General features: G+C 39.9%; 1 protein-coding gene and 1 long non-coding RNA gene across 3 annotated transcripts; one reads left to right on the forward strand and one right to left on the reverse strand.

Moving 5' to 3' along the window:
* Positions 1-17097: 17097 nt before the first annotated feature.
* Positions 17098-41644, forward strand: LOC119512571. The gene is made up of 3 exons (XR_005212406.1): positions 17098-17786; positions 40757-40965; positions 41481-41644. It is a non-coding gene; the product is annotated as an uncharacterized LOC119512571 (long non-coding RNA).
* Positions 41645-41698: 54 nt separating this feature from the next.
* On the reverse strand, positions 41699-104935 carry KDM3A (lysine demethylase 3A). Of its 2 annotated transcripts, none has more exons than XM_037806530.1 (26): positions 104836-104935; positions 104201-104401; positions 93668-93823; positions 90441-90551; positions 87270-87372; positions 86425-86549; positions 86077-86149; positions 85882-85970; positions 72107-72270; positions 69952-70472; positions 66807-67011; positions 63552-63766; positions 60376-60528; positions 60160-60255; positions 59657-59784; positions 58047-58242; positions 56608-56780; positions 55990-56226; positions 54553-54724; positions 52009-52096; positions 51275-51405; positions 45066-45185; positions 44850-44989; positions 43166-43342; positions 42947-43081; positions 41699-42391 (listed from the first exon to the last, which is right to left on the reverse strand). In XM_037806530.1, exons 2-26 carry the CDS (start codon positions 104375-104377, stop codon positions 42311-42313), a joined length of 3966 nt encoding a protein of 1321 aa, XP_037662458.1. In that variant the 5' UTR covers positions 104378-104401; positions 104836-104935; the 3' UTR covers positions 41699-42310. The 2 variants fall into 2 exon arrangements, with proteins under 2 accessions (XP_037662458.1, XP_037662457.1); XM_037806529.1 differs by lacking the exon at positions 104836-104935 and adding an exon at positions 104607-104829.
* Between the last annotated feature and the right edge of the window lie 15472 nt (positions 104936-120407).

The following is a 120407-nucleotide window of genomic DNA, read 5'->3' on the forward strand; positions in this document are numbered from 1 at the left end:
CAAGCAGGGGCTCCTGCCTGTCTGGACTAACGGCGGCATTTATGGCCCCCCTGCTCTCCAGGAGCTGGCTGAAGGGGTTCCCTGTGTAGCTAGTGGGCTTGCCGTTGGATTTTACTCACCTGTTCCACCTCCTCTGAAGGACTAACCCACGTTCTGCAGGAGTGTTTCAATAGCTAGGAGGAAGGCTAAGGGAATGCAGTTGTCAAGCGCTCCTTTGGCCAGGGTCTGATGATCATTGCTGAGCCTGAAAGGCTTGGGCTGTGAACTTAGTGAATCAAGTGCTCATTGGCGCTTACTCCCAGCCAGAGCAAGGATGATCTACCAACAAAGGCAAATCCACCTTCACGGACCACAGCGCCCAGCGCCCCCCACCCCCACCCCCGAAAACCATGCTTTGCTCAAGGTAATGAGTTGGAAAGATGACTGTGCCATTGGCCAGCTTCCTTATGTTGGGAGTTGGTGCATCCCAACAGGTTGTCCAAGGGTGTGGAGAAGAGAGCCCAGTCACAGCCACGCCGTTATCTTTGTCAGGGCGTAAATGAAGAACTTCCTGGTGTTAGTTCAAATGTGAGGCAGGGAAGATCAGGTCCTGAGCGTTCATCTGGACTTGGCAAAGAGGAGAGAGGAAGGGGTCGGTAGCAGATCCAACAGTCAAGTTCCCTGCCTCCATGGTGACCCAGGGCAGCTGGGTTAAGCTGTTTTCCTTCCAGGTTGCCACCGGACTAAATCTGTAGAAAACAGGAAGGAAGCAGTAACTAATCTTGGCAGGGTGGTCATGCAACCATTTTCCGTGGGAGACACTTCTCCCTGCCATTTGCAGTAACTTACCTCTTCCCTCTAAGGCCACCCAGTCTGACTGCCCTTGCCCTGAGCCATAACCTCACCCCTTCCTTGCCCATTGATCTGAGCCTTGCCCATATTTTCCAGCCCACTTCCACTCCTTGCTGATGGATGGGAGTTGTCAGGACTCCTCAGAGGTGTCCCAGGACCATTCCCAAAGGGACTGGTGACCCAAATGGAGTTAGGCACTGCCCACTAATCCCCGGCACGCGTGCAGTTCCTGTGGATCCTGCCCACTGGATTGTCAGCCCGTGTGTGCTAAGCACTCTTAGGCCCATCTCCATCACCCCACCACCCACCCCTGATGGCCCCAACCTCCCCTCATCCTGGGAATCGGGTGGAGAGAGTAATGGGGGTAAAGAGCAGGATGGTCCCCTGACAGTGGCAGGAAAGGAGAGGCCCCATGGTTTATCCTTGGTCCCCTTCTGGGCTGGTCTTCATCCTAAGGGTTGTAAGGCGGGCGTGCAGCAAAGCCTGGGTTCCTGCCCAGCCTTGGCCCCTCCTGTGGTAGGACGCAGGACAAGGCCATGTTTCCCTTCAGGGAATGGCTGAGTTCTGCTTCCAGAGGGCCTGAGTAAGGTGGACGGGCCATCTGCTAAGAGAGCCGACAGGGCGCAGATGCCGAAGCTTCATTCTCAGGTGACCACTAAGGTTCACTATGCCACCTGCCTGCGATTGTGGGTGATGTGGAAGGTCCATCTAACTTCCTGAGTCTGGGCCCATCACTTCACGGTGTGGGAATTTCCATGTCCAGTTTGGTGGTGGATCCACCCAGCAGCAGAAGCAGCCATGGGAAGTTCAGCTATGTCACAGTATCACTGAGGGTAAGTTCATTGTCCTCACCCCCCGGGCAGGGGTCACCCTCAGCCTCCCTCCCGGCAGGGTCTCTGGCCACAATGGGGGCAAAGAGCATCTCGTGCATCCTTAGTTGGTGAGGTCATTCCAACGCCATGCCCATCAACATGCGTGACACGGCTGGTGCCTCTCCAAGCTGCCAAGCGTTTCCAGAAGTCCCTTCCCCAACTCCAATCAGATTCCCTGCATGAACTTGATCAGACTGCTAAGCCATTGGCAATGGCCCATGAGTCAATAAACAGGTGCATGCAGTGCTTGGGTCCCAGTGTTCCAGGGCTAAGAGGACCACTTGCAGTCCAGCCCATTGGGCACCCTCCCAGCTCCAGAGGTGGTGTACAGTCTTCCTGAGCAAGGAAACTGGCTGCTGCCCAAGGGACTCCAGATGCCCTCAGCTTGGCCGCGCCGTCAGTGAGCCAGCGCTGAGCATCTGCTGGGCATCCTTGAGTGGGGGTCCCTGGGATGCCAGTGCAGGGAGGGACGGGCCCTTGTCTGGAGTTGCAATGGGTCATCACTGAGGGAAGCCTCCGCCTCCCACTCATGTGGAGGGTCACTTCCTGGGGCCCTGGTGGGCACAATCCTGAATGTGCCACTGCCATTCGATGATGCCCTGTCTTTGGCACCACCTGGGTGGGTATCCCATTTCCCAGAACCCAGGCCCGGTGGGCATTTTTGGGCTCAGGAGGACCTGGAGCACTCGGGGATCCTTTCTGTTTCCACCAGGCCTAACAGTACGACAGAAGTCACTGCTCGAAGGGGAATGAGCACTGGGTTGTCCAAAATCTCAGGAGTTTGTGACTTCCTATTGCTCCCTCCTTCTGCCAGGGGGCCAGTCGGTGTGGGCCTGGGTGGCAGAAGCCCACAGCTCCAATGGAGATCCAGGCTCTGAAGGTCCTCGAGGTCCAGGTGGCTGAAACGGCCACCTTTACCTCCTGCAGGGCCTGCTCCTCCTCCATTCCCCGCTGGGAACTACCGCTTTCCACGTCACCCGATGTAGGGATGCCAGGGGTTTACCAAGACGAGGACTATGCAGGCTCCAATGAGCAGGTAGTCCCATGTCTGGGACCACGTCTGCGTTTAAGTCCTGATAGTCTATGGTCAACACCACACTCCATTCACCTTCCTCACTGCCACACTGGGCTATTGTGGAGAGACAGAAAGGAGCAAAGGGCGCCCACAAATAAAAGGCCCTTTATGAGTTCAGTAATGTCCTTTTCCTCACCCAGGAGGCAGTTTTGCCACTGCTGGACACTGCAGCCAGGAGGTGGGAGCACTGGGAGTGCCCGCTCTGTCACTTGCCCAGTGACAGCCAGAACTTGGAATGGGAGAGCGCATTCTTAGGCTCGCTGCCGGGAGGTGCAGCAGTGCAGGATATCAATTCCTACAAAGCATTCCCCGGCAGGATACATGATCATGGGGGTGGCCAGAGGGACACAGAGCCCAGCCCGAGGGTGGCAGTCACCTCCTGCCCCCACACCCAGTGGAATGCCCAAAACCTCCCAGTGATTGGCATGTATACAGTCTCAACAAGCACTAAATTCTGTAGTTAAAATTACGACCCCCAAAAAACATCCTGAGCTAATTACCTTCAAGTACAGAAACAGCAATGCTTCAGGAATAGAAATCTTGGCAATTGAAAGGTCTTTGATTCCAAATGCATGAGATGCTACCAAAGCCATCAAACAAAAGATTATGAAAGTTTTGGATGCTTTGGAAAGTTGATATGAAAGAAAATTATTTTAAAAGAAATTAAGCAACCAGGAGGAACATGGACATATTTTCCTGACTGAATACTAACTGGAGATCTTTCCTTGCCTTGTGAGGGTGCTTGAATAGAAGGTCTAAGGACATGTAAATTATTATAATCAATCTCTGAATAGTTAAAAATTTTAAATTTTTTTTTTGCATTTTGCTTTTATAAAATGATTTATTATAAAGATCAGTTATTAAATGACTTTGAAGTAACTGCCCCTTTGTCCTCAAGGACTAAGGATGCAGCATTCAGTCCTACTTTGAAGAGCTGTTTTAAGAGAACATGCATCACTTTTGGGTTTAAAAACAACCATACTTGACAGTGTGATTGTGAAAACCTTGTGGATCACACTCCCTTTATCTAGTGTATGGATGGATGAGTAGAAAAACGGGGATAAAAGCTAAATGACAAATAGGGTGGGATGGGGGGATGGTTTGGGTGTTCTTTTTTCACTTTTATTTTTTATTCTTATTCTGATTCTTTCTGATGTAAGGAAAATGTTCAGAAATAGATCGTGGTGATGAATGCATAACTATATGATCGTACTGTGAACAGTTGATTATTTACCATGGATGATTGTATGGTATGTGAATATATTTCAATAAAACTGAATTTTTAAAAAAAAAAAAGCAACCATACTTAGAAATATTTACAATATCTTCACTGAAAATTAGAAATAGAATTAGGTGAAGAGGCCCATCACCCTTATTGCTACATTTTGTTTTAACCACTGAGCAACATCAGAAATTAAAAACTATTTATATAGGGTAATAATTACCTCACTGTTCCTATTTATTGTAAAGAGTGAAATTTTTTAATAAAATGGATGAAGTTTCAAGCCAACTTAGAAATGCAGTCCAGCTAGAGAAATGCAAAACATCATTTTCTAAATCACTTTTGCACTATTAGCTAATAATAAATTATTAGCTAATAATTTGGACACTTAATGCTTCAGAAAAACTATACTAACCTTCATCCTAATGGTTCCTAAAGAGCATTTAATAACATTATGATAAGTAAGTAGGCATGTTAAGATTAAAATTAACAGTTGGGGGACAGAATTTTATCTGATAGAATGTCACCGGTCTTTATTACAAGTGGAATTTTTGATTTTGGGTATTTCAAAATAAGTGTTGACAGCTAACATTGTACTCAATGGGGAGAGACTGAAAGCTTTCCCTCTAAGATCAGGAACAAGACAGGGATGGCCACTGTCACCATTGTTATTCAACATTGTGCTAGAAGTTCTAGTTAGAGCAATTAGGCAAGAAAAAGAAATAAAAGGTATCCAAATTGGAGAGGAAGAAGTAAAACTTTCACTGTTTGCAGATGACATGATTCTATATGTAGAAAATCCAGAAAAATCTACAGCAAAGCTATTAGAGCTAATTAATGAATACAGCAAAGTGGCAGGCCACAAGATCAACATGCAAAAATCTGTAGTGTTCTTATACACAAGTAATGTGCAACAATAGGAAGAAATTTAGAAAAATCCCATATACAATAGCAACCAAAAGAATCAAGTATTTAGGAATAAACTTACCGAAGGCCACCAAAGACCTATTTTAGAAAAACTACACAAAACTGCTAAAAGAAATTGAACAGGGCCTAAAAAAATGGAAGAACATACCGTGTTCATGGATTGGAAGACTAAATATAATTAAGATGTCAACTCTACCCAAACTGATTTATAGATTCAATGCAATACCAATTAAAATCCCAACAACTTACTTTACAGAAAGAGAAAAAAACAATAACCAAATTTATTTGGAAGGACAAGGTACTCCTAATAGCCAAAAATATCTTGAGAAAGAGGAACGAAGTGGGAGGTCTCACACTACCTGACTTTGAAGCATATTACAAAGCTACAGTGCTCAAAACAGCATGGTACTGGCATAAGGACAGAGATACCAGTGGAATCAAATTGAGTGTTCAGAAATAGACTCTCGCATCTACAGACAATTGATCTTTGATAAGGCAGTCAAGCCAAAGCAACTGGGACAGAGCAGCCTCTTCAATAAATGATGTTTGGAGAACTGGATATCCATTTCCAAAAGAATAAAAGAAGACCCCTATACCACACCTTACACAAAACTTAACTCAAAATGGATCAAAGACATAAACATAAGCACTAAGACCATAGGACTCTTAGAAGAAAATGTAGGGCAATATCTTAAAGATCTTGTGAGAGGAGATGGTTTCCTAGACCTTACACCCAAAGCATGAGCAACCAAAGAACAAATCGACAAATGGGATCTCCTCAAAATCAAACACTTTTCTACATCAAAGGACTTTGTTAGAAAAGTAAAAAGGCAACCTACACATGGGAGACAATATTTGGAAACCACATATCAGATAAGGGTTTAATATCCCAAATATATAAAGTGATCCTACAAGTCAAACAAAAAGACAAACAATCCAATTTTAAAATGGGCAAAAGACAGGGACAGACACTTTTCTGAAGAGGAAATACAAATGGCTCAAAAACATATGAAAAAATGCTCAACTTCACTGGCTATTAGGGAAATGCAAATCAAAACCACAATGAGATATCATCTCACACCTACCAGAATGGCCATTATCCAAAAAACAGAAAATTGCAAGTGCTGGAGAGCATGTGGAGAAAGAGGCACACTTGTTCATTGGTGGGAATGTAGAATGGTGCAACCACTCTGGAAGAGAGTGTGGAGGTTCCTCAGGAAGCTAAGTAAAAATTTCCCATATGACCTAGCTATTCCATTGCTAGGTATCTACTCAAAGGAACTGAAAGTTAAGACACAAATGGACATTTGTAAAATGATGTTTATTGCAGCATTATTCACAATTCCCAAGAATGGAAGCAGCCCAAATGTCCATCAATGGACATGTGGATAAACAAACTGTGATATACACATGATGGAATATTATGCAGCTGTAAGACAGAACAAAGATGTGATGGTTGAGTTCATTTATCACCGTGGCCAGGTGATGGTACCCAGGTGTCTGATCAAGCAATAACTGGCCTAACTGTTGCTGTGAGGACATTTGTGGCTGGTTTATTAAATCATCAGTCAATTGCCTGCACCTGTGACTGATGATGTCAACGAAGGGCGTGTCTTCCACAATGAGAGGATGCAATCAGCTGGATTTAATCCAATCAGTTGAAGACTTTTAAGCAAGACAGATAGAGGACCTTCACTTCCTCAGCTGACCAGCGAAGCATTTCCTGAGGAGTTCGTCTAAGTTGCCAGTTCATTTCCTGAGGAGTTCATCGAACATGTTCATCAAAGTTGCTAGTTTGCTGCCTGAGGAGTTCATTGAACATCTTCGTTGGAGGTGCCAGTTTGCTGCCTGCCTACGGAATTTGGACTCATGCATACCCATGGTTGCCTGAGACACTTCTATAAATTGTATACTTATAGATATCTCTCATTGCTTCTGTTTCCCTAGAGAACTCTAACTAATACAAAAGACATGGAACATATAATAACTTGGATGAACCTTGAGGACATTATGTTAAGTGAAGTTAGCCAGAAACAAAAGGACAAATACTGTATGGTCTCACTAGTGTGAACTAACATTAATGAGCAAACTTTGGGAGTTAAAAGCTGATAACACAGGCTACCAGGAGTGTTCTAGTTTGCTAATGCTGCCAGAATGTGAAACACCAGAGAAGGATTGGTTTTAATAAAGGGGGTTTATTTGGTTACACAGTTACAGTCTTAAGGCCATAAAGTGTCCAAGGTAATGCATCAACAATTGGGTACCTTCACTGGAGGATGGCCAATGGTGTCTGGAAAACCTCTGTTAGCTGGGAAGGCACATGACTGGTGTTTGCTCCAAGTTCTGGTTTAAAAATGGCTTTCTCCCAGGACATTCCTCTCTAGGCTTCAGCTTCTCTCCAAAAGGTCACTCTCAGTTGCTCTTGGGGCATTTGTCCTCTCTTAGCTTCTCTGGAGCAAAAGTCTGCTTTCAAAGTCTGTTTCCAAAATGTCTCTGTAAGCTTCAGCTCCTCTCTCAGCTTACATGCATTCTTCAGAGTGTCCCTCTTAGCTGTAGCAATCTCACTTCTTTGAGCTTATATAGTGCTCTAGTAAACTAATCAAGGCCCATGCTGAATGGGTGGGGCCACACCTCCATGGAAATTATCCAATCAGAGTTCTCACCCACAGTTGGGTGGGGCTCATTTCAATGCAACAACCTAATCCGAACATTCCAACTTAATCCCCACTAATATGTCGGCCCCACAAGATTGCATCAAAGAATATGGCTTTTTCTGTGGGACATAATACATTCAAACCAGTACATTCCACCCCCTGGACCCCAGAAAAACATTCTTTCCAAATACAAAATACATTCATCCCATCACAATATCACAAAAACTTAAGTCATGTTAGTAACAATAAGTAAATACAAGATCCCATCAAAATCAGTCACAGCATCGTTTGTTGTAAGGCATAATTCTCTAGCTGTGGATCTGTAAAACAGAACAAGTTATGTACTTCCAGTATACAAAGGAGGGACAGTCATAGGGTAAACATTCCCATTGCCATAAGAGAGACTGAAAGGAAAACAGGGCTAATAGGACCAAAACAGTTCCTAAAACCCTCAGGCAAACTCCATTAGATTTCAAAGTCTGAGAGTCATTTACAGAATGATGTTGCATCCTTGGGGCTTGAGAGAGTGGGAGTCTAACCCTTCCCAGTGCCTTTGTGGCAGCCCTTTCCTCTCCAGATGCTGGGGTGAGTTCTCCAACATATCCACACATTGGGGAGACCACCTTCTCAGCCCTACCCTCCCCAAACATTGGGGCAGCACCTGGATTCTCTTTCATCTCCGGGGCACACGCTCAACCCCTTCAGAACAGTGGGGTGGCAGCCAGGCTCTCCCCAGTCCCCTGGGAATGTGTTCCACCCTCTTTGAGGCCTGAGGTGGTAACACCTTTCCTGAACATTGAGGTCAAAGGCCCACCCTCGACCTCCAGGGCAAACTCACCCTTCCCATGCATGTGGGCCACTCTGCTCTCCCAGCCCAAGACCTCTTGGCTCCAGACCTCAACCTCCATGGCTCTGTCTTTGAAGACATTTTTCCTTCAATATATTCCTTGTCTGTCTCCTCCAGTCCAGACTGGCAGCAGCTCCATCCATAAAGATCTCACAAAAATTCTGTTGGCTTCACATGAAGCACACAGGGGTCAAAGCCATCAGACAACAGGACTTTCCACCAATCCTTTCTGGATAATTCCATCTCCAATCCTGGCTTGTACTGAAATGGGTGGCTGGGTTCCATGTTTGGTTACATCCTCATGTTGGGCTGTAGCTTATGGGGTTTTACCCCTTGGAAGCCCAGAGTTTTTCAGGCCATTAATGTTTTCTTTGAAAACAAGAGTTCATTTTTCAGCTTATCTCTCTCCTCCCGAATTTTACTGTAAGCTGCAAGTAAAAGCCAGGCTGCTTCTTCATTCAAACCAGCACAAGGAGATAGAAAGATGGTAGAGATTGGGCATTTGATGCTGCAGGACTACAGAATGTTCAGCAGGATTGATTGTAGAGATCCAGAAATAGATAGCATAATACTGTGTGAAGGTAGCACAATATTGTAAGTACACTGAACGAAGATATCTGTGAGTAAAGCTGAAAGAGGTGGGATAGGGGAATGTATGACACCAGAGGTAAAGACAGATGATAAAGAATGGGACTGTATAACTTTTCAAAAACTGGAGTGGCCAATGACTGTTGCTAAATGTACAAATATAAAAATGTTTTTACATGTGGGAGAACAAATGAATGTCAACCATGCAGAGTGTTGAAAAAGGGATGGTATTTGGGAAAAAAAACATAATCTATGGTCAACAGTAACATTGTAATATGCTTCCATTAAATGTAACAAAGGCAATATACCAAAGCTGAATGTGTATGAGAGGGGAATATAAGGGAGGGATATGGGATTCTTGGTAGTGGTGTTGTTTTCTGTCCTTACTATTATATTGTATGACATTTTATTTTTCTTTTTATTGTGTTTTTATTATTTGCCAAAAAAAAAACACAAAAAAACAAAAAACACTTTTTCATAGTAATCAATATGTTCAAGTGCCGATCATGGTGATAAATGTACAGCTATATGATGATACCATGAACAACTGATTGTACACTGTGGATAATTGTATGGTATGTGAATATATCTCTATAAAATTGTAGGAAAAAATATAAATATGTGTAAAAGTGCTGGAGAAAACATGGAGAGAGGGATGTATCCAGTTACTGTTGATGAGGAGGCAGAATGGTGTAGCCTTTCTGGAGGTCAGTATGGTGGTTCCACAAGAAGCTAAGTATATGGGGTCCATAAGGTCCTGCAACCTCATTATGGGGTATGTACTTGGAAGACCCGAGAGCAGAGACATGAATGGACATTTACACGCTGGTATTTATGGAGGCAGTATTCGTGATTTGCAGTGGGTGGAGGTGGCCTAAGGGTACACTGACTGAGGAACAGAATGATGAACTGTGGTGTATGCATACAATGGAATACTGAGCAACTACAAGAAGGAGTGATGTGGTTTTCTGTCCAGCAGCAACCATGGTAACACAATGAATTACTCGAGACAAAAGTCAAGAGAGGCAAGAGTGAGAACAACTCAAGGGAGAGTGTCCTCCTGAGCAATTCTCATCTCGGTTTTTATTGAGATTTTTGGGGTAGGGAGATGTGCTGGCACTCAAGGCCTTTTGGGGAGACAGGAGGGAAGGCAGGACGTTCTGACTTTTATGACACAAAGATCAATAGGCAAGCAGACAACAGATAAGCCTGGCCTTGGGAGTGGAACGTACTACGTGCAAAGAACATAGTGTAGCAAAGTAAGACATTCCCATCGTTTTCCATAGGAGTTTAGACAAGGGCAGTCTTCTGCCTATATGCATGCTGAAGCAGAAGCAGAGTTTACAAGTTTTTTATCCACAGAATTCCCACATCTTCCCCTTTTTTATTTAAAAATTTTATACTGGAATTAGAAGGGTTGGTAGGAGGTGCTGTGGCAACAAAGGCAATGAGTCTTTTTTCAGTTCTTCATATTTTGGACACAGTGCTGATTATTGACAGTTTTGTTTTTAAGGAACTTTGATGGCAGAATTCAGATCATTTTTTGACTACAATTGCTACAAAGCATGGCAGAGTTATTTAGCTTCTTTATAAAAGTCTTTGTTGTTGAATATGCAGCTTTGACTTGTAGCTAACTGCAAACACTATTAGAAAAGCATTAGAGTAAAACAATGGAATTTACAAGGAAATTTGGCTGTTTTGTGAAAGATAACACTTTAAAAATAACTAAAGTTATAACTAGCCATACTATATTGTTGTTTGATGTTACACACATTAGTAACTAAAAGAAGGTTAGAAGTTTTTAATTTTTATAACATTGTTTAAACATTTCTTCTGCAGCTTATAACTTATTACATGAATTTAATTATTTTTAGCACTTCATTTTTTTTTTTAAGGTGAACGAACAAATTCTTTGTAACTGTTGGGAATAAAAAGACATTATTTAGGGCTTGACCTTGAGAAAGCAAAATGTTAAAAGTTGTTAGATTTGAAACACTTTTTTTTTTATTTAACTAAAGTTAAGGAGATGACTTAGCTCTTTTAAAAGTGGGAAGACAATATTTTTAAACTACCAAGGACATGATAAAGTTAACATGAAGTGCAAGAAGTTATTTTGACAAAACCGATTTTTTGCCTTTTAGATTGATTATTCAGGAAAACATTTTTATAACCTCTTACTAAGAAATAACACCTTAGTAACGTAAGGAAACTTTTAATAAAAGCACTTTTTTAAATATTTTACATTAAAAGTTACCAAAATGATTTTGGAAATTGTTTTTAAGCAAACATTTTACAACATACAATTACTATGATGAGGAGTAAGATAGGAGAAGCAGGAAGAGAGTGGCTGGGTTGATAGTAAAGCAACAGCAGTATATTTTGTGAATTATTAGGCACATACATACAACACTGAATATTAATCATTGCTTTGGGTGGTGGTTAGAATATTTAATGCTATTTTGTTTTATAAAACCACCTTTTTTCTTTAAGTTGTGAGGTTCCATTGTTAAGCAGTGATATTACTAGTTTTTACTATTTTTTAACTTTGACTACAGAAATAATTGTTTCCACAAACCTTTTGCAGCTTTCTGTATCTATTTTTTAACTTTGACTACAGAAATAAATTTTCCCCTTCACAAAACTTCTGCAACTTTCTGTATCCATTCAGGTTCCATCTCATATTCTTAAACAATTAGTCTTTTAGGACAAAGCTATTTTCTTTTTCTTTTTAACTAGAAAAACATTCTTTATACCTTTTATATAACATGCTATTAACATTAAAATTAAACTTGTTAGAATAATGCTAAATATTTAAAACATTTTAGTTAATGCTTTCTGAAATAGTAATAAACAATTTTTTGGCAGGGATTAATGGAATGTATAGGTGTTACATTGTTCCATTACAGGACATGGAGAATTGTCAGGAATAGGAATTTGTTTATTGTGTTGCTCGTCCTGCAAAGGTGAGGAAGTGAAGGCGGCCAGTCTTCTTCCTTCCTAATTACACCCTTTTTTTTTCAGATTCCTCAGGGGGAGCCCTGGGCTGAACGGATGATTGAAGGAAACATAGCGGTAGGAACTAGCCCCCAGGTCATTAAGGTTGAGACCAATATTTTGCTTCCTAATTCGTGTTTCTTCTTAAGGACATAGTCAACCTGTTCCCAAAATTCCAAATCTAAAGTGCCTCAGTTGGGAAAGCAAGTACAATAAGCTTGAATAGTTTGAAGTAGATTAAGTAATTGAGTTTCCTTTACAGGGCAGTTAGCTGCCTTTAAAAGTTGTTGTAAGGTTTTAACATATAGAGGAAAAACTAAGATGGCAGCTAGGTGAGACAGGGCAAAAATACACCTCCATGAAAAACACTAGATAAAAACTAGAAAGTGACCCAGAATACCGGTTACAGTGATGTGCCAGCTGGATGCGGTCTTCTAGTACCACAGGGACCATATACTTGGTGAAACCAGGAGTCTGCATTCTGAAATGAGTGAGTAAGCTGGCTGGAAGACCCGCAGCCACGCGGCAATGTAGGAAAGCCAGGGTTTGGCATTTGGAGACTGACAGGCTCTTTAAAAAAAAAAAAAAAGGGAAAAACGCAGGAGCAGCTGCAGCTGCGATAGTGGGGACCACACAGTAAAACACAGCAAGAGGGGGCTGGGCCGGCCTCTCAATGGCCTGGAAGATAGCCCGCTGCAGATACCCTTGGGGCCAGGGGAACAGAGGAGAGAGCCGGAAGCAGAAAGAAACCCCACGGCTAGCAGCTGGCCCCTTGGAGGGCTGGATAAACTCTTGCCTGAGGCCTTGCCCACAGCCCAAAGCCCCGCCAGTTGTCCCGGGGCTGGGAAGGAGGAACTGTGCAAGGAGGGGTGTGTGGAAACGCCCCGTTCGGCCATCTTTGCATCAGGCGGCCCGGGGCTTCCCTTGAGGGACAGTGCTCACTGGTGATGTAGCACGGCATTCCCTCAGCAGAGGTCCTGGAGGATCGTGGCTGGGTGAGGGGACCAGCTTAGAGAACCCAGGGACACTATGCCAAGTCCAGTGGTTTGTGGGACAGCAAGAAAGAGGGTCTGGGGCTGAAATGAAATGAAGGCTTAGACTCTTGCAGCGGCCTTGAATCCCCGGGAAACTGGGGGATTTGAATATTAAAACTGTCCTTCCTCCCTGGCCACTGGTACACATGCCCCACATTCAGGGCGGACGGCTCCAGCAACACACCCAAACTGAGTTCATCAACTGAACCCCACAAGAATCATTTCCCCACACACGGTGGGGACAAGGTGGAGAACTGACTTGAGGGGTATAGATGACTCACAGACGCCATCTGCTGGTTAGTTAGAGAAAGTGTACGCCACCAAACTGTGTTTCTGAAAAATTAGATAGGTATTTTTTTTACAACTTGAAAGAACCCTATCAAGCAAAGCAAATGCCAAGACGCCAAAAACAACAGAAAATCTTAATGCATATGATAAAACTAGACAATATGGAGAATCCAACTCCAAACACACAAATCAAGATATTGGAAGAGACACAGTACCTCGCACAATTAATCAAAGAACTACAATAAAGGAATGAAAACATGGCAAAGGATTTAAAGGACATCAGGAAGACCATGACCCAGGATATAAGTGACATAAAGAAGACCCTAGAAGAGCATAAAGAAGACATTGCAAGAGTAAATAAAAAAATAGAAGATCTTATGGAAATAAAAGAAACTGTTGGCCAGATTAAAAAGACTCTGGATATTCACAATACAAAACTAGAGGAAGCTGAACAACGTCTCAGTGTCCTAGAAGTCCACAGAACAGAAAATAAAAGAACAAAAGAAAGAATGGAGAAAAAATTGAAAAAATCGAAATGGATCTCAGGGATACGATAGATAAAATAAAACATCCAAACTGAAGACTCATTGATGTCCCAGAAGGGGAAGAGAAGGGTAAAGGTCTAGAAAGAGTATTCAAAGAAATTGTTGGGGAAAACTTCCCAAACCTTCTACACAATATAAGTACACAAAGCATAAATGCCCAGCGAACTCCAAATAGAATAAATCCAAATAAACCCACTCCAAGACATATTCTGATCAGACTGTCAAATACTGAAGAGAAGGAGCAAGTTCTGAAAGCAACAAGAGAAAAGCAGTTCACCACATACAAAGGAAACAACGTAAGACTAAGTTGTGACTACTCAGTGGGCACCATGGGGTCAAGAAAGCAGTGGCATGACATATTTAAAATTCTGAGAGAGAAAAATTTCCAACCAAGAATACTTTATCCAGCAAAACTCTCCTTCAAATTTGAGGGAGAGCTTAAATTTTTCACAGACAAACAAATGCTGAGACACTTTGCCAATAAAGGACCTGCCCTACTTCAGATTCTAAAGGGAGCCCTACCAACAAAGAAACAAAGAAAGGAGAAAGAGATATAGAGAATTTTAACAGATATATATAGTACCTTACATCCCAAATCACCAGGACACTCATTTTCCTCTAGTGATCACGGATCTTTCTCCAGAAGGGACCATAAGCTGGGACATAAAACAAGCCTCAAGAAATTAAAAAAAAAAAAATTGAATATACTCAAAGCACATCCTCCAACCACAATGGAATACAAATAGAAGTCAGTAATTTTTGAACTGTAACTCCACTATTTACTTCCTACATGATATAAAATACACAAACTCTAATGACAAATCAGTGGTTTTGAACTCAATGTAAAATATGTAATTTTAGACAACTATATAGAGGTGGGGGAATGGAGGAGTATGGGAACATAGTTTATGTGTCCTATTGAAGTGAAGGTGGTATCAAAGAAAAACAAGATTGATATGCATTTGGGGGGTTCATTTTAAGCCCCACAGTAAACACAAAGAAGTTTTCAGAGGGTATGACCATAGAGATGAAAAGTAGAGTTTGGGTTGGGAGAGATGGGGGAAGGGGCAATGGGGAGTTAAGAAATGAGTGTAGGGTTGCTGTTTGAGGTGAAGGGAAATTTCTAGTAATGGATGATGGGAAAGAGCATTACAACATTCTAAATGTGACTAATCCCACTAATGGAAGGCTAGGGAGGGGGTGGAATGGGAAGGTTTAGGCTGTATATATGTCTCCACAATTGAAAAAAAAAAAAAGTCTAAATAGATGACAATTGAATGCCAAGGATGAACTTGGATGGGATTGGAGGATAGAGGACAGGTGTTTCAAAGGGACACAGTTGAGACATAAGGAAAATGAAATATAGAATATAAGCTTCATATCATTGTTGAATCTCTTGTACTTCTTAGCTGCGCTTAATGGGATTGCATAAAAGAATGTTCTTGTTCATGGGAAGTGTATATGTGAATTACAGTGTATGTTCAAGGATATGTGCAGCTCACTCTCATATGTTCGGAAGACAGCAATAGATGATAGATGATAGATAGGGAGGGAGGGGAAGAAATAGCAATGTGACTGCACATTAAAGTTGGTGGATTGGGCTATCGGGAGAGGGGGGTCAGGGTATGATGGAATTCTGAGTATGAGGTTAGTATTTTTTTTGCAACTGTTCCTATAACTTTGAATTTATTTCAAAATAAAAAAAAAAAAAAAAACATACAGAGATTGTTCTTTTGTAAGTCCTGAGCCCATGATGAAAGAAAAACTCTCACTAAAACTAAGCACATTGGCAGCTATCCCAAGCGGGCCCCACTGTTCCTTACTTTAGGGATGAAAAATTGTAGTCTGGATGAAATTATCTTCTCCTAAATGTGCTGATTGCTTCACCTGGAAATCCTGATTCTGCATCTCACATGGGGCACAATTGTGGTTTCCTGTCCAGCAGTAACCACGGTGATGCAATGAATTACTCAAGACAGAAGTCAAGAGAGGCAAGAGTGAGAACAACTCAAGGGAGAGTGTCCCCCTGAGCAATTCTCATCTCAGTTTTTATTGAGATTTTTAGGGTAGGGAGATGTGCTGGCACTCAAGGCCTTTTGGGGAGACAGGAGGGAAGGCAGGACGTTCTGACTTTTATGACACAAAGATCAATAGGCAAGCAGACAACAGATAAGCCTGGCCTTGGGAGTGGAACGTACTACGTGCAAAGAACATAGTGTAGCAAAGTAAGACATTCCCATCGTTTTCCATAGGAGTTTAGACAAGGGCAGTCTTCTGCCTATATGCATGCTGAAGCAGAAGCAGAGTTTACAAGTTTTTATCCACAGAATTCCCACAGAGTGAAGCTGTGAGACATGCCATGAGGTGAATGGATTCTGTAGATAGCATTTTGAGTGAAGTACACCAGAAACCAAGGTAGACACTATAATGCCTCACCAATATGGACTAACTACAATGTGTAAACTCAGAATTGAATCTTAGAGCACAGCCTAATAGGGAAATGCTTATAATTGTGCCTAAGAGTCTCCCCCCGAATGCCTCTTTGTTGCTCAGATGTGGCCCTCTCTCTCTAGCTAAGCCACCTTGGCAGGTGATCTTACTGCCCTCCCCCTTACATGGGACCTGACTCCCAGGGGTGTAAATCTCCGTAGCAATGTAGGATATGACCCCCGGGGATGAATCTGGACCCAGCATTGTGGTTTTGAGAGCATCTTCTTGACTAAAAGGGGGATGCAAAATGAAATGAAATAAAGCTTCAGTAACTGAGAGATTTCAAATGGAGTCGAGAGGTCACTCTGGTGGACATTCTTACACACTATATAGATAACACTTCTTAGGTCTTAATGTACTGGAATAGCTAGAAGTAAATTCCTGAAATTATCAAGCTCCAACCCAGTAGCCTTGACTCCTGAAGACAATTGTATAACAGTGTAGCTTACAAGGGGTGACAATGCGATTGTGAAAACCCTGTGGATTGCACGCCCTTTATCCAGTGTATGGATGGATGAGTAGAAGAATAGGGACAAAGACTGAAAAACAACAAGTGTTGAGCATACGTTGATTTATCCTCATTGAGATGATATTCTGTGACCACACTAACATCCACTTAAAAGCCAAATAATCAGAGAGCTACATAAACTACAATTTAAAAAAAGAGAGAGAGCTCATCATGGCTGGTTCTCGGGGAGGCCACACCGCTTGGGCCAGGGGCGGTGATGGCAGCTCTGCATGCCCCACTGTGCTTGAGAGAGGATAGAGGAATCTGTGCTGCCTGAGGATGGGGTATTTATATGACCCAGGGTGGGGCGCCCACCTGATAAGCAGCTGGGGCTGCCCGTTCCCAGTGTCTGGGTCCAAGGCCTAGGCAGGCCTTTCGTTAGATCTGACATCTCCCTGGGCTGCAAAATGGAAACAGCTGAAGCATCTGCACACAGTAGGAAAGGAGCTAGAGACAGGGCTGGGAGGTGGCCAGTGGCCATTGTCTGTGACCTTCCCAGCGCCCACTGCAAGTCAGACTTGGAGAAGACAGTGGTGGGATCCCCACCTCTGTCGGCTTTGAGCGGGTGGTCTTGGATGCCTGGGATAGGGGCCTGTCCTTCAGTGCTTCCTCAAAGCCAGGAGCTGACCAGTGGAGGTGAGACAATGTCATCCCTCAAAACCAACTCTCACAAATCAGGAGCATTCTTAAAATAGATCTGTAAATAGGCCAGTAGCAGCGATTTGTGTTTGTGTATGTCTGACGCTTACAAAGCTCTTTGACATATGACCTGTGATCTCATTCCATCTTCACAGGTGAGGAAAAGAGCTCAGTGTGCTCATGTGACATGTTCTCACAGGAAGTGCTAATATGGTCAAATCCTGAGTGCATAGACCTACCAGGAGGGAGAGAAGCTGACCACACTCTCACAGGTGGGATCTGTAGACCTGCAGCGAGATCCTGATGTCTTGGGTGTGGCTGCAGTGGATCCCTTCCAGCCCCATCACACAAAATGACAACCTTGGACCCAGAAGGCCCTCCCGTTGCTCTTGGTTTTATCTTCAGGATGTGGCTGTATGGTCACATTTGTCCAGCTAGTTTAGTTTCCTCACAGAATGATCCTAGAATTAAGTCATGTGCATATCCACTGAGCATTTCTGTTCCTGTGTGGGTAATCAGGCTTTATCGTGGTGGATGACTGGGCAGTTGGAATAGCTGGCCACCACCTCTCTTTCAGCTATTCAAATAGAATGATCTAAACATGGGGTTGGTTTGTTTTAGTTTTTGAAGAAGTTCCATTTCTTCCACCTCTGCTTTCAAGCTAAAGAAAGAGCATCATCAGCTCCTTGTCAGGCCATTGCCCCTGTAAGGCACTGCTGGGGACAGGACTTGTGCTGGTTTGAATCTAGTATGTCCCCCGGAAAAGCCATGTTCTTTTAATCCAACCTTGTGGGTGCAGACCTATTTTGGTTAGGATCTTTTGATTAGGTTGTTTCCATGGAGATATGCCCTCACCCATTCAAGGTGGGCCTTAATTAGTTTGCTGGAGTCCTTAAGAGAGCTCAGGGGAGAGAGACAGAACTCAGAGCCAACAAAGACACAGAAGCCTGGAGAAGAAGACAGAAAGGCATCTGGAGATGCTAAAGCTGAGAGAAAAGCTTAGAAAGAAAATGCCCAGAGACATTTTGGAGTCAGCCATTGAAACCAGAACCAGGAGAGAAGTGAAATCCAGAGTTTGCCCCAAAGAAGCTAAGAGAGGACCCCCAGACACTTAGAGAGAAATGCCCTGGGAGAAACAAGCAAGGACACACAAGAGCTGAGAGAGAGAAGGTAAAAGAAGCCCAGAGACATTTTGGAGAAAGCCACTGAAACCAGAAGCTAACCCTGGGAGGGGCCCAGCAGACTGCAGCCATGTGCCTTCCCATGTGACAGAGGAACCCCAGATGCCAAAGCCTTTCTTCAGAGAAGGTATCATCCAGTTGATACCTTAACTGGGACATTTTCATGGCCTTAGAACTGTCAATTTGTGAACTAGTAAACCCCTGCTGTAAAAGCCAATCCATATCTGGTATTTTGCATTCCAGCAGCTTCAGCAAACTGGAACAGGTACCATCCTGGGCCTGGAAGGGCCCACAGTCTGGGAGGGGAAATAAGAGCTGTACAGACCTGCAAGGGAAGCTTTCCTCTATCCCCAGGCTCAGGACCCACACCCGCGGCACCAGCCCCCACCCTCTGCCTCCCAACCACGACCATGTCTACTTAATTCACCTAATTCCAAGGGCACTCAAAGTACCATCTCTGTTCTGTTTCTGAACTGGGCTCCCTCTAGAAATCACTGCCCAACTGGGGTAACAACTCAGCAGTGCACACGAGGCACCTGCCTTTCCTACTCTTCCCATCGCTTCCAAGGTGCCTTCCTGCTCATCTCTCCAGACATTAGTCTCAGAACTTGCAGAGAGGAGTTGTGCCTCGTATTTGTTCCCAAACAGTACTCATCACCACTGCTTCTGGTTCCCTCCCCACCCTCACCCCCAGCCCCCAAGTCGTGGCTGTGCAAACACCTCAAAAACCACACAGCTTTCAAAGCTTTGAAAAACTAGGACCAAAACCTTTTTTTTTTAACTTAACTTTTGATTTGGCAGTAATTTCAAACTTATAGGACAATTGAAAAAATAATACAAACTCCTTATAGAGAATTCCCACATACCTCTATTCCCCAGTACCCAGATCCACCAACTTTAACAATTTGCCACTTTTGCGTATTATTCACACACATACCCACCCCCTCTCTCGCATCTATTTATCTATTTTCTAAAATTTGAGAATGGTCGCATATATCATGCTCCTTGAACACATAACACTCCCACGTTCACTTCCTATGAACAAGGACACCCACGTATGTAATCACCTTAAACACAGTTATCAAGTTCAAAAAAATTAATGTTGATGTAAAGCCTACATTCTACATTCCAATTCTTTCTTATGTCCCAATAATGTCCTTTTGAGCCTTTTTAATGCAATTTTATTGCGATATATTCACCTACCATGCAATCATACAGTGTACAATCAATTGTTCACATTATCATCATATACTTGTGCATTCAGCACCACAATTTTTAAACATTTTCTTTACTCCAAAAACATAAAAATAAGAATAAAGATAAAAGTAGAAAAGAACACCCAAAACATCTCATACCCCTCCCCACCCCCCCATTATTCATTTACTTTTTGTCCACAGTTTTCTACTCATCTATCTAAACACTGGATAAAGGGAGTGCGAACCACAAGGTTTTCACAATCACATGGTAAGCTATATAGTTACACAATTCTCCTCAAGAATCAAGGATACTGGGTTGCAATTCAACAGTTTCAGATATTTCCTTCTAGGTTATTCTAATACATTAAAAACTAAAAAGGGATATCTATGTAATCCATAAGAGTTACCTACAGAATGACCTCTTGACTCCATTAGGAATCTCTCAGCCACTGAAACTTTCTTTTGTTTCATTTCTCTTCCCTCTTTTGGTCCAGAAGGTTTTCTCAATCCCACAATGCCGAGTCCAGGCTCATCCCCGGGAGTCATGTCCCATGTTGTCAGGGAGATTTACAAGCCTGGGAGTCAGGTCCCACATAGGGAGGAGGGCAGTGAGTTTACTTGCAGATTGGCTTAGAGAGAGAGGCTACATCTAAGCAACAGAGGCCCTTTGGGGGAGACTCTTAGGCACAGTTATAAACAGGTCTAGCCTCTCCTTTGCAGTAACAAGCTTCATAAGGGCAAGCCCCAAGGTCAAGGGCTCAGCCTACTAATCAGTAGTTCCTAATGCTTGTGAGAATATCAGGAATTCCCCAGGTGGGGAAGTATAGTATTTCCACACTTTCCCTCAGTCCCTCAAGGGGTCTTTGCAAATACTTCATATTCTATCCCCAGATTACTCTGGGATCTATTGGGGCTTCACACTTATCTGTAAAAACCAACCAGATCTCACCCCCATTCGAGTTTCCATGTAATTACAGTGTTTGAAAAAACTGACCATAAAAGTTAAATTATATTGTGTGCTATGGAAAATACAGATTTTACACCAAATGAACATCTCTTCCTTTGGTCCCACACAGAATTTGAAGTTTTAAAACACAGTCAATATCATCCTTTACCCTTTAGTCTGATTAACCTTAGTCCCAACCAAGTCCATTTTGTTCATATCTCTAATTGAGGTCCAATCTCTTTTTCAGCTTTTTAAACATTTGCTGTATGGGGTAATGCTGACATTCTTGCTGCCAAACTCTAACTCTCAGTCTCAGGTGTCACACAGATACCCAAAGTTCCAGGGACCAAGCAGGTTATACACAAACAGCTCAGCATCTCAGAATTTAGAAATAACAATTACAACTCATGAATAGATGTGACTGCTGTAAGAGCTTACAATTTAGGAACCTTTACAATAGGCCTTCCCCTGATAATCTATGCTCTCAGATTCAATTCTCAGAGTTTGCCTATTATAATTTGTCCATATTAGTGAGGTGTGACAATGTTTGTCTTTTTGATTCTGGCTTATTTCACTCAACATACTGTCCTCAAGTTCCATTCACCTAATTGCATACCTCACAACTTCATTCCTTCTTGCAGCTGCTCAATATTCCATAGTATATACACCATAGTTCACCATTCTGTTTATCAGTTGATGTACACTCAAGCCACCCCCATCCATTGAAACTTGTGAATAATGCCACCATAAACACCAGTGTGCAAGTGTCCTTTTGTGTCCCTGCTCTCAGTCCTTCCAAGTGTATACCCAATAAAAGGGTTGCGGGACAATATGGCAACCCCATTCATAGCTTCCTGCAGAATCACCACACTGCCTTCCAGATGGGCTGCACCATTCTAATTCCCCACCAAGAGAAAATAGTTACATACCTCTCTCCACATTTTCTCCAGCACTTGTATCCCTCTGTTTATTTTTTAAACTGTTTTATTCACACACCATACAATCCATCCTAAGTAAACAATCAATGATTCCTGGTATAATCACATAGTTATGCATTCACCACCACAGTCTATATGAAGTTATTTCCATTTCTTCTGCAAAGAAAGAGGAAAAGGAGGGAAAAAATGAAGAATAAAAGTAAAAGACACAAGGAAAATAAAATAAAATGCGATGAAAAGTTCAGACAACAACATCAAGAATCCCATATCACTCCCCTGTATCCCCCTCTTATGGACATTTAGCTTTGGTATATTGCCGTTGTTACACTCAATGTAACAATGTAATGGATGCATCTTACAATGTTACCATTAACTATAGACTCCAGTTTGCATTGATTGTATTTTCTGCTATACTGACCAATTTTCAACACCTTGCAATGTTGACATTCGTTTTCTCTCATGTAAATACATTTTTATACTTGTATATTTAATCACCATCATTGACCACTTTGTGTTTCTCTAAGTTATACAATCCCAGTCTTTATTCTGTATCTTTCCTTCCGGTTTCATACATGCCTGTACCCTCCCCTTTCAACCATAATCCCACTCATCTTTGTTCAGGGCATTCACAATATTGTGCTACCATCACATAGTATTGTGCTGTCCATTTCTAGATCTGTAAATCAATCCTATTGAGCCTTCTGTACTCCTTTAGCATCAAATGCTCAATCACTAACCTCTTTCTATCTCCTGTTTCTGACTAATTTCACTCAATGTAATGTCTACTTTCTACCATTTGTCTTTGAATTTTATATGTCATTTTTTCCCTCTCTCTCTCTTTTTACATTTCATTTCTACACTCTTCTCCAAACCTCTCTCTCCTTGTGTTCTAGTTTGTTAATGCTGCTGGAATGCAAAACACCAGAAATGGATTGGCTTTTATAAAAGGGGTTTATTTGGTTACACAGTTACAGTCTTAAGGCCATAAAGTGTCCAAGGTAAGTCATCAACAATCAGGTACCTTCACTGGAAGATGGCCAATGGTGTCCAGAAAACCTCTGTTAGCTGGGAAGGCATGTGGCTGGCATCTGCTCCGAAGTTCTGGTTTCAAAATGGCTTTCTCCCAGGATGTTCCTCTCTAGGCTGCAGTTCCTCAAAAATGTCACTCTTAGTTGCTCTTCAGGTGTTTTTCCTCTCTTAGCTTCTCAGGAGCAAGAGTCTGCTTTCAACGGCCATCTTCAAACTGTCTCTCATCTGCAGCTACTCTCTCAGCTTCTGTGCATTCTTCAAAGTGTCCCTCTTGGCTATAGCGCCTCTTCAAAATGTCACTCTCAGCTGCACTGAGTTCCTTCTGTTTGTCAGCTCATTTATATGGCTCTAGTGATCTAATTTAGACCCACCCTGAGTGGGTGGGGTAACACCTCCATGGAAATTATCCAACCAGAGTCATCACCCACAGTTGGGTGGGGCACATCTCCATGAAAACACTCAAAGAATTACAATCTAATTGACACTGATATGTCTGCCCACGCAAGATTACATCAAAGATAATGGCATTTGGGGGGACATAATACATTCAAACTGGCACACCTTGCTTTTCCTATCTGCGTGTATTTCTTGATTTAGTATTCCTTGTAGATCAGGTATCTTGTTCACAAACTATCTTCCTGTTTGTCTGAATATATTTTAAACTCCCCCTCATTTTTGAAGGACAGTTTTACTGGATATAGAATTCTTGGTTGGCAGTTTTTCTCATTCAGTATCTTAAATATATCAGACCACTGCTTTCTCATCTCCATAGTTTCTACTGAGAAATCTGCACATAGTCTTATCGAGCTTCCCTTGTATGTGATGGATAGCTTTTCTTTTGCTGATTTCAGAATTCTCTCCTTGTCTTCGACATTTGATAATCTGATTATTAAGTGTCTTGGAGTAGGTATATGCAGATCTATTCTGTTTGGGGTATGCTGTAATTTTATGTCTTTCAGAAGAGATGGGAAATTTTCAGTGATTATTACTTCCATTATTCTTTCTGTCCCCTTTCCCTTCTCTTCTCCTTCTGGGACACCCATGACATATACATTTGTGTGCTTCATGTTTTTCTTAAATTCCCTAAGACCCTGCTCATATTTTTCCATTCTTTTTCCCTATCTGTTTGTGTGTGTGTGTGCGTGTGTGTATAGGATTTCAGATGTCCTGTTCTGTAGTTCATGAATCATTTCTTCTGCCTCTGCCTCTTCAGATCTGCTGTTGTATGTCTCCATTGTGTTTTTCATCTCTTCTATTGTGCCTTTCATTCCCATAAGTTCTGCCAATTGCTTTTTCAAACTTTCAAATTCTTCCTTATGTTCACCCAATGTCTTCTTTATATCCTTCATCTCTTTGTTTCATCTTCCCTCAACTCATTATTTGATTTTTGAATTGATTTAGCATATTTGTTTGAAGATCTTTAATTAATTGTTTCAACTCCTGTATCTCATTTGAAGTGTAAGTTTTTTCCTTTGGGTATATCTTCATTTTTCCTAGTGTGACTCATAATTTTTTGTTGTCTAGGTATCTGGTTTCCTTGATTACCCCAAACAGATTTTCTGAGACTAGACAGACCCAGGTCTGAAGAGGTGGGTGTAATCAGTAAGAAGTTTCCCTGAGGACGAGACCCAGCAGGTTGTCTGACTTCCCTGTGAAGCCTCTAGACTGTGCTTTTCCAATCCTACCCAGCAGAAGGCACTTGTCAGCCTGCAACTTTCCACCAGTGTAAACATGTGTGGTGCCTTTAATTCTCAGCAGACCTGTCCCTCCCAGGGGCCAAGGGTGAGTAAGAAGCCAAACTTAAGCTGTTTCTGTTTTTCTTCCCCTCCTCCCAGGCCCTGAGGCTGAATTCTCTGAGGAAGGGCAGCCACTTGAGCTGGGCCATGCCCCCCTTTTCTTAGGGAAGTTAAGCCCTTTAGGAAATTACTTCCTTCACTTGACTTTTTCCTTTGTCTCTCTAACTGTCTTAACTCCACCCTTGCCTGGGTCAATGCTGACAATTGAATATGCCTGAGGCTTTCTCTAGTGAGCTGCTTAGAATGAGAGAAAAAAAAGAAAAAAGAAAGAAATCCCCTTTTCAGAGCCAGTCCCCAGCCCCCCAGTTTCACTGGTCAATTGGAGTTGGTACCTGGTTATGTGTGCCACTTTTCTTGGGACACGGCCCTTTTTCAGTATACTGAGTTCAGCAGACACCAAGAGCCTGTGTTTTTATTTATTATTTCTTTTTTCCATCAGCTCTGCCTCCTCTCTGCTGGGGGAGACCTCAGCCCTCCTTTCCTGCTTGCTCTGGGTTTGTCTGTGCTTGTAGCTTGTATTCATAGTCCAGATTTGTTAATTAAACCACAAGTGGAGGTTTATTGAGCTACCTTCTCTTTCTCCCAGCAGAGATTGTTTCTTTTTCCCACAGGAGGTTGTTCCAACTCAGCCCTCCATGCCAGTGGGGGAGGAGGGCACCAGCTCCTCAGTTTGGAGAGCTTTACTTACATTTCTAAGCTGCGATCTCAGTGGTTCCACCCATTCCAGACTGGTGTATGATGTGTGTCAGGTCACACATGTCCCCCAAACAGTTGTATCAGACTATATACTTGTTGTTCCTGGTTATTTACTAGTTGCTATAGGGGACTAACTAAGTTCCACATCTCCCTATGCCACTGTCTTGCCCCGCCTCCCCTTTTAAGCCTTTTATCCTCCATTATTGATCCCGTCCAGGATCACGTATTGCATTTGCCATTGTTTCTTTAGTTTCTAATGCTTTCTTTTATCTTTTAAATGTGGAAACACATATACAACATAAATCTTCCATCACAACCCCTCCCAAGTCTAATGTATTCAGTGGGATTAATCACAAAATGTGGCAGTACCCTTCCCATCATCCATCACTAGAACTTCCCTTTCCCTAAGACAGAAACCCTACAGCCATTTTCTATTAACCCCCCCTTCCCCCAGCCCCTTCCTGTAACCTGTAGTCTGCTTTCTGCCTTTCAGTTTGCATATTCTCTCATATTTTTTTGTGGTTACCATGGGGCTTAAATCTAACATCCTAAATCTATAACAATCTCATTTGCTTTGATACCAACTTCCCTTCAATAGAATGAATATGAACAGGATGTTCCTCTGTCCTCCCATCTTCATGTAGTCCTTGTCACAAATTATATATTTATATATTATGAGTTCAAAAACATGATTTTTCATTACATTTTATGCATTTGCTGTTTTGATCCTGTAGGAAGTAAAAAAGTGGGGTTACAAACCAAAAATACAATAGTACTGGCATTTATATTTACCCATGTTTTCATCATCACCAGGGATCTTTATTTCTTCCTAAGCAGTTTTGACCTATTGTCTAATGTCCTTTTCTTTCAACTTGCAGAATTTTAACATTTCTTGTAGGGCTGATCCAGTGGTGACAAAGTACCTCAGCTTTTGTTTTTGTTTTGAATGTCTTAATTCCTCCCTCTTCTTTGAAATATGACTTTACCAGGTATGAAATTCCTGGTTGGCAGTTTTTGAGTTTCAGCACTCTAAATATATCTTCCCAGTGCCTTCTTCCTGCAATGGTTTCCAATGAGAAATCAGCACTTAGCATTATTGAGGCTTCCTAGTATGTGTCTGGTTGCCTCCCTCTTGTGGCTTTCAGAATTCTCTATCTTTGGCATTTGACGGTTTGATTATAACATAGCATCATGTGGGTCTCTGTTGGGAGTCCATGGAGCATCTTAGATGTGTATATTAATGTTTTTTTCATTAAATTTTGGAAATTTTCAGTCATTATGTCTTCGAATATTCTCTCTGTTCCTTTCACTTTCTTTTCTTTCTGGGACTCTATGATGAGTATATTGGTACGTTTGATGGTAACCCACAGGTTCCTCAGGCCCTGTTCACTTTTCTTCATTCTTTTTTTTTCCATCTACTCCTCATACTGGTTTCAATTGCCTTATCTTATCACACTATGACTGATTTTATCAATATACTATCAATATATTGATGTTGTTAGGGTCACATATGTTCATGATTTTTAACTCCTCTCCACATACTATTCTTCAGTGGTGCTCTATATCACCATTATTACATTTATTTTAATTTTGTTTGCTACTAATATTCCTACTACCAGTTTTCCTTTTACTGGTATTTTCTTCCCTTTATTGACTGAAAAATCTTTCCCTTTTTTCATTGAGCTTTGACAGTCATGAATATGAAACTTTTTGTCCTCATCCAATCTGTTTTTCCCAGGCATTTATTCGATGAATTCCAAATGTGATCGTATTTCTTTTTCTTTTGCCCGCCCCCTTTTCTGCCTTCTTTTAGAGTGATAATTTTTATTTCCCTAACACCCTCACTTTTTTCTTCAATTTTATTGAGATAAATTCACAGACCACACAAACCATCCAAAGTATACAATCACTGACTCACAGTATCATCATAGTTATGCATACATACCCATGATCAATTTTAGAACATCTTCATTACTCCAGATTAGAAATAAGAATTAAAAACTCAAATCCTCCTATACCCCTTATCCCCCCTATTGTTGACACAGTATTGGTGTAGTAAATTCATTACTGATCATGTAAGAATATTAAAATATTACTGTTAACTGTAGTCCATAGTTTGTAATAGCTATATTTTTCCCATATACCCCCTATTATTATTTTTTAATTTGTAGTAGTTCATGGAAGAACTTATTTATATTTGTAGTGTTAATCAGTGACATACATGACTTTAAACAACCACTTTCAATCAAATTCAACTACAATACAGCACTATTATTTATAATCCTAATAACAAGCTGCCATCACCTCTATCCATTCCCAAACATTTAAGTTCAACGTCATTAACAATTCTGCACACATTAGGTAATCACTCCCCCTTCTTTAGCTTTTATCTCTAGGTACCCAATACTCTTCATTTTAAGACTCTGAGTTTATATGTTCTAGTTAGTTCATATTAGTGAAATCATACAATATCTGTCCTTTTGTGTTTGGCTTATTTCTACTCAGCATTATGTCCTCAAGATTCATCCATGTTGTCACGTGCTTCAGGACCTCATTCCTTCTTACTGCTACATAATATTCCATCATGTGTACAGACCACATTTTGGTTATTTACTCATCTGTTAATGGACTCTTGGATTGTTTCCATCTTTTGGCAATTGTGAAAAATGCTGCTATTAACATCACTGTGCAAATGTCTGTTCATGTCCCTGCTTTCAGATCTTCTGGATATATACTGAGAAGCAGAATTGCTAGGTTGTAGGGCAACTTGATATTTAGTTTTCTGAGGACTGCCAAACTCTTCCTCAGTGACTTTACCATTTTACATTCCTACCAGCAGTAGATAAGTGCTCCTATTTCTCCACATCCTCTCTAACATTTGTAGTATCCTGTTTATTTAATAGCAGGCATCCTTGTAGATGTGAGATGATATCTCATTGTAGTTTTGATTTGCATTTCCCTAATAGCTAATGAAGATGAACATTTTTTTTCATGTTCTTTTTAGCCTTTTGTATTCCCTCTTTGGAAAAATGTCTATTCCTCTCTTGTCCATTTTATAATTGGGTTGTTTGTGTTTTTATTGTTGAGTTGTAGGAGTTCTTTATATATACTGGATATCAAACCTTTATCAGATATATGACTACCAAATATTTTCTCCCATTGAGATGGCTGCATCTTTGAAGCACAGAAGTGTTCAATTTTGAAGAGTCCCCATTAATCCATTTTTTTCATTGCTCGTATTTTGGGTGTAAGGTCTAAGAAGCTTACATTAGGTCTTGAAGATGTTTACCTATATATTCTTCTAGGAGTTTTATGGTACTGGCTCTTATATTTAGGTATTTTATTCATTTTAGTTGATTTTTCTATAGGGTGTGAGTTAAGAGTCCTCTTTCATTCTTATGGATATGGCTATCCAATTCTCCCAGCCCTATTTATTGAAGACACTATTCTTTCACAGTTCAGTGGATTTGGGGGTCTTGTCAAAAATCAATTGACCATAGGTTGGAGCATCTATTTCTGAACTCTTGATTCAGTTCCATTGATTGATATGTCTTTGTGCCAACACCATGGTGTCTTGACCACTGTGGTTTTATAATATGCTTTAAAGTCAGGAAGCATGAGCCTTCCCACTTCATTCTTTTTCAAGATATTTTTGACTGAGGCCCCTTACCCTTTCAAATAAATTTGATAATTAGCTTTTCCATTTCTGAAAAGTACATTGTTGGAATTTTGATCTGATTGCATTGAATCTGAAGATGAACTTGGGTAGAATTGACATCTTGATGATATTTATCCTTCCAGTCCATAAATATGGAATGTTTTCTTATTTATTTAGGTACTCTTTGATTTCTTTTAGCAATGTTTTGTAGTTGTCTGTGTACAGTTCCTTTACATCTGTTCTGGTTTGCTAACTCTGCCATTATGCAAAATACCAGAAATGGATTGGATTTTATAGAGGGGGTTTATTTGATTACAAAGTTGCAGTCTGATGGCCATGAAAATGTCCAAATGAAGGCATCAACACAAGTATACCTTCACCAAAGGAAGGCCAATGGTGTCTGGAAAATCTCTGTTAGCTGGGAAGGCACATGGCTGGTGTCTGCTGATCCCAGGTTGTGTTCCAGCTCTACTCTCAGTTCCTGTGCATTCTTTAAAGTGTCTCTCTTGACTGTAGCACCTCCTTCTATCTATGAACCTTTTTATAGGACTTCATTGATTCAATTAAGACCTACCCTGAATGGGGGGGATAACGCCTCCATGGAAATTATTCAAAGGTCTCACCCACAGTTGATTGAGTCACATCTCCATGGAAACACTCAATCAAAGGATTCCAACCTAATCAATACTAATATGTCTGTCCCCAAAAGATTGCATCAAAGAACAAGGCATTTTGAGGTACGTAACACATCCAAACTGGCACAACATCCTTGGTTAGTTTATTCCTGGATATTTGATTCTTTTATTTGCTATTTTAAATGGAAGTTTTTTCTTGATTACCTCCTCAGGTATCTCATTACTTACATATAGAAACACCACTGGTTTTTTTGCATGTTAATCTTCTATCCTGCCAATTTGCTGAATTTGTTTATTAGCTCAAGTAGCTTTGCTGTCATTTTTTCAGGATTTATTAAAAATAGAATCATGTCATCTGCAAATAGTGAAAGTTTTACTTCTTCATTTCCAATTTGGATGCCTTTTATTTCTTTTCTTTTCTTTTTTTTTTTTTTTTTGCTTAATTGCTCTAGCTAGAACTTCCAGCACAATGTTGAATAACAGTGGTGACAGGGGTACATCTTTTTCTTTTCCCAATCTTCAAGGGAAAGCTTTCAGTCCTTCCCCACTGAGTATATTAGCTGTGGGCTTTTCATATATGCCTTCTATCATGTTGAGGAAGTTTCCTTTTATTCCTATCTTTCAAAGTGCTTTTATCAAGAAAGTATGCTGGAGTTTGTCAAAAGAGTTTTATGCATCAATTAAGATGATCGATTGGTTTTTCCCTTTTGATTTGTTAATGTGGTGTATTACCTTAATTGATTTTCTTGTGTTGAACCACCCTTGCATGTCTGGGATGAAACCCACTTGGTCATGGGGTATAATTCTTTTAATATGCTGTTGGATTCAATTTGCAAGTATTTTGTTAAGGATTTTTGCATCTATATTCATTAGAGAGATTGGTGTGTAGTTTTCCTGTAGTGTCTTTATCAGGCTTTGGAATTATTGTGAAGTTGGCTTCATAGAATGAATTAGGTAGTATTCCCTCTTGTGATGGTATGAAGCTGTTGTGTACTTCAGAAAAGGACATGTTCTTTTAATCCATTCCTGTGGGTGCAGACCTGTTATGGGTGGGACTTTTTGATTAGGTTATTTCAATTGATATATGACCCACCCCTCACCCCATTCAAGGTGGGTTTTAATACTTTCTTGGAATCCCTTATGAGAGGATAAAGGACAGAGAGAGCTCAGAGAGCTTAGAGAGAAACACCCAAAGAAGTTTGAAGAGAGTTTACAGAGAAAAGCCCCAAGAGTTGCTGAGAGAGCTACTGAAGGCAGAAGCTGAAAGCAATGGAACCCAGGAGAGAAGGACCCACAGACACTGGCCATGTGCCTTCCCGTGTGACAGAGGATCCCTGGATGCCAGCAGCCTGTCTTCAGAGTCCAGGTATCAGGCATCATCCTGTTGATGCCTTAACTGGGACATTATCATGGCCTAAGAACTGTAAATTGTGTGTTTATAAACCCCCATTGTAAAAGCCAGCCCATTTCTGGTATATTGCATTCTGGCAGATTTAGCAAACCAAAACACTTCTTATTCAATTGTTTTGGAAGATTTGGGGCAGGAAGGGTAATTCTTCTTGGAATTCTTGGTAAAATTTACCTGTGAAGCCATCTGGTTCTGGGCTTTTCTTTGTTGGTAGGTTTTTGATGACTGATTGAATCTGTTTACTTGTGATTGGTTTGTTGAGGTCTTCTATTTCTTCTTGTGTCAGTGTAAGTTGTTCATGTTTCTAGGAAGTTGTCCAAGTTGTTCAGTTATGCCATTGATTATAGCTCTTTCTTCCTTTTTAATGTAGCCGTTTAGTGTTATTTCCCCCTCAGCACTTCCATGGCTCCATCCCATAAATTTTGATAAGTTGTATTCTCATTTTCATTTATCTCAAGATATTTCCTGATTTATCTTCCAGCTTCTTTGACCCACTGATTGTTTAAGAGCATGTTGTTTAACTTCCACATATTTGTGAATTTTCCAGTTCTCTGGTTGTTATTGATTTCCAGTTTCATTCCATTATTATCAGAGAAAGTACTTTGTATGATTTCAGTCTTTTAAAAATTATTAAGACTTGTTTTGTGCCCTAGCATATGGTCTACCCTAGAGAATGGTCCATAAGCACTTGAGGAAAATGTATATCCTGCTGTTCTGAGGGGCAGTGTGCTATATATGTCTATTAGGTCTATTTCATTTATCATTTTATTTAGGTTTTATGTTTCCTTATTGATCCTCTGTTTAGAAGTTTTATCTATTGAAGAGAGTAGTGTGTTGAATTCTCCCACTATTATTGTAGAGAAATCTATTACTCTGTTAAGTTTTGCCAGCATTTTCCTTATGTACTTTGAGGAACATTGATTAGGTGCATAAATGTTTATGATTGCTATTTCTTCCTAGTGCATTGCCCATTTTATTAATATATAGTGTCCTTCTTTATCTCTTATAACAGTTTTTCATTTAAAGTCTATTTTGTCTGATATTAGTTTGGCTACCCCAGCTTTTTTGTTTTGTTTTGTTTTGTTTGTTCCTGCTTGTGGGAAATATATTTTTCCATCTTTTCACTTTCAACCTATTTTTCTCTTTGGGTCTAAAATGAGTCTCTTGTAAAAGGCATATAGATGGATATATTTTTTTAATCTATTCTGCCATTCTGTGTCTTTTGATAGGGGAGTTTAATCTATTACCACTCAATGTTATTACTGTAAAGAGAGTAAGTACTTCAACCATTTTACCCTTTGGCTTTTATTTGTCATATATATGTATGTATATATATATATATATATATATATATATATATATATATATATATATATTTGTCTCTTGTTATCCTTTTAGCTACCCTAACTAATATTCTTCATTTCTATGCCCTCCTCCAGGCCTCTCTCAGTCTTTTCTTTTCAGCCAGCAGAGCTTCCTTTGTATTTCTTGTAGCACAGGTCTCTTGTTAATGAATTCTCTCAGCTTATGTTTATCTGTGAATATTTACAACTCTCCCTCATTTTTGAAGGACAGCTTTCCTGGATAAAGAATACTTGGCTGGCAACTTTTCTCTTTCAGTATCTTAAATATATCAAACCACTGCCTTCTCACCTCCATGGTGTCTGATGAAAAATCAGTACTTACTCTTATTTGGCTTCCCTTGTATGTGGCAAATCTCTTTTCTCTTGCCACTTTCAAAATTTTCTCCTCTTTGGCATTTGACAGTCTGATAAGCATGTGTCTTAGAGCAGATCTATTCAGATTTATTTTATTTGGAGTACGATGGGCTTCTTGAATTTGCATATTTACACCTTTTATAAAGGTTGGGAAAATTTCTGCCATTATTTCCTTGAATATTCTTCCTGTCCCCTTTCCCTTCTCTCCTCCTTCCGGGACACCCATGATGTGTATGTTTGTGCACTTTGTGTTGTCAATCATTTCCCTCAGATCTTGCTCAAATTTTTCCATATTTTCCCTATTTGTTCTTTTGTCTTTCTGAATTCAGTTGCTGTGTTCTAGCTCAGAATCTTCTGCCTCTTCAAGTCTGCTGTAGTGTGTTCTTAGTGTATTTTTAATTTAATCTACAGTCTTTTATTTCCATAATGCCTGTTATTTTTTGTGTAGTATTTCAAATTCTTCTTTATGCTCTCCTAGTGTCTTCTTAATATCCTTTATCTTTTTATGCGTATTTTCTTTTGTTTCTTTGAATTTATTCAGGAGATTTGTTTGAACATCTTTGATTAATTGTTCCAGATTCTGTATCTCCTCTGAGTTTGTTCCTTTTTCTTGGCCATTTCTTCTTGTGTTTTAGTGTTCCTTGTGATTTTTCTTGCTGATATCTGGTCATCTGATTATCTTGAAGTGTCTATTCTGAAGATCAGTTTCTCTCTCTCTCTCTAAATTTTAGGATTTGATTGTTGCCTGGGTTTGTATTAGGGCACTGCTTTCATGGTTGGGTCATCCGTATTTCTCAGCCAAAATAGGGCTTGGCACCCATGCAGAGGGTGTAGACCAGCTCTGATGGGTCTGGGATAGGTCTGGAGAGGGTCTGAAAAGCCCTGCTGCTCCCCTGCACTTCTGGCCTTCCCAGCAGATAGTGCTGTTTGGTGACTTAAGCGTCCTCCGAAGCTGTTTCCCTCCTGGAGCCCAGGCAGTGTCTGACCTGGTGGGGCTGAAACTGCAGGTCCCTGTGCCCCTCACTTCACCTGCCCAAACCTGGCTCAGTGTGGCGCTGTGTCCCCTGCTTTACTTGTACAGAGGATTCCCCCAGCTTTTTCTCCAGTCTGCAGCTGTTCCCAGGCAAGGATCAAGCCTCCTGCTGTTTCCCTCAAGGGTGGGGAAGGGCTTTCAGACCCAGAACTGGAAGCACAGTGCGTGTTCATGTTTCCTCAGGCTTTTTGTCCCTCACTGACCTGAGCCTTGAAATGTCCTCCCTGGCTCCCCGGTTGATTTGAGCAGTTTGTCTGGCTACTTGCTGCTTTGGGAAAAGTAGATTTTGCTGTTCTTTCCCTAATCCTCCATTTTGGAAATTCCTCCTTGCTGCCCCTTTGTCCTCTGCCCTCCCTCATGGCATAAGTCCTGCTGTGGGTCCCTGTGGGCTCAGGTCTCTGTGTCTGGCTGTAGGTGAGATCTGCTCACTGCTGTGAGATTTTATAGTCTGTCCCTGGTGGGAGGTGGGAGGGTCCTGGCTGCTGCCTCTGGGCACTTCCCAAGCTGTGTGGGACCGGGAGAGGGCGAGGGGAGAGGACTGGCCTGTCCGTGATAGTAGTTTTCTCGCTGACAGTTTTCTCTTCCTTTTATTCAGCATTGTGGGATCCTTCTCCAGTCTATACCTCCCTCCGGAGTTCTGAGCAAGTGAGATTTGTCCTTTTTTTTTTTCACTGTATCTTTGGGGAGAGGTTTACTGTAGCTGTGTTATGTCACCATGTTGATGACCATTCCCTTAATTTTTAACATATGTTTATATTTTCTTATCAAGGATTTTCAATTACCAGTATTTCTTCCAAATGAGCTTTAGTACATTTAGCTCCCTTTCAACTCCTAATCTATAATTTTTTTTCCACATTAGTTTTTTAGTGATTTTCCCCCCTTTTTTCCTTTTTAAAAACAGCTTTATTAAGATATAATTCATACATGCTTCACCCATTTAAATTCTATAGTTCAATGGTTTTTGGTATATTCACAGAATTGTGCAACCATCACCACAATCAATTTTAGAACATTTTCATCACCCAAAAAGAAATGCCATCCCCACTAGCAGTCACTCCCCACATCTCCCCCCAGTCCTAGGCAACCAATATTCCACTTTCCTTCTCTATGCGTTTGCCTATTCTGGACATTTCATGAAAATGAAATCATACAATATGTGGTCTTTTGTGACTGGCTTCTTAGACTTAGTGTAATGTTTTCAACTATGAAGTTTTTCATACATATAAAGGAATATATGAATCATTGTTATAAAAAAAACAAACCTGTAAATCCACAAACCAATGTAGGAAATAAAATAGCACCATGAAGGCCCCTCTATACCCACCATCACCTATCCCATCCCTTTGCTTCCCCCATTACACTTGTGAATAAATTTTTTGTTTTAGTTTTTACTTATTTGTATGGGCTAATGCTTAATGATTTCTTTACTCATCAATACTTCTTGTTCCTCTTTACTTCCTGAGTATTTTTAAAAAACTATCCTGTCTGACCTATAACATGCTTTTTAAAACTGAGAACTGATTTCCTTCCTCAATCCAGAGATTGTTCTTAACTACAAGCTCTGTGTATTTTGCCGTTATTCTTTCTAAAATTCATATTAGAAATATGCTGAAGTATGACATCATCTCAGGTTTTCTTTTCTGTCTTTAAGTTCCTCATTTCTTTTTAGTTGCATCTAGTCTATTATTAATTCCTTGGGAATTTAAAAAAATTACTGATAATTTAATTTCCTGCCTTTTTTTATGTCCACAGTAATTCATCCATATCTTACATTATCATCACTTAGTTGTACACTCCTCATCACTCTCCATTTTAAACAACATATAATAGTTACTTTTAAGTCCTTGTCTGTGTTTCCCTAAGTCGGCTGTTTCTATTAGTTCTTTTTCTCTCCTTATTATGAGTCATATCTTCTTGATCCTTCACATCTTTCAATTTTTTTTGTATGCTAGACTTTATGTATAAAAGAACAGTAGCAATATAAGTAAATAACCCTTTTTCCAGAAAGTGCCTGCCCATAAAAATGTCTGGCAGGTGGGGTAAGGGCTGCTTTCTTTGATCTAATCAGAAGTTGAACTGGGTTGGGGCTGTGTTACAGCTTCAGTTTCAGTTCTTATTTTTAAATGTCTTGACGGTGAGATCAGACCCCTTTCTCCAAAAGGGGATATACGCGGTGAGAATTTGAGCTCCCTCTTTCTCTTTGCTTTCTAGCCTACCACCCCGTTTAATGTGCTGCTGCATATTCAACCCAAGTCCCATGGAGGAGAATTGGTGGTTGGGAGTAATTAGCTCTGTGCTTGGGGTTTTCTACATTCCAATTTTTTACTCCAGCCCATGGTCTTGAAAAGTTTTTCTGGTTTCTCCTTTACCATCAAAGTCTCTCTGTCTTTGGTAAGCAGATGCATGTCTCTTCTCACTTAGGAATTTCTTCTCTGGAACTTTACATGGACTTCTTTGCATCTTCAGCTCCTCAATGTCTTGAATGAAAAATATTATTTAAAAAATGTTTTCTTGTTACAGTGAGTCTTTCACAGCCTTTTACATCTTAATGTTGTCTGTTTTTATTAGCTAAATTAACACTTAGTAGTTTCAGATACTTTGGGGAAAGTCAGTTGTGTACAATGTCCTGCTGAGCACAGGACTTTTCCTGCACTGGCTCTGGAAGACTCATGTCTGTTACTAGCAGCATGGCCCAGAAAGCCTGATTCTCCCTGTCTTCATACCCAGTGTATCAAAACTGCCTGGTCTATTTCTTATCCATTCCTTTTTCTCTGCCTTACTTCAGTGCTTACCATGTCATGTCAACCATAAATAAGATCCCAACAGGCCTCACCATCTCCACACTTATACTTTTCTAATCCAGCAAACCCTTCATGGTCTATATATAGACCTCATATCACTTGAAAAGATTTTAATCTTTGCTTTCATTCTAGGGCCCACTCACCTCAAAATTCTAATTCACTAACTCTAGGGTGAAACTTAGTAATGTGTATCATTTTAAAAAATTCTAAAATTCAGCCAGATTTTGGAACTGCTACCCAATCTATCTTCCTACTGCCAGCTATCTTCCTAAATGATCCCCGATTGAAATCCTTCAGCACCTCCTACTCCCTGACATGGGGCTTCTTGGACACTGTGGAGTCCACCGAACCCCAAGCCAAGCATCCAGAAGAGCACCTTCTCTTTAATATTTTATGTTTTATCTTACAATTCGTCTTAAGGTTCTAATTCATAATATTCTTGCTTTGGTCAGGATTTGGATTAGGAAACAAACCACTCAAATACTTTAAGCAGTTGGAAGAGCTAGAGGATTTAGGAGTCAGGAAACTGCTACTGGACTTTAGGTTTTGGTCAAGCCACCAAAGCTGTAATTAAGGGGTCAGGCAAGAAATTTGCCCTTGCTTTAGCTGCTGCCTGGCACCCAGGGAGACCGGGACTACACAGAATATGGAATGTGGCCACTGTGACACTCATAACTCTTGTGCAATCCTCAACTTCAGCTCATTTGTGACACCTAAAAAATCACATCCAAGTCTTTAGCTACATGGGTTTAAAGATAATGTAGCATTTTCTTCTTCCCAGTTCCTGCTCTAAAGAAGGTAACATATAAGATAGAAAAGAATGCCAACCAATACACATTACCCATTTAAAATAATAAAATAAAATAAAATAATACAAAAATAATTCCTCCATGACCCTTCACTTAAAATCTGTGCTCCTCTTACCCGCAATGCCTTTCCCATCTCCTGAGCTAACAGATTAAAGCACAGAGGAAGGCACTTCCACTTCTGGAAATGGCAGACTGGGTGGGTCAGACAATACACCTGCTGAGAACAACTAAGGAAAAGATGACAAAAAAATTTTTAAATATGCTCCCCTTCTAGTTTGCTAGGCTGCTGAAAGCAAGTATCATGAAATAGGTTGGCTTAACATTGGGAATGTATTAGCCTACAGTTCTGAGGCTGAGAAAAATGTCTAAATCAAGCCATCATGAACACAATGCTTTCTTCCTGAAGATTGTCTGCTGGCTACGCTGACTCCTCAGCCACATGGCAAAGCACATGATGGTGTCTGCTGGTCTCTTCCTTCTCTTCCAGGTTTCATTGCTTTCAGCTTCTTGCTTCCTGTGGCTTTCTCTCTGAATGAATTTCATTATCTTATAAAGGACTCCCTGCACCACGACTTAACTGAAGTAACCTCATCCAAAGTCCTATTTACAATAGGTTTCCACTGATTAGAATGGATTAGCTTTAGGAACGTGAGTCTCAGGGTACATGCAATTCCAAACCACCACACTCCACCCTCTGCACTCCAAAAAGACATGTTTCTATATGCAAAATACATTCATTCCATCACAATATCCCAAAAGCTTTAAGTAATTTCAGTAACAATACCAAGCACAAAGTTTCATCAAAATCGGTTATGGGTGTGGTCTGTCCTTGGGCACAAATCCCCTCCGGCTGTGGACCTGTGAAACCTAGAGAAGTTGTTTGCTTCTGATATACAAAGAAGGGACAGGTATAGGACAAACATTCCCATTTCCTACTTACAATAGGTTTACACCAACGGAAATGGACTAGCTTTAAGAGCATGATTTTCTGAGGGTACAAACAGCTCCAAACTACCACATACTTGAGATCAAGGGAAACCCACAAGGCAGTGCTTTATAGGGCCAATATACTCTGCTGTTGCGAGTGCAAACTGGAACAACTGCTTTGAAAAAGTTTGGTATTACCAAACATTAGAATATATTAGACTGTATCACTTAGTGATAATTTATTGATCTGCTTTGTGCACATTTCTGTGTCTGTTAGACTTCTCAGAGGAAGGTTCCCCTGCTCCTTCCTAGGCTCCCTGTGTGGGCTATTCTATTCTGCTTGTTTCACCACCCACACTGCTAGACCAGGGGAGAGGCACTTCTCTGCCGCCTTCAGTTGTAGCTTGTGCATACCATTAGCATGCTCTTGCTTTAGAAATTGCTGAGAGAACACCACTGGCTCTGGCAAATTAGTTTCCTGCCTTCTGCAAGGATGCTTCCTGGGTTCTCAGGATTGTGGTTATTGTATAGTGGTACCTGGCACTCTGTAACCTTTTGAAGGGAAAAAGAACTAAGACTATCTTTATAACACTTCCATGCCTGTGTCCAGCCAAGCACAGTGGAAAACATTCAATAGTTGTGGCACTGGGGAAAAGGTCTTTCCAGTAAATCACTGCCATGCACCTTGAGCGTCTCTGCACGATCTCCCTGGGTGTACCAAGAATTCAAAGCCCTGATCATTCTTTACTTGGGCCACTTCTCAGGGTGGTGGCTGCACTGAGGAAACTTGAGGGATGAGGTGCTGTCTCCCCTCTTGACACAGAGCAAGCTAGCTTCCACTCTCCGTAAAAGCCATCAGTCTCCTAAGGGCAGCGTTTCTCTCTACAGCTCACTGCAGGCTCCCATCTAGACCCACCAGTGCTGCCCATGGGCTGGGGAGCGGGAAGGATCTGCACAGCATGTGGACCCAGGCTTCCTGCGATCTGTAGTGTTGAATGAACGGTAAAAAGCTAGCTTGTTAGCTTGTTAGGTAGGTTAAAACCCAAGATCCTTTGCAGTTCTTGACACTCATACCTTTCCGTTGCCAACTGAACAGGTTTTTCTCTAGAGGTAACCCTATCCCAGGGCTTCCCTCGGATCTTTCTTCAATGTTGAAGATCTTCCACGCTCCCTGATGGGTAGTTTTTGCTTTACGTATTTTGAAGTTATTAGGCACATAGAGGTTTAGATTTGTTATTTCTGGTGAACTGAGCCTATTTTCCAATGTGTAGAACTTTCATTCTGGCAATACATCACCTGAAAGTCTATTTTGTCATCTAATATTAATATAGGTGTCCCAGCATTCTTTTGTTAGTATTTATCTTTCTCTATCCTTTTGCTTTCATCCTATGTCCTCCTATTTTAAGTGTACTGTTTTAGATATGAGTTTTTTTTTTTCTTAATGCAGTCTACAATCTTTGCTTTTTAGCTGGTTAGTCCCTTTTTATTGATTACTGATATTTTGGGGTCTCTTTCCACCATCAGATTCTTCACTTTTGATACCTTGAGCCTGGTCTATTTGCTTTTTCCCTTCCTGTCTTCTTTTGGATTGCCTTCCTTCCCACCCCACTTCTGTATTTTTTTCCCCTCTAATTAGTTTGGAAATTAGATACTATTATCTCAATAGTTACCATAGAATTCTTAACATGAATACTTAAAGATTAAGGATAGTAGTATCTTTACTTTAGTTTCCCTAAAATGCCAGGATTTAAAATACTTACCTCTAACCTTACCATAATGAATTATGTATTGTCCATAATTCTAATTTAGCTAGTTTAAAAAAAATTACTTCTATACTACTTTTACTTAAATTTATCCAAGTTTACATTTTTCCTTGTAAACCATTCTTAGTGTAGGATATGAGATAATTTTCTTTCGTAATTTTCTATCCTTATAAGTTTCTTCAATAAGGGCCTATTGATGATAATACACCTTAGTTTTGTCTGAACATGTCTGTAAACAAGGGGAAATAATTTTGATGGGTCTAAATTTTTGTTTTAGAATGTTTTGCATCTAGTTTCTTCTGATTGTTGCTGTTGAGAAGTCAACTGTCAGTCTGTCACTCCTTTGAAAGTTTTCTATCATTTTTTTCACTGGCTGATTTCAGAACTTGTTTTTAGTGTTCTTCAAATTCATTGCTATGTACTGCGCAGGTGTGGAATTATTTATCCTGCTTTGTTTATTGGGCTTTCCTAATCTGTGGGTTGGCATGTGTCATTAGTACTGGAAAATTCTCAGTCCTGTGTATTTCCCCTTTCCTCCTCATCCCCGCTGTGATGGCTAAGTTAATGAGTCAACTTGGCCAGGTTTTGGTGTCCAGTTGTTTAGTAAAGCAGCACTGGCCTGATTATTACAGTGAGGACATTTTGTGGACTTAAATCATCAGTAACTTGATCGTGTCTATGGCTGATTATTACATGTATAATCAACAGAGAAGGTTGCCCTTCAACAACGAGAGATGTGTCAATCCAACCAACTGAAGGCTTTAAATGGAGAAGTGATAATTTCAACAGTCAGAAGAGAGAACTTTCAACTCTACTTCAGCGAGTCAGCTTCTCTGGAATTCATCCAAAATCTTCATCAGAGTTCCCAGCTTGTGGCCTGACCTATGGAATTGGCACTTGCCTATCTCCGCAGTCATGTGAGACAATTCTTATAAAGATCTTGTAATATTTACAGATATCTCCTGACAGTTCTGCTTCTCTAGAGAATTCTAATACATGCACCATTCTCTTAGCTTTCTGTCACCGATGAAACCAGTCTCCTCATGCTGTCCTTGTATGTTCACATCTCTTCATGGCTGTTTTTTTGTTTTCTGTGTTTTTGATGCTAGATTCTGTGTAATTTTTCTAGACTCTTCCTCCAGTTTGTAACTGAACTTTTCTCAATTTTTTCTGCTGAGTTTCTAATTTTAATCATCCTGTGCTTCATTTCTATAAGTTCAATTTACTTTTTTCCCAAATCTGTCTGATCATTTCTGGCAATTTCTTTGTCCTATTTCCAATACACTCACTTTTAAGACATATTAAATATTTTAGAATATAAGCACTGGATCATTCAGAATCTGCAAATTTTGCAGGTCTAATATGGTAATTTGAAGGTTCTTGCTAACTCTTGCTAATGGTGACTTTTTGTCTTTATGTTTTGTGTTAACAGTTTTGACTGCGAATAATACCCGCGAGACTCGTGTGAGGCCCGACTTGAGGGTGGGAAACTTATTTCCATGTTACCACTGTAACAAGCACTCAGACATCCCTTTGTATCTGATTCCTCTGCTTTTAGAGTCCCCTGAGCAATCTCTTATACCTATAACATCCCACAAAAGGTGAGTTGAGCCCACAACCAGAGGCTAATGCCAATAAACAGAGCCAAAATATTATATGAATATTTTAATGCAAAATGCTTAACACTTAAAATTAGCAAAGCTTCATTTAAATTAAAATTCCATTTAACTAAAGATGGTTAGCCCCAAGAAGTGTACAGTAGTTATTTCTGCTATATAATGCCAGTCCTGTGTAATATAGTCAGAACTGTATCATTAGCAGTCATTTCCTCCATTGCTCTTCTGAACCCTAAGGGGTAGGGAGTACTCAGACAGACCCAACACAAAATACAACCCAAATAAACTGTGCAGTGATTCCCAGTAGTTACAGACCCATTATGACTAAGCTGTCCAGCCAAACAGCTGGGCATAACTGCAGGTATACTGTTTTGTTTTTACAGCTTGGTAAAAGTTCTGCACTAGGTGAGAAGTCACAGTTTAAGGATGAATGTTCTGTAAATAATTACTACATATACACATTTAGTGTCTGTAAACACTAGAAATATACATTAGACAGAGTACCCTTTACAAGTCAGGTACAGTTTAAAAAAGATGATGAGGTAACATGAATCTCAAAGTCCACAGGGATCCTGCCTGAAGAGTTTGAACAGCTGCCGGGAATTCACTTCCGTTGTGCAGAGGTGTGAAGGCGTCTCCGGGACCCTTAGAATTTGCCAAAACTGGATTCACTGGCTTTCAGCATAGCAACTGCATCTTTCACTGCATGGTAGATAACATTCTTCACCTAATATTAATGGAAGAAAATAGTCATTTTACCTTTAAACCTAAAATGGGTCAGTAACAGTAAACTCCACTGCCCCTCCCCAACCAATTTTACTGCCAGTTATCTCAATCAGAATTTAAAACTCAATACTCCAAATGAAATGTCATTCCTGGAAAGGCCCCAGGGCTCTTTCAGGCCAGAATTTCATACGCATGCCGCCTGTGAAGCAGTTAGAAGCTCATTTCCTCTCTCCACGGGCTTTGATGCCACACACTCATTCCTGGTGACTGTAGGGAGGAGCAAAATCCTAGAGAACAGTCTCATTATTTTTCAGCTTTATATTACATAATTTACTACTGGAATCATTTTCAAAATACTACCTTTCAGATTGCATAGGCCTCACAGAATCTAACGGTATCAAATAAGGTGAGATTTCCTCAGTTTGTTCTTCCTTTACATACACAGAACTAGAAATGACTGATGTTATCAAATTCACTGACCTTCTTTATATGGCCAGTGCCTTAAAGGGTCATTAAGCCAGAGTCAGAGAATGCCAGGAATCTGTGCTACTTTTACCTGCAATTTATCTTCATGATTGGTATGAGTCTGTGACAGATAGCGGAATTCCTGAGTAAGCCAGAAGCAGTGTTTGACATGCTCTGGAGAAACAAAATCTTCAGCCACTTTGATACAGCTATATAAATTATGAACCTGGAAAACACCATGACACATCAGTAACACACTCAAAGTTCATGGCATAAAGACAAAATAAAGAATCAAGGAATGGTTTCTTGCCTGATGTGGAGCTCCTGCTGGGATAAATACCACATCTCCGAGAAACTGTACAATAGCCCAGCCTTGAACTCCATACTCTTGATGAAGACGCTTTCGTAGGGCTCGATCTAAATACCAGCTTTGATCATGAATAGGATCATGGTCTGCTGGGTTCTCCTGACCTTGCTCTTCTGATACCTAGGAAACATACAAAATATTGTGCAACTGGGCAACACAATAAGGTCAAATGAGGGCATTTCTTCCCCCTGAGCAGTGCTGGTTGTCAGCAAATGTCAGGCAACTTCAACTTTCCTGTGTCAGGAAAAGACAAATTAAATGCACCTGTTGGTAGGAAAAAACAAAAACATTTATTGAATGAGCCAACTGAAGACTAGAAGATAATGTGGCTTCCCACAAACAGTGAGTGGAAGTTTATGAATATTTTTATAAATACTGCATTTGGACAATGTTTTAGACGACTTTTGAATATATGTGGGCTCAAGCTCCTTAGAAATAAATTTGTTGCTTTGCTGTTAATTTAAAACCCATATTCACTTAATAATCTGAGCTACAGAAAGTCCCCCAAATAAGTGTAGATTAAATTTGAAAAAAGAGCCTGTTATTGTAGATCCAGTTTCTGCAAAGCCCAAACTCACAGTGACACCATCAAAGGAACAACATGGTGACTGGCAGGTTTTCTGGAAGAGTCAAGTCTCAGCCAGAAGCACCCTGATTTCAGCAAACACTAAGGACCTACATGGTGCCAGGGCTAGGAGACCCCTTCCTCACCAGCAACTGAAGAGTACCAGGCACCAACACCTGGACTGCAACTGGCAGCCTCGGTCATAAAGAAGTTAAAAAGTTGACTGGGGCCTCCAACCAGAGTCGTTGCTGAATGACCTGACAACTACCGGGGAAATCTGGAATCACTTTCTGATGACTCTTCCCAAGCCGAGAATGGACAAACTCAAAAGGGATTTGGTCACTCACACAGAACATGGCCACCCAGGGCCAAAGACTGATACACAAACTTCTGAAGTTCGAAGCAACAGAAGCAAATAGACAGATGCTACAAGATGATCAGAGGAACCAGCCAAGGCAGAGCACAAAAACCTAATGCACTATGTGAAACACAGGCATAAAAGACAGGCCCCTCTTTTCAGAGGTCTGAGCCTTATCGGTTACATATCCTACTCCTCAGCACCTTCAGCCTGTCTAATCCAACATGTACAGATTTAACCATGGAGGCTGTGACATTTCCCCAGCAAGCCAGTCAGTTCACGACATACTTTACTGCTATTTTCTAAACTATTCTTTCAAAAAATTATTGCATCCACAGCTACGTATCTATCATGAGTATCGGGAATATACTGAATTTTCTCCCTCAGAACTTAACTCTCTAAAAAAAGGCAGCAAGACTGACCAAACAGGAACTCAAAGTGGCCATGATATGTAGCCTTTTTAGTAATAAATGTGACCATATTTTCATTTGCAGTTCTTCTCTGATAGCTATAGGATGCAGCCTTTATATGGACTGTTGTAAGTAGCAGAGCAGGTTGTTTTTCACACAAGTAAAGCTAAGAAACAACCCCGCAAACCACAATATAATAAGCCACTCAGAACTTTTTTTTTTTTTTTTAAAGAGAAAATACAGACCCCTAAATCAGAGGCTACTCCTTCCATGCCGCACAGGAAAGGAGCGTACCTTTTTAAGGAATTCTCGTATCTTCTCCGTGTCTTTAGCAGCATATATGTGCCAGAGGGCTCCTGGTTTCTCCTTCCCTTCAATAAATCGCTTTATTGTGAGTTCATCAGAATCTCCATCTTGGATAGTTTTAAGGACTTCTAAGTGAGAGAAAGCAAACATCAGACCATGGTCCCTACCACAGAGGAGCAACCCAGTTTCATTTCAGGAACCTACCTTCTTCCTCATCACACTCTCCTTTGGGAATTCCCACATAAACCATGACATTAGCTGCATCAGATACATCTAAGTGAAGATTTGTTGTTCCATATTTCCGATCTTCTGGAGTAATTAATCCTGCAAAATGAAAATGCCTCAAGTTACTAAAGATAACAAGGCCTGCTGTAGTTTTTTCCACACATGGGGAGGTACCTGGTAGCAAAATTTAAAAACTTCTTCTAATTATGTAAAACATGATAGCATATCATATATATATATATATCACATATAAATATCATAATAATATTTAATATTGTACTTTCAACTTTGAAATAAAAAGATCTTTTATCAAATATTTAATTATGAAAATAAAAGGCAAAAACAATAAAAACAATTTTAGGACTTCTGTTTCTGGTGACATGGCAGAACAGGCACCTGAAAGACCTCCTGTGCAAACTAAAAATTCTGGATAAAATCACTGAAAATAATTTTTGTAGTGAATCGATATACTAGCAAGAAAGAATAGTCAGAAGCCAAAAACTAGAAAGCAGGGAGCAAGAAAGATAGGGCCGACTACTGAAGTTGGATTTTGCCCAAGGGAGATTTGCTCAACCAGGTGACCCTGAGCTTTGGCATTCACAGCCTGGGAGGGGTTGGGGCAGGAGGAAAGCCCAGGGTCTCCCCCAAGACAGCGAGTTGAGGCCCTGATCAAGACGGCAGCATGAAAAGTTTCAGGGATCTGGCCCCAGCAGAAACTTGAAACAACCCGCAAGATCTGGCAGAAGCATCTTTCTCAAAGCCCCAGAAAACAGTTAAAGTAGTGCAGCAACAGGATGAGTGCCGAGTCCAGAACAAGGCTCCTTAAGAGCGGTAGGTCTCGTGGCGCCTCCGCCACCCCTCCCAATGTGGATCCCTTGTCCCGGTAACCCTTGAGTACACACTGGGAGTTTGACTGTCTGGCCCAGTCTCACTGGTGGTGGCCGGAGGGACTTGCCTGTCCTAGAACCTGCGAATGGAAGGCTCACTGAGCTCTCCCACAGGATTCTGTGTGAGGGCAGTCAAGTCGTGCTGCCTGGGGTAAGGGACTGCTAGCAGAACACACAGTGCCTGGACCACGAGGAAGCTGTTTCCTAGGGAGGAGGGGACATTCATAACTGCGTAAATAGGGGACCTCTAGGGCCACATGCACTTGTCCCAGGCAAGGCACATGCAGAAAGGCCCCTATGCTCTGATCTGGAGTTATTCTCCAAGGTTTCTGTGTGGATAAGGTAAAAGACAACACTCCCACAGGTCAATCCGCAAAGACTGGGACAGACATTTTCTTTCTTTTGTTCTTTTTTTTGTTAGCTCCCGGCACTTAAGGAAATCTCTATCATAACACTAGCTGGATACAAGCTTAAGGAATAGACACCTCAGAATCTACCTTCCAGTGATAACACGTTAAAATATCAAAATATCCAGGTTTCAACAAAAGATTACAAAACATCCAAATAAACAGGAAGCAGTGGCCCAGGTAGAGAAAATTAAAGCATTAGAAACTATTAATGAGGATGATCAGAATTGGACATTCCAGGCAAAGACTTTTAAAAAATGGTCCTAAATATGCTCAAAGAACTAAAGGAAACCATGGACAGAGAAACTAAAAGAAATCAGGAAAATGATAGATAAAATTACAAAGACAGTATTAGCAGAGAGATGGAAACCATGAAAAGAAACCAAATAGAGCTGAAGACCACAGTAACAGAAATGAACAATTCCCTAAGAGGGGTTCAAAAAAAGAATGGATCTGGGAGAAGAAAAGAATCAATGAATTTCAAGACAAGACAACTGAAATCATCCAGTCTGAGGAACAGAAGGAAGAAAAAATGAAGAAAAATGTGGAATCATCAGGTGTGCCAACATATGCACTGTAGAGTCCCAGAAGTAGAAAAAAGAGCTAAAGGGGCAGAGAGAAAATTGGAAGAACTGGCTGAAAACACCAAATTTAACGAAAGATATGAATACACACATCCAGGATGCTCAATGAACTCCAAACAGGATAAACCCAAATTAGACCCATGCTGCCTCACGTTTTAATCAAACTGTCAAATGCCAAAGATAGATCCTGAAAGCCACAAGAGAGAAGCAAAGTACCACATACAAGGGAGCCTCAATAAAATTAAGTTCTAATTTCTCACTGGAAACCATGGAGGCAAAAAGGCTGAGGAAAAGACATATTTAAAGTCCTGAAAGCAAAAAACTGCCAACAAAGAATTCTACAGCGGGTGAGACTGTCAAAAACAGATTAAGACATTCTCAGGTAAACAAAAGCTGAGGGAATTCATCACCACTAGACCAGCCCTACAAGAGATGCTAAAGGGAGTTTTGCAGATTGAAAAGCAAAGGAAAATAGTCAATAGGTCGAAGCCGCACAAATAAATAAAGATCTCTGGTGAGGGCAATGACACGGTAAATATAAATGCAGCACTATTGCATTTTTTGGTTTGTAACTCCACTTTTTACTTCCTACAGCATCTAAAGGGCAAATACATAAAATGTTATGATAAATCATGGTTTTGGACTCATGATGATAAACATGTAATTTATGACAAGGATACGTAAAGGTGGGAGGACACAGGAACATCCCATGTGCATTCTACTGAAGGAAAGCTGGTATCAAAGCAAACGAGATTGTTAGATTTAGGATGTTACATTTAAGCCTGACGGTAACCAGAAAGAAAATAAGAGAATACGCAAACTGACAAGAGACAGAAAACAGACTACAGGTTATGGGAGGGGGGCTGGGGGAAGGGGGAAGTTATAGAGAATGACTGGAGGGTTTCTGTTTGAGGGGAAAGGAAAATTCTAGTGATGGGTGGTGGGGAGGGTACCGCAATACTGTGAATATGGTTAATCCCATGGAATGCATCATGCTTGGGAGGGGTTGGGAGAGGAAGATTTATGTTGTATGTATGTTTCCACAATTAAAAATAAAAGAATTAGAAACTAAAGAGACTGACAATTAAATACAATATGCAGTCCTGGATGGGATCAATAATGGAGGATAAAAGGCTCAAAGGGACGTTACTGGGACTTAAGATGAGGCGTCTGATAGAAACCACCCACCCATATAGCCACTGAGTTGGGACCTCACATGGCTGTAACTCAGTGTAGGAGGTCCCTGGTTCCCTCAACTGTAAAGAAAAAGGGTGAGGCAGGGCACAAGGGCCCCTCTGTGACCCTCATCTCTCATCCACAGGGGACGGCTCGTCCTGCTCCCCAGTGTCCTTGGACAGCCCATCCCTGACACCTCAGGTGTAGCCTCTACACAGACTCCAGAGGAGCAAGTGGTTTTCCATACCAGGTAAGAAGCAACTCCCACATAATACAGAGCCATTCAGCAGGATTAATCCCTGAATCCGAGGCCTCTCTTCACAAGCCACAGGGTAAGGAGCGCACCTTTTTAAGTAATTCTTGTATATGCTTCTTGAATGGGCAGTAGAAAGCAGCATGGCTGTAAATTGCAGCCTCGGAAACGTCCCTCTTATTTTGCAGAGGCCAAGGTACTTACGTCTGGCCCACCTGGACCTGTGGTTTTAGGAGAGGACTACACCCAGGAGGGGGCAACCCATAATTCCAACTTGGGACCAAGGCCTAGAGCCCTGCTTTGCTTTCCTTCCTTTCCAACATGCTGAAATGCCAGCCCCAAGCAGTAGGTAAAGTACTAGGTACTGACGTGAAAGGACAGCATACATAAGATACGCTTTAAAATGGTGAAGGAGAAATGAAAAGGGAGGGGATTATGAAACAATTATGGCAAAAAGTTGATAGCTATTGAACTGGGTGATAAAAATGTAGGAGTTGCTGTAATAGACTCACAAGCTTTGAGTGTGTTTGGAAATATTTCCATAATAAAAAGGAAACAAGTTAACTTTAAGAAGGAAAAAGATAACATGGTAGAAGAAGAGTGAAATAAATGCAGCTATGTATGATAGCATGGATAAATATAAAAATCATCTGAATCTATCCATATAAAGTTCAAAAGCAGATTAAAAAGAAACAATATTGTTCATGAATACAAATAAATATGGTAAAACTATAAAAATAAGGGACTGATAAACCCAGACTTGAGGATGGCAGACAGCACTAAGGGTAGAAGAAGGGGATGGATCCAGAGGAAGCACTAGGATTGGAGAACAGGCCTCAAGGCATCAAGGCTGCAAACGCCAAAAGAGGAAGGAAATGACACCCACCCTGCCCCATCAGTCCAAAGTCCACCCAATCCCAGCCATAGATGACTGCACCTCTGATGAAACCAGTCTCTGAACTAAGGGAGCCTGAACTCAGATGGAACCAAGATTATAAAATACAAATGTCACGAGGGAAAGGATCCCCAGAAAAGAGAAAATCTTGAAACAAAACACCACAGTTTTATGAAAAGAAACATAAGCTCAGTCAGATCTGCAGGGCGATGTGGCACTGGGGTGGGAAGGGGCTAGGGACATGGGCTAGAAATCAGGGACCTATGTTCTCATCCCAGACCTGCCACGAGCTGCCCCCTGGAGATCCCGAGCAGGCCAGTGTCCCCTCTACTGTCCCCAGGTCCTGGCTCCCCTTTGTAAAACCGAGGGTGGGTGGTGACAGAGCTGGAGAAAGACTGGACTAAATGATCTGTCTAGAGAGCCCATTTACTCCATCAACTAGCCTGTGGAGAAAGACTGCCATTTAGTAATGTTTATAAGGTATAGAAAATGAAAACATTGCCATTATTTTCAACCTAAATGCTTATTTCTGGATATGAACAACTTTGCCACAGGAAAACTTTTATAGAGTAACACTGCCATCTATCAGTGCCTAGGAAGAAAAGACATGTTGCTAAGCTATTTAAATCAAGCAGGCAATTTATTCTGAGAACTCCTCAGCCATCCATTGCCCTACAAAATTCATGATTTCTGCCAAGTATAGACAACCATTACGTAGCATTATACCACCTACTTTTATGGAAAAATGCTTTCAATTACATAATTTCTGTAAATCCCCACTGTAAACAGAGTGTACCCTGAGAGCCCCTCTATCCAGCTGCTTTGATCAGGCTTTGAAGGGCTCAAGGAAAGGGGACTTGGGCCAGAAATGCCACAGGACCCACGGGATATGCAGGGCTCTCCACAGAGACTGACAAGCACAGGGAGTGGGCAGGGACTTCTGCCTGCTGTGTCCCCTCTCAGGGACCACTTTTCACCACACCCCAGCAGAACTTTCTTGGGCATCAACCGTTGGGAGCTTCCCAACAGAAACTCTCTCCTCTCCGAATGTTCCCTGGCCCCACTCCTGGTGGTTCCTGGGCTGACTCCCCCATAAGAAAACTGTGGCACTGGGAGCCAAGTCCCCACACTGTCCCCAGCAGCAAACACACCAACAAACTTTGTCCTTTCTTCACAAGGGTTGCCACCTTCAGGTATAAAAGACATTGGCGTTAGGAGATATTGTAAGTAATTATGGGAGGAAGGAGCAAAAATCAAAGAAGTAATTTTAAAAACAACTGAAAAAAATGGGGGTCAAATAATGTAAAAGACTAACTGAAATGCACTGTAAGAACCAAAAACTGGAAATGTCATCCCACAATAAACTGGTAAATAATTCCTTCAAAATGGCTATCTTCAGCCCAGCCCTAAACACAAAACTGGTCGGGCACACTAATAATGATGAAAGGGGCTTCTGGTAAATGTAGAAACTAATCCCTATCCTGAGCAATCCTCCTTGTTGGACAGTTGACATAGTTATGTCCAAACAATAAAAATCCAATTTAAAGGGAGCTTTCAATACTAACTTAAGTAACTGAACGTCTACCCACCAACGGAGAACACTGAATTTAAGTTGCAGCAGGTATTAAAACAATGCTAGCAGATTGCTCTGAATGTTCATCAACACAGAAATGATTAAAAACTACATTCGTTCAATAATGTACGACGCAACCATAAAAAATTATACTGAACACTAGCAACATGTATCGATTTTATGATAATAGATGCAGAAAAGAACACAAAATTGGACTTGTCCTGCACTATGAAAGGACATACCTATACATGTGATCAAGGAAGGAAAGGAAACAGGCAACAATTAAAACTGCTGCTGTGCTGTTAGTTTTATGGACGTCTTCCATCTCCCCCTCCCCAAAAGTCAACTTTCCAAACATGGTGACTTGTTTTCTTTCCATTACGATGTTTTAAAGTTAGCCCTTTTCTCCTTACCATAAGCATTGTACATCTTGGGACCCAGATCTGGCCGAACAAAGTAGTTTGGCAGCTTGGAGGCCAGGTTCAGTTTGCCATCTCGCCTTGTGTACTCGGGCAAAGGGATGTTGGCCATCAGATCATCAAACCTAGGGCAGGAGAACCAAGGATTCCAGAATAAGTTTGTCCTCCTAGTTCATCATTGTCTGATTTGTTTTGTTCCTTCTACACCAAAAGGAAGAAACAAAAAATTCTGTGATCATGAACATGAAGATACCTATCATCAACAGTATATAAGACTAGAATTACAGTAATTACGAACTTCTCTCTCTCCTATACCACAAAAATGGGTTGAAATGATCTGGAATATTTCAGACCTGAGCAATAAATTCCTGAGCATGAGAACTAACACAAAGGGGCACATTATTAATTAGTTCTAAAGCTCTTTTCAAGCTTGAATCAGGAAAATAGATCTACCAATTCAGATGTTTTATTGTCTAACTCAGTGAGCTATCTTATACACACATGGAACTTTCATCATTCAGCCAAATCTAAGAGTTAATAACTTGCTCATCTCATTTAAAAATACATGTGTCTCCAAAAATTTTAGAATAGAAATGAAAATAAGCACCAGTGAAATTATGGGACCTTTTGTATTTTCCTGAGAACCATTTCTCCTTGCCCACCTCAGAAAAGAATTTACCCTACTAAGTCAAGAACAGAATCACCTCTCCTCACCTCCCTCCTCATACCTGGAAGGCATCATATCTCTGAAATCTTCTCCTGGTGGCCAGTCCTTAAGCTTCAACACCATTGGTTCTTTTTCATTTTTCAAGCGATCTGAAAGGCAAGCAGAGTAACTGAACTGTTACTATTCCTAACGCAGACACAGCCAACACAAAGGACAAATTAGCATTTTATACCTCAACAATGCAAATAAAATATATTTTGCTTTTCTCTACAAAATGCCCATAACCTGATATAATTAGTATGTAAAGATTATCTTTCTTTAGTACTACCACTGCCAACTGCCAACTATTTTATTTCCACAGTGCCAAGAAATCCATTTGTACTCAGAAGGCAGCAAGGGGCAGCAAAATGAAGATCATCAACTAATTCGTATTAGGGCCCTGCCTTTTCTGGACACTTATTTAACAGCTGTTTGTCCTCTCAGATTATAGCCGCACCCTTTTGCCATTATGATTGGGTGACGTTTCAGCCATCGTCCCTCTCAGGCCCAGTCTGCTCTTCCTGAGCAGTGTGCTCTGGGAGATGTGACAGCTCCTGACAGACCCACAGCCACGCACCTTACAATAAAGCCCCTGCTTGCCTACTGAACCCAGTTTTCCGAGGCCAGCATGAATAGGGATGGTTTGTTCTGTGCAGGCAGAGACTGAGATGAGTTGGTATTTTGTCCAGGGACAAGGGCTAACAAAGCCCACTCTTTTTTCCCCTGCCATCTTCTAGATGATACATGAAAGGTGAAGTCAAAACTATTTTCTGAGTCCCCGTGTGCAGACAGTGACAACAAACCAGAACCCAGAGGCTTAGACTGGAAAGGCAGCAGTGCTGATAACTGAGGAGGAGCAACGAAAGCCACTCTAGTTTCTCTGAGTTCCAGCCTTTGCTCATGGTTTCAACCATTCCACTCTCACAACTAAACCAAATCCCAATGAGATTAGGACTATTTAGCATTCCCACCTTTGGATGAGGAGACTGACTCTCAATAGATGCCCAAGGTCTTCTGGCTGTTAAGTGACAGACTCTGAATTGGAACTGGGTTTGACTTTAGAATTGTGCTCTCAAGGACTAACATGTATGTAATGTTTTGCAGTCAACCAAGCGCAGTCCCATAACAGTTCAAATAGTTGTGTACTCCTGGAGGCATCAAGGGCAGACAAATATAGGCTTCGACATATATTGAAAACAGCAGGGATTTCGGTGGGGGTGGTATGCTGGGTGGGTGGCAGCAGAATCATAATTCTGGAAAAGGCAGTCTGCCGTTGACACTGGGCTGCCTTGAGTTTGTATGCAAGAGGCAGTGTGAGCCCCAGAGGAGTTAAATGACCAAGCTCACACACTTATCAAGAACATACCAGGAATCAGGATATGAACCTGAGTCACTGGGAAAGCACAGTATGGTACACACACAGATAGGCTGCTGAGATCCTCCCCTAGGAAGGACTTACTGCCCAGCTACCCCGAGGGCCTCCCCAGCTGCAGTCATGCCAGGTCATGCCCCTCCTGGAACCATCTGCATCTAGAGACTGAGGGACAAAGGGGTAGAGAGGCCCTGACATTTCCCACTTCAGCCCAACACAAGACAGTGAGGGGCAAAACCTGCCCCAGAACCCCCTGCCAGGATGGCTAAGGCATCAGGGGTCTGCAGGCAGCTGGACTTCTACCTGTTCCTGCTGCCTCCCCCTGCATTTCAGATGCTCACATCACCTGTGAAATGCCGCTGAGCCCTAATGAACACCTTGCACTCCAAACTTCACCTCAGCATCTACTTCTGGAAAACACAATTGCCCCTTGTGGAAGAATTAACTATCATTTTGTTACCAAGGTCCAAAGGTATGGTCTATAGCCCATAAATGTGGGTAATGAGGATTAAGAGAACAGGAGAAAGACTAAAGTGTATTAAAAAGAAGAGCAAACCTTATTACTGAGAGTAACACTTGAGCAGAGCTGGGGCATCATGGCCGATGGCTATCTCCTGTGAATCTGAGGGCCCTGCCTGGACTTCATGTTCTTGGAAACAGTCTGTTGACTGGTCAGTATACCGAAAGGGCCAGGCTCGGCACCCAGACACACAGGCCTTCTCCACTGCACGCCCAGCGCTCTGCCGCCACCCAGTGAAAGAGGAAGTGACCAAGAGATCCTCTGTATAACTCAATTCACATTCCCTGGCAGTTTCAGCTCTACTTGTCTTGCTAAGCAATAATTTTAAAAAGAAAAAAAGATACTTGAAGACACATAAAACCACAGCACTGCTTTAAAGCGACCCTCCCCTGGGCCACAGGTGGAAGCACCGCATTCCCATCACAGAGCAGACATGGAGCCCTGTGAAAAGACTGATGACAAAAACCTCGTCTCTAATGAACTAAAAGCTGAATTCGCCTCAGCTCAAGACATGAAACTGTGTGAAAACAAAGGGGAGGAGCAGACAAGACACCGATTTTCAACACAGACTCATGGGAAATACCCCCACGGTCACTGAGGAGCCTCCTACTCCTGCTCTTCCTGTGTCCCCTCCTTTCACCTCTGAACCCTCTTAAAAGGTCTTTATTACGTACTCGGAACGTCTTCAAAGCCATCCCAGAAGTCTCCTACTGTGGCACCTGTGATGATTTCATTGGTCCTACAGTTAACGAGGTCGACCTCCTGATGACCAAACTCTTTCCGGAAGGATTCAGGTTTCCACAGTTCAGTATTCAATTTATGATGCACTCCAGACACCATCACTGGCTAGAAGAACAGAACGAAGACTGTAGTTTGGACTCCCCCAACTCCCTCCCCGATGTTTCCAGGCAGCCCCTCTTCACACACCTGCTGGTTTGATTCTGAGGGGCTGGACCTCAATTTCAGGTGCCGACGTGAACACCCACAGCATTTCATCTTTCTCACCCATCTGCTTCACACACACCTCGCTCTCACACTAGACTCATATGCGTGTACAATCAAGGATCATACCTCCCATCTCAGGTCCAATTACTCAAGGAATATCAACTCCAAGGCCCAGGGCTAGGCAAGGGTGGGAAAGGGAGACCTAAGCCTGGCAGGAGTATCCTGCAAAAAGGAGGAGCCACCACTGGCCTCTAGCCTGCTGCTGCCAGGCTGGAACACAGACCTGAGGCTGCCAATTGTTTTGGTTGTCCAAGACAAGCTAGAACTCCTGATCATTTTGTGAAACAGCCTGAATTTTAAAATATTGCCAAAAAGGTCAATATTTTTTTAAAAATTATGTAAGCCAAAAAAAATATACTGGGGGACTATATACAGTCTCTACTGCGTCCTCTGTATACAGGATTAAATGAGCAAATCCCATTAGTATGATGGGATATGTGCTTGTTATCTGGCACTTTCTCAAGTCCTGGCCTTGTCCAAGAGCAAAGTGTTCCTTTAGAGAGGACCCCATTTGGCTGAGAAGAGAAGCCAAAGATGCAGAAAAAAGAAACCAGAATGAGAAAGTGCAGAAAGAGGGCTACAAAGCCATGCGTCTCCTAAACATAGTGACCATAACATATAATAGCACTGTCATTTAAAGGCAGGTGCCTTGCAAGACCATACACTGATCCCAGGAGGACACCAAGTAGTTCTGGCCCATCCAGAGTGACAGCACAAGGCCTTAATTCAGCGAAAAGGGGCACGTGATTTTTACTGTTTCCTTTAACACCCTAAACTCCATCAACCGCCTAATCATGCCCCAACGCCCCTTGTGGAGGTTTCCATGTAAGAATCACTAAGCCTGGAAAACTCTCATCAAAAATCCAATGATGACTAGTTAGAAACAGTCAAAACTTGATTGGAAAAAAAGGTCAGAAATGTCTGCTATGAAAACAAGATTCTCAGTCACACTCCACCCTAGTTATACTCATCCTAAACAATAAAGGATAAAAACAGGAGGTAAAGGAAATACATTTGTAATGGAGGGGTGGGGCTGTCGGGAAGTCTGCCAAAGGAACCCAGGGGAGGATGTGAACTGGGATGGGGAATCAAGAGGCCCATCTCACCTGCCCTTGCTTCCAGCACTCCCTGAACACATTCCAGTTGCTTTTGTTGTTGGGATCTTGCAAGCATAGCAAGCGACTATCACACAGCCAATAGTGAGGAGTGTCAAAGCCCAGAATGCTGGGCTTTATCGTCAGTCCTTGAGGCCTCCTAGATAAATCGGAGGAAGTCTTATTTTGCACTAAAGAAGCAAAGATGTCATCGAGGATTTTGGGTGTATTCTTGAGTCCATTTTCTGTCTGAATTTGAGAAAGATGACGAGTTTTAAAAATGTGGTTTCCTACTATCAAAAAAACCCATTCCTATAACTGTAGGATGAGTACGTTTTATATATCCTGAAAGGAGTCTAAGCTAGGACCCCAGGCAAAGAGGAAAATATGCTTCCTCCATTTAACTTTACTCACAGGAGTGGGTACAGGCAAAAGTCTAACAGGAAAAAATGGCCCAGGCCACTACTACAATCATGTGAAGCCCACCTGCCAATTCCATGGTTGTCTGCCCACACCAAGTGCAAGCAGGCGAATATTCGTATCTTAACTTCCTGTTTCAATTTTGTCTAGTCTATTCCTCTTCTATTCAACTTTACAAGATGCAATACAAACAATAAAATGAACACATACCTTTCCTGTAGAGGAATTCAACAGATTTCGGAGGAAACCAGAATTGTTGTTGCTTACGGGTGTCAAAATTGTGCTGTTGAAAGTGTGGAGGACTGTACTGGATTTGCTCAAAGGGGGAAGGGGGGGAAGGCATTTGATTTCATTCTTTAAAACTGGCATTGTTGGTTGTTTTTCTAAAAACAAAACCAAAAACATTCAGGTTGAAAAGCTTTCTGAAAGGCAAATCCCTTATTGGTCTTCTATTAACAGAATTACTTTGGAACATGGTTTTCACTTACTGGAAACAAAAACATAAGAGGAAAAATAATAATGATATTATCGATTTAGACAAGGATTACCAATTTGTATTAAAATAATAAACATCTAATACCCAAGGAGATAACAAGGTAAATAGTATATTTAAAATTTTCATTTTCTATTTGTTTATTCCAAGTATACAGAAATGCAACGGAATTTTGCATATTAACTTTATAAGCTAGGAACCCTGGTAGATTTGTTAAACATAGATTCTTTTGGATTTTTCACGCATATAATCAGATTGTCTATGAGCATCACCAGCATCTCTTCCTTGCTTGTTCTTTCTTTCTTCCTTCCTCCCTTGCTTTCACTTACTGCACGCACTGGCTATGATTTTCAGTACACTACTTTCAACAGAAGTAGTGATGGGGGTACCCCTGTCTCGTTCCTGTACGTAGAGGGAAAGTATTCAAAAATATTCAACCATTATTTATGATGTTTGCTGTCTTTTTTTTTTTTTTTTGTAGAAACTCTTTAGATTAAGGATGTTCCCTTCTATTCCTAATTTGCTAAGAGTTTTTATCCTCAATAGGTGTTGAATCTTACTTGAAATGATCACATGATTTTTCTCCTACATCTGTATTTCTGGAAAAACCCCCGCTTGGCCATGCCGTGTAATCCTTTATTCATAGTATTGAATTCAATTCATTAAAATTACAATTTCTCTTTCTTCTAATATAGCCAGAAAGCAGAATCAACTGAATTCTAATCTACCTCTACTGATTCCAAAGCCCATGGTCTTTATGCCATTATCAAGCATCCCAAGATGACAGCACATGTGAAAAAACCAAAACTGAAGCCAGCACATTCCAATTTAGACAACACAGGAACTATATACAGAGTAAGGGAAGGAAAGCAAAAAGTCACAGATGAAAACAAACAAGTCTCAGCCCCTCTCTACTCTTGTCAAACAGACCCTGAAACTTATGGTGCCCAGGAGCTCTCTCATCAGTGAATGCTCTTCCTCTCGCAGCATTTGGAAAATCTTTTCACTAGTGTCAGGCTCCAGGATGACCACAGGGAACCACTTTCCATTCTACCTGACTCCTAACCACTCTGATCTCACAGCACTAGGCTTGCCAAGTCCCTCCATGAATGGATTAAAGCACTCAGGAACCTGCAATGAAACAGGAAACACTCACCCTTGTTTTCCTTGTTGACATTCCCGCCAGTGAGGTCTGCCAACCAGTTTAAAGGAGATGTAGTGGCTGCACAAGCAGGCTTCATGCTGCTGGCTGGCACAGTGGCTGCATCCCCACCTGCAGCTGCTGGCTCCGACACCGAGGGATTCTGCAGGAGCACAGCGCCAAGAGCAGACTTTTCTCCAGCTAAGGATGTCTGTTAATTACAGAAGGAGAATTTTCCATAAAAAGAAGAACGGCATTTTCTTCTCTTCTTACCTTCCCTCATAACAGCCCACCGATAAGAAATAAATATTCAAAGCAAAGCCACGTAACAAACAGTACTAGGTACCACCACAGTTGCAGGAATCCTACAATAATATAGCAGAACTACAAAGACTGGAGAGATTTTAATTTTAAGCTTCTCAGTACTACTTGTGAAAACAAAAGACGTTAAGAATTTAAACACACAAGAAGTCCCCCCTCCACTATGTGTTACCCGTCTCATACTTGTACACAGCCCTATCTGCTCTTGTGTATTATGTTGCTTTAAAGTTACCAGTGTATACTTGCCCCACCCCCCCCTCCATCCAGTGAGCTCCCTCCTGTATCCTGAACAGGCACTCCAAATATGGTTGCTGAATGAGTGAATAAATGAGGCAGGTTCGAAAAGGTAAAGCTGTGATTTCAGGACACAGGATAAAGAAAAACAGGGAATGCTCTTTACTGATTTAGCAGTGTTCTAGGTCAAAAAATGTGAAGAACAGCTCTTCAAAGAACTCAAACATAAACTGGGAAAAAAAAAAAAACAAAAACCCCCACAAAATTGGGAAAAGCACATCACAGATGCTTTGGGCCTTGACGAGCCGGCTGGTGGTGCACACACCCGTGAGTGGGAGGAGCTGGGCAGGCAGGCTCCCGCTGCAGCCCAGGCCCTGCCTCTACACGTGATGCTGTTCTCGGAGACCAACTACCAGCATCACTCCTGCATTCCTGAAGCTGAAGCACACGTAAATCAGGTTTGTGAGCCCAAGTTATGCAATTAGAAAGTGACAGAGAGGGAATATGAATTTAGTTTTGACTTCAAAGATCACAAGTTTTCTGCCACTCAGGCTGTCTTCCACATCACAGTTTTAGGAAAATGTATAATCATTTCTGATTATTAAACAAATGCAGGGTAATGATGGCAGGGGTGAGGGAAAGGATGGGGGACAGGGCAGTAAGGTGATGGTGGGGATGAGAAAGGAGCCACATGAGGCCAAGGAAATGCCCACTGCATCATTATTCTGCCAACTCTTCACAAGCAAGCATGGTATATTACATAATTTAACTCTGCAAAACACATGAGTAGTTTTAAAAAAGCCAAACAAATCTGACCGTAACTTATTAGGTAGAATATAACAGAAGAGGTTTTCAGTTTTGATTTTCTTAAGGAACAAAATTTTAAGACCTTCTAAAACAGACTACAGATGAGTGAGTCTGGGTCTATGAACTATCATATAAAACATACAAATTATCTTTTTCCACTGTTCTCATGTTCCTTTCAAATTCCCTATAGAAGTCCTTAGGTTATCTGAAAAACAGACCGATGAAAACCACAAGAACGGTGACTTCAGCATCAGCAGTCTTACCTGTTTTATGTCTTCCTTTGAGGCTGGCTTTGAAAAGAGTTTGAATTGCCGATTTGAACAGGGACAATTTGCCTTTATTCCCCATTTTGCTCTTATTGAATGAACAATGTCTCCAACATCATAGAGGGCTAAAAAAAAAAAAAAAAAGAAGACAGACGCAAAACCCTGAATGAGGATATGAGGTACTTTTAACCTCTGCATCACAAAGCAGGGGCTGATGTTTCCAACGGATTACTGTTCCAGCAGCATGGTGTTTCCACACTTCCCTTTCCATCTGCTGAGCATTTATGCCTTTTTCCATGTCACCATTTTCTTTCCTTCTCCAAAACTATTTACAGACTTTAAGCAAAAAGTTTTGGAGCCGTTACTGAAATATGCTTCTGGACAATTTATGGTACTTACTATAGTTAGTAATTACACTATAGAAAGTAAAACCAAACCACAAGTCCCCATGAGTTAACCAAAACCAGGGGGAAAAGAAATCCACAAACCACATGAGGTACCTTTTCCAGGAATGATTTGTGTAGGCATCAGGTTCTCCGGTTCATGGACCTGACTCTTCACGCATCTGAGCCACGAGAAGGTCTTGTAGGCAGCACCTGCAAATAACTGACTTGTAGCACCCTTCCTCACAGACCCTTGCCCCAACTACTTCAGCAATCCATGACAGGCTTAATGTAAGTTGCAAGAAGGCTGAAGAGAACCAAGCCTGTTCTCACCCTGTTGGCAATTTTTCTTCTTCATCCGGTAGCAATCCACACACACTCCAAACCCACATCGAGGGCACACCCAGTGCAAATTGAAGATGGTGGTGTCGCACACATCACACATTTCCCGAACACCTTTGACCGCTCGTTTCCAAGCAACCTGTCCTGCAGAAATCAATAAATTGCTTAGTCTTGGGAGAAGGCTTCTGAACTAAACATGAAGGGGATGGGGAGTTGATGTCATTCCTCCCTCTGACTGAGGTTCCCATGAACTCTGTTCAGCCTTCAGAGCCCATCTGAAATGCTGCCTCTCCCGTGAAGCTCTCCAGGATTCCCTCACAACTCCCATAAAATTGTATTTGTACTTCAGACTCAGGCCTTTCATACTGTATTATAGTCAAGTGCAATTTTACCTCCCACTAGGAGACTAAGCACTGTAAACGCAGAATCTCTGGTTTGGCTGTGCCTCCTTCACAAGGAACGCTGCACACCACTGGTGCTTAGTAAGTACCACTACATAAATCAGTGAAAAGAGCAGCTGTGGGTACACAATTTGGAGCTCAGACACAGGTATCACACAGCAGTGGTTCTTAACCTTTTGGGTCATGAGCCCTTTTGAGAATCTGAAGGTAGCATGCTCCAGACATTCTTCGAAGGAAAAAAAAAATGTGCTCAGATGCACAAAGCCAACACTCAGCATACAGCATCAGGTTATTCACTAAGATGCCCTGAATCCACTTGCAGACTGTCAACTGAACACCTGATGCGTGAGGGGGCCTGGAGGGAGCAGCACATTCACTTAGTGTAAGCGAAACAGACCCAGGTCAGCTCTTCACTGGCCAGGGCCAGACCTTGGATTTTGTCAGTGCCAAGAGAGATTCAGGCACTCAGGACTGAACCATGCTAACCAAACAGATTGAGGCACAATCCAGGATTCTACCAAGCAGCATTTTCTGTTCCAGTGGCCAAGATAAGACAACTGGAGGGAGAAGCCTTCCAGGACTGGGCAGGACACTGTGCCCTCTCCTACCCCCCGCCCCACACAGAGTATACCCACTTAGGTGACCAAGTATCGGAAAGCTTCAAGGGCTGTAAGTGGTGTGTGTGTGTGTGTGTGTGTGTGTGTGCATTTTTTTTTTCTAGGCCATAGAAAAGCCCAAAGTCTGGTGACCAGATGACTCCTCTTAGTCAGCCTCTGCATCTTCCCCTCAACAACACTAGACCAACACTGCCTCCTTCTTGTTCTCAGTCTTCTTCCTAATGCAGTCTGTTAATTTGTTCTTCCTTCAAACTGCACACAACTCAAATGACCAGTTTCTGTTCCCACCAAATTAATCCAGTTGCTGAGTGGCTGTCTACCTTCTCACTGCAATATAACAGACGGCTCAGTGCACAAGACACAGAGCTTTAGGCATTTTATAAATGGTATTTTATGAACTTCACCTTGGTCACACAGATTGTTTAATTTCAGAGTATTCTTAGATCTCTTATCCTCATATTTAATGACTACTTGTCATTGAAAAGACAGAATAAAAGTATAATGACTGAGATCTCTTAATTGCAGGGTCAGAGGGTGGCCCTCAGGAAACACCTTACAGTGACATCTTTCATTATCACTCAAGAGTTTCTCTCTTTAATCTGACCACTTTGTCACAGAGGAAAGAAACAGCAACAGGACAGTCAAAAAGGCAAGGATAAGGATTAATCACACTGAAATCTTCAAAGAGGAGAGCATTTCCTAGTTATGTTCTTAAGACAACTGCTAGTACCTTTTTCTGTATGAAAAAAATAACATGTTTCAGATGACTCACCTTTAGCAAAAGAAAAAAAAAACATTCCTTACTTCAAAAAGTCCTGAAGGCTCAAGAGTAAAGCTACTGATTTATCCCAAGAAAGTGTCTGTACATTCCAGTCAAATATGTACTTCTCTATACCAGTCACTGAAGACTTTTTCTTTAAATCCACTACACATTTACTTAAATGTATTTAATAAGGAAATTTTATATCTCTACTGAAAACGGAAAACCAGTATCACTTGTTCTAAATAGAAAATTACAGGAAAAAAAGAGTTGAATATGACTCTTGGCTTAGGTCTTTACTACCCCAATAGAGCGGAGAGCTTCTAAAGCTGCTCATTTTTACAATGTGCCTCTGGGTGCCCCGGGACCTCACACCACCCCCTCCACCCACCTCAGAATCCCTGCTGCTGGGAGTGCCTTGGTTCCCGGTTGCTGGACCCTTGAGCTAACAGTATCCATTCCTACCCAATAAATTATTTTTGAGCTGAGCTAGCTTCAGTTAGTTTCTGGTACCTACAACCAAAATTCCTCATCAAGACTGTTACGTGCAGATGCCTGTATTCAAACATATTTGTTTATGACAAGATACCCACCAGAAGCATGAAAAGCCTTCAATTTTAATTTTTGACCATTTGGAAAAGATAAAATGATAGAAGAAAGAAAACATGAGATTTAAAAGACAGATGCTCCTGGGTGTTTCTGGCTGGATATCTCATTTCTACAGAGGCATATGGATAGAGAAAGGTATGTTGTCCTCCTGAAATCACACCTGAAGATGTCATGAAGGGTAGCTGGCTCTGATGTGCTGGTCTTTGTGAATTACTCAGCTGCCAGCTCAGTGAGGGTTTGCAGAGTGCAGAGAACACAGGCACACACCAAACTAGAACTTCCAAGAACTCCCTTAAAACCCTAACCGAATCATTTCCATCTGAGCTCGTTCTAATTCTCATACCTGAGATCCAGCCCTGTGGACTCTGATTCACTAGGTCTAGGGTAGAGCCTGTCTATTCCTATTTTCTTTGAAATGTATTCCTGATTAAGAACTTTTGTCTTCAACCAACTGGAGGCCTCATCCCCTTCTGGGAAGTCTGCTCTGCTGGCAAAGCAGTGCAAATTCCACCACCACATCATCTTTATCTTTGCTAACAAAAAAGGAGTTCTATTTCCTTTGAAAATTGCCCCCAAATAAGCCCCAGTATAAAGGTAGCCGACTCTGATGAAACCAAGAGGCAGTAACCTGTTACAAAAGGAAAAATGCAATCTTATTGTATCTAAGTCACCTAACTCTCTGGGTGAAAAATGAAACCCATGCAATTAGGACTTGGGTGTCATTTAGGAACAGAAATCAATTTGGACTAAAAAATCCTACCCCCTAAGAGATGTTCTTACTGTGTGGCTCAATAGTTGACATAGCTTCTTTTTCAGAAATCACCATTTGACAGAAGTGGTCTCCAATGTTGGCCAGGATATACTTGGCTGTGTCCAAATCAGTCCCCACCACGTTTTTGGTTAAGGGCAACCATAAGCCAATTGCTTCATTGTCATACTTGTTTGGTGTTAAGAAGCCTTCTACCCGCAACACACCATGTTTGTTGAACTGTAACCTGGGGGAAGTGGAAAAAACAAGTGTCTATGTATATGTATACACATACCCACACCCATTCCCACAAATTTATTTGCACCTTGTAATTACTGTTTAAATCAACAAAGTCTTTCCCAGTTTTCTGTAATCTCCATGGCTAATTATAACCAATTGTTATTTGGCAATGTCAATAGAAAGATAAAAAAAATTTGCAAGACTTCCCTCAAAAGACAAGCCACAAAGTGACAGAGTGAGAAGAAAGTGTATTTTGCACTCAAACCAAGAAGATATAATCATAGCGCCTCCAGGGACAGTTGCTCAACCTGCTAGACTTGACACTTAATAGCCAGGACAACCACCAGTCACAACAAGTCACCACAGAAGTGGATAAAGAACCAAAAGAAAGTAATAAATAATCTGATCAGATTTGACTACAATAGTGCTCCTGGACAGTTACTGAAGCCACGACTGTGTTGATCTAGGAGGTATTCAGCACGCACAGGAATCCTAGCTGCAATTTACTGTGGAAACTCCTGGAAGGAGAGGAAGTGTTAAGATGGCTTTCAGCACCTAAGAAGGGTACGAGAAAGGCAGGGCACTTTCCCAGGATTCTAATTTCAACACTCTACGAGACTTGGAATTCTTTATATATTGGCTTTGAGTTTTTTAAAAACACAACATTAAGTTGTAATCTAGTTGGACAATTAGGAAGTAGATGTAAAACACAAAGTGAAATACAATGATAGATTTAAGGCATGACAGTCATTAAGTCTGACAGGAACCATAGGAACTGCTGACTCTGAGTTTTGTGGGTCTAATCTGAAGAAGGCCTTGTGGTAGAGAGAGTTAATGAGCTTGGCCTGGCAAGAAAAGGTAGACAGGTAACAGGAGGCATGCCAAGGAGACAGTATTTCCTATGAAAGCAAGAAAAATGCAGGTGAATGGGTGACAAGAAACAGACTAATTAATTAGATTGGAAAAAATAGGTAAGAATCAGGAAAAAGAGGGTTAAGCGAGGGTCAATTGCTGTAAGCCTATAACGTTTTGCTGGGGACCTTGGTTTCTTCACCAGGCACTGGGCACGAGGACACTCAGTGAGCCTGTGAGACACAACACAATGTTTACTTTAGAAGGAATATCTTTTCAGAAGAGTTGTAGGATGAACTGGAGGGATGAAGACCGGGAGTTTCCTGAAGGATGCAAATGTATTTCAAGTCCAAAGGAGAAATGCAAGTTTTTAATTAATAGTCAAATGAGAGATAGTCATACTGGAAAACAAATTTCAAAGTCATTTCAAAGGGAGAGAAAATGGTCTCAGGAACTGGCCACTGAGCTTTACCATCAAGATCCTCTCTCCACTAATACTTTATCTGCAGGAGAGTTTAATGCAACATTAAGCAAAGACACTCTCCCTTTCAAAGCAGTTCAAAGTAGAAAAACAGCTAAGTCATAAAATCTATAATTTCCGGGGGTTTACAAAAGAATAGTGGTTAAAAAAAATTAAAAGCTGTGACAATATTCAAAGGAAAAAACAATTACTCCCTCCCCAAAATGCCTCTGCAATTTAAACCAAACAATTGCTCATCCAGTCCAGACATATCCTTCCCAGTAGAGGAGCTATGACATGAAAACTCATTTATAATAGGAATACAGAGATCTGTACAGTGCACAACCATTTTGCTGTTCCTCCAAAGTGTACATAAGTACAGTATATACAAATGCATATGCATCTTAACACACTTACCTAAGAAAGAATTCTCCAAGAGGAAATTTGAGCTAAACTTTTCTGTGAGCTTATTTGAGGCCAAACATTATTTAGAACATATGTATATATGTATATAGCAACATATGTTAACAGTTATCACAGCTCTAAATGCTACACATACTTTACCATGGTACTTTTCCAATTTACTTGGAAATGAATGGGATAAACTAATATTTAAAAAACTTGCCTTCGCCAATTAAGCCTGAATCAATAAGTTATCAGCACAGATATAGTTTATGGTCTGAAATACCTGTGCATTTAATTCAGTTTATCAGGAATCCTGGCTTATAAAACTAAAAGGAAGAAATTAAACTCAACACTTCTTGCTCATGATTAGAACCAGTTGAACTTCAGTTTCTAAGTCTCTGAGAAAGTGACTCATAACAAAAGTTCATCTGTATCCAGAAGAGCTGCTCATTTAAACAGAGGCTATATAAGTAAGGCTGCCTTTTCTGTACTCAAGATGGAAAAATTTGAAGAAAATGAATTTGACTTAAAAAAAATTTGTAACATGACAGTGAAATTTTTTGCCTATAAAACTGGAAAATATTTAAAAAAAAAAAAAAAAAAAAAAAGGCCTCTCAATGCTGGCAAAGATACCTCAAACCCTGTCAGTGGGTGAGTGGGTGTGTACCCAGGGGCAAGCTTCCTGGAAGACAACCTGGCAGAATGTATGTATCAAACCCTTAAAACCATGCTTACCTTTTGACTCAATAATGCCACTTCTAATACATAATCAGAGAAGTGGACAAAGAAATGATCATTTCTGCATTATTTTTAATGGCAAAAAATAATCTTAATAGCCAACTAAGAAATTAGTTAAATTAATTATCAAACACTGCTATGATGGGAACTTACACAGGTATTCAAAAGTATTTGCAGAAAAATGTTAACATGATTAAGTGGTCCTACGTACGAGGAAAGTAAGGTTTGAAACTGTATATACACCAAAATTAAGTAGGCCTGAAGACATTTAAGACCATGCAAACACAAAAAAAATGCACTGAAAAGTTAACAGTAGTTATTTGCAGGGTTTTTCCTGAACATTTGACGTTTTTCTACAGTGTTTGTTACTTTCACAAATAGTTGTGTTCTTTGTAACGTTTCTTGCTTTAAAACACATTGAAAAGGAGGATGAGAAGGAAACACTAAGATCAATAAGCTCTAGATTCCCAAAGCCAGGGATTAAAATGTAATGGCCACTGTTTTTAGTTCCAGCTTTACTGTTTATAGAAGAGAAGGAAAATAAGTGTGCTACAGAGCCTAGGTGATCCAAGTTCTCCCACAAATGCCTCACCTCCTGAAATGAAAGAAGCGACAAAACACAGGTGAGTCTTTCTGTTGCTCCTTGTCCTTGCGGAGACTGTCCAAGCGACACTCCCGGCACTTGGGGACCTGGGCCACGATGTTCACACAGGAGTCGTCCTGAACAAAAGCCTCGCCGCTCTGCTGGAGCTTCTTGAGTCTGGCAGGGTCCGTCAAAACTGACTTCCGGGATGGGGCTAGGAAAATAAAAGATTAAGGAAACGAGACTTCAAACTTCTGAAAATCTTTGTATCGCTTCAATATTTGATTGAATTATATTCAAAAGGCCAGTTTTCACACTCCTGGCACAACTGTAGTTTCTAAAAACTGCTTCACAGAAGACAACTATCAGAACAACTGGAAAAGTTTTGCTCTCTTTATGAGACAATTCTCATTTGGTGAATCCATGTGGCAACTTAATAACCCTAATCCAACAGCCCGATTCACAATTCCAAGTTAATGTATATTTCTATTTACAACCCTAGATAAGAATATAAAATATTTCTATTTTAGAATACTTTTCCAAACCAGCGACTTTATTCAACCTCCTTGCAACATTAGCACTGCAAAGAGAGGTGCCCCTCAACAGACAACTGTAGCAGTAGGTTCTGTCCTTTCCATCTTCCAGAAAGACTGGTTTAAGGTGTGTTTTCTAAAGTACTGTGCAAAAGCTAACCGTTATAATAAAATCTAAATAGCTTTCCTTAGTCTATACAAGACATGTCTCCAAAAGATGTCTCTTGGCCCTTAACATCTCTTCCATTTCCTTCACACATACATTCCTTTCAACACTAAGAGCACTGGTTAAAGGTCGGATTACGATTCTAAGTATCCATGCTTTACATTTTAACTTGTAAAGGGCAGGACAAATGGGAGAACATGTTAGCATGATTTCTGAAGAAAAAGAGAATAAGAACGGATGCAACAGAAAAGAACAATCACTGCATCAGCCCAAATAACACAGAAAGGAATCCATGTATAAATCAAGAGTCATAAGGATTACTTCACAGAAAATAAGACAAAAAAGACCTTTCCTTTGGGTCCAAGGATGCTGGAGAAGGGGGAAGTAAGACAAAAACAGCAAATTTCTGGCAATGACAGAGATGAGTGGGAAAGGCCAGTCTTAAAGGATCCCAAACCAAAGAAAGTTTTAAATAGAGAAACATCTTCAATCATTACCTAAGAGACAGTTATCTACTCTTACCTCTCTTTTAAAGTAGGACTAGAACACACTGTAAAATGCTAAATGATGCTGTCAGGCCTGGATCCCTTTAAACATTCTTACTCAGTTACAGTGAAAGAGAAAGTAAGTAAGAAAGGAGAGAAAATAAAGAGATTCATAGTACAAAGTTGGAATTTTAATTACTCAGATACTGAAAAGACATAATTCTTTGAGTTGGACTAGATTTCAACAAGACCATGGGCAAAGAGTCCAAAGGTTATTTTATCTGTTCTGCCCTGGCTTAAAGGAGGAAAAATCTAGAAATAAGCCATTTGAATTATCTAAATCTTGCTCTACTGAGGAGACCCATTACCAATTCTCTCAATTCAGAGGAGAGCCAAGGGAAAAAGGTGATGTTTGTTTTTGAGGAGCCATATACCTATCTTAACAGAGAAAAGCAGCTGCTCGACTCCAGTTGGCTTTTGTTTTCTAACCCCCAAGTGGAGAAAGAGAGCAAGTGAGAGGAACAGTTTTCTAGTCAAGTCTTTCTGTACCCCCAAGCAGGAGTAGTGGAAAAAGTACACAGATTCTTGAGATCACACTCTCCCATTCCTCTGCCAAAAGTCACAGTATAGAGCTCACATGCGCATGTAATTTTAGATGGGAAATAGTCGTACAATACATTAATTGAGACAGAGCTAATTCCATAGCTCACTTATGTGCCTACAATGTGCTTACCGATCCAAAACTTTTACCTTTTCTTCATGTAACACGAAAATATAATTGGCTTCAAACAACTAGTTGAGTATGAGGGTTGATGACTCAAAAAGAATAAAGAAATAGAATAGGGATATAGTTATGAATATTCACTTTCTTTTGGGGAGGTACGTAACTCTTAAAGAACAGTATAATCTCATGCAAATAATTTTATGTAAATCAACTGCTAAATCAATTTAGGCCTCAAGACTGAAGACGCTGGGTTAGAAGTATCACTAGGCAAAGGAAGTATTCCTCTCCTATTCCCCCAACTCCGTATCAAAAGGCATCCAAAGGCCACCCATCTTGCCCTCTAGTTTCAGAGAGGCCTGCAGTAAGAGTAGAGTTTGGATATATTTATTTCTTACTTATTTAAATGAATAGTTTTTTAACACTTAATTCCCACATAGATGACAATATCAAAAGGTATTTTTAAATTGTAATAGCTCTTTGACATGCTGGAGCCATTGATTTCTTCTAATTCCAGTAATGGAGCTTCTGATAACTACCATCATTGAAATGCATCCTCAAACTTAATATAAAAGTAGTATGAGATACAGGGTGCCATTTTCCCTGTAAGAAGTATATTTAGTTATAAATTGTGGGTGCAGGAGGACCGCTCCTTAAACAAAGGAACCATCCAGTGTTTCAGTATTTTTAACCAAAAATTCATTTTCCAGAGGTGGTGATGCAATGCTATAATTTTTGTTAACTATCAGATCTGAACTACCTATGGCAGCATTAAGTGTCACCACTTCCGCTTTCAGAGATAGGCTGAAAATAAAGTAACCAAGAGATCACTTTAGATTTTGTTTCAAGGATATTTTCTTGCAACCAAATATTGAGAATCCCTAATTACCCATGTAATAGGATAGTTAAGTCACATGGTAAATGGATAGAACAGAATCCCTGCAGCTTTTAAAAGACTGAAAGGAGACCTACTCTAATTGACAGGGTGCAAATGTTGAATGAGAACCCATTTGTGTAATAATTTGTCTGTATTTCTCTATACTTGGAGACATGTCTGTAAAGGTCCATCAAAATATTAACAGTAATATTTTCTGGGAGGGATTTGGGATTTTACTTTCTTCTTTAAACCTTTCTGTTCATATAAACACATTTTAGTTATTGTTACGTATTTTTCATAAGGAAAGAAACAGATATATACACACTCTGGCATTTTTTATCTTCTCCCAATAAAAAATGTGGGAACACTCACCATTCTGGATTTTATTGTTGCTTCTTGTACAACAGCTTTCATTATCTTTTACTGAAGATTCCTTTAAATTCTGTGACCGGCAACCTAAAGTTGAAGGCTCCACCTTTTTTCCAGCCCAACTATTAGGGCTATCACTATTGACACCTGCTTTCACTTCTGGCTTCTCTGTAAGGGCAACATGGATGTCAGATGTGGGGGGTGTACATTCTAGGTGCCTCTGCAGTTCAGGAGTATTGGCAACTCCCCAGTCTGCCTTGGAAGCTTTTGTAGGTAAGCACTCCTTCAGAAGGCCAGCTAATGGTTGGGGAACAGACTCCAAACTGTTTTCCTGATCAGTGTCTGTCTTTAGCTGAGTACAACTACCTTTTGGCTCACTGAGGGTTTTCAAGTCTCCAGTTCCAATCTGAGAGGATTCTGAAGACGGCAACCCTGCTTTGCAGACATCTGCTTTTGTTCTCAGTATTTCAGGTGTCGTATTTAGACAAGAAGAAAGTTCTTCTGGTAAACTCTGTTTGTGACATCTGAAAAAGATAATGTGGAACACTAGCATCCAAGCCTCCTTCCTCTCTCACCTACCTAAAAAAGTCAATTGTTTGGTTCCATAAAGCAAGCAATAGGAAAGAGAAAGGAAAATTGCTCATATTAAAGATTTTCAGATGGGTTTCTGCGAGCTGGAGTTAAAAGTAATGTCATGGGCTCTGCAAAAACATCTTAACCAGTCTTAGAAAAATATTACCCTAATCCGTGTGTTCTCATAAATGCTTAACTACTTTCAAATTTTTCTACTTCTCACAGCATAATGAACCTTAGCTTTCCTCCAAACCAAACTGAATATCACAGGGAACCAAAAAACATACTCAGTAGATAAGAAGCCCAGTTGTTTTCAAATGTCAAATTACTGAGTTTGTGCAGGGCCAGTTCTGAAGTTTTCTTTTTTTAATTTCAGAGAAACTGCTAAACTCTCCTTTCTTATTTGATAAAAACTACGTTTAAATTCAAAAGGTTAAACTAGAATTCTTGCTGATTGCCAAGGCTTGGAAATACAATCTCACATTAGGTCAATGTGTGAAGATAAAATTAAAACAAAGCAAAACAACCAACCAACCACCCTAGCACAAAACCCTGATCTGCTGTGAAAATGTAAACAGCCCTAACCCTGGATAATTTCGTTCTCATTTGGATTGATCAGGACCCAAACCAAACAGAGCAGATCATACATTACTTGCTTGGTCTCAGAGAATAATTTGGTCTTCTCCCCTTCCTACCCCCAAGCACACACAACTCAGTAGAGATATACTGAAAGAACTTTTGTTTCTTTGAAATTCATCCTAAAAGTTCTTTTTTCTCTGTTACACATTTTTTGGTGTGTTTTTTGTTTGTTTTGCTTTGTTTTTTGCCTTTTACAAAAGATTTTATATACCTGAGAAGAATTTTTTATTTAAGCATTCAGATTAGAAATCTTTGCCTGGGCATCACTGAACTTTCCTCTTTCTACTTCTCTGGCTGCTGTGTGGCCATCCTCCAAGCTCAGTTCCAAGCAACCACTTTTCTCCCAATGAGCCAATGTGCTCAGCCACTCTCCCACCTGTAGTGGCCTCCCAAATCCACTTTTCCACACCACAGTTTCTCTGACCCATATTTTAAGTCTTTATCAAATGCCTGTACAGGCTACCACCCCCTTCCCTTAAAACCCGTCGAACTTGCACCACTACACCCACTGACCTCAGTCTTAAACACACACAGCCAATCTTTCCCCCTTTCCTTGAAAAGGAAATGCCTATTCCACAACTGCTTGTAGCATTTCAAGTGACCATCTCCTCTTTGTATCATCAAGAAAGTCTCTTTTCTCACACCCCCTTCACTTCTGTACTATTTTCTGTGTAGTTTTGTATGCCTATCCCCTTTTCACCCCTCAAGTCACCTGATCAATCTTTCCTTTTGGAAACACTAATGAAAAATCTCCCCAAATAACCTAAAATAGAATGAATGACAGATAAGTCATTATACCACATTTTGGCATACTAATACTCTCTCCCTGCAACAATGAGTGTGGCTAAGATTTGCTACCTGAGCAAAGTAAGCTCAGCCAAGAAGAACCATGACTAAAGTAACTGATTGTATAATTATGATTAGATATTTATAAAAAATTACTCACCCTTGAGGGATTTTTGCTCCAAGGTTAGGTGGAGAGTTGGCAGCTTGGGGAGTACTCTGCTGTCTGGTGTCTTTAGTAGCTGGAGTTGCTGCAGTACAGCCGAGTAGTATCTCCTTAAACACTGTTGTGGGAACAGACTGAACAGGACACAGGCTGGGGGAGGCCTAAAAAATACCAGACCAACAGATATTACAGGGAAAGTGCTAACAAAATCCAAAGTTATTTTGTTTGGTTTAATACCAAACAGGCATAATATCATTAACAAATAAAAAGAATAGAACAAGTGATAAATCATAAAATCAAGGACTCATACTCTAAAGGCTGTAAATGAATCACCCTAGCTTTTCACAAAACGTAAGTCGATAAAAGGACACAAGCTGATTTTTTTCAGACCTCTGAATAATTATGCCAGGAAAATGTGGACACGTGAATTACTTTTATAATGCAATGCATAAAAGTGAGCTTTAAACTGATAGTCTCAAATGGTGGTGCTCTCACAAGCATTCATTTTAACATTATCTTGAGCGTCCACCACTGTGTAGACTGGCAGGAGACCACACCACACAGGGCTCTTAGACTGGGATCCCTGCTGGGTACAACAAACGAGCCTCTGCAATACAATGAACGCTGAGGAAACAGTTCTTGCTCTTACATGGCTAAGCAAACCACAAAGGTCATCCCAAGCTGGTAAAAATATCAACTCATGACAGGCCTGTGAGACAAAACTGGGACATCTGTCCCGTTTCCTTTTTTTTTCCTTAATCTTTTTATTTTGAAGTAATCTCAAACTTACTGAACAGTTATAAAAATAACAAAAACCCCATATACAGAATTCCAATATATCCACCTCCAAATACCCAGTTTCACCAATGTTAACGTTTTACTGTATGTGCTGTGTCATTCTGCCTGTCTATCCTTCCCCCAATTTTCTAAGCATTTTAGAGGTTATATACATCATGCTCGTAGAACACAATATTTTTATGTACATCTCCTAAGAACAGGATATTCACTTATATAACCACCTTAAGTACAGTTATCAAGTTCAAGAACTTTAAAAGCTTACAGTCTATTTTCCAATTTTTTTCCATGTCTCAATAATGTCCTTTTGAGCCTTTTCTCCTCCATTAGATCCAGTCCAGGATCATGTATTGTATTTAATTGTCACTGTTTTTTTGGTTGCTCCTCTTTTAATTGTGGAAACAAATATAAAACATAAGCTTCCCCATCTCAACCACTTTCAAGCATACCATACAGTGTGATTAATTACATTCTTCTTGTGCTACCCTCACACCATCCATTACCAGAACTTTCCCATCACCCTAAAAAGAAACCCTATGCCATTATGCATTAACTCATTTCCTCCCTCCCCCCACCCCCGGTAATTTATACTCTACTTTCTGTCTGTAAGACTTCCGATATTCTAGCTATTTCAGATAAGCGGAATCACACAACCCATCCCTTTGTGTTGGACTTGTTTCACTTAGAAGGTTTATCCATGTAGTGACACATATCAGAATTTCATTCCTTTTTAAAACTGAGTAGTAGTCCATTGTATGTATATATTTCCTTTATCCACCATTTGCTGATGGACATTTGAGTTGCTTACAGCTTTTATCTATTGTGAATAATTCTGCTATACGAATCAGTGTACAAGTATCATTCAACTCACCGCTTTGAATTCTTCTGGATTCTAGAAGTGGGATTACCTAGTCATAGAGCAGTTCAGTGTTTACACTTTCGAGGAACCGACAAACTGTTTTCCACAGCATTGCACCATTTTAAATCCCCACCAAAAAGGTACAAGGATTCCTACTTCTCCACAACCTCACCAGCACTTACTATTTCCCATTTTAAAAATAAAAGCCACTCTAGTAGGTGTGAGGTTTCTCACTGTGGTTTTCATTTGCATTTCCCTAACAGCAAATAATGTTGGGCATCTCTTCATGTGCTTATTGGTCATTTGTTTATCTTCTTTAGAGAACGTCTATTCAAGTCCCTTGTCCATTTTTTAATTGGGTTGTTAGTCTTACCGCTTATTGAGTTGTAGGAGTCCTCCATATATTTTGGATATTAAATTACCAGATATATGGTTTTCAAATATTTCCTGCCATTATGCTCGTTCTTTTCACTATCTTGATAATATCCTTAAATGCACAGAAGTCTTAAATTTTGGTGAAGTCCAATTTATCTATTTTTTTCTTCAGCTGCTCATACATCTGGTGTAAAGTTAAGGAACCCATTACTGGAATACAAAGCCCTGAAGGTATTTCCCTAAGTTTTTTCCTAAGACTTATAGTTGTAGCTCTTAGATTTAGGTTGTGGCTCCATTTTGAGTTAATTTCTGTATATGGTATGAGATAGGGGGTCCACTCTCATTCTTTTACATGTGTATATCCAACTTCCCCCAGACCATTTGTTGGGTTCTTTCCCCATTTAATATTCTTGGGTCCCATGTGAAAAATACATGTGTAGGTTTATCTCTATGTTCTCATTTCTATTCCATTAGCCTATATATTTGTCCTTACTCTGGTAACACAGTTTTGATTGCTACAGGTTTGTGATCATGTTTTGGAATCAGAAAGTGTGGGTCCTCCAACTTTGTTCTTAAGATGTTTTTGGATACTCAGGGCCCCTTCTCCTTCCATATAATTATCAGCTTTTCCATAAACATGAAGAAGGCTGTTGGGATTTTGACTGGGAGTATGTTAAATCCGTAAATTGCTTTCGATAGTACTGACATCTTGGTGATGGTAAGTATTAAAATCAACGAGAAGAGAATGTCTTTCTTTTTATATCATCTTTAATATCTTTCAGAAATTGTGGTTTGTAGTTTTCTGAGTACAAGTCCTTTACAAACTGGATTAAATTTGCTCATAGATATTGTATTCTTTTAGTTGCTATTGTAAATGGAATTGTTTTCTTGATATCCTCTTCAGATTTATTCATTAATAGTGTACGGAAACACTACTGATTTTTGCCGGTTGATTTGTACCCTGCCACTGTGCTGAATTCATTAACTCTAGCAGCTTTATTGTGGATTTTTCAGGATCTTTTATGTATAGGATCATGGTAAAGTTTTATCTCTACCTTTCCAATTTGATGCCTTTTCTTTCTTTCTTGTGCCTAATCGCTCTGGCTAGAACTTCCAGAACAACATGGTGAAACTGGGCATCCTTGTCTTGTTCCTGATCTTAGGGGGAAAGCTTTCAGTATTTAACCATTGATATGATGTTGGCTGTAGATTCTTCATATGTTCTTTATCTTATTGAGGAAGTTCCTTTCCAATCCTAGTTTTCAGAGTGTTTTAAAGAAGAAAGATTGTTGGATTTTCTCAAAACCATTTTCTATGTCCAAGCAGGTGACTATGTGGGTTTTCCCCCTCATTCTGTTAATATGATATATATATTACACATTGACTGATGTTCTTGTGTTGAACCACACTTACATCCCTGAGATACATCCCACCAGATCATGGTGTATAATACTTTTGATATGCAATTAGATTCAGTTTGCTACTATTTTGTTGATTTCTGAAAGGGAATCAAATTGAAAAGTTCATAAATAAACCACATCTATGGCCAACTGATTATTAATAAGTGCCAACTCCACTTACTGGGGAAAAATATTTCTAAATATATACCAAAAAGAACTGAAAACACGGAGTCAAACATATTTACATACTGATGTTCATAGTCATTATTCTCAATTACCAAAGTTGGCAGCAACCCAGGAGTCTATCAACAAATTAATGAATAAATAAAATGTGGTATATACATACAATGGAATATTATTCAGCCATAAAAAGGAATGAAGTTCTGATACATGCGACAATGTGAATGAACCTTGAAAACATCACGTGGAATGAAATAGCCCAGACACAAAAAGGACAAACATGGTATGACCTCACTGATACGAAATAAAAAAAAGCAAATACATAAGACTGAGAAACTGTAATACAGGGTACTAGACACCAGGGTGAGGGTAGGGATTGGAGAGTTAATGCTTAATGAGTGTAGGGTTTCTGTTTGGAGTAACAGAACAGTTTTGGTAATAGCTGGTGGTGATGGCAGCACACTGTGAATGTAATTAACACCACTGTATTATCTGTCGGAATGTGGTTAAAAGGGAAAATCTAAGGTTATGTACATGTTACTAGAGTAAAAGCTTAAAAAAAAAAAAGACTACTCTTTAATTTCAACATATTTGTGGATTTTGAAATTCTCCCTTTTTCAATGATCTCTAGCTTTATTCCATTGTGGTTGGACAAAATACTTTTATGACTTCAATCTTCTTAGATTTATTCAAACTTGTTTGTGGTCTAACATATGGTCTCCCTAGAGAACAATCATGTGTACTTGAGAAGCATGTGTACTGTGCTGTAATTGGATGAGGTGTTCTATAAGACTTCTAAGTCTAGTTGGTTCATAATATTGTTCAAGTCCTCTATTTCCTTACTGATCTTTTGTCTAGATTTTCTATCCATTATTGAAAGTGGTACACTGACGTCTCCTACTATTAATGAAGAACAATTTCTCCTTTCATATCTGTCACGTATGTCAGTGCTCATATGTTTTGAGGCTCTGCTGTCAGGTGCATGTACATTTATAATTACTTCTTGATGAGTGGTCTCATCAATATACACTGCCCTTCTCTGTAGATTAAGTTTTTGACTTAAAAGTACATTTTGTCTGAAATTATTATCACTACCCCTACTCTTTTGATTGCTATTTGCATGGAATATTTTTTTTCTATCTTTCATTCTCAATCTACTTGTGTCTTTTTATTTAAAGTTAGTCTCTTGCACAGCATTGAGTTGGGTGACGCTTTTTTATCCATTCTGCCCATTACTGCCTTTTGACTAGAGAACTTAAACATCTTTACATATAAAACTTAACTAATGATAATGCAGGACCTTCTTTTGCCATTTTACTCTTTGGTGTTTAAGTCTTTTACTTTTTTTTATCCTTCAGTTCTTCCATTTATCTCTATTTTTACATATTGTTGAGTTTTGAGGTGAACCCTTTGGAATATCTTCTCACTTCCTCATGCACATATTTTTCTGATATTTTCTTTGTGGTTAGCATTGTGGCTTAAATTTAACATCCCAAATCTATGTTAGTATCTATCTGCATATATTTTATACCAACTTAACTTCCATAGCATACGCAAACCATGTTCCTTTATTCCCATCCCCCTACCTTTATGTAGTTCTCTTCATAAATTATATATTGATATATTATGAATCTGTTAATTTATCATTACGCTTTATGCATTTGCCTTTTAGACCCTATAGGAAGTAAAAAGTGGAGTTAAAAACCAAAAATTCAAAAATACTGGCATTTATATTTACCCATGTAGTTACCTTTACTGGAGATCTTTATTTCTTCATGTGGCTTCAACCTATTGTCTAGTGCCCTCTCCTTTTAACCTGCAGAACTCTACAGCTTGTAATGCGGCATCTCCGTAAGAGATGCTAAAGTTCGTTAGTGGTGACGAACTCCCTCAACTTTTGTTTATTGGGAATGTCTTAATCCCTCCCTCATTTTTTTTTTTAAATTCAGTTTTATTGATATTTATTCACATACTATACAATCATCCATGGTGTACAATCAACCGTTCACAGTTACCATCATATAGTTGTGCATTCGTCACCCCAACCTATTTTTGAACATTTTCTTGACACCAGAAAGAAAATAAGAAAAAAAAAAAAAGTAAAAAAGAACACCTAAACCATCCCCTCCCCATATTTTTCATTTAGTTTCTGTCCCCATTTTTCTACTCATCCATCCATACACTGGATAAAGGGAGCATGATCCACAAGGTTTTCACAATCACACTGTCACCCCTTGTAAGCTACATAGTTATACAACCATCTTCAAGAGTCATGGCTACTGGGTTGGGGTTTGATAGTTTCATGTATTTCCTTCTAGCTATTCCTATACATTAAAAACCTAAAAAGGGATACCTATATAGTGCATAAGAATGCCCACCAGAGTGACCTCTTGACTCCATTTGAAATCTCTCAGCCACTGAAACTTTATTTTGTTTCATTTCGCATCTCCCTTTTGGTCAAGAAGATATTCTCGATCCCATGATGCCGGGTCCACATTCATCCCTGCCTCCCTCATTTTTGAAAGACCGTTTTATGGAATATAGAATTCTTGGTTGGCAGTTTTTGGCTTTCAACATTTTAAATATGTCTTACCTCTACCTTCCTGTCTCCATGGTTTCCAGTGAGAAACTGGCACTTGTTATTTTGATGCTCCCTTGCATGTGACATGTTGCTTCCCTCTTTTGGCTTTAGAATTCTCAATCTTTGGCATTTGACAGTCTGATTATAACATGGCGTGGCATGGATCCATTTGGGTTTATCCTGTTTGGAGTTCGCTGAACATCTTGAATATGTATATTCATATCTTCCATTAAATTTGAGAAACTTGCAACCATTATTTGACTATGCTTTATGCTCCTTCATGTGTTTCTCCTCCTTCTGTGTGTACTGGTATGGTTGATGTTGTCCCACAGAGTCCCCAGGCTCTGCTTGTTAACTTTTCTTCATTCTATCTTCCTTCTGCTCCTCAGAATGGATTCTTCCAATTGTCTTACCTTGAAGTTCATTGATTCATTCTTCTGCCAGCTCTAATCTGCTGCTGCAACCTTCTGAGGAATGTTTAATTTCTATTAATGTACTATTCTGCTCTGTATGGTTCCTTTTCAAAATTTCCATCTCTCTTTGTGTTCATCTATCATTCTACTGATTTCTTTTAGCTCTTAAGGGCATATTTAAGACCATTTTTAAAAAGTCTTTCCTATGTCCTAGGTCTGGTCCTCCTTGTTGATGGCTTCTAATGCTTTAATCTCCTCCTTTGTATTGGCCACGGTTTCCCATTTCTTTGGATGTATTTTGTTGCAACCTGGGCATTATGATATTTCAATATGTTACCTCTGGAATTTAGACTCTAAAGTGTCTGTTTTTAGAGCTTATAATTCAGCTAGTGTTATGACAGAATTTTCCTTGAATGCCAAGAGCTACCAAAAAAAGGAAAAAAGAAAATATGTTCCCCAGTGTTTGTAGACTGGCTGGTACTGGTGTTCTCCTTCAGAGTTCAGCACTCCTAATAATGAGTTTAGAGATAAGCCCAAAACAAAAGTGTAGAGGCCTCCCCATTTTTTCTGCATATACATCTTGTAGGGACATGTGAGCATGACCCTAGGAATCCCCCAGTTTACAGATACCAACGTCCTCATTACCCTAGGAAAACAATGTTTCCTCATGGCCCTGGGTGCTACAGCTGTATGTCCCACAACTGACAGTGCAATGCCCCAGGGAGCTGCAATTCGACTGTTCTCCTACAGTTTACCGTAAGACAGCTCTGTGAACCGCCTCTAGGCACAGGACAAGGTCTGTGATGGTGAGCTTGCGTTGTGTTTCCCGGATCAGTCCTTCAGGCTGACCCTAGACGGACTGGCACAGATGTATATGCACCCTGGTATGTACACAAAAGTTAACTCTACTCCCTCTGGAACCAGGACCAGAGACCCACACTGGGACTGTGTGCTGGTTCTGCATCAAGCTGGTGAGGGTGTGGGGGAAGGGCCAGGAAAGCTGCCATGAGGCTTCCCTACTATTTTTAATTTGCCCTTTTCCTGGTTCTTACCCTGTTACTGCAACTTTTTGTTTGCCAGAGCTTTGAGAAAGTTGTTTGTGCCAGTTCTTGTTGATTTTTCAAAGCTCTGGGGGGGATGGAGCTCTGGAACGTCTTGCTCCATCATCTTGATCAGGGCAGGGCCTGTCCCATTTCCTTATCATGTATTTTTATCTTCAGAAAAATATAACTGGACCAGCTTCTTATGAGTTTATACTATCCACAAAATAAATTTCTCACCATGGAAAGAGAAGGAAGAGATAAATTCAATTCCAGACAACTATATATCCTATGGCTAAACCAGGTAACATCTGTTCACCATCTTTACCAATCTCTTCATATGTGCTTAAAACTCTAAGTCATGACTTCTCAATCAGATCTTCACACCACAATAATCTTTAAATTTACCTTACTACCAAATCTAAACTTGAAGAATCTTCAAAGTTCCTTCATCTTCTGATTATCAATTTTCTAAAATTTGATGTATACCTTCCCTTGGTAAACTTCTAAAAGCTCACAATTCTAAAATTAGATATAGTCTGCTCATGAATCTTTTTCTCAGACACCTACTCTGGTAGCCTTGAAAGACTGTCTGGAATTCACTAAATAAAAATATTGAAAAATAGGAAGAATTTACTTAGTCACTATCAAAGTGCTGGCATAACCTCAAACTATTTTTAAATACTAAATTGTCTATCTGATCATATATTATACTATTTAAGTCAACTCAATTTTGGCTAAGTAGTGTTCCCCAGAAGTAGAAGAAACCAGGCCATAAAAGGAATTCTTTGGGCTTTGGCTATTCTAAGCACAGCTTTGGGATAGTCAACTTGATCTTTCTGGACTCAGTTTCCTAATTCTTAAAATGAGGGTATTAGATAAGCTTATTCCTGAAGTGCCCCTGCCACACACATACCTTTTTAAAACAATTCTCTGGAAATCACCTATCAAAAGACTAGCCTCCCAAAGTTTAATTGCTAAGTCATTTAAAAATATTATTCAAGGACCACTTTGACCAAGCATCCTCCTCCCTCACATCACAATTTCCTTACTCTGAATATGTTTATGGTTGATGCGCTGATACAGTAACTTCTTAAATTATTTAACTGAGAGGAACATACTAAAGAATTTAGATGGCAAATCTATACATAAATTTTTATTGTGTACAACATCCATCTATCTGCTCAAGTGAAAAAACCTTCCATCTTGCTCATCTGTTACCCGATCTATGAACCAGCAAATCCTGCCTCTATTTCCAAAATATACATTAAGTCTATACATTTCTTTCCACGACATCACTACCAGCATCTCTCCCCTAAAATACTGTGTCCTAACTTGACTGGCTTCCTTCCATTCTTGCCTGTAGCTTCTGCCTCCTACCTGAAATTTATTCTACCATAGAGCAATTCTTACAAAATATCTTACAAAATATTACAATATTACAAAATATTACAAGATATTGGCACCCTCTCTGCCTATAAAAATCCTGTGTGGTCCAGGTCTCTTCCAACTCCCTCTACCTATCCCATTCCCCTCTCCCCCTTGCTCACCAGGTAGCAACTACACTGGCTTCCTTTCTGGTCTTTAAACATCCTAAGCCCTTTTGCCTGGGCCTTGGCACTTGCTATTCCCCTGTGCCTGGGTAGCTGGCTGGTTCCATCTCTTCACCCTCAAGTCTGCTCAAATGTTACCTCTGATCACTCTTTTCAAAGTAGCACTCCACAAGCTACCCCCTTACTCTTTGTCATATTCCCATGTTTACATTTTTCATTGCAAAATTACACTGTGAAAGTATCTTTATTTAATTACTTCTTTACTGTCAGTCACCCCACAATGGAACATACCATTCCTTATGGGCAGAAACCCTGCTCTGTGGCCACTGCCTGACCTCGCACAGCAGATGCTCAGTAAATAAGACAGCTGGATTGAAAGGATGTTGGCAGCATCTAGTAGTCTTAAATAGCTACATCTCAAGAGCCAGGCGGTAATGCTCGTAACCGCATATGCAGTGCCTAGAGCATACTAGGTATTCAATAAGCATCTAAAAGTAAGGAGGAGGTAAGGAGGAAGAAGCCATCTGGCTGTTTTGATATGGTTTTCACTACACCAAGAAAAAATCAGAGAGGAACAACAATGAACAGCACAGTGGGTAAGAGTAATGGATTCCAGCATTAGACCCTGGTTTGAATCCAGTCCCTGACATGTACTAACATATTATTTAACCTCCCTAAGCTCAGTTTCTTCATGGGTAAAATGAGAACAATGAGGCATATGTATAAGAGTTGTGCTTTACCACAGTACCTGGTACAGAGTAAAATAAATTTTAGAGATAAGCTAACTTAAAGCAGAAAAATGTGAAAATTTCCTCAGTTCTGTAGTATGTGTTAGAATTAGCACCAGTTAGGGTGCTTTTCCTTTAAGAAACCGAGGCATAATCACTATACAACTTGCCTAAGATCTAGTGCAACATGGACAGGTCTCCAATTCCCACACCCGTCTTCACGTGCAAACCTACGCACTTGTCTCTGACTCGACAAAGGGTCAAAGTTTCTTCTTACCTGAAGAGTTTTCCCTGAAGGTCTTCTATACCAGTCATGGCAATAGTTCCTCCCTGCCAGCAGATGGAGATAATATAATTGAGTGTATGACAGTATTCTAATAAGGACACTGCTGGCTCACCCTCCTCAGCAGACTCTTTCCCAATTAACCAAGTAACTTCATAACTCTGAGGAGTCGTCTGCTAGGCAAAGAAGACCTTCAAGGAGTCAGATGACACTAGCACACAGGCTTATCTTAACCAAACATATTCATCAAGACAGTAAAGAGTCTTGCACACCTAATCCCTTACTACTCTCTTCCAAAGACCACCCTAAAAGTGAACTCTGTGCCAGTCCAACACATTTGGGGAAGTACAAATACAGTAAGATGTGTGCCAAATGTGTTACTGTACATTCACCTTCTGCTCACACATATTAAACTCTTTCCCCACGTCCCCCTTTACCTCCCAAGCTATGTTAGAACCTAGGCCAGGCCAGTGTTTCCAAAACTTGCCTGATTAAAAGAATCACCCAGGATGAAGAAGAGTATCTACTGATATGCAAAAATACTCAAAATATACTACAAGTGCATCAAGTAGGCTATAGAAGAGTATGGTTTTTAGTTTTTTTTTTTTTTAAGAACAAAAAAAATAGCCTCAAGAATACATGAGGGTAAGAAAAAGACAGGAAGGAAGTATTTCAAAGTGTAAATAGTGAAAGCCTCTGAGAAGTGTGATTTTAAGTGATGTTTCTTTTGTTTACTATGCTTTTCTGGGTTAAACAAAATTTCTCAGATGAGAACAACTTTTAAATTAAGAAAAAAAAAATTTCTAAAAACTGCAATACCTGGGTAAAAATCTTTCATCTCCACCTTCCTTTACTGCTAGACCTGCCATTGTTTTAGAAGAAGATGACTACTATAGGATTTAAGAACTAAAATAGACATTTTTTAAAACATCAAATTTAGTTTCTTATTGCAGATGCAGAAGCTAAGGTTCCAATGGGTAAAGGGGCTCATCTCAAGGTCAATGTTAAGGCTTATTTTTTAATAGCTTCTGTTGTGCCCAACAATCAGTTCAGTAGCACACAAACATGTTGGGCAGACAGTGTCCTGGACAAAACACTGAGGAACAGCCTTCAAAAGCTTCCATCAGGTAGCAAGATCGCTAACGTTATGTCCACACTACCACATTTTACCAACACCTCTTTGAAGGTTATAAATTTACTTCCTCAGTTATTTCTCCCATCACTGATAAAACTTGATACTTTGAAGAACTGGCACCTTTTCCCACAGGAGGTCCCCAGTGATCCCATTCCTGACTGCGCCTTGGGCTGATTCTTCCAATACCCATCAGGACACAATTCTTATTCCTGACTCCCTTCCCAACACAGCTTCGTGTGGCTCTCCTCTTCATCACACCCCTGATTTCTCCATGACAGGCAAAACCCAACCGACTTCTCCAAATCGGCCTTTACTCCCTCTAACCCAGATCACTAATGATTTCTCCAATGTCAAAACCTGACAGGTGGCTATTCTATGCTGTTTCTAAGCTTCTGATAACACGGATTATTTGACAATATCCTCTGTGAGCTTAACTCTACAATGGATTAATAATCGCTTGTTTAACATTCTCACTTTATAGTCCTTACTACACAATTCCCCAGAGGCTTATTGTCCATTCCCTTCTAGAACAGGGATCCCTCCTGCTTCCGTTCCTATACTGGGAAACTATACACAATAACATAAACAATAGTGTCACCATGTTACTTAAGCTTCCTAAGCTAGAACTGCTGTGTTCTATGAAGTAGGCACTTCACTTTTTCTACCCACTTTGTAAGGTACCTTTCCTGAGTCCTAACACCTAATCTTTCACCAAATCCAACTGATGCTATCTCCTAAATAGCTCTCCATCCCCTTATCTACTGCCTCATTTCAGGCCCATTCATGGTGGACAATCACATTCACCTAACCAGGGCCCTTGTTTCTATTCTCACTGCTTTCCTTCATTCATCATCCACAAATTTCTTGAACTTTAGACTTAAGCACTCCAACACACCCCCCTGCCACCCCCAACCCTTCTAGAGGATAAAATTCAAACTTCCTTTCCTCCTGCGACCCTGCCTCTTCCCATGCCTATGTTCTAGCCACAATGAAACACTTGCCTTTTTGCAAATGGGACAATGTTCTCTGACTGTGACAGCATTTGCCCAGGCTGCTTCCCTGAGACACCTATACAGCTCCTGTTCACAGCATTCCCTTGGAACATACAGGGGGCCTTTAGGGGTCTGTCTCCCTCACTAGACTATGGACTCTGAGACAGACACTCCAGATACCTCCCTATCCCAGGACCAAGTAAATAGGACACAGTGAGAGCTCAATTACTTCTGGTTTCTTAGATGAATGTACTTGAAATTGCCTTGTGAACTTTAAGGCAAAAAGGAAATGTAGTAATATTAATTTTTTTGCAATTATCTCTTCGTTCTTTACCTAACAACTTGAGCTTCCAACCAAGTGCTCAGGCCTAAACACTTGGGTAGGAAGACAGAGGTATTGGATACCTTGGTTTACAAAACTTTTAAAGGTTATGTATCAAATTTTCTGTTGCCCACATACAGGCATAAGACTCAGGAAACCCAATCAAGACCAGCTGCCCAGACTAGCATAGTGCTTTCTTTGATTCTAATCCCTGTCATAAGTCCAGTATGCCCTTGACCCAGAACCCTAGGTTAAATACTTGACCTTGATCTGGCTCATTCCCTTGCAGTTTCTCCTTGCCTCATTACCCAGTCCCAAGATTCCATCTCAAAAGTTTCCAACAAATGTAACAATCATACAGCTTCGTCAATTTTAAAATTCTAAGCACCTGCCTGGAACAAAGTGTAATAAAGCATTTTTGAAAATCATAATACAGAAAACAACCCATGTAGGACAAGTGCATTTAGATACATAAGCAATGATAAAATTATTTGTACTACAATAGGTCCTAAAAATTGAACTCACCTAAAAGAGAACCAAACTCAATCCAGTTTCTTGATCCAAATCCTAACTATTTCAGAACAGAATTAAATATGATACTTGAACTCACAGTGCCATTCACAGGCAGAAATTAGTAATGGCAAACCAACAACTTCTTTTGAAAAACAAGAACATACGATTATTCAATCATAAATAATCAAACAAACTTCCTTATTGAGAAGGAAGGGGCTCTATTTTAACAACAACAACAAAAATACTCAAACTTCTAAGGTTCCTCCCCTTTTCTCATGCCAGGCATTCTTCCAATTAAACAAACACAACTCAATTTACCCTCAAAAATAACTCCATATGGTGAAACTTTCAAATCTTTTGAGAACTCTCAACAAACACCAAAAAAAAAAAAAAAAAATCAGACATTTTTCACAGTGAGTCAAAACTTATATTATCTCTACCTGCTTGAGTAGGGAAATAATGACCAAGATGTGGGATTAGCAAAAAAGAGCAGGGAAGACAGCAGAGTAGAGTAGAAAAGGGAGCTTTATAACCACTGGCAGAACTGGCTAACACTGTTTGAGGAAAGCTTCACACAAGTGACAAAAAATAAATCGGGGTTACCTCAGAGCAAGATTTTGCTTGTTTGGAAATGAGGCTTCCATTATTCTCAGAACTCTTTCGTTTTACAGCTCCAATTCTTGTAGAATTACCTAAAATATTAAAAAATAGGTAAGATGGCATCACTGTTTCTCTTAATGTGAGAAGGTTAAGGGAGAAAAGGAAAAGAAAAAGATCTCAAAAGCAGTATTTTCTTACCACATGTCACAAAGCTATCATGTACAACTTCAACATGAATCAGTGACGGATCAACAATCTTCAGTGCCGGAATCTTAAAAATAAATAAAACAAAAATACTGAAAATTAAAAAAACAATGCTTGAGAACTTACTGAAAATCAGCTCTATTAACATAACAATAGGAGCTTACTTCTTACATATAATATATTTTTAAATAATTTGGGGTTATTTTTATTTCTGCTCTAATATGTTAACAAAGTAATAGAGTTATTTAGCTCCTATAAGGTGTCATAAAGCCTCTTTATAATTATTTTTTTCTCTCAAGGGAAAGGGAAACTGTATTACTTATATGCAATTATTATCTTTACCTCCTCACAATTGACTTGAAGAGTTTTTGATGTTGGGTTTCCATTTACAATGACTGCAGAAAACCACTGAGTAGATGGGTCCAAACTATAAATTTTTACTTCTGAACCAACTAAGTTTTTGTCACCTAAAAAAAATAAAATAAATAAGTATTTTTAGAGCAATCTGCATTACCTCCCAATAGCACCATCATCCATGACAACCATTTCCTAAATCTTTAAAAAAATGAAGCAAAGTAAACATGAAAAGATATGGCTATATGCATAAAAAAGCATAGTTCGGCAATGCTAGGAGGAAAATTAAAACTTTTTATTTTCAAGTTCCATTTTCTTATTGATTTATCTTGGAGTAGCAATATATTTATTCTTTTATGTTGTATCAGACCAGTTAGTATCAGACAACTCATCAAAACCTAATACAAAGTCCTTTGTAATTTTAGTGGAAGCAAATTCAGGAATCCCAACAAAACTGATCTCATAAAACGATTGTGAAATTGAGCAATTCAATAAAAGTAAACGAGAAGGTCACAATTACCAAATTAATGCCTTATCAATTTTATAACACTAAAATTCCAAATACATCAACTTCCATGTCAAAAATATAGCTGCACTTAAGTATCCACTTTCCTTTTATAGTTTCACATAATCCCTGAACTTTCCAAACTTCAGAGGCTTTAGAATATATTAACAAAGTCTTTCAGTCATTTAGTTGCATGGGGAAAGCAAGAGATTTATAAAAAATCAGAAATTTCAATGAGAGTTAGAATGAATGAGGAGAGCCAAAACTCAGCTCCTTACAAGCTAATCATTAGTCAATTTATGAACTATCACCAAGATAATTTGCAAACCTTGTAAAAGATGGCTTTCATCCAAATGTTTCATAACAAAAGCTTGAAATTCTTTACTGACATTCTGATTATCCGTAAAGGAGAGTCGAAGACTGTTTACATCCTAAAAAATACAAGTTCATTAAATTTTTTAAATGCAATTTTACTGAGATATAATCACATAACATACAATCAATCAAAGTATACAATCAGTTGTTCACAGTACCGTCATATAGTTGTACTTTCACCAACCACAATCAAACTTTGAACATTTTCATCACTCCAAAAAATAAAATTAAAATTAAAATAAAAAAGAACATCCAAAACAACCCATTCCCCTCCTCCCCCACTGTTCATTTATTTTTAAAATACAGTTTGAGATATATTCACACACCCTACAGTCATCCAGTGTACAATCAATTATTCACAGCACCATCATACAGTTGTGTGTTCATCACCAGAATCAATTTTTGAACCTTTCCCTTACTCCAAAATAAAACAAAAGCAAAAAAGAACACCTAAATCTTTCCATCCCCTCCATTCTACCATATTATTTGTCTAATTGTTTGTCCCCATTTTTCCACTCATCTGTCCATACACTGGATAAAGGGAGTGCAAGCCACAAGGTTTTCATAGTCACACAATGCAATCTACATAGTTATGCAATCGAAAAGACTATTAAATTTTAAAGTAAAATTAACAACACTGGTTTATTATCAAAACTGCTTCTCAAATCACAAATCTTGCAAAAGCCAAGGATTTCCACCTACTGAATCTCAGATAAGAGGTTAAACATCCGTAAATATTTTGATCAGTTTAATCAGAGCGTTCAAGTAACGTCAACCAGTCATTCAGTGGCAGCAAACCACTGCAACTCCGATGCTGGACAGGTCAAAAAGTAGGAACCACCTAATGATTACAGTCATAGGGCAGACCAAAGTGAAGGCACCCCAAGTAAAGACAGGAGAAATACTGAGTGGCTCAAAGCATAAGTTAAACATGACATAACTATGGCTATGGGAAAAATAATAAGCAAACAAACAGCTGGTCAACCCAAGTCTAAAATGCTATTCCAAACCCTGGGGAATGGGGAAATCACAGCTCCAAATCCAAGGGGTGGAAGAAACACAGGTAAGACACGCAAGAGACAGGCCCATGTTGTTGAGCCACTGAAACTGCTGTTTTTACCAAACAAATAATTTCATACCGATTCATTTAACCTAAATAGTATGCCAAATGAATGCTTCTTTACAAAGGAGGGAGGTGGGGAAACCTAACAGCAAATCTGATGAATAACCTAAGGCTTCAGCAAGCCAGTTCTGGAAAACTCAATTCTTGGCAGTAGCTTCATTCTTGGCACTAGTCCACAGTCTTTTGGCTTTGCATGTACACCCAGTTATGATAAATGTATGCAGAACTGTCAATAGGAATAACCTGCCAAATTCAAACTCTAGCAGGGCAAAGAAAAAATGGTGCTAACCACAATAGCCTTTCCAATACCAGGCCTTCATGGTTTCCTACCACTGTGAAACGCATATAAAGCAGCCAAGAATGGTGCATCCATTTCTCCCATTGGGAAAGATAACCAGTCTTTTAGAAAGGGACTGTGCCTAACATTAATTACCAGAATGTTATGTGTGGATTGTTTGGGTTTTAGGGGGAATTTATTGCTACTGCAATTTCAAAACATTTAAGTGTGTCCTCCAATTTCTATTATAAGATAAAACAGCACATTAATGGAGAGAGCCACTATAGGGTCCTCAATAAAAAATAATAATTCTAGTCCATCTGGGAAGAGTTTCAGGGCTCATTAGAAGTACTACATAGATGACTTGGATACTTCGTTTTTTTTTTTTTAACTTACCCACAGATGACGGAGCCAAATTCAACCCAAAAGGCAGGCCTTAAATTTCAAGCCCAACTTTTGCAAATACCATACGATTTTTGATACGCTCTGTGCATTATTTAAAGCAAGCATCCTATTGGGGTAGTCACATCCCCAAACCTATAATTTCATATAGTAGAAGCCACATCTATAGGTGAAGTCCCTGAGGCACTGACCTTTGACCACTACTCTTATCATCAGTAAAAGTCAAGAGCATACGTTACACTGCCCCTCAATTAATATTATTATATTAATAACAACAGAGGTTTTAACACACTGTTATCACCAGAGTAACAGCAATTCCAAGTCAGGAAAGCATCTATCTCCCTGAGAACACATAAAAACTTACTGATCTAAATTTTTCTTTTTCAATCCCAGGAAACAAAATTAAGAGTTCTACTATAACTGAAAAGTGTGGACATGTGAAAGATGTAAATAAAAAAGAGAATGCTGACAAGTAAAAACAACTCTCTTACTTAGTAAAGAAAGATATCCACATCCCCCTGTATGCTCCTAGAACCTTTAAAAGTAAGTCATTCTGATTATGGTTTGTAAATGTGCTTGGGTATGGTAGGAGCATGTCGGAACCAATGCAGTTATTTTAGGTTATTTGTTTTTCTTATTCCTTTGTTTTGTTTGAAATGATTTTTTTTTTAATTTTTCGATAAAGTTAAAAAAAAAAAAGTAAGTCATTCCTCCTTTTAAGGTAGGAAGAATATCAGGATGACCACCTAACACAGGCATTAACTTGTGTCTGAAACTAACTTAAGTAAAAGCATCCTCCTCTGGTTCATTTATTTAAACATTAAAAATAAGGCTAAGCAATAGATGATCGATGACAGACAGGAAGGGAGGGAAAGAATAACAGGATGTTAAAGTTGGTGAGTCAGGGTATTGGGGGAGGGGCGTTGGGGTATGCTGGAGTTCTGTGTATGGGTTTTGTATTGTTTTTGCAACTGTTCCTGTAAGTCTGAATTTATTTCAAAATAAAATTAAAAAAAAAAAATAAGGCTAAGGTTGTGAAACAGTCAACTTTTTAAAAATTATTTTCATCTCACCTGGGTGTTTCCCATACACACACACCACCCCATCAACTGCAGTACCTTTATTCTTCCAAACTCAAAAGGACAGCACCAACCAGGCGGCTAACCTTTAGGGATAATCTTTAACAGGCAACTGTTGATGGAATGGGTTTTTTCCTCTGTTGGCTGCTCTGAATTATAGCAATCAACAACAGTATTTTAATTCTCAGGTCAAAGGAGTTTGTATTTCTCTTTTTAGGGTTTAATATTGTTTCTTTGTTTTACCTGTATAGGCTTCAAAAGGTCTTTAGAAAGAAATACTCTCTGTGGATCTCCTAGAAAGCGAACAGAAGTTATGGACCCCAAACCAGCTTTGTCCAGTAGAGACTTATACACCTGAAACAGAAAAGAAGAAACTGTTTTTGACATTTTAACTGATGTCAGTACAATTCTGAAACAGAGACTGGCAATTTTCCACAAACACGGAAAAAGATAAAGCCATTAACTGATTTATTTACTAAAAGTACCTCAATAAAACTATTTACGCAACAATAAAAAGATTAAACAATTTTTATCCAAACCCAGTAATTTAGATAAGAATTAAATTGTAATATTTATTGACAAATAGCTATTTGAAAATAATTCTTAAAATTTCTACTAGAGGAAAAAAATCATGAATTCATTTTCCAAAATGAAAAGACTTTAGGGATTAATTCTATCCCCTTTATTTTACCAAAAAGGAATCTGAAATCCAGATTTTTCAAAGGACTTCTCCAAAGTGAGTTTGATTAAGCATTGGAAGCACAGTGTCATACAAATGAAAATAATGTGGTACATGGCTGTTGCATGTTTAAGAAATTATACACGTGGGGGAAGTGATAAATTGGACAAATAAATAAGGAAAAAAAAGAATTTAAGCTTATATTAAAATTTAAGTGCTTACTCACTATTATACCATCATTATCTAGCCCAGGGTTGGGGCAAAATTTTCTGAAAAAGGCTAAATGGTAAATATTTCAGGCTTTGTAGGTTCTACAGTCTCTGTCACAAGGACTGAACTCTGTTATAGTGCAAATTCTGTACAAAATAAACAAATGGGCATAGGTGTAATCTAATAAACCTTTATTTCCAAATCAGGTAGCCATGAGCCGTAGTTTGCCAACCCATAATCCTGAACATACAATAAATCTTTAAAAGGCTATGCACTAGCCTAACTTAACTTGTATCTTGAAGTGAAAGAGAATTGTAAAATAATAATTAGTTATCACTCAGGGCTGGGGGTGGGGGGTGGGGATTGGTTAGTTCTAACCCAAGAATCACCAATTAACAAAATAGTTGCAGAAAGTAGGTTGATCAGGCCTGTACTTTTAGTTCTCCTTCAAAACTAACACTTCTCTGAGCAAGTTGCACAATTCTTATCTCCAACTGCCTTTCTGAGATCTCCTAAACTCAACAGGCTAAATACTGAACTCAACAGTCTTAATTTCCCCTGATGCCCCTTTTCTATACTAAAAACATTCTCGTTCCTATACCACATGCCAACCAAAACACTAAGAATTATCTTTGACTCCATCCTCTAACTGGTGCATCTTCCCAAATCTAAACTTTATCAAGTCATTCATTCATCACATCAACACATACTGGAGTACTTCCAATTTGTCAAGTACTGCACCAGAGGAGAAAAAATTACAACTCTTGTCCTCAAGTTCAGTCTAATAAAGCAGATAGGCATAAGATTACAATTATCACGTAAGTGGCAATGACAACAAATACACTAAGTATTATGAGTACGCAGAGAAGGGCACCCGTCTCTGAGGAGGATGGTGAAAGGTAAGAAATTCTCAACCAAAGACAGAAGAATGACGAGGAAGGGTACTAGAGAATGGGAATAGAGCTGCAAACTGCATGGTGTTTGCTGGATTCCAAGCAATCTGTCAGGACTAGAGCTCAAAACCACAAAGTGGCCAGTGAGATGAGACTGGAAAATGATGGATGAAATCAATCTCCCAAAGTAAGTAGTTTAGCACGATATTCTGCAAGCTATGGGAAGCCCTTTAGAGAATGGTTCTAAGTAATGACATTCTGGCAGGCACACAGGGGCCAAGACCAGAGGAATACAGGGAGATTTATTTTAAGGCTTTTGGAGACCTAGAGGCAAGAGCTGAGAGCCTTAATAAACCATTGGAGGGACTAACAAAGTAATACAGAAGATCCAGAAATATTTAGGAAGTATCAATCAGTAAGTCTTTGTGATGCACAGGCTAAAGACAACAACCGACAGGAAAACTGTCATATCACCAAAACTGAGAACAGAGGAAGAGATATACATGCAATTATCTTGGGAGGCAGAGGGGATAAAGTCAATTTTAAGAGTTTGAAGCGTCTGTGAGACATCCTAGGGAAATTGGGTATGAAAATCTGAAGTAGAGGGCAGAGACCAGAGCTGCAGAGATACACTTTGGGAGTCATTCGCAAATAGAACTGGGTCCACATATCCATGGTTTCCAAAATATTTATGCAAAAAGCTGGGTGTATACCCATTTTTCTGAAGAGCCAGGGTCCATGTTTCAAGTAAATTCCGATTGGCTGAAAAAAACACAAAGTGCAAACTACAACTTTAACCACAACCCTACACACACCACTCAAAAACATCAAGCAGCTCTTCTCACCCATGGGCAAAGTCTTAGCACAGCCTGCAAAGGCCCTTCACCAACTTTCAGCCTCTTGGCCTTTCCAACTACCAATATCTGACCCTTTCTCCTTCAAGCCCCAGCTCAAGGCCCATAAAACCTGAAATACCCTCTCCAGACACAATGATCACTCTCCCTTAACCACACCAGGCTTACAATGTGGAAATGGCAAAATCATATACTGACTTACCGTATCTTAAGGGCCAAAGAATACTCTATGAGGCAGAGGGAACCCTAAGACATCAGGAGACCAAGACTAGAAACCCTTACCAGAGCTAAGCAGATAGTGACGAGGTGATAGCTACTACTCAACTCCAGCCTACTGTTGTAATAAGAAACTGTCACAAAGTCCCAATGTTGCCAGATCTTGCAGAATTTTCAAGAGAAACTGGATCACAGATTTTTAGATGTACTTTCCACCTTTTTAAAAGTTGGTAACTAATTCAACTTTTCTGAAAACACAGTGAGGATCAAACCAAACAGGTCTGCATGTTTGCATGACTTGATTTCTAAACTCAGACCTGTGACATTCCCCACATTTCCTTTATCTCCATTTTACAAGTCCTAGTTTTGAGGGGGCAGTTGAAGGAAATGAGCCCAGAGAGTAAAGGGACTGCCCCAGAGTAGCAGAGCTCCTAATAGGGTTGGGGAAGAGACCCCAGGTACTCAGAATTCTGACTCACCCATACTGTCACATGACTGTACTATTATTTCTCAGAGGGCCAGACACAGGCATGGTATGTATATTTCCTTGTTTCATTCAAAATGGATGAAATGCCCTCTTATCACGAGTTCAATTAAGTCTTAAGAGACTTTACTCACTATTGCTGGCCACTGAACAATTCGTTCAGAAATTTCAGGAGATTTTCTTTCAGCCAAAACCAAGTTATGCTCTACTAAAAATGCTCTCCTTAGAAGACTGTAGACTTCTATCCATCTTCTCTTCCTCCAAGATTCTCCATCAAACTCCACACACACCTAGACAAACACAACCAAAAAAAGTTAGTTGATTAACAAAAATAAATATAAAAAAAACGCCCAAAGTCCTCTCTCACTAAGCCGACTTGTAAACTCACTGCCCTTCCTCCTACGTGGGACATGAGCCTGGTCCCTGCATCGTGTGATTGAAAAAGCTTCATGGACAAAAAGGGGGAGGGGAATTGAAATAAAATAAAGTTTCAGTGGCTGAGAGATTTCAAATGGAGTTGAGAGGTCATTCTGGAGGTAACTCTTATGCATTATATAGATATCCCTTTCTAGTTTTTAGTTTATTATACTAGTTAGAAGGAAATATCTGAAACCACTGAACTGCAATCCAGTATCCTTGATTCTTGAAGGTGATCATATAACTATACAGCTTATATGGTGTGATTGTAAAAACCTTGTGGCTCACACTCCCTTTACCCAGTGAATGGACAGATGAGTGGAAAAGTGGGGACAGAAAGTCAATGACTAATATGAAGGAGAGGATGTGAGACATTTTGGGTGTCCTTTTTACTTATATTTTTCTTTTTTTTTTGGAGTAATGAAAATGTTCAAAAATTGATTGTGGTGATGAAAGTACAACTATATGATGATACTGTGAGCAACTGTTTTAACACTTTGAATGATTGTATGGTATGTGAATATACTTCAATTAAAAAAATTTAAAAAAAGTAAATGAGGGGGGAGGTGGGGTATGGGATGTTTTGAGTACTCTCTTTTATTTTTATTCTTATTTTCATTTTTAATTTTGGAGTAATGAAAATGTTCAAAAATTGTGGTGTTGAATGCACTACTATACGATGAAACTGTGAACTGTTGTATACTCTGGATGATTGTATGGTATGTGAATATATTTCAATAAAAATACATTAAAAAAAAAAACTTCCTTAGAACTTTTCTTGAAATAAATAATAAAATAACAATATAATTTTTCTTAAAATACCCAAAGTGAATTATATTCTTATTCTTCTACTCAAATCTTTTATCCGAATGGGCTGTCTCCCTTACACCTCTCTTATTTCCCTTTGCAACTCACAATAAATATAATCTGATATCTAAAGTGTTGGTTCTCAAACCACTTTGAGAAGCAGAAGGGCTTTTAGGGGTCTCTACCCCCAAAGTAAACTTGGGAAAGTCCACAACTTCAAAGGTTTTTACATATGTTAGACATCTGAGCTTCTGGGGTCGGAAGACACAATCTGAAACCCAGAAGTACTTACTGCATCGTATTATATTTCTATGTTGATACTGTCAGCAGGCTTAAGAGGACCCACATAACTACCACCCACCACCAGCTTCTGAATTCCTCTGGTGTCCTCGGGACTTAACAAAAGACTTCATATAGCACATCCTCAAAAGCCCTTTGAGTTGAATGAGCTGGGAAGCTAGTCCCTGACTGGAGTCTAAGACTATTTTGCCATTTACTAAAAATAGAAATGACTGATAATTGATTCCACAATTTTCCAAAACTATCTTTAGCTCCTTAAATGAAAGTCAAACTACCTTTGAAATATCATTTTCCAAATAATTGTAAAGTTTTCGCTTTTGATATGCAAAATACCTTCCTGACAACTTAGTATTTTAAGACTAAAATACTTCAGTCTGAGACGTCCAAAAGTGGGTCTCTGGCAGTGATCCAGAAGTAAGAATTGTTTACAAGATTTAAAGGTCAGGTAAGAGTGATAAAACACCCTACCTTCCTTAACCATTATGAATATGCTACCCCTTAATTTACTCTAAATATTTAATATTTTTAATATTTTAACCAGTATACAATAAACTCCCTCAACAGTCTATGCAAAAACCACATTTTATTTTATTTAAAATTCCTCCACTTACTAAAGAGGCCTCTCATTTCTGGGTTTCAAGAAATTAGTTAATAAATCTATCAATCCTGTTCCTACCTGTATAGATAGCAACCATATCTCCCTTTTCAATCTTTAGTTTACTGATTAGTTAACTTTCATTCATCTGTTAGAAAATAGCTCGAAAATTCTTTCCACAAAAGACTTCTCCTACCAAATGGCCTCTTGTAAGAGAGGACCTTTGCTAACTGTACTCAAAGCCCTGTGCTTTTCCCACTTTTCCTTCCCAGCACTTACCACATTTTGAATTATTTATTTGTGGTTAAATGATTGAAATAGTATTAATTCTAATAATTCAAAGTCTGTACCTGCTTTTGCTTACCATTTTAAATAATCAATATGTACAGTAAGTAGTCAACTATTCGAATGAATAAATTTCTCTCTGAATTGGTCTCTATCCTTCGGTTTCTCTTATTCACTCAGAAGGGAGTAAATTCCCAATTGATATAGCACTATCCCTAATCTCAAACATTCTTAGTCTTATGGATACAGAATATTACTCTTTAAAATCAATGAAATTTAAGATCCACCCTACCCTTCCCAACAAAGCATGTATCCTTATCTTTCCAGGTAACTTCTGCTGGGAAACTGCTTATCTTTTTTTTTTTGTCTTCCTTTAAATTTTGAATTTATTTACACTTTACAATACATCAACTAACACAATTGATAGGTCCAGATATAAGTTATGACCTGATATGATTCAATCCACTCACTGGGTTGCATTTAAGGAGACGTAATTTAGCATCAAATACTAATTTAAAGAAGTTCAATCTTTATTTTCTCAAAGAACATCAATAGGGTTCAATTAACCACTCAAGAAACACACTCACAATCTACTTTCTCTACTTCTTAAAGTTTAAACTACTCTAAGATAGCGCTTCTTACATATCAATTCCCTAAACTCTTTCTCTATTTGATAAGTTCAAGAGCTTAGAACCACTGGTTACATCTGAATCTTATTTCTCTCGTCTCTCTTGACCTCTTCTCACTATGCTTGAACAAAGACTCTCCTTTGGTGGTAGGTAGATATAGCAATATATGTACTAATACATTAAGTGTATATGCATGTATGTGTATATATGTGCATAATTTATATATGCTTACATAAAACATATTTTACATTAAGTATACATATCATTTCAATTTCTCAACAGATAGCTAGAAAGTACAAGTTTTTACATGGCTAGATGGCAGTATCTAGTTCTACTGATTATTTTAATATTTTGTGAGGTCTCCTAAATTTGAGTTGTGGTTGTCGCGGTATTTAAATTTATCCTACAATATTTGCATTTCTGTGTACTTGTATCTGCTTTCAGAACATTCTCTTCCACCCCAACACTACAACTATGTTTGTAGAATCCTACTTCCCTCCAGGCCCTGTATGAAAACAACATATCACACAAATTAAGTATAACACTTAAGTATTTAATTTCCTAGGCTGCTCAAAGCAAATACCATGAAATGATTCAGCTTAATCAATGTGAAATTCTCACTCACACTTTTAAGGCTGGGAAAATGTCCAAATCAAGGCATCATCAAGGTGATGCTTTGTTCCTGAAGACCAGCTGCCAGTGATCCTTGGCTCCTCTCTTAGGGCAAAGCACATGGCAGAGGGGGGTGGGGTAAGATGGTGGAGTGGTGAGACATGGAATTTAGTCTCTCCTCTAGGGCAGCTGGTAATTACCCACGAACTGCATGAAACAGTGTTTTCGGGGTCTCCGGTGACCAGTCACACATTGTACACAAGCTTGGAAACAGAGAATCACCGAGAACTTTGTAAGTTTCCCTGATCAGGGGTTGGGCGCCCCTCCCCAGACCCCATGGACTATCTTGCAGCTGGCTCCATTGTTGTGCTACCATCTCCCAAAATTGTGTTCCAAACCACGCACTCCTGTCTTCTATCACCCTGTAGTGCTCCCTTTAGTATTTCCTGTAGGGCAGGTGTCTTGTTCACAAAGTCTCTCATTGTCTTGTTTGTCAGAAAATATTTTGAGCTCTCCCTCATATTTGAAGGACAGCTTTGCTGGATATAGGATACTTGGTTGGCGGTTTTTCTCTTTCAGTATCTTAAATATATCACACCACTTCCTTCTTGCCTCCATGGTTTCTGCTGAGAGATCCGCACATAGTCTTATTAAGCTTCCTTTGTATGTAATGGATCGCTTTTCTCTTGCTGCTTTCAGGATTCTCTCTGTCTTTGACATTTGATAATCTGATTATTAAGTGTCTTGGCGTAGGCCTATTCATATCTCTTCTGTTTGGAGTACGCTGCGCTTCTTGGATCTGTAATTTTATGTCTTTCATAAGAGATGGGAAATTTTCATTAATTATTTCCTCTATTATTGCTTCTGCCCTCTTTCCCTTCTCTTCTCCTTCTGGGACACCAATGATACGTACATTATTGTCCTTTGTTTCATCCTTGAGTTCCCGGAGATGTTGCTCATATTTTTTCATTCTTTTCTCTATCTGCTCCTTTGCGTGTAGGCTTTCAGGTGTTTTGTTCTCCAGTTCCTGAGTGTTTTCTTCTGCCTCTTGAGATCTGTTTTATGTTTCCACTGTGTCTTTCATCTCTTGTGTCGTGCCCTTCATTTCCATAGATTCTACTAGTTGTTTTTTTGAACTTTTGATTTCTGCCGTATATATGCCCAGTGTTTCCTTTACAGCCTCTATCTCTTTTGCAATATCTTCTCTAAAATTTTTGATTTGATTTAGCATTAGTTGTTTAAATTCCTGTATCTCAGTTGAAGTGTACGTTTGTTCCTTTGACTGGGCCATAACTTTGTTTTTCTTAGTGTAGGTTTTAATTTTCTGTTGTCTAGGCATGGTTTTCCTTGGTTATCCAAATCAGGTTTTCCCAGACAAGAACAGGCTCAGGTCCCAGAGGGAAGAAATATTCAGTATCTGGTTTCCCTGTGGGTGTGTCTTAGAAAATTGCTCCACCCTTTGATGCCTCAGGTCACTGTGCTTTTCTGCCCAGCAGGTAATGCCCGTTAGCCTATAATTCTTGACTGGTGTGAGGAGGTATGGCCATGTTCCCCCAGGCTCTGGAGTCTGGTTCTGAATGGAAAGGGCCCCACCCCTTTCCTCCTAGAGAAGACAGAACCCCCAGGTGGAGGTCATTAGCATTTCAATGGTCTGCTCTCTGCTTGTGCTGTCTCCACCCTTCCCAGAGTCACAGCCCTGGAAACTGAAAATGACTGGGGCTTTCTCCACTGAGCCGAACAAGAAACAGTCCCCTTCAGACCCAGTCCAAGGTGACCCTCCGGCTCTCCAAGGTCAGTCGTCACCCAAAGTCTCTGTCTGGTTTTTTGGGGATGCGTACCTGTAGTAAGCAGTTCACACTTGCTACTTAAAACTCCAGTTGGAGCTCAGCTGAGCTATATTTGCTTACTGGGAGAGAGCTTCTCTCTGGCACCACGAGGCTTTGCAGCTTGGGCTATGGGGGAGGGGGTCTCACGACTTGGATGCACAGGTTTTACTTACAGATTTTATGCTGTGTTCTCGGGCATCCCTCCCAATTCAGGTTGGTGTATGATGAGTGGATGGTCTCGTTTGTACCCCCGCAGTTATTCTGGATTATTTACTAGTTGTTTCTGGTTTTTTGTAGTTGTTCCAGGGGGACTACTTAGCTTCCACTCTTCTCTATGCCGCCATCTTGCCCCGCCTCCTGCTTATCTTCTTACCATGGCAGGCTTTTAACCTTAGTTATTACTGAATACTTTCCAAATCAAAATCCATAGAGATAAGCGATCACCTACTATGTGGCAAGACCTGGTATGCTCTCCTTGGTTCTATATATTCCAGTTATCACTATACCCAAACGACTAGTAATTCTCAGAGGTGCCTCAGAAACTTTGCCTAACTTCCTTTCTGTTTCCCTAGCCAGAGAATCCCAGGTCCTCTGACATCTTTTAAGTTGGCTTCTTTCTTCCCCAGATTTACATCAATCTCAAAGCCAACCTACCTTTAGGCGATAGTTTTCCTATCCATCAGCAACATTATGTGAGGAATTAGCAGGTATGAACTTCATATTCACAAAGATTTGATGTGAATTCCACCTATGGCATGCTAAATATATGACTGAACAAATTTCTTGATCTAGGAGTTTCTTAGCTTTTTTTTTGGTCATGGACCACTTCGGTGAACTGTTGAATATGTGTTCGAATGATTTTACATACATGAAGTAAAATATACATAGAATTATAAAGAAAATTGATTATATTGATTTTCGAAATATCGATTGTTTTGCTGACTTTGAAACGAAAGTAAAAATCGAACTGAATTGTTAGGTGGATTAAAGATGGCAATGCCTGTAAAGTATCTGGCAAGGACAGCAGGCAGTTTTAAGACCTCTACTGTAACTCAAAATTTTAATTTATTAGGATGCCACTTCTCAAGTTAGAAGTGGGAAAGAGAGGGTCTTCAATATGATTCCCTAATATCTACCCCCGAAAAAAAAAAAGAGAAGGATTAAGATCATACTTTTCCAAAAATCATGTGATGTCACAATTCTTATCTGATTGCTATTTAAAGCTTAAGATCAATCCTAAACCAAAATTCAGACAGGGTCCCTCTTCATATCCTAATCTTTGAGAGATTTAAAAAAAAACGTTAACTCCTTCAAAATAATTTAAGTTTATGACATGAGAATATTAAGTTGCACTGGTCAAATTCACATTAACTTTGGTGTGAAAAAAGACGTCTTTTTAAAAACCATTATTATAATGAAAGCAACAAGTTGTGAGCTTTCATCAACATTCTTTCAAAAATTTCTTGTCAAAATCATGTATGTTTTTCATTTATGTCTTGAGATCTGAGGTTCAATATATAAGGAACCACCCCCTACCCCCCCCAAAAAAAAGTCTCTTCTGCAGATGTTTCCATAAAGACACACAGATAAGAATTCAGAAGGACTAAAATGACTTCTTCACATACTCATGCAAGCTGATAGATGTAATTAGTTCCCATTCCATATTGTGCACTTTCTATTAAGCTCCCTCAGTCTACTAAGGAGATATTTATGCATTCTGACGCCAAAGCTCAAAAAGAGGTCAAGTAATTATAATTCACTACCTACAATTTCCTAATTTGCCTTTTTTTAAATACAGCATTTTGTAAATGTGCACCTTATTAGCCTATCAAATATCTTGAGCAGAGAGTACATATTTGAAATGAACAATTTCAAGCTAATTTTTCCCAACAGACTTCTTTATGGTATATGAATTAATATTATATCCACCAATCAAACTAATCTAAAAATCTCCCACTCTTAGCATAAACTAATCTCATCTGGATAAATGAGTATGAAAACCACCAGAAAAGTCAAGTAAAATGTTTCCAAGTTTACCAGTAGGCACATACTGAATGGCATGGTTTTTCGGTCAAAAAGTTTTTAATTACATATCTATTCTATGCTCAGCTGTCCGATACAGAAATCCTTGTTATCTTATTTATGCCTTCCTATCCTAAATAAAATGCTTATCTAAAATCGCAGTGTCTGACATTTAATCATAAAGGGTAAAGAGTTTTTATTACACTGTGCTAAGAGTTTCTCATTTTACCTTGCTTGACTGGCAGCTGAATTCACCAATATGCAAGCTCCAACTGTGTGCACAGCTAGGCATTGGTCAAGGTACCCAAGGACCAAAAAGGGCTTTCCCAGTACCAGGAAGTGGTATATAAGGATGGCAAGTACTATTTATCTGCTGAAGACACCCCTGAGGACAAAGATGGAGCAAGAAGAATCAAGGCAGAGGTTGGTTCAAAGGAAGGGAAACACCCAGACAGACAAGTTGGGAAAGGAGAGCATTCCCAGAACGCATAACTATGTGAACAAAGCCAGTAGGAACCAACCGGCCTCACAGACTCAGGCAGAAAGACCAAGCTAAAAATAAGGCTAAAGAGGTCCTTAAAACTCAACCGAATTAAGATTTCTTGTCCTTCCAGACAAAGAGAAGACCACTGTCCCATCTGCAGATAACTCCTAAGCTCTTTTTCCATGTAGAGGTAATAATCCTATGTTTCCTTCATTTATTTCTTCAAATATTTGAGCACACACTACATGCCAAGCACTGTTCCAGGTGCTGGGGAAAATGTAAAGTAAAGGTCTCTAACTTTACCTGAATATTAAAATTTAAGCCTGTTTAAGGAGGCCTGGAGACATACTTGGGGGCAAGTTATTTAACTTCTTGAAGCTTCAATTTCTGATGCTAAAAAATGCAGGTAACCATCTAGACTACATATTGTCAACTAAATGAAGTACATGCTACATAATAAGCATTTCATTTAATAGTTGTTATCTACTGTTACCATGCATCCACCTTAACTTCTTTGTAACCAACCACTAGATACACTGTCTATCATTTAAGTAAGTGACTTTGTTACAAAGTCTCTCTCGAAGAGAAAGATTTAAGGAGCCCTGGCCTCATTAGTATCATCTTCAGTCAACTAAGCAAGCCCCTCCAGACAGACTGGTACTGGTACTAGAATCACTGAACACTTCTCCAATTCTATTTCTTCATTCTTCAACTCAGCTTTGCCCCACTCCCAAAAAACTTCCATCTCCATAAGCCCAGGATTCAATCCTGCCTCCACCACTTAGCAACTAATGATGCAATTCCAGATAAGACTCCTTTTCCTAAATCTATTTCCTCATTTTGAAAATGAAGATATCACCACCACCTCAAAAGCTAGAGGACAGGAGAATGAAGATTAAAAAGGATACCTGTAAAAGATCTTCCTAGATTGCCTGCCTAACCTAAGAGAGCTTCAATCATTGTCAGGGAAGGGAACATAAAGTCTCTCATCTGCCAGAGAACTAAAGACTAGAAAGTCTAAATTATTTCCAAATAAATCAGATAAAAATTACAAATGCACTACAGAAAATTGTACTTGGTAGGTGAAACAAACCACAACTATGATCAAAACCTAATACACAAAGCCCACTTTTTTTGTAGAAAGGTCATTAGCCAAAGGAAATAGGTTGGTCATCCCTGCACCACACCACACACTCTAAAACATCAAAGCCCAACTTGCTAGAAGAATAAGTAGGAAGGAGGAGAAAACCCAACCTTAACAAGCATTACAGAGGCCCTTTTGTGGTACAACCCTCAGTCACACAGCCTGAGAATGAAGAGCATGGCCCCTGGAGTCAAAACTTCCTGGGATGCAATACAGGTTATGCCAAACTCTAGGTATGTGACCTTGGGCAGCCTCAGTACTTTATCTGTCAAATAGGAATAGCATTATTCCCTACTCCCAAAGATTTGTGGTAAGGATTAAATAAGGTGGTGGCTGTGAAGTGCTCACATGACACCTAGCATGCAGTTAAATGCTCAACGGCCACTCCTCCTCTGAAACATGAACACAAGGTACACTGCAAACTTCAGAAACAGAACCACACATCCCTCTTCCCACAATGCCTTACTGGTTTGGGCATGCACTGTCACCCTGAAAGTGTTAAAATGAACTTGTGTTTCAGAAATCAACACATGACTACTAATGCTAAAACTTGCTTCCCTTATTTGAGCACAGTTTTCAAGAAAAAGCAATGATGATGACCGAGTGAAGGTACAGGAAACAAAACATCCATTACCCAGGGAGGAAATATTTTCTGTTCCTACAAGATTCCTTTAAGTTAAGCACTAGTACAGAGACTTTCTGAGGGAGCTTTTTTTTTGGGGGGGGGGGTATTTTTGCACAAAGCAGTCTTTGTTGGTACAGTGGCCTCTTCTCTGGTTGTTCCTAGACAAGCCTTTCACAATCTATTAGGGAGTAAAATTAAAATCCATCCCTCTTCGAAAAGCTCTAACTGAAATGGTTCGGAGTGTCATTCTGATTAAAAATCACTGGCTGCAACAGTTCCCATTTTCTCCCCTCCCCAAACACCCAAGTGGACTATTTCGAAGGCCCTTCCTCCAACACACCATATATGGGGCAGCTCCACCCAGATCCTCTGGATGTGGTCATCTCCCACACCCACTCACAGACCAGTCCTGCACAATCAGGAACCACCCCCTGCCCTGACCCACCAACATCTCGGACACACACCCACCCTAATTCGCCAAACAGAACTAATAAGCTCCTCCTTCTACCTTCCCGCTTCATTTCTAACAAGACTCAAAGTTTAAAAAAGTTAAGAGAAGAGAAGAAATTAAGAGGAACAAACCAAACGAAACAGCTGCAAACCCTTCCAAGACACTAGCTCCCCCCACTCCACTCCCGTTCTTACCACGATTCCAGACTCACCCACTTGTCCACCCTAATTCTCCCAACCATTCTTCCCTTTCGGAGCAAAAAACGAAGAGCGTCTGAAGCACCCCAAGCCCAGGATCCGACACAGGCAGCAGAGAACTCCAGGCCAGACACGCCTCGGCGCTGCGCCCACCACTCCCAGGGCTCTGACGGTCTATTTCCCGGGACCCTCGGGCCACGCCAACTTCCAGGAGGGAGGGGGGCTGCTGGGTGCGCCATGCGCGACCCGCGCGCCCGGGGCCGGCGAGGTTACCTTCAGGTCCTTCTTGGTGACGTCCGTGTGGGACACGGCCCGGATGGTGCCCGAGAGCCAGGGCCACTCGGCGACGCGCTCCACGTCCCAGCTGTCGGGGCCGCCGTCGGCTGCGCTCAGGCTCAGGAAGCGCCTCCCCACCAGCGCCGGGCCGCTGTCCCCGAGCGTCAGCACCATGGTCCGCGCCAAGGGAAGGGTCTCCTGCGACACGCGAGGGCAACGTGAGGCGGGGGGCGGGCGCCCGACCCCGGGGACGCGACCGCGGGCGGCGGCCTGACGCGAAGGGCCGGGCCCGGGAGGCCCCCACGCGCGACCCCAGACCCGCGCCGCTCGGCCCCCTCCCCCCGCAAACGCGGGCCCCGGCGCCGCGTCCCCCGCGCTCGCCCAAGTTTCGCTTTGCCCAAACCTGAAGCCCAAGCGCCGAGGGAGACGCGGGAGTCCGACTCCCGGCTCAAGTGAATTTCCCCGGGTGCGCCCCTCACCCCGGGGCGGAGGCGCCCCTCTGAGGAAGGGCTGGGTTGTCCCCGCCCCAGGCGCCCGGCGCTCGCCAGCTCCCCGCCCGGCCCCCGGGCGACCTCCGCCGCGGCCTACGCGCCGCCGCCGCCCTTCCTCAGCCGAGGCCGCGGCGCCCTCACCCCGCCTCCCGCCTCCTGAGTCACCCGCGGCGCCGCCGCTCGCAGCCACCCGCCGACTCCGGCGGACTTGGTGCCCGAGCCTTGCAGGAGGCGTACGGCCCCCCGGGCCCGCCCCCTCGGAGCCGCTGCCGCCGCCCATTGGCTGGCCCAGAGGAGCTGGGCGGGGCCCGTGGGGAGACAGCCCATCACCATTGGCCTGCCTGGCGAGGGCGGGGCGACGGGAAAAAAACAATTCCTCGGCGGCCCCGCCCTTTCCCCCTCCCCCTTCCGACTCCAGGGCGACCCCCATTAGTTGAAGTACGCAGAGCCCAAGCGAGAGATCCCTCCGCCACAGTGCCATTCTTCCCGTTTGTTGCCTCAAGGGATGCAAAAAAGTCCCGAGGATCAGTTATCAACTTTGGGGCCCGAAGGAAAATCGCCGTGGTGCACAAACAAGACTAAGTGTCGAAACCTGGAGCCGTAGGTCCCTATTGGGTCGCTCTTCGAGTGCGTAGGTTGTGAACCAAAGATGGGCCTGCCAGTTGCGGAAGAATCTCACAGGAAAGGGGTGAGAGCGGTGCGATTCTGAGGGGGAGGGAAGGACGAGGACGTGCGGTTTCAGGCGTACTCAACCCGGGGGAGGAGCGACGGCGCTCCACGGGCTCGTGCGCAGGCGCGAAGTTGAAGGGGGCGCTGGGACTGCTGGGCGAGATGGCCGCGGGAGGCGCAGGCGCACGTGGTTCTGCTCGTGGAACGTCTGAAGTCCGCCATTTTGAAGGAAGATGAAGAAAGGCGTGGAGTCATCGGGAAATAACGTTCATTAAATGAAGAGCGAGAGAGGTCGGTCAGTACAATGTAGAAAGGTATTTTTTTTAATGTAAAGGGAGGATGAGAAGATATCCTGAGATTTACAATGGAATTGAAAGACTAGATGAAGGCAATAATGATGCAAGAGATATGAAAGTTGAAAAGATGACTTCGAAGGAGAAAGGAGGTAAGAGGTGATTGTGTGCTTTGGACCTGAAGTGTTTTGGTGAAATAATGAAGAAAAGATGGACTGGAGGAATTGAAGACTTCTTATTTTATAGAGACATTGAGCTTAACATAGCATCATATTTAGTCCTCAAGATAAGGAGTGAAGTGCTCATGTTCTCCAATTTTACAGTTTGCTACAGAATCAAAAAGAGTTCAGAAAATTGTTTAAGGGGTCATAAATGCAAATTAATACCAGGTGTTGATTTTAAATATATGTGTTCTGAATATACATTAAATAAGTTTTTAGAGTTAAGAGTGAACAGTAGAAGCATTACATTGGATTATGATTTACACATCATTAAATATGGGGGCAATAGAACAAAGAAAATAATTCAGTCCAACAAAAGGCAGGAATGGAAAAAAGAAGATATAAAAATAGATGTATTTTAAATACAAAGAATGATGAGAAGCATTGAGTCCAAACAGTATTTACAATAAATATAAATGAGTTAATTTTACTCATAGAAATGTTTTTAAGTTTGGATCAAAAACAAAGTCCAGCCATAAATTGACCACAAGCAACATTCCTACAACAGCACGAGAAGCTTGAAAATATTGAGAAAAAAAGGGTTTTACTAATCAAATTGTAATCAAAGGAAATCAGTGTAGCAATATTAATATAAGTGAAAGCAAATAACATCAAAAGAGAAAAGGATTTTATACTAATAAGGTATAAAATCCAAGAAGAGACTATAAACTCCTGCGCTATTATGACTCTGACAACATAGCTCAGCCTAAGCTAAGGCTAAACTATTGGAACTATGAGAAAAATTTTGACATTTAAATAACAGTAGAAAATTTAAATATAATTGTTCTAGAAATAGGAAACTTCAGGTAGATTTTTTAAATAAGTTAGGGTGTCAGGGACTTAGATTACATTATTATTAATCTAAAAAATAATTGCTAAGGGACACACTCTTCCGAACTTCAAGGAACATATAATTCCTATGGTCTACTCATCATTCCAGAACTTAGAAGAGATAGAAATTCTTTGACATGATTGAACTAAAAAACATTAAATACAAATTGAACTCTTGAGTATAAATCACAAAATGTGTACAAATCACAAAATGTGTACAAAAAAAATTAAGAAATCTAAAGTACTAGGTAATTAGTTTTTTCAATTGAGGTTTAAAATATGTCATTTTCTTCACTCTTGTTGAACTAATGGGTATCAGTGGTCTTTATACTGCTCTTTAGGTTTATTTCAGGTTCTCAGAAAGACTACTATATAATGAGGCAAATCGTTCTTTCATATTTACTGTTTCCTGAAGTTTGCTTTTGTAACAATTATTGTTATTGTTTTTCCTCTGTCATATAAATTAAATCTTTTGATACTTCATGCACACCTTGTTTCCTTAGTAGTGTCAATATTGTATAGTAAAAACTGAAAACAATAAACACTATTTGTTTTTTCATTTAAAGAAATTTTAGCTTGTTTCAGAACACAGTACTTGATTAACTGTGAATTAAGGCATTGCTCTTCCTCAGTTTCACATGTAACAGCAAGTGATACAGTATTTAGTGCAGATGCCTGGGATGTATGTGGTACCTTAAGGCTGCACTGCATTAACTTATACTGATTTCTTCTTTGTAAGATATTTGCAATAGATTATAATTTTGATTTTGCCTTTTCCAGATTTGTCATAACAGGTATTTTTAAATTATAACTCATAGAAAACCAAGTATTTTCATTTGATAATGTCTTGAACATGAAGTCTGGTATATAGCTCATATATTGAAAGAGTTATTTTACAAATAAAGTAGTTCTGTAGGTGCGGGGGTGGGGGTGTGTGGGAAGCTGGCCAATGCATTTTGTAAAACCAGCAAAACTTATTACCAAACCTGAACAGAGAGAGTACAAGAAAGGAAAATGATACTTCAATTACACTTATGAACATGGAAGGAAAAACCTTATATAAAACATCAGCAAATTAAATCCAGCAGTATATTTTTAAAATAACTTATGGTTATCCTCTGAATGCAGGATATTTCAAGATTAAAGAGTTACTATAATACACCACTTCACAGATTAAAAAAGAAAATAATATGTTCATTTAGTGGAAGCTAAAAGAATATGCACTTGCCTTGAACCACCTATTCATGATTTTAAAAGTATTTCTAAATTTCCTAGAAAACTAGGAATATCAAGAACACACATCTACATTCATCACCCATTCATGATTTTAGAAATATTTTTAAACTTCCTAGAAACCTAAGAATATAAGCTATCTGTCCTAGAAAAACACCTGCAAATATGAAGTAGAAGACATCTACAAGATTGTTCATTTCAGCATTGTAGTTGTGAAAAATTGGAAATAATGTAGATGTACTTTGATTAGGGAATGAATAAATAAAATGAATAAGCGTAATATGATATAATATTGGAATGTTGCAAAGCATTTGAAAAGGAATGAAGTATATCCAGGTGTACCAATAAGGAGAGATCGCCAAAACACATTTTGAATGAAAAAGAAAGTTGGATTTAGTACTATTTAAAACTACACTCACATAAACAATAATATATATTTCCTATGAAACATTAGAACTCATAATGATGATTACTGTAAACTAGAGGGTGCACATTAGAATTGGGGGTATTGGTCAAAAGTGTTATAGCTTTATATGTAATTATCTCATTTTTATAAGATGAATGTTTACATGTTATTTTTGGAATTTGAAGTTATTTTAAATCCTATTAATGCAATCTATTACATTAATAGTTTAAAGGAGAAAATATATTATCTCAATAGATGCAGAAAAAGCATTGATAAAACTTCACTTCCATTGTTCATTATAAGACACTCCTAGCAAACTATGAATAGAAGAAAACTTCCACAACTTGGTAAAGAATGTCTACCAGAAATATACTTTAATGTCATACTTAATTGTAAAAATTTAGAAGGATTCCCACTAAAGTCAGGAGCAAGTTAAGGATGTGCGATGTTATCACTACTATCAAATTGTAATGGAGGTTAATTGCTAATACAATAAGACAAAAATAAATAATAAAATGTAAACATTGGAATGGTAGGGAAAATCCACAGAATTTGTAGATAATTTAGAAACACTATCTGGCAAATTCTTAGAACTAATACATGAGTCAAGAATATGGTGTGATAAAAGATCAACAAACAAAAATCAAGAGAATTCTTATTCATTAGCAAGCATCAATTAGAATATTCAAAAGAAAAAAAAGAGAAGCCATTTATGTTAAAAACTACAGAATAACTGGGAATAAACATGTCAAGAAATGAACAGAACCCATGTGAAAGGAACCATGACTTTTCTGACATGAACAAAGATTTGAAAAATTCCATCTTTTTATATGGAATGAGTTGATAAAGATGTCAGTTCTCCCCAATTTAAATTACAATTTCAACAAAACAATGAAAGAATCAAGAAAAATATATAGAAATATTTAAGAGAATACAGAAACAGATTCATGTATATATGAAAAATTAGTTAATGATTAATACAACATTTCCAGTGAGTGTAAAGAATAAACTATTCAATATGTGTGGCTGGGTCTACTGGTTATCCATTCAGGGAAAGGAAAAAAAAAGGCAGATTCCTGTATCAGCATTCACAAAAAGTAAGTTCCAGATGGACCAAAGAGCTAAATATAAAAAATAATCTAGTAAAATATTTTATTTTAAGACCTCTCTTCCCTTTCTTCCTCTTTCCCTTCCTTTTCTCTAACTGAGAAATTCAATTTGAAAGCCTTTAGGAAGAAGAGAGCAAGGTAGGTCTTCCTCAGAGAGGCAGCCAGGCATGGAATGTTCAAACCCAGCAGAGGGAGGAGAAATGGTCTGGTATGGGGAGTCCGAGTCCAAGTAGGATGAGAAGGGTGTCCACTCCAATGGTCAGCCCAGCATGAAATGTCTATTGAGTGTGATGAGCAGGACATCCATGAATTGGGGCTACCTTGCACGATATGCTGGAGCCTGAATGGGATGAGGAGACTGTTCATGTTAGGGGAAAGCTTGGCCAAGGGTATCAGAGGGTGAGGAGGGTGAAGAGGACATTCATGCAGGGAGCAGCAGAGGACACTGAGAAAGACAAAGAGACGTCTTGGAAGTAGAAGGAGAATGAGGAGAGAGGTGTGCCCTGGAGAAAAGGGAGGAGAGAATTTCAACTGGGAGGAACTTTCAGTGATGGCACATGGTACAGTGAGGTCAAAGCAGATGAAGGCTGACATCAGGATATTGGCACAACCAACAAATGTATTTTAACCTGCAGATACTGCCAGAAATCAGTTCTGCTGATTAGTAAAAAGTATCAGCCAAGTTGCCTGCATATATATTCAGTCAGAATCCTGCTACTAACTGAGTTGACACCCCCGCAGGATCACAGAAGTTTCCAAGAGTCTTTAAGAAAGTTAGCATCTGAAACTTTGGAACCTGCTCTGGACCTTGGTTCTTCAACTGCAAGATAAATAGAGTGTGATATTTTCTGCCTAAAGCTGCTTCCATTAACACAAGAATAAATGGTATTTTCTGTGAAAATTTGTCTTAAACTATTTCTGGTTTTGCAGTGCACCTGTGACATTAATGAAGAAAGCATAGAGCATCAACATGAAGCTCCTTGCCTCTGTTTTTTAAAGACTTTTTTCTCTTGATGAATAATTTACATACAGAAAAATGCACAGATCTTAAGTGAACAGTTTGATGAGTTTTACAAATGCAAACATCCATATAAACCACACCTCTATCACGATATAGCACAGGGATCAGTAAACTACAACAGACCAAATCTGGCTCAACACCTTCCTTATTTTGTACAGCCTGTGGAGAATGGTTTTTACATTTCAGATATTTGGAAAAGCACAGAAGACTATTTTGTGACCCATGAAAATTATATAAAATTCAAATTTCAGTGTCTGCAAATAAAATTTTGTTAGAACCCAACCACACCCATTTGTTTACATTTTCATCTACAGCTGTTTTTGTTGCAACAGAGAATGATTGACCCTCAAAGTCTGAAATATTTGCTATCTGGCCTTTTACAGAAAAGTTTGTCAAACCCTGATACAGAACATTTCCATCACCTCTGAATATTCCCTAGTGCATTTTTCTAGTCGATACCCTACCCCAGAGTAACCTTTGTTTTGGTTAATAACACCATAAATTAACTTTGCCTTTTCTTGAATTTCTTTTAAATGAAATAGTAACATATGTGCTCATCTGTTTCTAGCTTTTTTGCTAGTCATGATTTGAGATTCATCCCTGTTATAAGAAGTTTGTTCCTTTTCATTCCATTGTCTGAATATACCAAAGTTTGTAAATCTCTGCTCTATTGTGATGCATGGGCTGTTTTCAGTTCTAGGATATCATGAATAATGTAATTATGAATACATTTGATTTTATGTTCACTGTTTTAGGATCTGATTTCTGTTTGTCTTATTTGTTCTGCCTTTATATTTTCCAACATTTTTGCTCTTTCTGATATTCTTCATTCCTTCATGCAAAACAAGATTTCTAGACAATGTCATTTCCCTTCAGTCTAATGCTCTTGTTTCATAGATCTTGTAGTTCACCTCTGCTGGAGATAAACCTTTTTAGCTTTTGACTGTTGAAAAAAGTCTTAATTTTACCTTCATTTAAAAAAAAATGGACTTTGTATAAAAGCAGTTTTAGGATTACGGAAAAATTGAACAAGAAGTACAGAAATTTCCCATATTGCCCCTCCACATACACACATACATATTCCCCTAATATTAGCATCTTGTGTTAATGTGGTACATTTGTGATAAATAATGAACTGATATGAATATATTTTTAGTAACTAAAGTCCATAGTTTACATTAGGATTCATAGTTGAATTTAGATTGTGGAATATCTCTCCATTTATTTAGATGTTTCTTTCTTCCAAGTTTTGTAGTTTTCCTCTTGTTGATCTTTCACATTTTGTTAGGTATATGCATAAGTATTTTAGTTTTTTATTTTTTTATTTTTGGTGCTAATATAAGTGGTGCTGTGTTTTTAATTTCAAATTCAAGTTTTCTATTTCTGGCATACAGAAAAACAGTTGACCTGCGTTTGTTAATGTTGTATCCTGAAACCTTGCTATAATTGCTTATTAGTTTCAGGAGGTTTTTTTTGGTTGTAGATTCTTTGGGATTTTCTACAAATATCACTTATGACAGAGAGATTTCTTCCTTCCCAATCTGTATACCTTTGATTTCCCTTCTTGTGTTATTGCATTAGCTGGGACTTCTAGTTGGATGTTGAATAGGATAGGAGTGGTAAGAGGGTACATCCTTAAATTGTTCCTGATCTTACAGGGAAAGAATCTTGTTTCTCACCATTATGTATAATGTTAGTAGTAGGATTTTTATAGACATTCTTTATTAAGTTGAGGAAATTCCTCTCTATTCATTGTTTGCTTTGATTTTTTGTGTGTTGGATTTCGGCAAATGGATTTTCCACCTCTATTGCTATGATCATATGATTTCTCTTCTTTAGGCTGTTGATGTGATTAACTTTATTAATTGATTTTCAAATGTCAGACTAGTCATGAATACCAGGAATAAATCACACTTGGTCATGGTACATAATTCTTTTTATACGTTGTTGGATTCAATTTGCTAATATTTTGTTGGGGATGTTTGCATGTATTCATGACAGATACTGCTCTGTAGTTTTCCTTTCTTGTAATATCTTTTTCTGAACTTGAAATTAGTACTCATGGAATGATTTAGGAAGTGTTCCCTCTGTTTCTGTTTTCTGGAAGAGATTGTAGAGTACTGGTATCCTTTCTTCCTTAAATATTTGGTAGAATCACCAGTGAAACTGTTGGGACCTCCTTTCTTTTTTGGAAGTTGATTCAATTTATTTAATAATAAATTGTTGATTCGATTTATTTAATAAATATAGGCCTGTTTGGATGATCTGTTTCTCCTTGCATGAGTTCTGGTAGATTATATCTTTCAAGGAATTGCTCCAATTCATCTAAGCTATCAAATTTGTGGGCATACAGTTGTTCATAATAGTTATTTTTTTTTTTTAATCATCATTTTATTGAGATATATTCACATACCACGCAGTCATACAAAACAAATTGTACTTTCGATTGTTTACAGTACCATTACATAGTTGTACATTCATCACCTAAATCAATCCCTGACACCTTCATTAGCACACACACAAAAATAACAAGAATAATAATTAGAGTGAAAAAGAGCAATTGAAGTAAAAAAGAACACTAGGTACCTTTGTCTGTTTGTTTGCTTCCCCTACTTTTCTACACATCCATCCATAAACTAGACAAAGTGGAGTTTGGTCCTTATGGCATTCCCAATCCCACTGTCACCCCTCATAAGCTACATTTTTATACAACTGTCTTCAAGATTCATGGGTTCTGGGTTGTAGTTTAATAGTTTCAGGTATCCACCACCAGCTACCCCAATTCTTTAGAACGTAAAAAAGGTTGTCTAAAGTGTGCGTAAGAGTGCCCACCAGAGTGATCTCTCGGCTCATTTTGGAATCTCTCTGCCACTGAAGCTTATTTCATTTCCTTTCACATCCCCCTTTTGGTCAAGAAGATGTTCTCCATCCCACGATGCCGGGTCTACATTCCTCCCCGGGAGTCATATTCCACGTTGCCAGGGAGATTCACTTCCCTGGGTGTCTGATCCCACGTAGGGGGGAGGGCAGTGATTTCACCTTTCAAGTTGGCTTAGCCAGAGAGAGAGGGCCACATCTGAGCAACAAAGAGGCATTCAGGAGGAGACTCTTAGGCACAAATACAGGGAGGCCTAGCATCTCCTTTGCAGCAGCCGTCTTCCTAAGGGTAAAACTTATGGTAGAGGGCTCAACCCATCAAACCACCAGTCCCCTATGTCTGTGGTCATGTTAGCAACCATGGAGGTGGGGTAGGCGAATACCCCTGCATTCTCCACAGGCTCCTCAAGGGGGCACTACATCTTTTTTTTTTTTTCCTTGTTTGTCTTTTTTCTTTTCTTTTTTTTTTTTTTTTTTTAACTTTCCCTTCTTTTTTCAAATCAACTGTATGAAAAAAAAGTTAAAAAGAAAACAAACATACAATAAAAAAACATTTCAAAGAGACCATAGCAATGGAGTAAGAAAAAGACAACTAACCTAAGATAACTGCTTAACTTCCAACATGTTCCTACTTTACCCCAAGAAAGTTACATAATATAGCAACATTTCAGTGAACTTGTTCCTACTACATCCATCAGAAATTAACAGACCATAGTCATTTCTGGGCATCCCCAGAACGTTAAATAGCTTATCTGTTCTTCTTGGATTATTGTTCCCCCTTCCTTAATTGCTCTCTACTGCTAGTTCCCCTACATTCTACATTATAAACCATTTGTTTTACATTTTTCAAAGTTCACATTAGTGGTAGCATATAATATTTCTCTTTTTGTGCCTGGCTTATTTCGCTCAGCATTATGTCTTCAAGGTTCATCCATGTTGTCATATGTTTCACCAGATCGTTCCTTCTTACTGCCGCGTAGTATTCCATCGTGTGTATATACCACATTTTATTTATCCACTCATCTGTTGAAGGACATTTGGGTTGTTTCCATCTCTTGGCAATTGTGAATAATGCTGCTATGAACATTGGCGTGCAGATATCTGTTCGTGTCACTGCTTTCCGATCTTCCGGGTATATACCGAGGAGTGCAATCGCTGGATCGAATGGTAGCTCTGTATCTAGTTTTCTAAGGAACTGCCAGACTGACTTCCAGAGTGGCTGAACCATTATACAGTCCCACCAACAATGAATAAGAGTTCCAATTTCTCCACATCCCCTCCAGCATTTGTAGTTTCCTGTTTGTTTAATGGCAGCCATTCTAACCGGTGTTAGATGGTATCTCATTGTGGTCTTAATTTGCATCTCTCTAATAGCTAGTGAAGCTGAACATTTTTTCATGTGTTTCTTGGCCATTTGTATTTCCTCTTCAGAGAACTGTCTTTTCATATCTTTTGCCCATTTTATAATTGGGCTGTCTGTACTATTGTCATTGAGTTGTAGGATTTCTTTGTATATGCAAGATATCAGTCTTTTGTCAGATACATGGTTTCCAAAAATTTTTTCCCATTGAGTTGGCTGCCTCTTTACCTTTTTGAGAAATTCCTTTGAGGTGCAGAAACTTCTAAGCTTGAGGAGTTCCCATTTATCTATTTTCTCTTTTGTTGCTTGTGCTTTGGGTGTAAAGTCTAGGAAGTGGCCTCCTAATACAAGGTCTTGAAGATGTTTTCCTACATTATCTTCTAGGAGTTTTATGGTACTTTCTTTTATATCGAGATCTTTGGTCCATTTTGAGTTAATTTTTGTGTAGGGGGTGAGGTAGGGGTCCTCTTTCATTCTTTTGGATATGGATATCCAACTCTCCCAGCCCCATTTGTTGAAAAGACCATTATGGCTCAGTTCGGTGACTTTGGGGGCCTTATCAAAGATCAGTCGGCCATAGATCTGAGGGTCTATCTCTGAATTCTCAATTCGATTCCATTGATCTATATGTCTATCTTTGTGCCAGTACCATGCTGTTTTGGCAACTGTGGCTTTATAATAAGCTTCAAAGTCAGGGAGTGTAAGTCCTCCCACTTCGTTTTTCTTTTTTAGAGTGTCTTTAGCAATTCGAGGCATCTTCCCTTTCCAAATAAATTTGATAACTAGCTTTTCCAAGTCTGCAAAGTAGGTTGTTGGAATTTTGATTGGGATTGCATTGAATCTGTAGATGAGTTTGGGTAGAATTGACATCTTAATGACATTTAGCCTTCCTATCCATGAACATGGAATATTTTTCCATCTTTTAAGGTCCCCTTTTATTTCTTTTAGTAGAGTTATGTAGTTTTCTTTGTATAGGTCTTTTACATCTTTGGTTAAGTTTATTCCTAGGTACTTGATTTTTTTAGTTGCTATTGAAAATGGTATCTTTTTCTTGAGTGTCTCTTCAGTTTGTTCATTTCTAGCATATAGAAACATTACTGACTTATGTGCATTAATTTTGTATCCCGCTACTTTGCTAAATTTGTTTATTAGCTCTAGTAGGTGTATCGTTGATTTCTCAGGGTTTTCTAGATATAAGATCATATCATCTGCAAACAATGACAGTTTTACTTCTTCTTTTCCAATTTGGATGCCTTTTATTTCTTTGTCTTGCCGGATTGCCCTGGCTAGCACTTCCAGCACAATGTTGAATAACAGTGGTGACAGCGGGCATCCTTGTCTTGTTCCTGATCTTAGAGGGAAGGCTTTCAGTCTCTCACCATTGAGTACTATGCTGGCTGTGGGTTTTTCATATATGCTCTTTATCATGTTGAGGAAGTTTCCTTCAATTCCTACCTTTTGAAGTGTTTTTATCAAAAAGGGATGTTGGATTTTGTCAAATGCTTTTTCAGCATCTATTGAGATGATCAATTGATTTTTCCCTTTCGAGTTTTTAATGTGTTGTAATACATTGATTGTTTTTCTTATGTTGAACCATCCTTGCATGCCTGGAATGAACCCCACTTGGTCATGGTGTATGATTTTTTTAATGTGTCTTTGGATTCGATTTGCAAGTATTTTGTTGAGGATTTTTGCATCTATATTCATTAGGGAGATTGGCCGGTAGTTTTCCTTTTTTGTAGCATCTTTGCCTGGTTTTGGTATTAGATTGATGTTAGCTTCATAAAATGAGTTAGGTAGTGTTCCATTTTTTTCAATGTTTTGAAAGAGTTTGAGTAAGATTGGTGTCAGTTCTTTCTGGAAAGTTTGGTAGAATTCCCCTGTGAAGCCATCTGGCCCTGGGCATTTATTTGTGGGAAGATTTTTGATGACTGATTGGATCTCTTTGCTTGTGATGGGTTGGTTGAGGTCTTCTATTTCTTCTCTGGTCAGTCTAGGTTGTTCATATGTTTCCAGGAAATTGTCCATTTCTTCTACATTATCCAGTTTGTTGCCATACAGTTGTTCATAATATTCTCTTATAATTTTTTTAATTTCTTCAGGATCTGCAGTTATGTCACCTTTTTCATTCATTATTTTGTTTATATGGGTCTTCTCTCTTTTTGATTTTGTCAGTCTAGCTAGGGGCTTGTCAATCTTGTTGATCTTCTCAAAGAACCAACTTTTGGTGATATTTATCCTTTCTATTGTTTTTTTGTTCTCTATGTCATTTATTTCTGCTTTAATCCTTGTTATTTCTTTTCTTGTACTTGGTTTAGGATTGGTTTGCTGTTCATTTTCTAGCTTCTTTAGTTGATCCATTAGTTCTTTGATTTTGGCTCTTTCTTCCTTTTTAATATATGCGTTTAGTGCTATAAATTTCCCCCTTAGCACTGCTTTTGCTGCATCCCATAGGTTTTGGTATGTTGTGTTCTCATTTTCATTCGTCTCTATATATTTAGCAATTTCTCTTGCTATTTCTTCTTTAACCCACTGATTGTTTAGGAGTGTGTTGTTTAACCTCCAGGTATTTGTGAATTTTCTAAGTCTCTGATGGTTATTGACTTCTAATTGTATTCCATTGTGGTCAGAGAATGTGCTTTGAATAATTTCAATCTTTTTAAATTTATTGAGGCTTGTTTTATGTCCCAGCATATGATCTATTCTGGAGAAAGTTCCGTGAGCACTAGAAAAGTATGTGTATCCTGGTGATTTGGGATGTAATGTCCTGTAGATGTCTGTTAAATCTAATTCATTTATCAGATTGTTTAGGTTTTCAATTTCCTTATTGGTCTTCTGTCTGGTTGATCTATCTATAGGAGAGAGTGATGTGTTGAAGTCTCCCACAATTATTGTGGAAACATCAATTGCTTCCTTTAGTTTTTGCCAATGTTTCTCTCATGTATTTTGTGGCACCTTGATTGGGTGCATAGACATTTACGATTGTTATTTCTTCTTGCTGAATTGCCCCTTTTATTAGTATGTAGTGGCCTTCTTTGTCTCTCAAAACATCCCTGCATTTGAAGTCTATTTTATCTGAGATTAATATTGCTACACCTGCTTTCTTTTGGCTGTAGCTTGCATGAAATATTTTTTTCCATCCTTTCACTTTCAGTTTCTTTGTGTCCCTGTGTCTAAGATGAGTCTCTTGTATGCAACATATTGATGGTTCATTTTTTTTGATCCATTCTGCGAATCTATATCTTTTAATTGGGGAGTTTAATCCATTTACATTCAACGTTAAAACCGTGAAGGCATTTCTTGAATCGGCCATCTTATCCTTTGGATTATGTTTGCCATATTTTCCCCTCTGTCTATTAATATCCTTTATTGTACCCATACCGAATCTCTTTAGTACTGAACCTTTCTCCAAGTCTCTCTGTCCTGTCTTTGTTTCTCTGTCTGTAGGGCTCCCTTTAGTATCTCCAGTAGGGCAGGTCTCTTGTTAGCAAATTCTCTCAGCATTTCTTTGTCTGTGAAAAATTTAAGCTCTCCCTCAAATTTGAAGGAGAGCTTTGCTGGATAAAGTATTCTTGGCTGGAAATTCCTCTCACTCAGAATTTTAAATATATCGTGCCACTGCCTTCTCGCCTCCATGGTGGCTGCTGAGTAGTCACTACTTAGTCTTATGCTGTTTCCTTTGTATGTGGTGAATTGCTTTTCTCTTGCTGCTTTCAGAACTTGCTCCTTCTCTTCTATGTTTGACAGTGTGATCAGTATATGTCTCGGAGTGGGTTTTTTTGGATTTATTCTATTTGGAGTTCGCTGAGCATTTATGATTTGTGTATTTATGTTGTTTAGAAGATTTGGGAAGTTTTCCCCAACAATTTCTTTGAATACTCTTCCTAGACCTTTACCCTTTTCTTCCCCTTCTGGGACACCAATGAGTCTTATATTCGGACGTTTCATATTATCTATCATATCCCTGAGGTCCATTTCGAGTTTTTCAATTTTTTTCCCCATTCTTTCTTTTATGCTTTCATTTTCCATTCTGTCATCTTCCAGGTCACTGATTCGTTGTTCAACTTCCTCTAGTCTTGTACTATGAGTGTCCAGAATCTTTTTAATTTGGTCAACAGTTTCTTTAATTTCCATAAGATCATCCATTTTTTTATTTAGTCTTGCAATGTCTTCTTTATGCTCTTCTAGGGTCTTCTTGATTTCCTTCATATCCCGTACTATGGTCTCATTGTTCATCTTTAGTTCTTTGAGTAGCTGCTCTAGGTGTGTCTCTTCTGGTCTTTTGATTTGGGTGCTTGGGCTTGGGTTATCCATATCGTCTGGTTTTTTCATATGCTTTATAATTTTCTGTTGTTTTTGGCCTCGTGGCATTTGCTGACCTTGATAGGGTTCTTTTAGGGTTTGTAGACCAGTTGAAGTCCTTATCTCTAATTTATCAGATCTACAGCTTCGTGGAGTACACTTTCTCTAACTAACCAGCAGGTGGCGTCCACGAGCCACCTGTTCTCCACAAGCCAGATCTCCCCTGCTTAGCCTTTTTGGTGAGTGGGGGAGTGAGTCTTGTGGGGCCCAATTGGTGTCCCAAGCTTGCGTGTGTAGTCGGTGTTGCCTGCCCTGTATGTGGGGCGTGTTTCTGGGCAGTCGGGGAGGGGGGGTGGCCCTAACAGTCAAATCTCCCTGATGATCCTAGAGTTTTAAAGCTACTGCAATAGTCTAATCCTTCAGTTCAGTCCTGCCACAGTTTGTCTCTGCCACTGACCCACAAGTCTTTGGTATTGGCGTATGGCTCCTGAGACTTGCAAGTGGGCCCCTCTTCCAGGCTGTGCACCCCGGGTCCTCTGTTGAGGGATGACTGTGCTATGTCACAGGTGAGTGCCGTCCCCCCAGGGCAGTTCTGGGCTGCTGGGCTGTGTTGGGAGGCTCCCAGTCTGCTCAAATGATGGCTGAATGGGGCTCTGTTAATTCACACTGCTCCCCCTTCCCAGCTCTGGGACATTCAGCTGAGGTTGCAGGGAAGGCTAATGTCCACGCCCAGTTTTGTGGTGTGTGCCTGTTATTTGAAGCACTTCCGTCACACTGGGTTGTCTGGGGCAGCTCTGGGCTATGGGGCTGGCGATGGGCAGGAGTGTTTCCTGTCCACCAGGATGGTGGCTGTGAGCGGACACCCCCCTTTTCTTGGGAAGTTGTGTTGTTTAGTGAATTTTCTCAGCCACTGGATTATTGCCTTTTGTCTCAGAGCTCTCTTAGTTCTGCTCTTGACTTGACGTGCCCAAATTTCAATTCTTTGAAGCTTTCTGTATTGAGCTTCTTAGAGTAATTGTTTTAGAAAAAGCAAAAAGGATTTAAAAAAAAAAAAAAAAAAAAAAAAAACGGCCCTCCTCAGAGATCTAATGGGTTATTGAAATGCTAATAGACAAAGCAACCAGGGCCATTAAGGAAAGGTGCACAGGGCAGAGAGATCAGCCTTGCTTCGGGATTTGCATATGCGCCTCAAGGCCTGATCTCCGCCCTTTCCCTTTCTGTGTTCACCAGAACTCCAAAAATCCTCTGCTTTTATTTTGGAGTTTTTCGTGTTGTTTTTTTTCTATGCCTGTCTCCTCTCTGCTGGGCTGGCTGCTCTCAGAGTCTCTGGTGTCTGGTCTCAGTCTATCTATGGTTGGAGTTTGAATCAGTAGAATGAGTTTCCCATAAGA

Source organism: Choloepus didactylus, chromosome 17 (genome assembly GCF_015220235.1).
Source record: "Choloepus didactylus isolate mChoDid1 chromosome 17, mChoDid1.pri, whole genome shotgun sequence".
In the NCBI taxonomy this organism is placed as follows: Eukaryota; Metazoa; Chordata; class Mammalia; order Pilosa; family Megalonychidae; genus Choloepus; species Choloepus didactylus.

Excerpts from the sequence above, each read along its gene's own strand:
- KDM3A (XM_037806530.1), bottom strand. The coding sequence starts at position 104,377 with ATGGTGCTGACGCTCGGGGACAGCGGCCCGGCGCTGGTGGGGAGGCGC. Across the intron at positions 87,373-90,440 it reads ACCTTTTGAAGCCTATACAG|GATGTAAACAGTCTTCGACT; the intron begins GTAAAACAAAGA and ends TGTATTTTTTAG. Across the intron at positions 70,473-72,106 it reads GGAGCAAAAATCCCTCAAGG|ATGTCACAAACAGAGTTTAC; the intron begins GTGAGTAATTTT and ends TATCTTTTTCAG.